This window comes from Candoia aspera, chromosome 18, assembly GCF_035149785.1.
Source record: "Candoia aspera isolate rCanAsp1 chromosome 18, rCanAsp1.hap2, whole genome shotgun sequence".
In the NCBI taxonomy this organism is placed as follows: Eukaryota; Metazoa; Chordata; class Lepidosauria; order Squamata; family Boidae; genus Candoia; species Candoia aspera.
Genome location: NC_086170.1, coordinates 272,086 through 394,567, shown reverse-complemented (window position 1 = coordinate 394,567; position 122,482 = coordinate 272,086). Strand labels below are relative to the sequence as shown.

The 122,482-nt window shown below is 56.1% G+C and overlaps 9 protein-coding genes across 14 annotated transcripts; 3 read left to right on the top strand and 6 right to left on the bottom strand.

Moving 5' to 3' along the window:
- Positions 1-23,992: 23,992 nt before the first annotated feature.
- Positions 23,993-37,146, bottom strand: LOC134506922 (anoctamin-7-like). Its single transcript, XM_063317292.1, has 23 exons — positions 36,841-37,146; positions 35,976-36,078; positions 35,423-35,610; positions 35,025-35,132; positions 34,782-34,918; positions 34,346-34,403; positions 33,998-34,108; positions 33,421-33,586; positions 32,698-32,788; positions 31,998-32,094; positions 31,241-31,384; positions 30,760-30,897; positions 30,548-30,646; positions 29,873-29,975; positions 29,494-29,605; positions 29,016-29,070; positions 28,487-28,584; positions 28,197-28,333; positions 27,596-27,801; positions 27,247-27,389; positions 27,073-27,163; positions 26,135-26,269; positions 23,993-25,118 (listed from the first exon to the last, which is right to left on the bottom strand). Exons 1-23 carry the CDS (start codon positions 36,967-36,969, stop codon positions 25,092-25,094), a joined length of 2,676 nt encoding a protein of 891 aa, XP_063173362.1. The 5' UTR covers positions 36,970-37,146; the 3' UTR covers positions 23,993-25,091.
- Positions 37,147-39,147: 2,001 nt separating this feature from the next.
- On the bottom strand, positions 39,148-41,813 carry CPLANE2 (ciliogenesis and planar polarity effector complex subunit 2). Its single transcript, XM_063317293.1, has 5 exons — positions 41,510-41,813; positions 41,005-41,157; positions 40,550-40,674; positions 40,233-40,369; positions 39,148-39,847 (listed from the first exon to the last, which is right to left on the bottom strand). Exons 1-5 carry the CDS (start codon positions 41,613-41,615, stop codon positions 39,601-39,603), a joined length of 768 nt encoding a protein of 255 aa, XP_063173363.1. The 5' UTR covers positions 41,616-41,813; the 3' UTR covers positions 39,148-39,600.
- Positions 41,814-43,947: 2,134 nt separating this feature from the next.
- FBXO42 (F-box protein 42) lies at positions 43,948-56,888 on the bottom strand. Of its 2 annotated transcripts, none has more exons than XM_063317313.1 (10): positions 56,774-56,888; positions 52,472-52,744; positions 51,127-51,243; positions 50,243-50,377; positions 47,064-47,217; positions 46,824-46,934; positions 46,640-46,736; positions 46,084-46,140; positions 45,553-45,672; positions 43,948-45,212 (listed from the first exon to the last, which is right to left on the bottom strand). In XM_063317313.1, exons 2-10 carry the CDS (start codon positions 52,728-52,730, stop codon positions 44,082-44,084), a joined length of 2,181 nt encoding a protein of 726 aa, XP_063173383.1. In that variant the 5' UTR covers positions 52,731-52,744; positions 56,774-56,888; the 3' UTR covers positions 43,948-44,081. The 2 variants fall into 2 exon arrangements, with proteins under 2 accessions (XP_063173383.1, XP_063173384.1); XM_063317314.1 differs by lacking the exon at positions 56,774-56,888 and adding an exon at positions 53,287-53,440.
- A 798-nt stretch (positions 56,889-57,686) lies between these two features.
- Positions 57,687-63,905, top strand: SZRD1 (SUZ RNA binding domain containing 1). Of its 4 annotated transcripts, none has more exons than XM_063317298.1 (4): positions 57,687-57,837; positions 61,147-61,196; positions 61,473-61,727; positions 62,115-63,905. In XM_063317298.1, the coding sequence occupies exons 1-4, from the start codon at positions 57,787-57,789 to the stop codon at positions 62,215-62,217; spliced, it is 459 nt and encodes a 152-aa protein (XP_063173368.1). In that variant the 5' UTR covers positions 57,687-57,786; the 3' UTR covers positions 62,218-63,905. The 4 variants fall into 4 exon arrangements, with proteins under 4 accessions (XP_063173368.1, XP_063173365.1, XP_063173367.1 ...); XM_063317295.1 differs by having other exon boundaries at positions 57,688-57,837; positions 61,476-61,727; XM_063317297.1 differs by lacking the exon at positions 57,687-57,837 and adding an exon at positions 60,488-60,618 and having other exon boundaries at positions 61,476-61,727.
- Positions 63,906-64,942: 1,037 nt separating this feature from the next.
- On the top strand, positions 64,943-70,042 carry NECAP2 (NECAP endocytosis associated 2). The gene is made up of 8 exons (XM_063317294.1): positions 64,943-65,077; positions 65,346-65,446; positions 65,591-65,695; positions 66,415-66,496; positions 67,089-67,197; positions 67,468-67,603; positions 67,951-68,038; positions 69,321-70,042. The coding sequence occupies exons 1-8, from the start codon at positions 64,983-64,985 to the stop codon at positions 69,364-69,366; spliced, it is 762 nt and encodes a 253-aa protein (XP_063173364.1). The 5' UTR covers positions 64,943-64,982; the 3' UTR covers positions 69,367-70,042.
- Positions 70,043-70,860: 818 nt separating this feature from the next.
- CROCC (ciliary rootlet coiled-coil, rootletin) lies at positions 70,861-89,523 on the top strand. The gene is made up of 35 exons (XM_063317553.1): positions 70,861-71,197; positions 72,478-72,663; positions 72,998-73,081; positions 73,760-73,857; positions 74,031-74,196; positions 74,428-74,534; positions 75,259-75,486; positions 75,624-75,720; positions 75,923-76,015; positions 76,141-76,329; positions 76,905-77,104; positions 77,830-78,012; positions 78,298-78,442; positions 78,742-78,888; positions 79,267-79,497; positions 79,952-80,145; positions 80,543-80,670; positions 80,955-81,121; positions 81,517-81,696; positions 82,191-82,325; positions 82,641-82,784; positions 82,957-83,195; positions 83,714-83,873; positions 84,246-84,413; positions 84,597-84,960; positions 85,045-85,232; positions 85,323-85,443; positions 85,854-86,017; positions 86,334-86,549; positions 86,691-86,915; positions 87,030-87,179; positions 87,443-87,643; positions 87,939-88,070; positions 88,501-88,641; positions 88,732-89,523. The coding sequence occupies exons 1-35, from the start codon at positions 71,063-71,065 to the stop codon at positions 88,816-88,818; spliced, it is 5,793 nt and encodes a 1,930-aa protein (XP_063173623.1). The 5' UTR covers positions 70,861-71,062; the 3' UTR covers positions 88,819-89,523.
- Positions 89,524-89,578: 55 nt separating this feature from the next.
- MFAP2 (microfibril associated protein 2) lies at positions 89,579-93,997 on the bottom strand. The gene is made up of 9 exons (XM_063317610.1): positions 93,644-93,997; positions 91,995-92,070; positions 91,465-91,539; positions 91,273-91,305; positions 91,101-91,181; positions 90,926-90,964; positions 90,621-90,708; positions 90,203-90,276; positions 89,579-90,007 (listed from the first exon to the last, which is right to left on the bottom strand). Exons 2-9 carry the CDS (start codon positions 92,029-92,031, stop codon positions 89,904-89,906), a joined length of 531 nt encoding a protein of 176 aa, XP_063173680.1. The 5' UTR covers positions 92,032-92,070; positions 93,644-93,997; the 3' UTR covers positions 89,579-89,903.
- Positions 93,998-95,000: 1,003 nt separating this feature from the next.
- ATP13A2 (ATPase cation transporting 13A2) lies at positions 95,001-110,964 on the bottom strand. The gene is made up of 30 exons (XM_063317612.1): positions 110,856-110,964; positions 110,062-110,283; positions 109,464-109,537; positions 108,727-108,894; positions 108,503-108,561; positions 108,032-108,134; positions 107,641-107,720; positions 107,448-107,525; positions 106,518-106,587; positions 105,787-105,921; positions 105,554-105,620; positions 104,945-105,076; positions 104,519-104,686; positions 103,554-103,664; positions 102,839-102,885; positions 102,209-102,397; positions 101,917-102,123; positions 101,406-101,519; positions 100,991-101,147; positions 100,638-100,758; positions 99,313-99,437; positions 99,021-99,175; positions 98,525-98,635; positions 98,083-98,162; positions 97,538-97,690; positions 96,712-96,808; positions 96,206-96,429; positions 95,866-96,017; positions 95,557-95,729; positions 95,001-95,261 (listed from the first exon to the last, which is right to left on the bottom strand). Exons 2-30 carry the CDS (start codon positions 110,093-110,095, stop codon positions 95,091-95,093), a joined length of 3,555 nt encoding a protein of 1,184 aa, XP_063173682.1. The 5' UTR covers positions 110,096-110,283; positions 110,856-110,964; the 3' UTR covers positions 95,001-95,090.
- A 1,017-nt stretch (positions 110,965-111,981) lies between these two features.
- On the bottom strand, positions 111,982-115,067 carry SDHB (succinate dehydrogenase complex iron sulfur subunit B). Of its 2 annotated transcripts, XM_063317552.1 has the most exons (8): positions 114,960-115,061; positions 114,654-114,799; positions 114,321-114,406; positions 114,047-114,183; positions 113,368-113,484; positions 112,719-112,820; positions 112,370-112,492; positions 111,982-112,208 (listed from the first exon to the last, which is right to left on the bottom strand). In XM_063317552.1, exons 1-8 carry the CDS (start codon positions 115,011-115,013, stop codon positions 112,131-112,133), a joined length of 843 nt encoding a protein of 280 aa, XP_063173622.1. In that variant the 5' UTR covers positions 115,014-115,061; the 3' UTR covers positions 111,982-112,130. The 2 variants fall into 2 exon arrangements, with proteins under 2 accessions (XP_063173622.1, XP_063173621.1); XM_063317551.1 differs by lacking the exons at positions 111,982-112,208; positions 112,370-112,492; positions 112,719-112,820; positions 113,368-113,484 and having other exon boundaries at positions 113,544-114,183; positions 114,960-115,067.
- Positions 115,068-122,482: the final 7,415 nt, after the last annotated feature.

The window sequence follows — 122,482 nt, the reverse complement described above, 5'->3', positions numbered from 1 at the left end:
CTCACCTTTAATCTTCAATCTTTTTCTGAGTTGTTTTTCTTCTCACTGGAAGTGGGCCAAGAAAGACAATTTCTGCCGGGACAATGGACCTCTCATCAAGAGCAAGATAAAGGGTAAGGAGAAAAGGGGGAAGAGATGGGAAGGAAAGAAGATCTAACGAGACAAAACAATAACAACCAAAAAATTATAACCACATTTCCTCTATATTAAGTCCTTTAATTAGAACTTTGTTTTTTCTTCTTTTTCTCCTCTTCGTAAGTTTGTTTAGAGGAGAGGAAGTTGTGGCTTAAATGGTGCTGGGCAGATTCCAAAAACGGGTCTGCTACTCAGTGGGAATCATCATCACAAACACAAAGGATTTTATCCAGGCTGTGGAACAGTTTAATCCCTGCACGCTTCATAGAGGGAGCAACCACATGTATTGACACTTTTTCCCTCGGCTGGACCTCCTGCTCCTCCTGTATGCTTCTAGGTACTCTTTATATTTTGAGAGAATGTAAGAACGCTGCTTGCCAGCTTTTTAGATGATGGTAGAATATCACTGTAAAAGAAGGAAACAGACTGGACAGAATAAGAATTTTAGAGCAGGTCCCTATTCAGTAGCCCAGGACCACAGGTGTGTTTTGAGGGATGTACTGCATGTAGTTACGGTCTAGACCAGATTTTAATGGCAATTATTATACTTGGTGGTGCTCTTCAACACGTTTCGATATTTTCTGTGGATACTGAATTGTGTTCTCAGATAACTTTCCTTGATACAGAAACATTGTTTCCTGAACAGGCTGGAAATCACCATATTAGTAAACTGCCTCTGACTCCCTACTTTTGTGACATTTTGAGCCCACATTTTATAGGCCCAAAAAGTAACTGTAAGCCAGGAAGTGTCGGGGGGGGGGGTGTTGTTGTTGTTAAGGGTACACATTAGAAGCCTTGGTAATGTGACACCATCATAGTTTCTTGCTGGGGCAAGCTTGAGTTGGGATGGACGACTCAGCATGGAAGAGGACTTCGGCGGGTCCAGACGCTATCGACAGTCAGCACACCTACAAGGGTTGTTGTGAACTTGGCACTCCTCATGGCTGCCCTTTGAGGGGCTCAGGGCCAGGTGCAAATGAGGGCTCTCTTATTTCTGCTCATCCTGGCCAGAAATTGTTGGACGAGGCAGAAATAAAAGGGGAGCAGGAGAGGCACCCTCACAATCCCAGCTGGCTGGTGTGCCTGGAAAGCTCCAGGTGCTTCTTCGTCTGCTGCTGGAGAGTACAGCCAGTGGGAATGTAGGAGGAGAGAGGAGAGAAGGCGTCTCTTCTCGGGCTCCCAGGGTCACTTCTGGAGGTCCAGGAAGAGAGGGGCCTGTGGACCCTTCCGAGCAATTGGCATTTAAGCAGCCGGTTAGTCCTTAAGCCCAAAGCCTGCCTAAAACGGAGGAGGGTGGCTGTGGGCTCTGGCGCAGCTGGAGCACAGCTCATGCCATCCATCGTGCCTTCCAGAGCAGTCCGGTCATTGTGACAGGGACATTCGGAAAGGCAGCGGAGGCTTCCTCTGAAGCTGTCCCTGGCCAGCCCCCTTCCCTAGTTTAGGACGCTCGGATTCCCACTGGAACATTTCAGTTGTGCCAGGACAGCAGCGTCAGCGTATTCCAGCTCCACACTCTGGCTCCCTCCCTTTTAGCTCATCACGTCCTCCTGCCTGCCTGCCTGCCTGCCTGCCTTTGGGAAGCCCTTGGAGCAGAGGGAACAGCGGGCGTCCTCCTATTCGGTGGTCCAGTCTAGCTTTTCCCAATATTTACTGGCTTCCTCGGCAGGCCGGATCTTTTAACTTTAGCAACAGCAAGCCAAACTTTGAAATTCTGCTGTGACAGGGAGGGGGAGGGGAATATTTTACAAGCTCAGTTTTCTTCAAAAGAAGAAGAAAGCGCCCCATCTCCTTGTAAAGCAATTAAGGGGCCCTCCTTGACAAGTGGGAGGCCAGGAAGTGTCCTTAGGAATTGCTGAGGGAGTGAACAGACTGGAATTGGGGTGCCCCCCCCCCAGAGTCACAGCAAGGGCCTTTCCTCGGCCATTAAACATAGTTAAAGAAGCAACTCAAGGCTGGAGAGCTCAAGGTGTGACATGGAGGATGGGCTGGGAATTCTTGTGGAAGGGAGATACTTTGCATTCCTCTTCAGATGCAGATGGCCTCCCCGGGTATCATCTCCTTCCCCTGACAAAGAGGCCTTGCTTAGAATTTATGTCACGCCACACACACACAGACTAAATATAGCCTTTTAATGTTAATTGCAGTGCAAATGTTCCTATCTTTATCCCTACTAAATCAGGATTGAAGCTTATTGCTTATTTCCTGAGATTTGTAGCTTTGAGGTTTCAGGGGAGGGTATGGACCCCCTTTCTCAGAAGAAATTAATTTGGAGGAAGGGATATTACTTCCTGTTATCACTGTAGGGGTTTCCCCTTGAAAATATCTAAGGCCCCCAAGATAGACCCTTCCACCTTTCTAACCAGGCTGGCATTGGGCTTAATAGAGTTTAAAAACCGAAAATGCTCCGTTACAGTACTAGGGGTAACCGTGCTACAGAAATGAGAAGCTGCAGCTTGCCTGCCGGGCTGAGGATGAGGCAGCAGTGCAAAGCAGACGCCATGCGTGGGATGGTGAGGAGAGGGGCTTGCCCTTGCGGGCTTCCCTGGGTGGGGCTCTTCTGGACCGGCCGTTCTTGGCGTGGCTTGTTCCCCTCTCACTGTTGGAGAACGGCGTTGGCTGCTCTGAGCCGTTTCAGGACTTGAGTTGGGCTGAATCGGCAGGCCACCACATCCCAGATGGGCCGGAGCGATAGTGTGGCGAGGTTGCCAAAGGGGACTTGCGCTTGCTGTGACCAGCCTGGAACGTTGTGGGCCCCTCGTTCCCGCCAGCGCTTCCTTCTCCGGCCGAGACGGAACGCCACTTCCTTCCTGCACCAGAGCCTAGGGATGGGCGGTGGAAACTCTGGTTAGCCCAGACGGCTGCTCTGTTTCTCTCGTGCCTCTCTGGATGTTGAAAATGCAAATTGTTGCTGATTGAGGGCAGGGTCAGGCGCCTCAGTTAGCTTATTTTCGTTGGCCACCAAACATAGTTTGTTTTCAACATTTTGTGAATGTTTAAATCAAACAAAAAGTAACATTTCAGGGGGTGTTGTATAATATAGGAAACATTTGTATCGGAGTGGAGGTCTTTGCAGCTTTTAGAGACTTAATTGCAGGACTTGATTTTCTCTGCAGCTTGAGCCATGTCTAAGCAAGGCCCCCTTGCAAACTCACCATAGGTCACCCCAAAACACCCAGAGGGGGAAGAATGCAGACCTAGTGGGGTGGGGTGATTCAGCTGGGTGAAGAGGAGGCCTCTGGATCTGGATGGTCTCTTCCTCGCCAGCCCCCAGAAGGATTCCTGAGGCACGGCTCGAGTGGGCCTGCTGCTCCTTCCCCAGTGAGAAGCAGCTGGAGGCCGTTGTGGATGGGGAGAGGCACTGGCCACGCTCTAGCCATGGTTTGTCCCAGAAGCCATAGCACCAGCTTCTGGGCTTTTAAGGCTCCTTTGTTTTTAACCTCTGAAATTCAACATGCTTCAGCTGATAAACAGGTTCCTGTTATTGGCTTTACCGTGGTGTGATTCTTACAGCAGTCAGATCTGAACCTTCATTTAATTGGGCGGTACCGCATGAAATCAGTTTTTTCCAGCAGGATTTTCCAAACGGGAAGATAAAGTTATTTTTGTGAAGATTGAACAGCTTAGTTTCTGGGCACCCTTCATTCGGCGTGAGATGCTTCCCTCGGCATTTCCCTTGTCTGCCTTTAATACGTTTGATTTTTTGTTTCCTTTCAACGTTCTATTCTGCCTTCCCTTCAGGAAAAAGAATGTTGTTTGCTTTAGATAATGATCGCATTGCTGTGCTAAATTATAGTGGTGTTCAACACCAAGACAGCCCTGCTGGAGAAGAACACACTCTTGGTGGTGGCGGAGAGATGTCATTTTTATCCCGTGCTGCTGAGCTTTGTCCTTCCCCTCCTTCCCTCCCTCCCTGCCTCCCTCCCGCGCGCACGGGCCAAGAATGCAAACCACATTCCTTCCCAAGGCGTGTCTGTCGGGTTCCAAGGGCTGAGTGAGGTGGACGCTGCTGCATTTCCCCTCCGGGTGTTTATAAAAGGCAGCTGGTTGCTAAGCAGTGGAGCCAAAGACTCGTACAAGTTGAATTGTGGGATGGGGCGGCCAGGCGGGCTGATGTGAGTCGGCAGAGAAGGATGAGGCCCTGCAGGTGCCCGTGAAGGGAAGCAGGGTCGGTCGGGCAGGAGGTGCTGGGCACAGGGAAGCAGAGACCCGGCGTTGCTTTGCAATTGCAATTGCAAAAGCATCCGTTCCAACTTAGATCTTGGAGGGGGTTGGTGGTGTGATAATCTGGAGCCACAGAAGTCAAGATTCCTTAACCGTAACTGTTCCAAAAGAGAGAGGTTGGCTTGCCTCCCTTGCTTAAATAAATACAGTAGCTGAAATGGGGTTCTGATTTTTAACCTGAGAAACCAATGATTAAAATATACGCAGGGTTGATGAATAGGAAAGGTAGAAGAATTTGATCTTGCAGTGAAGGGTACAAGTATATGTAGAAGCTGTACAATGACTTGCCTAACCTTTTGAAAGTGTGTGTGTGAGAAAATTTCCTTCCTCTCCATGGTTCAGGAAACGGATGATTAAGTCTGGCAAAATTTAAGGGAGAACTCTGATAATACAACCCTGTGCATCCATATGGAGATGCATGCAGCATTGTTTTTATGTGAGCGTGCCTGTGATTTTAAGTGTATACATGCTTATATTAACTGAAAACCGTTTTCTGGTTTTCAGGCACGCTTAGTTTTCTTTCAAAGTAGACTTGCTGCGACTGTTCATGTTGGCCGTGCTTTCTGTCTTTGGCTTCCAAAGGAAGGCACTTTTTCGAAATAGATCTCAGAGCAATTGCTGGAGATACGTGTCATTTCCTCTGTGTTTATGTCCTGCTGATACTGAACAAAGCTTCTGAAATCTGGACTCTTGGAAAGGCGCATATCAGGAAGAGGCACCTTTTTGTAGGTGACTTTCTTTGTAGGCAGTATTGACAGGGGGCAAAACCATTCTCAGAGCAGCAAGACTAAGCTGCCACCACTGAAAAGGGACGTGGAGGGCTGGAGAATCTTTTGTTAACTCCACCTCCTGTTTTTTGTCAAGCTGACAAAGCACTCAAAATCCTGGGGAATTTAGGCTTGAATGGGAAAGTTGGTTCCCAGCACAACCCAGAGCAGAGGCTGGTGTGGGCAGCCAGGTCGCATTATCAGCTGAACCTGATGAGGTTGGCATTTCCTTTTCATCAGGCCCTGGAGACAGGCCTTCGCCACACATGCAGGAAGTTCAGGGGTCATGGGCCTAAGAAACGCCAGCCATCTGATCAGCGGGTGGATTAAACTAGCAGAGGAAGGAAGGAAGGAAGGAAGGAAGGAAGGAAGGAAGGAAGGAAGGAAGGAAGGAGCCTCCCCCTGCTGTTGGTGTCTGCTCTGTACACACACACACACACAGAAAGGTCCCACTCCACTTGGAAAATGGTTGTGCAAGTGAGAAGGAATGGGACTCCAGGTCTCATGCCAGCCAAAACCAAGCACGTTGGATTCTGAGTTTTGCTGGGGGTTGATTTGCAAGAAGACTCAACAACCTATGGGCTTCTCAAGGTGCAATGCAATATAAGATGCCATCTCAGTGGGATCCTCATTAAAATGCAACACAATCTTTGTAGTTACCCCCGAAAAGAAGCATTAATTTTGTGGTATTCTGAAAGAGGCACAAAGGAAGAGGAAAGCCAAAAGGTCGCTGGAGGCGCAAGGGAAGAAGGGGAGTAATTGCCTTTGTCTATGTGCAGGGCTTTTCAGAGAGCCAGTCTGGTCTAGTGGTCAAGGCAATGGGCTGGAAACCAGGAGGCTGTGAGTTGGAGTCCTGCCTTGGGCATGAAGCCGACTGGGTGACCTCAGGCCAGTCCCTCTGTCTCAGCCCAACCCACCTCACAAGGTTGCTGTTGTGGGGAAAATAGGAGGAGGAAGGAGTATTAGGTATGTTCCCTGCCTTGAGTTATTTGTAAAAAAAATACAGGTGGGATAAAAATAAAATAAATTAAAAATTAAAAAACAACAGTTTGGCAGGTGCAAAGGCTGTGCTCCATTATGTCTATGGTGCACCACTTGTACCCAGCTGGAAGTAGAGGGGCTTCAACAAACTGTTCGGTTAGATCCAACCTGGCTCCCAATTCTTAAGGTGAAAGATCCACTGTATCCTGCCCTGGCTGAGGTGGGCAGTGCCTGCTTCTCCCAGATGAGCCCCTCTAGAACTTAAAAATGAGAGAAAGCCCAGGGCTTTCCTCCGTCAAGCAGGTGCCCGGAACTACACCCCACATTGCTGAGCCCTGGATAGAATAGGATTATAGTGGCTGCTGGCAATAGACCTCTTTCCGGGCTGGAGTAACAAGCAGGTGTAATTAACTGTGGAGGGGTGTTATGTCTTGTCCCTGGCTGAGACACAGCCGACGCCTTGCAGTATTTTTAGGGTTTTGGGGGGGGGGTTGCATTCAGTTGTTTTAGCAACACGCAGACTCCTTTTTCCTGTTGCAGATAAGTACTTCAGAACATACATTAACATTAAACATTTAAAATGTCCTTGAACAGGTATTATTAACCAGTTAATAGAAATTTTATTTTTCAATTAGCTGCCTTTTAATTAAGTGATCAACACATTGATCACATTTAAAATCTACATTTTACCATCAGGTTAGTGTGAGATACAGAGTGGAGTGATAAATTAAGAACAGAGTAAGCCGAACATGCAACATGCTGTTGTTTATTCTTTTAGTCGCTTCCGACTCTTCATGACTTCATGGACCAGCCCACGCCAGAGCTTCCTGTCGGTCGTCAACACCCCCAACTCCCCCAGGGACGAGTCCGTCACCTCTAGAATATCATCCATCCACCTTGCCCTTGGTCGGCCCCTCTTCCTTTTGCCCTCCACTCTCCCTAGCATCAGCATCTTCTCCAGGGTGTCCTGTCTTCTCATTATGTGGCCAAAGTATTTCAGTTTTGCCTTTAATATCATTCCCACAAGTGAGCAGTCTGGCTTTATTTCCTGAGTATGGACTGGTTGGATCTTCTTGCAGTCCAAGGCACTCTCAGAATTTTCCTCCAACACCACAGTTCAAAAGCATCTATCTTCCTTCGCTCAGCCTTCCTTATGGTCCAGCTCTCGCAGCCATATGTTACTACGGGGAACACCATTGCTTTAACTATGCGGACCTTTGTTGTCAGTGTGATGTCTCTGCTCTTAACTATTTTATAGAGATTTGTCATTGCTCTTCTCCCAAGGATGAAGCGTCTTCTGATTTCCTGACTGCAGTCAGCATCTGCAGTAATCTTCGCACCTAGAAATACAAAGTCTTTCACTGCTTCTACATTTTCTCCCTCTATTTGCCAGTTATCAATCAAGCTGGTTGCCATAGTCTTGGTTTTTTTGAGGTTTAGCTGCAAGCCAGCTTTTGCACTTTCTTCTTTCACCTTCATCATAAGGCTCCTCAGTTCCTCTCCGCTTTCAGCCATCAAAGCGGTATCATCTGCATATCTGAGATTGTTAATGTTTCTTCCAGCAATTTTAACTCCAGCCTTGGATTCCTCAAGTCCAGCATGTCGCATGATGTGTTCTGCGTACAAGTTGAATAGGTAGGGTGAGAGGATACAGCCCTGCCGTACTCCTTCCCCAATCTTAAACCAGTCTGTTGTTCCGTGGTCTGTTCTTACTGTTGCTACTTGGTCGTTATACAGATTCTTCAGGAGGCAGACAAGATGACTTGGTATCCCCATACCGCTAAGAACTTGCCACAATTTGTTATGGTCCACACAGTCAAAGGCTTTAGAATAGTCAATAAAACAGAAATAGATGTTTTTCTGGAACTCCCTGGCTTTTTCCATTATCCAGCGGATATTGGCAATTTGGTCCCGAGTTCCTCTGCCTTTTCTAAACCCAGCTTGTACATCTGGCAATTCTCGCTCCATGAACTGCTGAAGTCTACCTTGCAGGATCTTGAGCATTGCCTTCCTGGCATGTGAGATGAGTGCCACTGTTCGATAGTTTGAACGTTCTTTAGTGTTTCCCTTTTTTGGTATGGGGACAGAAGTTGATGCAACATGCTACTTTCCTTCATTTTGCAGACAATAACAGTAATGTGCCAGGACCAAACTGGGTTTTAGAAAATTGCGTGCGTGCCCGGTGCCTGTGGACCCGCCAATTCGGAAGCCTCCCTGTTCAGCCGAAGCCCCAATGGCTGAGCCTGATGAAAGGTCTGCGTTCTCTGGAGCTCAGCTGCTCTGAGAGCTGCCATCCTGGCCAGTTAATTGTCCAATTAACCCTTGTGGACTATTTCATTTTTAAAATTTATATCTTGACTTTCTGCTTAATTTGAGTAAATAGGTAGGTAACAAAAATGAAAATGAGACATAGAGCAAAACATTTAAAAATATAAACTAAAGCTAAAATGAATTGATAATTAGAAGTGGGGGGAAAGAGACACATGCTTTGGACGAGCAGCCAGGAAGCAGCAGCAGCAGCACCTCGGGAGTAACCCAGTCATGACCTCCACGTGGGCAGAGAGAAGGTTTGTCTGGATCAGGCCGGGGGAGCCCACGTACTGAGAGCCCTGGTCTCTTTCTGCAGAAGCCACCCGGTGCATCCACGAACCCTGACGCAGGGTACAGATGCTTACAGCTGGCTTTTGTGGTGGATGTTCTGCCCTGAGCATTCTGGCATGCGCTGCCTCTGAATGCAGAGGCTCGGTTGTTATGGTGGCTTAACCTGACCATTCTTCCTTGCGCTGCCTGTCCTCCTCTGGCTTAGATCAAGGGAGCTCTTCCTGGCTCAGCCTTGGTTTCCACCGGGAGCAGCCGCTGGCCTCTCTCCATCTCCTCCTCCTTGTACTTATGCCCATAAAGAAAAATGTTGCTCGTTTCAACCACAGCCCAGTGGATTGTGCCTCTCTGGACCAGTTTCTGTTCCGGTTCATTTGCTGCCTCCTCATCCTGCCAGGAAACCTCCTTTTGTGAGTTGGGGGCTTATCTGCCTTGGTCCAGGGGCTGGCTGAAGTTAGTGGTAAGGAAATACGCTAAGAGGTGCGTACATGAGAGGTTAAGCTGAGAAACCTGCTAATACTAATCAGGCATCCAGCCATTTACTTACTGAATTTACATCCCAACTTTCCACGAAAGAATGCCATTCAAGAAAGCATTATTCTAATATCAACACGTACTGTCTTGTCCACTTGCTGTCACTTCGTATCTACAATGCAGAGGAAAGCCCAGCCAGCCGGCATACCTGAGGCTGGAATCGCTCCTCTCGCCCACATTGCCACCTGGGCCTACTGGCACGGGATTAGAGGAGGGGATGAGATGGGCTGCGGCCATTGTGTTTGTGGTGGTTTCTACTGTCTGGAATTCACAAGTAAAGGAAGGTCCTTTGGAGCTACAAGTACCATAAACGAGAGGGAATATCTTATGCTCTGTAGGACAACTTGGACCTGCAATCAAGTCTGCAAAAGCAGAGGTACCCTTTCCACTCAAATCCCAGAGCCACAGAGACCTGGCGCGGCTATAATCCCTGGCACGAGAGGCATTTGGCCTCTCTGGAAGTCCCTGGGCAGTGGTAAGAGCTCAAGGGGTTCTTTGTGTTGACGCATTGTGTTTGTAGACGTCCCAGAAGCCTCTGAATGGTCCCCGGGAGACAGAAGGGTGAGCGAGGTGCGCCTGCGTCTGATCCAGCACAGCTCCAGCATCAGCATCAGCACGATCGTATAGTGGTGTGTTTGTGAGCGTGCGCATGGACAGAGTGCCTCTTCTCTCACCCCTCCCCTCCCAGTAGCCGGGGGAGTAGGGAGCAGGTTCTTTTGATGAAGGCAAACCTGGCGCCTCTCCATGCAGGAGACGACAAAACGGGAATGAATTTTTACTCATGTCTGTGCTTTGTAATCCAAGGATTGGGAAAAATCATATTTTGTCAAATCAGTATGAAAAAACAACATTGGTCGCTCTGGTGGATAACTTACGTTGGGCCTGATCCTGTTAGACCTCTTAGTGACATTCAGTACCATCCACCGTGGTCGTCCTTTGGACCAGTCGTGAGGGTCGGGCTGGGGCAGTGTTCCACAGCGATGCCATTCCAGTACGATTTTACTGGCAGTGGGGGGAGAAAAGAGGTCAGTCTGGTGGATGCTGGGCTGTGGGGTGTCCGGGATTGGATTATGCTGAGCATGCTGATGATACACAGCCACATACCTCTGCCCCAGGCTGGCTGAGCTGCTGTAGAAATCTTGAAGCTCTGGGTAGAATAAATAGGCTGAAGGAAGGTAGAAATTGTTGGTTGTTTAGAAAGGGTATCTTCAGCTCTTGTAGTAACTCTGCATAAGGTGGTGCTGTGTGGATTGTCAGGATGTTTTGAGGTGCAATTCATACTGCTGGTTTTATGCTATAAATCTATGTGGCTTGGCTCCCAAGGACTTTCAGGAGTACCTTCTCAACAGGAATTAAACCTGTCTAGTGTATGCTTTCCAACACCATTGTTGGACTTTATGGATTTTATTTTCTGTTTTTATTGTTCTTGTTGACATTGCAATCACTGAGACTCCTTGCTGATTACAGTAGTATACAAAACAAATACAATAAATTCTGAGGCTGCCCCCCCATGCTTAATGCAAATCAATCCATAGGAAGTAAATTGTGGAAATTAGTCAAATCAGGCTTTGTGACTCCAAAGATCCTCTAGCCAAGAAGATGGGGGTGGGGTGGGGAATTGGAGCTGGTTTTTTGCATATCAAAGAAAAAGAGAAAAGGTAAGTCAAATATGTTTTTCCATACAGAATTTGACAACATTGAAACTGGTTTACGAGAAAGGTGGCAAATCTTAAAATGTAGATTTTGGCTATACAACTCCCTTTCCTACTTTGGCACAAGGAATGTTTCAGGAGTTGCAGATTTTACCTGTCAAAATAATACCTTGGATTATTGGGATTCTCAAGGGAAAAAAATGGCTAGATGGGCGGGATGGGAGAAGAGAGTGACCCTCCTGGCTCAACTGGGGATCAGGGATGTCCTTGAACAGGGATCATGCTGAGCCTGAAGGAACTCCAATTGGGTTACATTCTGCCGGGCCTGTTCTGAGCCCCCGCTGGAAGAGGTGTGTTCCAGAGAGGGAGACTGACCAGACGGGTCAGCTCTTTCCACAAGGGGGTGGGAGAAGTTGGCTCCAAGCTAGAAATACCGCTGTGAATACATGTCTCCTCGTGGGAAACATGCCACAGATAAGGAGGCTCACCTTCCTGTCCTCCCTGCAAAAAAAGTCAATTTTGAGTGCCCTAGATTTGATAGCACATGGTCTGAGAGGAAGCTGGGTGCAGCTGGGAGGGAAATTTACATCTTTACCCTTAACCTAGGTTAAAAGTAAGAAGAGAGATTTCCAAAGGTTGCTTCTTACGTTTCCTCCCGCCCTTTTAAGCCCTGATGATCAGGAAACACTAACAGTTAAAGAAGAGGGGAATCGGATGCCTAGTAGAGCCCAGTACGCTTCAGCCTGGGTCTCTCCCTCGGAAGTATCCTGCATCCTTAAGCACGGTCAGCTTTCCCCACTCCCTCTTCTGTGGTCCCGTCTGCGTTTTGTGTCCCTGGTTGAATGACCGAATGGGAGACCACAAGCATGTGCATGTGGCTGCCCGTACCACGGGCCTTACCGGAGAGGCCACACTGAATGTAGGTTGGCTGGCTTACAGGCAACATCTGGAGAAACATTTTCCCTTTTAAAGGCTTCCTTTGTCCCTCTGCTCACCTGACTGCTGGTGGAGGCATGCTTGCGGTCTTAGAAAGAAAAATTGCTCCAGGCGTTTTAGGCTTCTTGCTTCTTACAGGGCTGATTTGAGGGGCTTGGCCCACTGCCAGTCATGCCTTCGAGACTGGAGTTGGAATTCCCTGGCTCCCCCCTAAGCTCAAAGCAACCATCTCCCTCTGTTGTTGACCGGCCGCATTCCTTCCGTTTGTCAAGCAGGACAACCATCCCTGCTGCATAAGGATACGGATGAAGATAGATGGGGAGCTTAAGCAAGCTGGTGATCCTGCAGAGTTCCTTCCCGGTGGGGACGGGGAATGGCTGAGCCACAAAGATACGCCTGGCGAGTAGCCACAGGAGCACCCGTCCCAGCTGCTCAAACAACCCTCACGACATCAAGGGCAGCACTCCGGCCGTTTGCATCGCCTTCAGGGGTGCAGAAAACCCTGACAGAACTCCGAGGAGCTGTCACTACCAGTCGGTGCCAAGAAAACCGAGGCAGAGTGGCCGATAGCCGAATTGCATATGAGGCAGCTGTGGTGTTCTTTCACACAAGACTTCAGATTTAATTGGGGCAGCCCCTCCAACTGGCACAGAGGCTGTTTTTCTGAGGCCCTGGGGCATCATTGGGCATCACTGGGCTTGCTGGACTCAAAGGGGCCAGCGTCAAAGATTTCCAAAGATTCCCATCTTGGGTCCTTGCTAGTTCAAGAAGGTTTCCTCCCCATATAAAGTTAACATTGTTTTCCTCTTCTGCATTTGTTTCCCCTCTGATTTCTCTTTTCTAATCCATGTCCAACCATTGGCATATGTTTGTGTGTATTATTAATGCAAAGTATTTTTTCATATTTTGTTTATTAATTATATTTACATCCTGCTTCCCTCTAAGGAGCTCACTTTACCCTCACAACAGTTACTCTCTAATGCAGAGTTATATTCACGCGTCTGTTATGAACCATGAACACTTATGCCAGAATAAAGTAGTTAGTCTTTTCTAGCAAAAATGGACTCTCTAGATGGCAACTGAATGCAAGCACGCAACCGTGCCTGATTTGGATTGTTCCTCTACAAGGAAGGGTGTCCCCTAAGCTCAGCAGACTGCTTAGAACCAGCTAATGCTGGTTAGAGCGCGCTGTGTGTTAATAATTGGGCTGCTCACGGCAAAGGACTTGAGATGCCCTTGTGTTGCGGGGCGGGGCGGCAGAGAGCTAGAACGCCACCCTGGTTTCCAGGGGCTGGGCTTGGCTGGGGAAGCAGGATGGGACGGATCCCTTGGCGTGGAGGAATCATAATCCTGAGACTGAGGCTCTTGCATGGGGGCAGGATTCTACGGGTACGGTTCCCCCGCGGACGTTCAGCATTGCCCTTGTAAGTGGCAGGAGGCATCTTGGGATTCCCTGAAGCAAGTCCAGACAACATTGGTCACTTATTCACTACTTCTCCATGAGGCGCCAAACTGAACCAGAGCCCACAAAATGCAGTAGTTGAATTGCTGTCTCTCCCACGCACGGTTAACATTAGCTCTTTGACACAGGGGTTGTTACGCTCAAGCTCACTGAGATAAATCTTTGAATGTTTTTTTGGAGTACTAGTCATGCTGAACTGCGCCAGCTTTGAAGTTCATTCTCTGTCCTGCAGCTGCAGGGGATCCATGAGGTCCGGATAACCCAGTGGCCCTCTGGGGCCAGGAGGCCTTTCAGTGCCCCCTTGCCCTGCTGAAGAGGGCAGCCTCTGTACCCCTGCTGTCCTCAGTGGAATGGGCATTCCAGTGTCAAGTGCTCGTGGGGGATTTGTGGAGGAGACGCAGTGAATCCTGCCCCCTTGTGCTGCATTGAATTTAGAGGGCAAAAGATGGAGATGAATATATTTAGGGGAGATCTGTAAGTAGAGATGTGAAGAAATGCAGGAGTATATGGAGGTGTTGGGGGAATCGAAACCTTGTATGCTGAATGCTTGTGACATGCTTTAAAAAGATCTAAATTTATGGATCCTTCTCTGCAGAATATGAAGAGCTGAACCCTAAGTCTGTTAGGATATCTCACAATAGAATCTAAAGCCTTGCTGAGGAAAGACAAGTTGTTCCCAAGTCACAGCAATGTTTTCTGTGGGTTACATTGCCAGCAGAAAACTCATCCTCTCTACAGTTTAGAATCTGCATATTTGTTTGGAAGTTCTGGAGATTCTTGCAAGTTGCCTGAAAGCCTGCTGAAAACTCAGTGTCCCTCTAATAGCACGTTGCTGCCCCCTAGTGATCAGGAAAAGCACAGGAAATTCTGTGCTGAAAAACAGAATTATGGTTCAAGTCAATTCTGCAATTAGAAATTGGCCTTTTGCAGCCAGACAAATTAGAGTCTATAGCTATCTTTTAAATTGCCTTGGACAGCCACTATGTGTAAGAAAGTCATGAAGCTTTGGAGTTACAGCGATACATTCTGTGAAGTCTGCAGGGTTCATCTTCTAAGCATCACTTCCTTCTCCTGCACACACTGGCCTTTTGGATTTGTCAGTATCTACTGAATGGGAAATACTATGTTATAGTTTTTAGAAAAAAAGAAAGGTGCTTCTTGAAAATTGGCAGAAGGTCTTAAGTGTATTGCCCAGGGGATTTTAGAATGGTTAGAATACAACACCCCTCTCCAAAATGGAGATGTGGCTCCAATTTGTTGCTCCTTTGTTAGTGGGATATTTTTAAAAATCTCATCTGCCATGTCTATGAGACCAAGCTTCAAAAGTCATGCTACTAACTCAAAAATAAATAAACCACTTTAGCAAAATGTTCAATGTTTAATGTTTACATAAGTGGCAGTGGGGAATACGGAGGCCAAAACGCGTTGGTCAGGGTGGAATGGTTCTGTGCTGTCCACCCTCAGAAGAATTGCATCTCCACAGAACTGGAGTCTCTTGTTACCGTCCAGCCTTACAGCTCTGAAGTCCGTTCTCAGTTTGTTCTCTGCAGGGGTAGTAGAAATGTTTAAAGGGATGCCCCCCAGGGATGCAGCGCTTAAGCAGAGAAGGGAATGGAAGGTGCAAGTAAGGAGAGAGTTCCGGCACACCACCTCAGCCTCACGCACCAAAGCTTTCACTGTAGCCAAAGAAGAAGAATTAGATATTCCAAGGGGCAGAAAACAACATACAGGGACACTTTTTTGGGCTGCCCTTGGCAAGGCCTACAGTGTCTGTCCTGTTGGATATCTCTTCTGGCTGTGAGACCTTGGTGAGATTACGGCAGACACGGGAAGATGCCACGGTCTCTTCTGATTAGCTACTGTCTAACGCAGGACTTCTCTTTCGGCTCAGTTTAAAGGGGGAAGCATAACCCTCTTCAAATGTTACCGGAACGCACTTTCTGGGCTTCTGTGAAGAAGAGGGCGAAGAAGTGGCATGCTTTTGCCTGGCACGATCCTCTTACGCAGTGGCATTGCTGTCACTGAATAAAGTGTGGAACTGGAAAACAGCCTGAATCGGGGCAGGATTCTACAGGGATACTTATTTGCAGAACAGGATAAAAGAGAGGCCCAGCCGTTCACCCCTCATTTAAAGGTTGTGGAAATACCTGGTCTGCGCCATCCCCTTTGGGAGAAGAGGCCAAGACTGGCACCTTACCTAAGCCTCTTGGAGTCGTGGTTACCCCATTTCCAGGCCTTGAGGCCTTCTCTCTGCGGTTCTAACGCAAGGCATCTCGTCTGGTCATCGGCAACAATAGGGCCTCTTGGAGAGAGATTCTGATAGGGTCTCCTGGGAATTCCTAAGGTTTCTAGGAAGTCAGTTGCTTCCTAGCCGTGAAGCCCAGTCTTGTCTCTGGGCCCTAGGGAAAAAAATAGAAAACAAACAAACAAAACAAAAAACAAAAGCGCAGCCCAAGGTGAGTTCCGCAGTGATGAGGACATGAGCTCCTTTGCTGCCTGCTTTGCTCCACTAGCGAGGGGAGTGGGAGGAGGGAGAACAGGACGGCTGCCTCTGCAGCGAGGGAAGAGGGCACGGCGCTGCTTCCAGCTGCGGAAGGGACTGTCCGGACCTCTGGAGAGCACCGGGAGCCCTCAGCAGGGCTTTCTCGGCAACGACGTGGGAGCGGATTGCCATCAGCGTCCCTTGTTTTGCTTCTCTGGGCGGTCTACGCCCCAGGGATCCCGTTGTGGTTTCACATCCAGCCCAAACGAGGTCTGACCCGCTTAGCTTTTTTAGGATCGTCCACGGCTGCTTAGGTGATTCCGCCACTTGTGACCCTGTTTTGTAAGTTGCGCTAGAGCAATTCCATCCAGATCAATGGGCGGGAGTCACGTCCTGCCCAGTGGCTCTTGTAGTCGGGAGACCTTTGGTTATCACACGCTTCTGAAGTTACAGCTACCCCTCATATACGTGAGAGGAAAACGGCTGTCTAGCTGCAGGTCGCGCTCTCACTTGAGCACCAGCTCTCTGCTTTCACCTCTGTGACTCCGGGAAATGGAGAGGCAGAAACCACTCTGGGAGCCCCAAGGATTTTGCTCTGAATTGCTCAGCTTTAAGATGGCAAGTCCAGGCGTAGTCCTTGACTAAAAAGCACCCATCTCTGGAAGGGAGAGAAAGAGGGAGGTATCTCAATGTTCGTGGCAATATTAGATTTCCTCCACCTAACAGAGAGTTTTTCTCGGAATTCTGATTGCTAAAGTGCCTGGGTGCGTTTCGGTCGGAGCACCTTTTTGGGGGTCGGGGAGGGTCACTTGCTCCTTGTGGTGAGAGAGCAGCAGTAGGCCGTTGAAGAGGTGCAGGTGGATGGCCTTCCCGCTCCCTGGACCGGGACCTGCAAGGACTCTCCTCCGTGAACAGCCAGTGGCCCTGGCTGAACAGAGGGAGGGACTGGAGACAGAAGGGGCGTGTGCTTAGCTTCGTTAAGGAAAATGCCAGAGCACAAGGGGACGGTTCTCGGGACTTCCTGTTTCTAGCTCTAGGGAGGCTGTGTGGCAGCAAATCCGACCCTGGCTCCCTTGAGCGAGTGGGGCCTGGTGGGACTAAAAGAAGTAGAGGAAGGTGCTGCCGGGGGCTAAACGGGGGGCTTTCGGCTTACGCATCAGCTTTCCCTCCAAATAAGTGTACGTTTCCCCCTTCAAAGAACAAAGCAAAAGGGCACATCAGTAAGGGCGTGTGTTCTTCCAAGGGCAAGGGCCTCGGGACTTCCATCATTATTTTCCTTTGAAGTAAAATTTGGAACCATTTTAGATTGCAGACTTTTTGCCAGCTATGTGACTCTGGCACTGAAGGAGCAACGGATGAAAATTCAACACACTTTGTTCTCTCCGAGTTACAAAGATTGGCAACCCCATTGCCTTATTGGCAGAGAAGCAGGCACTGATAAGTAGGCAAGCAGAAAGGTGAAAACAGAATATAACAGAAACGCAACTGTGCTGGATCAAGCCAGGATGGATTGTTTTCTAGTCCAGCATCCTGCTAATCAGACACTTTGAAGAATGGTTATTACTAAACGTAAAAGAGAAATTTCTCTCCTGCTTGACTGCCTGTGAAAATGCAGGTAGTACTGTAGCTTCTGATCGTCTCGTTCTGTATATGAGTTTGTCCAGTCCCCACCGTCCCACCCCCCACAGTACTTTTATCCAGGCAGTTTCATGGTTGACCAAGATTCTTTCAGATGAGGAACGAACAAAGACAATTTCTATCAAGCCTTGAAGAAGATGGGGTGCTGTAACCCTTATCACATCAGATTACACATCAGATGGCCGTGTGCATAAATTGGACGGAGGGTGGACGTCCGGCTGGCTCTGTTGGATAGGGTCACGCCTCTGCCCGATCCGACGTCCAGTGTGCATCTGTGCCACAGAAAGCAGCACGTGGTCCAGAATGCTTCACCTGGTGGGCGGCCTGCCGCCCCCCGCTGTAAGGCCACCATGGCTGCCCACCTGTATCCCGCCCACTCCTCACATCAGCTGCTGCACAAGCTGCTCCCGATGCACCTGGTGGGCGAGGAAGGGACGCAGACCCGGTGGAGAGCGGGGCGGCGTTTCAGCACCACTTCCCCCAGGCCTGGCAGGAAGGCCTCCTGGTCCTGGAGCCCAGCGAGGCCCTGGCCGCCGATTCCACTCGGAGGCTCCTGATGCCTCTTGGGCCCGTGGCTGGTTAATGAAGAGCGGAGGAGTGGGGAGGACAGAGGCCCCCCGCCTGTCACTGACATCCTTGAAAGGTTGGAAAAGAGCCGCTGTAGCTCAGCCGCCAAGAGAGCCCCGCGCAACGCGGGAGAGAGCTGGAAGGAGGAGACGGCCACCCGGAGGCTGTGCAGGCGGGCTGCCCCGGAAGGATCTCTGCGAACAGGGCCTGCCGTGGAGACGAAGGCAGGCAGGCCGCTGGGGTGGATTCGGACCCTGTGGCAATGGATCTTGCCGGGACCGAGCATCCACAGTGCGGGGTCTCTCTCTGAGCCCCTCCAAATTGAGGCTGTGGGAAGGGGAACAAAGTGACAGGGCCTCGATTTCCTAGGTCAAAGCACAGCATTTCAGAAACACTCTCCCTTTTGCACTGAACTGTATTAAAATGGGAACTGCCGGATGGCACAGGTGAAGGTTACTTGCAATATTTTAAACTCCTGGACTACATACAATGAGGAAAGTTTCTTCGGGGTTTTTCTCTAGGAAGCTAAAGAGGAACTTTCTAGGTCATAGCCCATAGCCAAACTTATTTCCGTGTGCCATTTAAGCCTTCCTGGAGGATAATGCAGTGCTGAAAAGCCTCTTTTCTTGTGGCGTAGTTCACTAGTTAAAAACCGGTTTGCGTCCTCGGAATTGCTAATTCCAGGGTTCTATCCAAAAGGAAGCCACAGCAATTACCTTCTTCATAGGACTGCCGTAAAGTACAAGCAGCTGCGGCCAAATGTTTTAAATAATTAATTAAAAATGTTTCTTCTTGCTTTCTTATCAAAAAGCATGCAATGATGGCTCACACCCAATACGCTGGCTGCCACACCTGACCCACTCTCCTAGATTTCGCCGCTGCCTCTCTCTCAACTAAACTGCAGTGACTCAGAAAAACACGGGGGCCTCTTGCGCTTCCCTGCGCATCTCTCTGCTCTTTCGGGCACCTCCCGCAGGTGGCGCTGCTGCCGCATGAGGCCCTCCGGCAGCCCTCCGCTCTTCACTTTCGCAATCTCCTGCCAGAGGGAGAAGCCGCAAGAGTCGCTGGGGGCGTTTGAGGCAGGCCGCAGGAGGGAGGAGAGCAGCGCCACCAGGGAGGGGCCGGCATCCTCTGGGGGTGGGTGGGCTGCGCCCAGGAAGTGGAACAGAGGGAGGGTCTCAGTCCAGGACCCCAAGCGCATCGGGATCCATGCTGCTGCTCTCGGGGGTGCGCATTTTGTCAGCTGTGTGTGCGGATTGCAGGCACCAAAGAGGGAACGTTCCTCTTTCAACAAGAGGAGGGAACGGCTGTCTGAGCATCCTATGAAGTCTTCGAGGATGAAGCAGCCCAGATGCATGTTGCTTGTGGCTGGGACCCTTCCTTCCACCCCAGGGAAGACCCCTGACATGACAAGCATTAATCTATGTACGGGTCTGGACGTATTTGATTTTCTCTGCTGATGGCCAGCTTCCTTCATCCCTTTTCCAAATGTCCTCTAGAACGTTCTAGCAGCAACAAACACAGGTTTGGGAGATGTTGGCTACACCAGTCCTGGTTGCCCTCTGTCCTCTCTAGTAGAGCTCAGACACCCAAGTCACGCTTGAGTTCTCCTTGGCGGGATGCAAGCCCTGCCCCAGTGGCTGGGTTTTTTTACAACAGAGATCTCAAGTGATCTACGGATGAATGATTGCTGACATAGGAACAGCGGTATCCTCAGAAAGGCTTTTCCATGGAAAGCTTGACCTGAGCACTGCTAAAGGGGTACGTAGCAGATCCGCTAAAACAGCAGCTCCGGGGCCAGCATTTTCCCAGAGCAACGGGGAAAACGAGTGTTAGGGAGCAGTGCTTGAGGATGGCTACTTTCCAGCCCGAGCAAAGCACCGAAGAGCGGGGGCTTTGCGTCCCTCCCTGCCCCTGCCCTGGTCCTGGGCAAGGGGGCAGAGGAAGACACCTGGGGCCCAGGGGGGGCAGCTCTGCCCCGGCCTTGGGTAGGCCCTCGCAGGGAGCGAAGGAGGCTGGCTCCTTGGGCGCCACTGCCTGTGATTTTGCAGCACGCTCCCGGGGGCCTGATAGTCTGGGCAGCCGGCCGGTTGCCAAGGACGGTGGCTCCCTTGGTGCTCCTCGGTGTCCACACAGGCAGGTGATGTCGGTCCAGAAGTAGACATTGAGGAAAGGGGGGACTGGAGCCGCCCGGAGGTGCCTCGGCTCCTGCCGGGGAAATAAGCCGGGTTGTGTCTCAGAAGGACTCTTCCAGCGAGGAGGCCTTCGTTGCCAAAACATGAACGCCCCCCGAGCCAGGCTTCCTTCTTCTGCCTCTGTATTTGCAGCTCCTGGTAGGGACTCTGGGGCCTCCTGCACGGTGGCTCAGCAGGTTGGGGTGAAGAGGCCTTTTCTCCTCTGTGACAGCAGCGGCAGCAGCAGCTGCAGCACTAGTCATCCTGCAATCTCCCAGAGTCCCTCCTTTGGGGGGGAGATGGACAGTAATAAAAAATTGATTGATAGATAGATGATAGATAGATAGATAGATAGATAGATAGATAGATAGATAAATCTTTTGGTGGTACCCCTGTCTACAGAATTCGGGCGTCACACAGGGGTCAGGCGTCATTAAACAGGCTGTTTCGGAGTTCAAGCAGTGGTTTTTCCTGGGCCAGCCTTCCCCCGTCTAGAGTGGGCTGGAAACCTCACACCGGCATCTCTTTGGAAGGATGTTTGCTTTTATTCAAAATGTATTGAACGTGATGGTTGCCCTCATAAGCATTTATTTCAGCTGATTGGAAAAACAGGGTTTAGAAACTCCCCCTCTGGGGGACTGGCAAGGCAGAGAAATGGTAGCTGACCGTGGCATTTGTGAAGGCTGCCATGCCAGTCATCTGAAGATCGCAGCGAGAGAGACCATGGAACTAGCTGCAGAATGTCTTTCCCACCCAACGCTCCACCTCTCTCTTCCCAACTTGTTGCCGCTGTATCTTCAGATGCTTCAAAGAGCTGCCTTCCTAAAGGGCTCTGTGGCTGAGCTCTCTCTCGGATGGAAGAGCTTTCCTGGCAGAACAGATTCTTGGCAGCTCTCGTGGACATCACTCGTGGCTCCAGGCTGGCCACCTTCCCCATTTCATTCGTCTGGCTCTTGGCGGCGGCAGGGGTGAAAGGCTTCTGGGCCCGGAGATCGGGCTGCATTCTCTGTTCCCAGCAGCTCCACGTGGCTCAGAACCGAACGTGGCCTGCTCTAACCTTTTCCCCGGCTCAGTTTTGTTCCGCCCTCGCCCTGGTTCCAGAGAAAGCATGCCAATTGCTGAAGCCAAAGGCCCAACCGCTGGCCTTTCGCTGAGGCCCTCGGCCCCTGGCAGCCTTGCCCAGAGACGTTGCCTCTCCGGAGTGCTCGGGGTCTCTTCAGCTTCGGGGGATTCATAAAGAGCTCCATGGCAGCGAATGGAGGAGAAAAGAGGCAGGGCCTCCCCATAGATAATGCCTTTGGCCTCCGACCCAGGTGTTTAGCTCTGGGACGGACAGTACTCCACACGCAGACCTTCAGAGAGAAGCGCCCACTGAAGCTGGTCTCTGCTTAAAACTAGCCTGAGGATTCCTCTAAACTGCCTGCTTCCCTTCCCCTTCCCCTCCATCTGCTGACAGCTGTCGCTCTCAACGCTTCCCTTTTACCTCCCAGTGCTGCATATCTAGTGTTTCTTTCATCTCTGGGCCGAGGGTGGATCGTTATCAGCAGGGATATTAAAGCATCAGTAATTCTGGTTAAGGAGTGAAAACAAAACAGAGCCAGGGGCAGCCAGAATTGTGTTCTGATTTCCTTTTGTTATCTCCGGGAAGCCGGTGGTGACTGGCGGAATCGGGTCCCTAGCTATTTGAAGTTCGTCTCTTGCACCTTCGATTGTTTCCTGATCCTCTTGCCATCCACTGTTCACCATGATGTGCTCATTTTCTGTCTGTGGGGAACTTTCCCCCCAGTGCAGACAACAGATTCACGCAGGCCTCATCTGCAATATGAGGCAGTACGGTTCAGACACGGGTTGACTAACTGGCCCAGGGTTTGTGGGCTGGAAGAACTCCAGGAGTTTCTGCAGGCTCCCCACATGGGCAGGGGACCCTGGACCCTCAGGTAGAAACCAGATGAGGCCGCAACCGGCTTCTCTGGAAGAACGCAGGGTGCGGATCCCAGTCAAAGTTACTCTTCCTTACTTGTGGGACTCGGCGAGCCGTATGCGTCTCTCTGGACTCTCTCCGTGAGAAGGGCCGTCTCCTGTCTAGCTGGAAGGGCAGAGCGGTGGAATCAGTCCAGAATCCATCACCAAGAGATGAAGCGTCCATCCCACCTGCAGGGAAGACAGACTCGGCAGTGCAGGACGGGAATATGTGAGGGTTTGTCATCCAAGTCTTTGGCAGGTGGCTTCTCAGGCATTTTCATGCTCTCCAGACAAATGCTTTTATAGGCCACACACAGGCTTTGCTTGTCTCACCATGCCAAAAAACCCAGTCATTTTACCTGGCAGCAATGGCAGGAAGAGGGGTGGTCCCCATGCAGAGGGGCTCGGTCTCCTTCCCCTTCTAAAGTTCCCCTGCGTGGGGGGCTGTCTTTTCCCCCTAAACCCTCTCTAGACTGGCACGGGAATGTTTGATAGTTTTGGAGTGGCATGGGAGTATTTAGACATTTTGGGTGCCCCATGAGCTTGTCTGTCTAGCTGCAATTCCTCCCCTGGACCCAGAGAAGGGCCCTGAGGCTTCTGCTGGCTTAGGGGCCTCCGCTCTTTGCAACGTCCAGAGCAATTTGCCTGCTGAAGTTCCCACCTTTTCCTTCACTTTCAGCGTTACTAGCCACTCTGGGATCCAGTCAGGGAAGCTGTTAATTTTCCTGGCAGCTGGATTTTCTCCAGAGTTGGCGGCTGTTAAACAAGGAGCAGAACTGGAACAAAAGGCTGGCAACTGTGGCCTTGCCTACCACAAATCATGGTGGTCTCCTCCAAGGATTTTTTAAAGGACAGGTTCCATTAAAAAAAAAAAAAGCAGCACATCTCATTTAGCTATTAGAGGTAGGGGACGGGATCTGGGGAATTTTGATTCACTTCCATCCTGGGGGAGAAGCCCAGTGCTGCTCATTGGCTTAAATAGGAGAGCAAAATATTGCGATGCTTTTAAGATTGGAAAATTTATAATTAAGGAAGGACATGATAGAGAGTTACTTAGAGAATTACACGTAGCATTTCCCCCCCTCGCCTGTGATACTAAAATTTAAACTGATGGGCCTGAGCTTCGGTGGAAGTACAAGCTAAGCCTTTGCTGCGTGGTCCCTATTTAATCCATGGGCTTTGAGCTCCCCCTTCCCTCCCGTTGGAGCATTCCTGATCCCAATCAGCACAGCAAGAGCTGCCCAATCAATCCCATGTTATCTTCCCCCCCATCCCCGCCTCTTTCTGCAACAGCTGAGTCACACCCTTGGGGTTGGCTGCCCGAGGGGAGGGGCAGTCGCTCTTTCTTGGACCCACGGCCAGAGCCTGAGCATCTCTGTATTGCTTTAAGTGAAAGGGTGGCCAAAGAGCTACGTTCAAGTGACTCAGCACATGCCCAGGGACACTGTTGTTTGTCCTTCCGTTAAGACACAAAAGGCCTTTTCTGTGTCCTGGAAGTCACTCGTCTATGTCTTTTTTTGTTCATTGAAAGAGAGCGAGCCAGCTGTGTGTTTTTTCTTTCCTTCAGACCGAATCTTGTCTTTTGATTTGCCTTCTATCGTATTCTCTCCCAGATAGAAAGTACCAACTCCGGAAAACAAATATTCTAACGCTTTCGTTATATACTGTAGTTGCACCAGCAAATGCTTGAGGAGCGTGCAGCAAGCTGCTTAGAAGACTGCTCATGTTAAGGCTTCCCCTTCTCCCAGGAGGTCTCCCAACACTGGGCTCTGTCTACTGGTTGGCCTACAGCTTCCATAATTCCCTGCAGAGCACTACTGGTGGCAACTTCCTTTCCCAGAGGAAAGGACCGAGCTCCCCCCGCCACTCACGGAAACAATACGTCCAGGTCATTCCAGGTTTTATTAAATCCCCTGATGATACAAGCTGTACAGTTGCAACTCGGAAGAACAGACATTTCAGAAAGGCATAGAATGGGAATTGCAGTGACCTGTGATACTGCTGAGCGGGTTGGATTTCATTCCCCAAACCATCGGCAGCAGCTGTGAAACAAGGGAAAGGAAGGAAGCACCACATCTCCCACAACCCACAGCCTTCTTCCCATGGCTGTTGATTGCCTAAGGCTCCTAGCGTCTTTTGGAGATGGCATGCACGTGGGTGGGATTTTCAGATTTGAATCCTGCCATGCGGTAATAGTATGGAACGCAAACTTGTAAAGGCTGCCCACGACACTACTTATTTGTAACCCTTAAGTGGGTGGCATCCGCCAATGCAGGCAATGGAGGGTTAATCGAACAGTTGCTGCAGGCAATCACAGAGAATCCGGCCAACCTCCTGAAGGCAGGATTTCCCCATGGCACCCACAATTCTTTACCCACTGTCTGCCACAAAGATTTCTGCTGGCTTGACTGAAGTTCCAGTTTGGGATACTTGCTCTTTGAATGTGTGCCCGCCCTCCAAGCTATCTTAGATACCAACGGGAAGGTGTTAGATGTAGACTCTGGTTAAAACCTGCGTGGCCTGGAAGGAGCCGCTGCCAACGGAAGCAGAGCCTCCTGGGAATCTCAGGGGAAACGGGGCCGGGTTTGCCAGCAGAGCCGCTCTCCCAGGGCAAGGAACCCGAAGGCCTTTGCCTCGGTCGCAGGGCCTTGGCGGGGAAGCTGTGCCCCCGCTGAGAAAACAAAAAGTCCAGTGGGGAAAAAGGCTTGGAAAGATAGGTGGTGCTTCTGTAGATGGCGAGAGAGAGAAGGCGGACAAGGCAAGAAGTGAGCGTCCCAAGATAGCACAGGAGCTGAGTCACTTGTGACCTCCCAACTCGGCACTGGAGGTCCATCTTCTGGGTCTTCGGAAGAGTGTCTAGACGGGGGCTTCCTCCGGTCTCCGCTGGCCTTGTTTATGCTGTCAGGAGGGGCTGCTTCGTGTGATCAAAGATTGAGGGGGATGCACTGGTGCCCATGCTTTTGACTCACAGGTAGTGCTAAATCATACTGCTGGATAAAAGGCTGCTTGCTGTAGAAAAGCAGAAGAAATGGAAATAAAACAGAATAGCACATTTAGAACAAAAGGCCTGGAGCGAGGGACTGAAAGGGCAGCTATAGTGAAGCCAGTAATTTCAGTTGAGTGTGAAGTGGAGATGCGATTTAGTTAGTCCCAGAGGTGGTGAAAGTGTGTTGCTGCCAGATCAGATCTGAAAGGAGAAAGACGGCCCTCACGATGCTCGCGAGGCTCCCAGATTGAGGTCTTCTGGCCCCGCCTGCAACTTCTTTCATTTTCTGTTCTCTAGACATCCCGAGGACTGTTAACCGTTAGCCATCCTTAGCTGATGGAGCAGAGGGTCGGAGGAGGGAAAGACATGCCTCCTCCTTCCATGTTAGACACGTGGTGTGGAAAGAGCCCTGCTTATGCACATCCATCTCTGGAGCTGATGTGAGGCACCCTTGTGACTGAGAAGAGTGACACCCGCTCACCCCAGGACTACCAGATGAGCATGCTGCTGTATAGAAGCAGCACAGGCGGCACAAGCACAACACTACACGCCGCACCACACCACAAGACAGATGGGGATCCCACCACGGTTCTGTTAGCTCAGCTTGCAGCTAGTTGTGAAGTGGGAGGCACTTGTGTGCAGTGAAGGCACTTGTGTGGTTAGAATGTTTGAGGATTACCCCAGCATTAGAAATAGGGGGCTAGGTCTCCCAGAGTTTCTCTGCCAGAAATCCGGTCTTGCCGTGGGGTAATGCACAGCCAGTGTTTCTCATGCCTTGCTGATTTTCACGAAGCCAGGTGGGTGGAGTGGCAGAGAGGATTTGCGGTAAACCAACGTGCCAGTCTGGTGCTGAGCTGTGTAGCCAAAGCACCTGGTGCTTTCTGCCTGGTGGAAGATTCAGTCGCTGTCCCCTTCTGCGTCCTTCTCTTGCCGCTGGATATTTGGCACTAGCAGCAACACGCACACACACGCACACACATGCACACACACATGCTTCTGGCATGGACCGACCTGGTGTGGGAGAAGAGCCGTGACTCACCGTCAGCAGCACATCCTGGTTGTCAGCCAGGGCCTGCTTGGCCAGGTAACGTTCCCGCTTGATCTTTACTTCCAGGGACCCAGGGACGTCTGGGACCAGCCAGCCAATGAGGCGCAAGCAGAAGAAGAGCATGTGCTGGAACGAACGAGAAGGAAGACGACAGCATTACACGCTTCAAAGTCTTCTGAGGTGCCTTCAGCCTGAGGTAAGTCAACATCATTCCTTCTGTTCTGGAAACGAGATTCTGACTGGAAGAAAACTGCTGTCTTAAAGCCAAGCATCGGGGGCTTTTGCGTTCGTAAGTCAGCTTCACCGTACAGACATCTTAGGAGTGTCTGTATTTTCATGTTCTTTCGTGAAAAACGCAATAAAAAATGACAGAAAGAAAGCACATTTACCTAAGTTGGCAGGTCTGAAATTTTGTGACCTTGGAAAATGCAGCTGAAGTTAAGCACATTTCATGTATGTTTGGGTAAAAATTAGTTCTGGGAGATTATTCAACTGAATAAATCCTGGTAAATAAACTGGTAATTTTCAATTACAAGTCCCTTTGAAAAAAACTAATGCGGGCAATGAATTTTTGCCAGACCCTGATTTGTATGCTGAGAAGATTCAGATGTTATATTTGGAATAATAATGAAAATCCCCAGTCAACTAAGTAAATAAATGGTAAATAAATCTAGACAAACCAGATAATTATATTCAATTCATGATTTTTTAAATGGGCAGAAAGTTTGTGCCAAAGGATAGTTGACTGACGCTATTCTTGGAAAATCAGACACTCCTAACTGGAATAAATTATGACCATTACTGCAGGGTTAACTCTGGGGAACGTATGACTTCACGGATGCCTTGCTTGCTCCCCACGGGCAACAGCTGCTTAGCCCCACATAGCGATTCCCTATTCCAACCCTTCCCTAACAATGTGCCGGTCTCACCTCAAAGGCGATGACGAAGCCCAGACGGACGGCCAGGAGTTTCCAATAAAAGAGGGTGTGGCTCCCCTGAGCATCTCGGAAGGCTTTGTACCTGTCAGCGGGCCAAGGCAGATCAGCACGGTCAGGGAGGGTGAGACTTGGCCGCGGCTGTGGGCTGCGGAGGCCTCTGCTCACCTGCAGGTGGTATGGTTGCTGTGCACGTAACTCGGTGGGGCGTGAGCCAGGGTGAAGTTCACGTAGCCACGGAGGAGGCTGTCATGTTCATACTGGTACAGGAGGCGTGGCAGGAAGTCGGATGTGAAGGCAATGAGAAAGGCCTGCGGGCAAACAGCCGCAGTTGGAACCATCAGGGCTGACTGTCGTTGGGGTGGGGCGGTTCTGTTCTCTTCATTGTAGCCCAAGGGAGTGTGCCCGCTACTTCGGGGGGGTCCCCACCCTTCCCCCAGTAAGGGGGTCTCGGGAGCTGCAGACCTGTGACCATCGTGGACCGCTCACAGATCTCCGCTGCTCCTTTTAGACTCACATTGACAATCACGGATATCTGTGCCAAGACCCCAAGGATGAAGAACCAGACGCTGATGTCCTGGGCACGCTCGGCCACTGGTCGGCGGTACTCACAGACAAACTTCTGGGCGTCCAGGCGGATCTCCACCCAATTATTGAGCAGGGCGAAGAGGGGGGCCAGCGGAAAAGCAGCCACAAAAACGGTGATGAAACCAAACTGGAGCACTGAGAAGGAACATTCCACCTTCAGTGTCACATTTTACAGAATCCCAGATAACCCTCCCAATGAGCAGAGGAGCACGGTGTGTGTCTGTGGGGCTAAGCGGATGGTCTAACTTTCACAGAGACAGGAGAGCTGGGGAAATTCAGTTACCCTAAACATCTTAAGTGTGAAGAAGGAAGGGGAACATGCTGTCCTTCAGAAGTTGGAAAGATGAACAAGATCTGCTGCCCACCATTTAATTAGTGCACCGCCTGGTCTTTGGAAAGCAACTTGTGAAAGGATCTCAAGGTCTTAGTGGACCAAGTGGCTGCTGGACAGCAGGGGTGCTGTGCATCCAGGCCCCAAGTTACTCTTGCTCCTATCTGCCTGTTCCGGGATTGTCTCTTGTCCTGCTTACCCATCTCCAGGTACTCCTCAAAGAGGCCTTCGCATTCAATCAGTTCATAGTCTTCCTCCCACCGTTTGGACTCTTGGCAGATCTGGGCACCTCGTACCTGGGCCAGCTTCCTTTTCTGGTGCCAGGCCTTCAGCTTCCTGGAGGAACAGAAACGGGAGGCTTGGGTCCAACTCTCCCTTGGGGTAGAGGAACGTGCCGCTCACTTGGAGCGAAGAGCTGGAGAATTAGAGGCACTCCTTTGACCAAATCACCCCCGGGCTCTCTGCTGTTTCCCGCAGCAGGCAACTCACGGGACGAAAAACTCCTGGACGTTGCTGACAATCTGCTTCCCAACCATGATGATGAACAGCTGCTGGGCCAATTCGATTAGACACCCACCGGGACCGCACTGCAGGGCGTGAGAGAGGGAGAGAGAGGGCGGGGCATCTGTAAGTCACCTCTGTACTTCTGGTGCATCGAGAACAGCCACTGCTGGAGCCTCAAGGTGGCCTAGAGGACTCCGAGCGTTTTGTGCCATTATAAAGAATAATTTCCGGTAAATTCACAGCAATCTTAAAAAGAAAATTGCCACTCACTGTCCTACATTTGTTCCATGTGGCCTTGGTTAAATGGGTATGGCAACGTTTTCTTTGTAATATTTCATTAACTGACCGAACCCATTTGCTCAGCAGCAGCAAAACAAAAGGTGTATGTGTGATGTAAAATAAAGGCTCTCCCCAGTGCTTTGAGAAGTGGTTGGACAGTGCCCAGGAAAAGGGAAGCAGAAATGTCAACGTGCACGCGGTCGAGGCACGGAAAGGGAACTGCTCCGGTACTTACGTCTTCGTTCCTCATGCCCAGGAGCTTTCCGTATTGGCCAGGGTAGCCCACGAACCTGCTGGGACAAAGGAAGGCGTCGAAAAGCGTGGAAGAGCACGTTAGGCTGGGCACGTCCAGCTTTGAGGATAGGGAAACCCCAACTCTTGCCCATAACTGTGCGTATGGGCCATTAACCCAGCTCTGGTCAGCCACAGATCTTAAAAGGCTTTCCACAGTGAGAGATTCAGGTTAGGCTAATGAGGTGGGAGGGAAGACTTCAGAAGGCAGATGGCTAGGAATAGAGGCTGGAAAGACAGGGCACGTGTTGCACAGAGAGTAAGCCCTGGTCCACTGAGAGGCTCCTCGATTCTGGCTTGACACCTCAATAGATCTGTAATCCAGAGCGTTTGTGAGAAGGGCCAGATGGTGCAGGGATGCACCCCTAGGAGCCTCCTTCCATTCCTGCCTCTGAGTGGAAACCTTGCCCTGCATCCCCTACCTGCCTTTGAAGAAGGCCACATAGAAGGGAGATGAATAGAAGTTCACAAACTGGAAAATGAAAACTTTGAAGGTGAAGGCATCCTCGTGCTGCGTTTGAGTCCGGTGCATTTCTGAAAGGGGAAGCAGCGAGTTGAATGAGGACAGTTGGGCCAGTAGAGGAAAGAATGAACTCTGATGAAGATGGAGTGGGCCAGAGTTCTAATATGCTACTTTTCCAGCAAAAAGAAAGTACAGTAACCCAGTAGCAAGATTCATATTTTGTAAAACGTTTTTTCACAATTGTCCCAAATGAAGTCAAACAGGTGCACGTCCTGGGCTGACTGACTACCTGTGATAGAGTCATCAAAGACTGGGAACGATTCAAGTCTTCTACTCACCCCATCTGGTAAGTTTCTCGGCCAAGGAGGTATATACTTGGCTCATGAGAAGGATGAGAACCAAGTTCACCATGGAACTGCTGATATTTGCAATGTTACCTGCCTGGAGGGGACAGGAGGAAATAGGCCAGGTTTTACCAGTCTCTTCCCGCAACAACTCTCCTCCCCAGAGGGGAGTCCATCGTGCTCCAGTCCTTTGAACTTCCCTAACGGTCAAGGTACCACAGCTAGAAACGCGAGAGAGTACGTAGGTACAAAGATGCACGTACAGGACGGCATCTTCGTACCTTGAAGGCCCAAGGGCCTAAGGGCTCTCCAAGTAATACTGACACAGAAAGTAATGTCAGATTACCATAACTTAAGTGCGCTTATGGCCGCCAACCAGCAGCTCGGAGGGCAGGTGAAAGCCTGTCTTGGTAGTACTGCTGTTACTACCTTATGGGCTTTTACTGAGTAATAGCGAACAGGACCATGCATAATTTAAAACCACACTCTGCCTTCACTTACTCTTTTTCTCTGCACAAATATGAAGGCTAGAAAAACCGCCCTTATTTCTGTTTTCTGTGAAATCCTAAATTTAGAGGAAGGATGTGGAATGTCTCTGGGGAGGACCAAAGGAAGCTTCTGTAGGTCTCTTGCTGAGGGCAGGATCCGAGCACAACCAGCCTCTCTCACCTGGGTCATCAAGACTCTGTTCCCGGTGTGGTACATCGCGGTGCTGACAATCCCACGGTACATGATCACTGACACCAGGAAGATCATCACAACGCAGAGCTATGGGAGGGGGAGGAGAGGAGGAGGAAGCAGGACACGAGGAGGGGAGTGTCAGCTTTGAGGCAGGCCGGAACCTCCCTCTCCTCTCCCCACCCTCACTTAGAGCCCCTCACCATGACGACAATGGCCATGGATCCAGTCAGAATTCGTGACAGCCGGTCGCGCTCAGGGAAATGGGGCTCCTTCACCCCTGTGATGGGGTTCTCTTCCAGGCAAGGGGCCATGGCAGCAAACTCTGGGCGAGGACGTTCCTAGGAGCATGCAAAAGGGAGAGGGGGAGGAAAGAAAAAAATCAGGGTTGGAATGAACTCCTAAATAGGGAATAACCTTGCTGGACTCAATGGGAGGTAAGCTTTGGGAAGCTGCTCTGGGAATGCCTACTGGCCATCAGAAGACAGAATGTGAAACTTAATTGGGGGTTTTCTAATACTAAGTATTGGCCTCCGTGTGTTCCGTTTGACGGAACCAACTGGTTTCCACTGGCGTCTGCAGAACCTGGAAACCTCAGGGGAAAGGAGCTGCGCGCACGGCCAGCTTGCCTGACCCTTGGTGGTGGGTGGAGCAGCAGGGAACGGATGGAAACGGAGCCCTTGCCTCCTCCTCCTGGAAGCCCATGCAGTCCCAGTGGTGGGCCAGAGTGGCGTTCTTCCGTTTCCAGTACTCCAAGAAGGTGACCGCCCAGAAGGACATGAAGATGCTGAAGAACACCGTCCCAGGATGGTCAAAGAGGTACCCTACCTGCGGACACAGAGAAATGCCCTTTGGGGAAATCCTCCCAGACGAGAGGAGGGCTTGCGAGCGCAGGACTGGCCACCCCCCCTTTCCCATTCTGGAGGGAGGAGCAAATGTGGCCCTGGAGGGTCAATCGTGCTTTTAACTACCACCCCAGGGTTCACCCAAAAGCATCTGAGTCGAAAGTCACACGGTTGGAACGAATGAATTCTGAGCCCAGGAATGTGGATACTGGAACAGGTTCACCCTCTTGTTCCAGTGAACTTGGGTTCCCCAAAACAGAGCTGTTGACCTTTGGAATACTGAGTAAATTAATGAGGAATGAAAACTTCAGAAAATAAATACGCTGCTGATACAGTTGAACAATTGTTCCCATTTTACGCATGGAGGAACTGAGGTGTCCAGAAGCTGGATGGCCGGCACCGTCTGCATCTGCCCCGGAGGCGGGACTTTAAGTGACTTCTGTACATCTGTCTCTGGAGCCGGGGGATATGAGAGCTGCCCTCTGCCCCTCCTTAAGGATAAACGTCTAATGTGTGAGATGACGTGGCAACCCCTGTTCACCCTCCAGGACTCCTCAATTGAGCACCACCCAGGAAGCTGCGGGAAGCCGCCTCGCCTTTGCCATGGGACAGATCTCAGAGATGTTCCAGTTGCCGCAAGTGTCACAAAGGGGGCACATGAGGAATTGCCCCCCGCTGTTGCAGATCTCTTGCCTGGAAAGGGTGGAAAAGGTGCAGGTCACCGGCCTTTGGAGGAAACAGCCCTTGCGTGCGAGGATTCTACCTCCAAAACCCCTGCTTAATAGGAGTGCCAGATTTTTACCACCCAGATTAAGTGGGCCTGCCTAGTTCAGGATACTGCTCTCCAGGAGATCTCTCCAGGATGACCACTGGCAGCACGTATTTATGCCCTGGTATTCAGAGGTAGACTGCCCTTAAGCCTGGAGGCTACCTTTGGCAATCTTGTCCTGGTAGATAGAGCTATGTCAATTCAAGAACGCAGGAAGGGCTTTTTCACTGGACCAGGATCCTTTAAGCACAGCATTCTGCCCCCACCCAGTGGCCAGCAGATGCCAGTGGGGCACTGAAGGACTTTGCCATGTGTGAGGGCAGGCTGGAGGCATGGACCCTATTTCCCTGCTAGGAAGAGCTTCATCCACACCCATTTTCAGTGTTGTGGACAGAAAGGTGCTATAGGCATTCAGCAAATAAATTCTCAGTAGCCATGTGGCAGGAGAAAGCTTTTACTCCTGGATTTCCAGAAGCTGCCACGTCCTGTCCTCCCTCCCCCAGTCCCCAACACTCTTCCACACTCACGCCGGCATGTTCGTCTCGAGGGTGAAGAGGCCTGCCAGGAACACGAAACTCCCAACAGCTGCGGCTGGGATCAGCCAGGCTGTGTAGAAGCCTGCAAAGAAGAGAATCGGGGTCAGAAGGAACCACCCTAACCTTTTTCCCGGGGTCTCCCAGGCCATCCCATTAGCGTGATTTCCAAACCGGAGCAGTTCCAGAAACTTTGCGGATGGCCCTAGCTCAGAGAACGCTCAACAGTTTCAGAGATGGAAATCACTGAGCACGCAAGGCTTCATTCAGGCCAGGACTCAAACACTTGAGCCTCTGAGCTTATGCAAAGGTCACCGCTTGCCACTTCCAAAATAATTGGTTTCACGTATATTGTTAATTTGGTTTTCCATTAACCCATTTTAGGTTACTCACAGGAGATTAAGCCGTAACCTAACTACGAGCCACCTAACTAGATCGCACAATACTTTGAGCCACAAAAGTACTAAAGCAAGGTTAAAACCAATTAATTAAGGTTAAACCTTATAATGTGTTGATCAAATGTGGGTTGTGCAAATGCATCTGCTTACTCTTTTACTGACCTTGCTAAGGGTCTTGTGTAACACAGCCAACATGCTCTGTGGTTTCAAATGGAAGCTTTGTTCCCCAGGTTCTAGGTAATTGCTCAAAACCTAAGCAAAGTTTTAAGTTCTGGAATGGGACGGGGAATATGTGGAGAGAGGGAAGCGAGCCTCTCACCCAGCCAGGAGAAGTAGATGGCCACCTTCTCTCCAAAGTATTCCCGGATGTGGTCGAGGGGCTGATACTTGTACCAGCAGCTCCACTGGGCCCAAAAACGGTACAGGATCTGCCGGGGGTTCAGCTCTTCACTCAGCACCTCGTACTCAGGTAGCTCATAGGGGCCCTAGAGAAAGGGGTGGAGGGGATACCCAAGCTCATCATCCACAAGGCAAGGAGACATGTTAGGGCAGAGCAGAACAATCCCCAAAGAATCTTGCAGCCTCTTAAAACGCTAGATCTGGAATATAAAACCCAATATACAATGATATAACATACGATACAAAACAATTTGTTCCTAAAACAGAAAACACAGAATTTAGGGGATATTTCAGGTAAATTAGTTAAAGGACTGCTTTGTAGACAGTGAAACAGAAAAGACAGTCATGAGAGAGCCCTTCATTGCCAAGAAACCATGACTGATGACCATGCTGGGATTTAAAAGGCAGAATTCCTAGGCAGAGGTGGACCCAGCCCTCCTGCGCGCAACCTCTCTGCATTCCTGCTCTCCGTTGGGAACCCTCCTTGACCTTCTTACCTCGTGCAGTGGGAAAGCTGCAGAATATACTCCTTCATTCAACAGCCGGTCAATGCCTATTTCAGCATGCTTCCGTTTCCCATAAATAGTCCGTGCCAGGATTTCATACACCTGCAGGTGGTATTTATGTAGATCATGCACCAGGACACAGAGAACCAGAACAAGAACTGCTGATAGAAAAAAAGAAATGTGGGATGGCCGTGGCAGATTTCGGTTATCCCCAAGAAAGCGAGCCAGCTGTCAAAACAGCAGAGAAACAGGGCTGGGAGGATGGCTCCCTCCCTCTGGGTTGGCCCGTCTGCCCTGAACCTGGGAACTGGGCCGGCAGTTTCCCCTCAGAGAGCTTACAATGCGATGCCTTTGTGTATTGGTGAAGTACGAGTCATGCAAATCACTGCCCAGGAACCTGGAAAAGAGAGCAACAGATTTAAACCTGAAAACCGACATAAAGTGTTCTTCAAAGCTGGCAGGGGCCTGGGAGAGATGGATCAGCTTTGTGGTGTGCAGATGTCCCCTTTGACTGAACCTGCAGGATCTGCCCAGTGGTCCCAGCCTCCTCCCATCCGATGGAGGGAAATTCTAAGGACATAACTATGCAAGTTACCAGGAGATCGTAGATAGGAAAGTGCGTGGGCACAAGGAGGCTCTTCATGTTTACTGCTGCTGTTAAGCTGGGGCCAGAGCCCTCGCTCCCAACCCGGGGACCAGGGAGGACGGCCAGGATGCGCTGTCAGAAGACGGGCCCTGTCGGCCCGGCCACCCACCGCTATCTGCCATCGCTCACCTGTCGAGCTTGGACTTGCGGAAGGCACAGGTGTAGTAGTCCACGGGCTTATTAGGCACGCTCTGATCCATTAGATTGGGGATGTGCAGCTTCCGAAGCAGATCATCTGAACTGTTTCTGTCTGGGTTGGGGTGAGCCTGGGGAGGAAAGGGCCGCTCAGGGGATCTGTGTGGCGGGAGAGAGAGGGCGCCGGACTGTTGTACCGCACACCGAAACTTGCACGAAAGAAAGCCGGGGGCTTACCTGGAGAGGCGCACGCATGCACAGCTCCTCGGCATAATACACCAGCACCTCCCACGGGGCACTCAGCTTCAGGTAGTGGATGCTCTTGTGTTCACTCGGGGTCTCCTCCTGTAAAAGCAACCCTCTGGGGTGGGAGCGTCGGGAAGAGAAGGACGGAGGGACGCCCCCAGGCAAGGACTCTGGGAGCCCAAATTACAGCCCAGCAACTGTCCAAAGGATGGTGAGCGTAGATCTCAGCACGCTGCAGCACCCGCGGGCCAACTCCCCTTAAGGGCAAAGGAGCATCAGGACTGGCACTGTATCTGTGCCAATGCAAGCGGAGGCTCAAACGCCCAGGCCCCCGATTACTGCCACAACCCACGGCGGCCTGTTCAAGCCAAGGCGGCTGTCCGTCTCACCTTCTCCATCAAGAGACCCGCATTCCGCAGATTTTTTAGGAATTTCCGCTTCCACCTCTCGCGCCGCCCGTTGCTCTGCTCCCAGCCACCCCTGGTGCTGCCTGCTGCCACATCCCCTCGATGGTGCGGCCGTTTGCTTCGCCTCTTCTTGGCGGGCCGGACCTTCTCCTCCCAGACCAGCACAAAGTCTGCAAGCCAGCCAGACAGGCGGCTAGTCGGGCACCCATTTTGGAACTTTGGTCCACAGGACTTAATAACGCGTTGCCTTGTTACAGAACAAGAGTTGCGATTCCCTTGTTTTGACTGTTCTGAATTCTCACAAATTCCCACTGCCTGAATTGCATTGGATTCTAGCTTCTGGCTTAGTTTATCTCTTAGGAAAAGAGCTCTTGGGGAGGACCCCCATTTCCCTTGCTTGTGAAACCACCGCGTTAGCTCGGCTGGAATGTCACGCACCCTGCACCGAGCCAGATGGCCTCCAAGATCCCTTCCAGACCTGTCATTTTATGACACCAGGAAGGCCAAGAAACGGGGCAGAAAAAGACATGCTCACCAATCTTTGTCTTCCCATCTCTGAAGTAGTTTCCTCTGGGGCTGTTTGAAGAACCATAACCGTCTCTGCCATAAACGCAGATTGTATCATCCTCTTCTGCATCCTGCCCATGAGAATTTTAAGTGAGACCGCGCTGAAAGAGACAGGAAGGACCCTGGGAAGCCCCTGGGGCAGCGGTTGCTGTGCTTCTGACCGCCGGGCAGGAGGCACCAGAGAGCACCCGTCACACGTGTATTTAAGGAATGTCTTTTAAGAGGTTTTAACGCATTCTACTTGGACCGCAAGTCTGGCGTGTCCTGTCTCCCTTTTCTGCCTTCTTAGGAACCCAGCCTTGCAGCAGGGGCGCACTCCTGTTCTGGGGCGATAGGTCGTGGTTTGGCATCACGGAACGTACCGCCATGGCAAGGCTGTGGATACCTTGTGCTCTTTTCTCCACATCTGATCATGGAGACCCACCCTAGATAATTTCAGGGTCCCGAGTTCATCGCAGCACCAAAGGAAAGAACTGGCTTCCTTCTTGGTGGAACCTACAACTCTTCCCGTCTAATGTCGTTTCTTTTTTATTGGCACGGTGACAGATAACCTGTGGCCACCTTACAAATCTTTAAGGCTGCCCCTGGGGATTTGAATCTATCTCCTGCTCTCTTGTGGAAAGTTTCCAATTGGTCGCAGTCTGAGGCTTGCGTGCTAGAGGTTCGTGCTAAGCACGTGCAGAGTGTTTTTGCCTTGCTACTCCATCACAACCAGATCCCACAGTCCTCCATGAGCAAAACAAGCCTTGCAAGCAGAAGGTTTTTCAAGCAAAACATAGTCGAATCCCAGAATTTCTTGCTTCAGAAATTATTTGCCCTACCCATGTACTTACGAAGCTACCGGCGGAGGCCCCATTTTGAACGACACCTGCATCGTTGAACTGGCCCACGGAGCCCTTTCCGACGCTGAGCAGCAGACTGGCATCCGGAGGACCCAAACCAGGGGCTTTCTTGCGGATCATGGTATTTGGCAGCAGAAGGTAAATTCAGGATCCTGCTTCCTTTGAACCAGCTCCTGGGGGTGCTAGGAGGGGGCCTGCCGGAAAAGGAGCCGTTCAGGGAAGGGGCCGGAGTCAGAGAGGCCCCCTCCCTGCCCTCCGCTTGTCCCTGGTCCTGCAACCTGCCACCCACCCATCCATCACCTTCTGGAGGCAAAGAAGCGTTGCTGGCGCCACAAACAGCCAAACAGCCGTGCTGCCTGGTGAAAGGGGGCAGCGGTGAGGCTCTGGCGCCACCAGTCAGCTGTTCTGTCTTCCCGTCAGGGCAGGCTGCCTGCGTAGCTATGGAAATGGGCTGGAGCAGCAGCCTTTCTTCCTTCCCCGGGCCAGCTCTATGCTGGGCTGAGGAGGAGGGGCCGAGTGGCAGCAAGCCGGAAGGGGAGGGACGGGGGTCCCCACGGCATCAGCCAGCCACCTTCCGTAGGGAGGGGGGGAGGACCGGTCCTTCCCTTCGTAGGGGGCAGATGGGTGCACAGAAATTCACAGGGAAGGCTCCTCACCTTTGGATGTAAGGAAGGCCGTTTAGCGTGGAGATGAAGACGAGGGGAGGCTTAAAAACCAAACTTCTGATCCTTACCATTTCTGCCAAACTGTGGCTTCCCTGTTGTCTTTTACAAATAGGGGAGAAAAGTTTAGGTTGAAGGAAGTACTTGATGCTTGGAAAGGTGCCCAGAAGTGCCCATTAGCGACTCTATCACCCGGCTGTAGCATCCCAGGATACTCGGGATTGAACTGTTCTGCGGATCGCTGTCAATAACCGATGCTGTGAAGCCTCGCACAGCTTGCACAAGGCATTAAAATGTAGTTCAGGAGTAATAAATGCTGCGAGAGAGGATTATGATAGCTGCCATAAAGGCTGGGAGTGGACAAGTAAGGGATCCTAATTTTAAAGGAACCTGTGTTTTAAAGCAACTGTACGCATTCTGTTTACCGATCTTGAACCATTTATTGAGCTCCCGTCTGGCAGACAGTAGGAAAACATGGGTCCTCTGTTTCCTACGTGCCTAGGCAAAGTCCCCGTGAGACGGATTTGAAGATGGGCTGATGCTGCCATTATGGCAGAATCCATATTAATCTATGATCCATAAGCATTACTCTCAAATTTGCACCAAGCGTACCTCTTCAGGGCAACGGCCCATTAAATATTAACACCGGCTCTGTGAAAAACGCGCAGGACGCAAGTCTGCCGTTCATTCACTGCTAAGGCAGGCAGCCAGGAAGCCTCCCATGTCCACTGCAGGTTCGTGAGCCTCCCCTCGAACCTGCTTAGATCACAACAGAGAAAATCTAACATGTTGGCGGGGACAGCCAGGCTCTTGATGGTGCTGCCCTGTTCTCCCTGGGAGGAAAGGAGCTCCCTCCAGGTCTTGGGGCTCCAACTGCTCTCTCCCTACTGCACAGACACGCATCTGGCAAGGGAACACCGTACTCCCTGCAAGTAACGCCGGCCTTCGCAAGGCACCGAAAGTGCTGCGCCAGGAATGGCACTTGTATTGCGGAGGGGAGGGAGAGTGGTTGGCTGTGCCCAAACACTGTGTGTCCCACGTTGTCATCCCTGTGGCCCCAGAGCAGAGCTGCCATATCCTGCTGGCACTTACAGAGTGATCATAAACGTCAGATTGGGCCTTAGCGTTTAGACTGCTGAGCAACCCCACCCGGACTTGTTAGACTAGGTTACGCTATGAATCTAACCGAACCCTGGCAATTGCTTAAAACGCCGTTGGGGAGAACAAGTACGCCAAGCCGATGGGCAGACAGTCCTCTGTGGCAGCGCATTGCGGATATTCTGCAAGAAGCGGCATTTGCTCGCTCCAGCGAGCCGGCCGAGCCGTTTGCAGCAGTGCCACCCAAACACCCTCTGAGCTGACTGCTGCACACGTGGAGTGGGAAAGTCCACCCTGGAGGCAAGTGGCATCAGCAGGCCCTATCTTTTAATATCAGCCCTGCACTGGAAAGAAGTCAGCACCAAATAGCATGGCAAAGTGAGGGGACGGTGGCTCTTGGGAGGCCAGCGAGGACTCCAGAGTTAAAATGAGGTTGTCAGAATCAAACGCAAACATAATGGCTGCACCAGCTCTATTGCAGAGGCAAGAGTATGTATGGATTCTATACACCCACATTTGTACACGTGCGTCTGGCATCTAAATTCAAAACATTTATTAAATTTCTGGCATGAAGACTGAAAAAAGGAAAAGCAAAAAATATGAATTATATGCTGACTCCTCCCCGTGACGACCTTACACAGAGGCAGAATCTTTTCTTGGCACATCCGTGGCTAGAGGGCAGAGAAGTATTTCTCTTCTTCAACCAGATCAGAGCCTTGATTCTGCTTTACCTGGCAAGAACGAAAACCAGAGGCAAGAGAATCTGGCACGAACTTGCCAAACCCTTGGGCGTCTCACAAGTCGGAGATCCGTGGAGCCCTGGACTCCCAAAGTTGCCTTCTGTCCTGTCTGCCTCCTTGGTGTACTTTTACCACCGACGGCAATCCAGGATTTGGCCTGGTTGGTTTCCCTGCCAACAGATGCAGAGGTTTTGGTTCAAAGGCTTTAAGTGACTCTGCTGAGGACAAGTCGTGGCAACAGGATTACGATTTCACAGAGCCAAATCTTCTGGGAGGGCAGAACCCACCACTGGAGGGATCAGGCCGGCCACCACCTGGTCCTGCCTCCAGAGATGCTCAGCCAGCCGGTTGAGGAGATGGGCCACTTCATCTAGCTCCGCGTAGCCATCTGGGGTCCGCCTGCTGACGCTCTTTGCCCGCAAAATCGGCAAGCCCCAGGTGTGGCAGAAAGCCACCAGATCCGACTCAGTCACATCAGTGTGGGCAAACTGGTCAAACCTGGAAACAGTTGGTTAAGGAAGCCGTATCACTGAGCACCGAGACACCGGTAGTGCAGTGAACCATGCGAGCCAAACTCGGCCTCGGTGCTTTTCTTCCGCTCTGGACGGGGCTACGGGAGAACGGATGGCAAAATGGATGCCGTCCCTCTTAAGCCTTGTAATAGTCCAGAGCTTCTTTGAAAAACAACATTAACGATGATACGTATTTCAGTCTAGTGGTTTTTAAGTTCTTTCTTTTACACGTTAAATCTCAAGATTTCTTTTACTGAGGAAATGCAGCAGAAAAACGGTACCAAAAGAGTGGTGTTTCTTAAAAAGAGAAAAGAACCTTAGAGGCAATGTGCTTCCCGTCCCTTCCAATGAGAAGACCCCCTCAAGGATACTTGGTGCCAACTACAATTCGGAGGACGTTCCTGGCTCCATCAGCCACGCGGGAGATTTGATTAGGGAGGTCGTCAAAGGACCCACGATCCGCGAAGGAGAATAAGAAGAGGAACGCATCCGCTTTCTCTCTGCAGGCCTGCCGGGAAAGGAGGAACAGCGAAGATGGGTCCCGATTAAAAGGCCTCCCGACTCCGGAACCGTACCCGTTATTTCAAAGGTCCAAGTTGCACAATTACTGCCCGCGACTGTGGAAGCTCAAAACACAGCTTGGCCCCATCAGTCAGCCTCCCTCCTGGCCCTCCACAGACCGACTCACGGGCAAAAGGTGATCGAACTTTTTCAGTGCTGCTTCTCCGCCATCCCAGAAAGAGAGCTTGAAGAAGAGCGCCCTGCCGCTGTCTCTCAGCTTGGCCGGCCAGTACAGGGTCGTGGTCTGGATCCCTGGAAAACAGCCGCCTTGGCTGGAGCCGGAATCACGGATGCCTCCAGCTCTGCCACGGGAGCGTGTCCCTTCGCGGCACTCCCTCAGGGAAAGGGCCCGGGAAGGTCTTTACCGGCCCCCAGAAGCCTCCGTGAAGCCGTCTGAAGCGTGAGCCATTCTGATACTTCCCCGGGTTCTCGCTTGTCCCAGGGCAGGCTACCCCTGGCCTTGACGGACTCGGGAGCTGAGGGCGATGCGGGGGCAGGGTCGCCCCGTGCCCGGAAGGCCGCATCCCTTTTGCCACCCGCTGCCATCTTGGTCAGAGAACAGGGCAGCTGCTGGGGCCTCACCCGTCGTCTCATGGTGTGCCAGAGGCACCTCCTGGCCCGCCAGCTTGGCCACCAGAGCAGTTTTGCCCACGCCGCTCTTGCCTGAGACGAAGATCTTGTAGCCGGCCACGTCGGCAGCCTCTTGTGGGGGCAGCACCGGCCTCTCAATCAGTCCTGTGGAGGGAGGACCCTTCAGAGTGCACGGGAGGGGAGGAGGCATGGCTTGGGCGGTCTGTCCGGCCGGTTTCCAGTTGGGGTCGTCGAGGGTGCAGCCCCTCTAATGCACATGCGCCTGCCTGCCCGCCGTGCTCTGGCCCTTTCCTTGGCTGGGCCAAAGGGGCTCCGGGAGGCCCCATTCTCAAGCCCTGGAGTGGCCGGTGCCTGCCCAGGGCAGTCCGAAGGGGCCCCGAGAGGGAAGCCATCCCGGCCTTTCCCTTCAGGGGGCGCGGAGCCGAGTCAACCGCCCAGCTGCGAGCAGGCTGCCTTCTCGGCCCGCCGGGCCCCCCGCGCCCTGCTGCCAGCTCACCAAAAGCCCTGCGCCTGTTCCGACGCAGGAGCGGGCCCAAGTAGCCCCTGCCCTCCTCCGTGCGATGCCACTCCAGGTCCAGCACAGCTCCTGGGGGGACGATCATCTCGCCCTGCGCCCGGGAAGGGGCAAGAAGCGGGAAGGGCCCCGGGCAGGGAGGAGCTTCGGCCGTCGCCGAGGCCCCGGGATGGGCAGGACGACCCCGAAGGCCCGAGGCGGGCCCGGCCGTGCAAAGCCCACCGCCCCGTCCCGCGGCGCTTCTTGGCGGCGGCCGGGAGCGGCGGGGAGGTCGCCGGGGCCCCCACCCCCGGGGTGGCGGCAGGATCGGCGGTGCCCCCTCCCCTCCCCTCCCCTTCCCGCGCGCGTGCGCGACGCCGCTCGGGCTCCGCAGCCCTCCCGCCCTCGCGCGTCTGACGTCGGGCGCAGGTGACGCCCCGGCCAGCTGCCGGCCGGGCTTCGACGGTGGAGCGCCGCTCCCGGGGGCGTGGGGCGGGCGTCCGTCGGTCCTGCGGGGACGGGGGCGGCGCGGTTCGTTCCCATAACGCGGTCGCAGCCTCAGCGAGCGCGGATGACTTGGAGGCGCCTGGAGGCTGGGGGGCGGGAGGGCGACCGCCTGATCTGGCCTCCTTCCCTCGCCGCGGCGGCCTGGCCTCCTGGGGGCTATCGCGGGGGGAGCGACGGGGGGCTCTCCCGCCGGGGAGGCCCCCGCACTAAGGAAGGGAAGTGAGCGCTGGGCGGGCGCCGCCGCCGTCGTACAGCCCCCCGTAGCAAATGCTGGCTGGCGGGGCGGGGACGCTTCCCCGGGAGACCCGCGCTCCAAGCAGGGCGGCCGCGAGGGAGACGGCTGGGGTGCCGCGGCTGTGCATCGCGCCCGCCGCTTAAGCGGTGCGTGACAGAAACGCAGCCCCCGAACGCTGCGAGCGCCTCCTGTTCCGCGCAGAATCCACCCCGCCCGCCGCCCCTCTCGAGCGCCGGGGCCAGGAGGCTCCCCGGGAAAGCAGGAGCCGTGTCGGTGCACGCCTTGCTCCGCGGGAGCCCTCCTACTCCCTCAGCGGGCGCAAGGCGCAAAGGCCCGGGCCCCTCCCGCACCACTGGGTGTCGCGGCTCGGCTGGGGAAAAGTCTCTCTTGAGTCCTGCCAAGCTGGTCCGAGGGGGCCTCAAAACACCCCCGGAATCAGGAATCTCGGTGGCCAGCCTGGAGCTTTTTCCTTCTGGTGGAACAGAAAACGCCAAGCGCGGCCGCCTCTTAGGGGGCTGCCGAGCATTACGGCAGGGCAGGGCTGACAGTCCGCGGGGCTGCGAGGGTTCCCACGGCGGCCGGCTGCCAGGAAACCGCCCGCTCCCCGTTCCCGAGCTCCCTGCCCAGATGCTCTCAACCGCCAGGAGGCTTTCCCTTGGGCAGCTGGAAGCAACCGAGGCCCGTGCAGGTCTTCAAGCGTGCCCTTACCCTGTATTGCCAAGCAGGGGGGGGGAGGGAGAGATCGGCCTCGAAGGTGGTGACGCGATCGGCCCAGGAAGTCTTCCTTGGTCCCTCCCTCGCCTCAACTGCGGGAGCCCCTCCCCGAAGCTGCCGGCCTTTCAAGAGGGGCTTGTCGAAGATTGCCAATCGGGGCGGGGGGGGGGGGATGTCTGTGGAACCACCTAGCCCGGCCCAACCCTCATCTGGAACGCAGCTGGTGCCCCCTCCCTGCTTTTGCTTCTTTCTCAGACTCTGCCAGGTGGCCGAGCAGTTCCCCCTTTCAGTGATGGAGGCCTTGCTGAGACTCACTGGGGCAATCTAGCACTCGCCTCAGAGGCCAAAAGCCTTGGGGCAAATTCTGACCCCAAGAGGCCACTGCCACAGCACAGGAGTGGGAACAGTGGCCTCAGTCCCGCCTTGCTGCTCTTCTGAGGCACTGTCAGAGGTTGGGGTTCAGGCCATGCAGGCCGTCCTCCCCGCAAGCTGAGATGGAGGCCCTGGAGCCCTGGCTGCGTCACTGAGAGAACAAGTGGCCACTGAGGGGCTGCAGAGCTCCTGGCCGGGGGGGGGGGGGGGTGTCCTTCCGCTTCATCTCACCTTCCAATCCCCAGTTCCAACCTCAGAGAATGAGGAGGGCTGCCGGGGCAGAGGGTGCCTCTCCCTAAACCCAGGGTAGACTTCTGGACTCGCTTTCAGACCTCCCACCAGCTGCGGTTTCCTGTTTATGCCCCAAGGTTCAAACTGGCCACTTCTCTTTGAGACGTGGCCCTCTGGCACGCTGGCCAGGCTCAGCGGTATCAGACCCGGCAGAGGGCACTCAGCTCGCAGGCAACCTAAGCTGCGGCTGGATCCCGCCCGGCCAGGTCTCCTGAAACCAGTATTTGAGCCTCGAGCGCTCCGGACCTGCCTTTTCTCCACCAGAAAAGGGCCTCAGTCCTCGAGCTCCTGCTGGGAGTGGGAGGAAACCGTCTGCGCCGTTTGCTTAGATCTCTTTATTGGTGGGTGGAATGCCACATTCACAACCTGCTTAACAGTGTGCGCAGGGCAGGGCGGACCGGTTCAGCGGGAGCCACGGGGCCAGGGCAGGGGGAGAGGAGGTTGCCCACGGCCACGTTATCTCTTTGCGCGCACAAAGTACAAGGCGTTGGTTTTGGGATAGTATTTGACGTTCTGCTTCTTGTCCATCAAGCCACCGAAGATGATCACTTCCCCCCGCCCCTGCACCACGGTGTGCAGGCTGGTCTCGGGCGGCCCCACCACAGCGTTGCTGTGGAACACTTTCCAGTGGACCCGCCCGCACCCCTTGGCATCTCTGATGTCCAGCACGTACATCTGCATGGGCTTGCAGTTCATGCTCTGGTACAGGGGCTTGCCCACATTCAGTGACTGAGGTGGATGGTGGCCCAGGCGACGAGCAATGGGTGGTAAGGCATGCCCATCTCCTTGAGCAGAGCCGGGTCGAGGGCCAGTGGGCACAGCTGCTTCGGTGGGGTTGGCACTGCTCTGGCTGCCTGGGGATCCCGGCGAGGGCACCGTGGGAGGGCTTTGGACTGCCAAAGTGGGCAGGGCCTTCGAGGAGAGCGCCTGAACTGCCTCCAGGCTCCGCCGCAGTGCACTAGGAGAAACTGCCCCCCCCAAGGAGCTGGACACATGAGGTGGGGTGTGAGCGCCATTGGTCTGCTCGGGGGGGTTCCTGGGGCCTGCTAGGCTGACCGTCCTGCTCTCCGCACTATCCGGCTGGCAAACGAGAGGAGAGGGCTTGGGCTCCCAGGTCAAATCTGCAGCTGCCAGTTGCAGGTCCCTTTGATCAGGGAGAGAGCCCCGTCGCGGTGCCAAGGGAACGCCGACCTTCAGATCGTAGCCTTCTGTGGCAGAAGCTGTGCTTGGTGAAAGCAGCTGGAGTGGGCTGTCTGGAGAGGCCCCACCCACGGCTGTGGTGCCGGGAGACGAGGCCTCACTGCTGTTCAGCACCGGCGAGCTATCGTCCCTGGCCGGCGAAAGGCTTCCTTCACGGGACCCAGAAGGTGTCTGCCTCTGCCCCCGGGGCCTCAGGGTGCCCCAGCGGCCGTTCACGCAGGGGGCTTCATCTGCGGTCCGAACAGGAGACTGAGAGCGGTACTCTCGCGTCTCAGGAAGCAGGGCTGGTGGTGTGGCACTGATGGGAGAAGGGCGCGAGTTCAAGCTGGGGCTGAGCGGTGCCCTCCCGCTGGGGGCTTGGCTGAAGACGACCACGCACTGCCCCACCTGGAAGAGGAGAAGCAGCTAGCACAGGAGCACTGTGGAATCCGCAGTGCAAAGCAGGATCCCCAGGTGCTCCCGCATGTGGCTGGCCTCAGCCTAGCCTGTGAAGGAGTGGGTTGAGAAGGGGAGCCTCTGAACAGGGCAGCCAACTCGTGTCGCAGCCCGCAAGAAAGCGCCGCATCCCTGCTCAGGAGAGCAGCAGCCGATCAAGGGACCCGCTGTTAGCTTACTGCGTGCAACATGCTCTTAAAACAGAAGCCGTCCCCTTCCTGGCTGACGAGGAGGCATGGAGGAGGAAGGAGAATTTCATCCAGGATTCCCTTTGCCTTTCCCTCCCGTTCACCTTGCATGCCGGGTGGCACCACAACTCGGGGGCTCCTTGGTCTTCATTCTCCACCTTCAGGGGCTGCCACGCCCAGGGATGGCTGGAGCTCATATGCAGTAGCCAAGCGTCCTTGAAAAGCTGCAGGAGCAGGCAAACACGTAAACATCCGGATAACGGGGCCCTCTGCCCAGCCTTACTCTACGGTTGTTCTCTCTGGAGAAGACTTCACAATCCTCGGGGCTCACGGAATTTCTTGCCAGTTTGTCTGCTGTGCTCCCTCTTTTCTTCTTCATAAGACGTGCAGCACAGCACAGCACAGAGGAGTTTCTTTATTGAGCCCCCAAGAAGGAAGCTTTTGTGGGGGCCAATCGGACCTGGCAGCCAGAGGATGCTAGCAAGCCATGGATTGCCCGTGGGTAGACCAGAGCCTGTTCAGATGGAAGCAGCGCCAGGTGGGCAGGCCAGCCGGCCTGCCTTGGAAGGGCAGAAAAGAGGCACCCTGGGGGAAAGGGATCAATGGCTAGAGCAACCCTAGCTTGGTCTACTCACCGCATTTGGGCCACCACAGCCCCCAAGGACCAGGATGGTTTCGTCATCTATGACAATCTGAAGAACAGGGAAAGAAACGCCCAAAGACGTCATCCAGCACGCCCAGAGAAGGCCTGGCATGCACCGGCAGCAATGAACACAGTCTGCTTAGAGGCGGGTGCGCGGGGTCTTCATCCCCACCCCCTTTCCAGGCCCAGCTTGATCTCCAAGACCTATCAAGGAAGACTCAGCTGCTCCCTGTTCCAGGGTGATGCTACCTCAAACGTGAATGGGAAATGCTCCACCAACCCCTCCTTTAACTGGGACCTCCTTGGCTCTGGGCATAACTTTGCACTGAACGGTCCCAGTGCCCATCCTCGGCATGCGCTAGGGACGGGAAAGACTCCGTCTAGGGCAGTGCCTCATCTCCCTTTGGGCTGGAGCTGCCAGAAACGCCGGGGCTTTATCTGGGCGCTGGAAGGCTTGCTTGCTTGTGGGGAAATGGTGTGTGTGTGTGTGTCACTGTGCTGCCTGCACCACTTCTGGGAAGGGCTTCTGCTAAAGCAGGGAGCGCTACCTGGGACTGGCCTCCGCGTGGGTGAGGCCCAGGGCCAGAGACGTTTGGCTTCGACCAGGTCCAGTGTTCCAGATCCAGCACCCAGACGTCACTGCTCCTGCAAGTAAGACAAGGCGGAGGACCTTGGGCGGCTTTTCAGGGAGAGCGGAAATTCTTTACTGGTGGGAGGAGGAAAGCGACTTACATCTGCCGGGACCCGAGAGAGCCTCCAAAGACGATCATCCTGTCCTGGATCACGCAGGAGGAGTGGCCGGCCATGGGAGGGGGGCCGTGGGTCGTCACCACGCAGTTCCACCTGCAGGAGGAGGGGGAGGATTACGCATGGAGCCAGCCCAAAAGGCACACGGTATGCGCAACGTGCCTCTTTTCTCAGCCAAAACAAGATGCTGGAAGCAGAGGCTGAGGAACAGCTGAACGCTCTTACCAGTTTTTGGAAGGAGAGTAGGTGTGTATTTCATCAAAGAACCTCTCTGGCTGGTGGAGGGGGTAAGGGCTTGGCCGTGTCCAGCCACCAAACAGCACCAGCAAGTCCTTATACACGACGAGGGTCGCCCCGGCCTTTGGTGACGGGTAGGAACCTGTGACGGGAGAATGGTTTCAGGCAACCCCTGGAAAGGGACTCGGGGGGCTCGCGTGGCGCTCGGATGTCACAGCCAAATGAGGCCTGACAATTGGGCAGAGGGGCTTCCTCCCTCCTGTAATTTCCCCCCTAGCTGACTTGTAACAAACAGTTGGTCAATCTATTTGAATTAGGCAACCTTTTGCCACAATCCAGTTTGTCTTTGAAGGAAAACAGGACACCCTCATTGGAGGTAGGTGTACAATTCTGTCCTGGAGGCAAACAGACCCAACTGCCCCCACCCTTCACAGGGGTGGCTGTACTCAGTAAAGGCAGGGGATCCTCAGCTGCTGTCCTGCTAAAACCGCCCTCGCTCCAAATCTAGAGGTATTCCCTCCCAGCGGCAGAAAACTAGAAGGGCGGCATCCCTCTGTGTTCGCCCAAGAGCTCTAAGCAAGAGAAGGGGGCCCTAATGGGGCCACTTGTGATGACCTGGGGGGGCGACAGAGGCAAAGCCCATCTCAAGAGACCCTCTACAGGGGGGCGGTACGGGAACCCTCCCTCCAGACAGTTATTGACCCATGGGGGCCAGGGATTCCAAGGGGAACGGGCCGACAACGCAGAGGCCGAATATTCTGGGTGGCTCAGCTAGGTAAGGAAGCAGCAGGCCAGCGGGCTGCTTTTGGCCACTATCAAAGTTGAACAGAGCTATCCTCTTTCCAGATTTCGGGGCTACAGCTGAAGGATGTGCCTGGCAAGGGATGCAGGAGACCCACTGCTGGGCAGAGCAGAGAAGGCAGAGTCAGTGGAACTGGGGCTCCCTCTGCCTTAAACCCTGTGTCCAGAACTTCCCGAGATGTTTGAGAGGGAAGCTGCCAAAGCCAGCCAGCCTGTGGCCAAGAATACGCTTGCTCCAGACGGCCGAGGGAGCTGTTTCCCCTCTGTGGAAAGGGGTGGGGATGGTCCACCCCCCCAAAGGCACAGGCGCCCTGCAGTGCAGTGCGGTAAAAGTAAGTTCACAGGGGGAGCCTTAACTTGCTCCTTGGGAACTTGGCCCTCTTGCCACGTTCCACACGACCCCAAGGTCAGGCTGACACGAGGAGGAGAAGGGTCCATCCCCAAAATTGGGGATGGGACTCTCTGCAGCCTGGGCTCACAAAATGAATGGCCCAGGCCTTCAATTCCCAGGAGGAAGCAACGAATTCCACAGGAGGCGAATAAGGCAAGGTCAGGCCTGGACAAAAATAACCACCCCTGCCTGCTGGAAACATTGTCAATGCCCAGAAAGCAGCGCAGGAATGCCAGGGAGCCGGAGGGCGACCACAGCAAGAGTTGCCTGCCCTGACTGAGGGAAAAGAGGCGGCGCGAGGGCCTTCCCAGCTGCGCTGCGGCCTGCTTTTCTGTGGGCAGAGACTGCGGCTGCCCCTTTCCCCCAGAGGTCCCTCCGTGGGTTCCAGTTTCTATAGGGCTGACGTGTGTCACGGAATAGGCCAAAGTTCCAGGGCCCCCTGAGAAACCTCTTTCCTTGGTTGGCAGGGCGTCGAGCTGTCGGTTGAGCAGAAAAGGGGATTCAGCTCCCACTGCAGATGGGGAAGAAAAGGGCCTGGAAGCCACAGTTGGTGCTCTTATTAAGTGGTAAGTTGTGTGGCCTTTTAAAAGGCAGCACTGCAGCTCTTCAAAAGGAGAGTGTGAGAAAGGCCACCTTTAGCTCTAAGGGTGACTGACAAGAATTTGGGAATTGAGGTGGCCCTGCCAGTTCCTGGCAATTGCAGGGCTGCAGACGAAGACATTCTCTCTCTCGGCCCCCAAAGAATTTCTCGCAGTGCAGAAGAGACTGGCAGAACCTCCCTGCCCTGAAACAGACCTGCCACCACTGGAGACCAGTCCCGGTCTCCAAAAGGTTCACAGGGCAACTCTGGTTGACCAGGCTGCTGGATCAGGCTCCCTGCCTCGAGGGGCCGGTCGTGCCTCCTCCCAAGGCGGAGCGGGCAGGGCTCCAGGAAAGCTCCCGCTGGCCCTGCTCTTAACATTGTAGGCTGCGGGGAGAGGAAATCCATCAGGACGCCCCTGCACCGTCTCCCCAAAGAGATGGACGTTATCCCGAGTGTCAAACGTCACAATCCCTTTTTCCCCTCTACTCCAAAGGGCAGAGCCGGCAGGAAGGCATTGGGAGAAAAGCGGGGTTGGGGTCCGTGGGCCAGGCCGTCCTTGGGCCAGGCTTTCCAGCACTTCTGGGGCTTGCAGCCTTGGCCTACATTCAAAGGGCCTCCTCAGTGTTTAGCAAAACTGTATGTTTTGTTAACATGCAAAGCAAATCGCTTGGTATTTAAATGGGAAAAAAGCTCTTTGTTTTCAACAATGGATTGCCCTCATGGTGGGAACCCGAGGATTGTGAGAATGTACGGATTTCCCACACTCTTTCTGGCTGGTGGTGCAACCAGCAGAGACACGTCTGATCAGCTTTGTCAAATACCTGTCCCGGGAACGCCCAGAACTCCGAGAGTCCTTGCCTGGGGAAGGTGGCGTGAACAGGCAGGCAGCTGCTGCTCCTGACCTCACCGAGGAGGCGGCCTGAGAGCATCACGAGGTGCCCTGAGTTGCACTCTGGGGGGAAGCAGGAGTTGCTGCTGCCTACTGACGAGAGCCCTCTGGGCCACCCGCCTGAGCGGGGCGTTTCCTTCCCCCATCCAGGGGGCTGGGGGGTTCTTCACAGGGAGGCCCTCTTGTCCCTTTGCCCCCCACAACACTGTCCCAGCTCGCTTCAAAGGAGAACTGGGGATCGGGCCACCGGAACTGGCAGCAAAAAGGGGGAGTGGAGGAGAGAAGGCCAGGCTTTCAAAGGGGTTCCCCAAGTAAGGCTCCTTGAGGTCTGGGAGGCCCGTATCCACCCGGCCACAGTGCCCGCACCCCCGCTGCTCAGAGGTCGGCAGCAGCCTAGGGCCAGCCCCAAAGGGAGGAAGCCCCAGCAGCTGTTTCCGCAAGGAGCCCTTCTGGGGAGGCCGATACAGTGACCAGGTGAGCCAGTGGGAGCGCCAGCCCCTCACCTGAGGCCAGGGGCCGGATCCATTCCTTGCTGTTGAGGTCGAGCCGCCAGAGGTCATTGAAGGCAGCGTTGCAGCTGCTCTGGGTGCAGCCCCCAAAGACGTACATCGACTGATTGGCGTCATAGTAACAGGCACCTGCAAATCAGAGGACCAAAGACAGCCAACTTCAAAGCCATTCCCACCAAACCCACCCTGGGAAAACCACAATTCCTCCCCTGCCCCCCAGTTGAGGACCTCATGAAAAGCCCACAAAGCCTGGGGTACCACAGCGCTTCCTTTCATTCTCCCGGTTTCCCAGGGCCGAACATATCAGCGGCCTTCTGCCCTGAACCCCAGCCATCCATCGTGCGGGTCTGCCAGAGCAGCGGGACTGTTCAGACTTCTGTGGACCTGAGGGAGCTTGGTCCAGGGGAGTCCCAGGTCCTTTGAGTTGAGGTTTAAGGGGTGTCCCAGCTGACATGCCACTATGACCTCCTCCTTTGAAAAGCATGCTATTCATGGACATGCCTATCCAGTCTCAGCATTTCACTTACCGTATCTCATCTGAAAGACTCTTTAATAAATCAGAAAAGTATGAACGCTTAAAGAGGAAAAACCATCTCTCTCCCTCTACCACCAGAACTGATGCTTGCTCCTTTCTCCTAGGAGCAGAGTTTGGCTTAACAGGGGGCTCGAAAGGAGCAACCGCTGCTCCTGGGACCTCCTGGTTTCCAGCTAACATCGGGGGCTCGCCTCTCCTCAGCTCCCGCAGCCTCGGCGCAGCCTGTGCCGCAGCCAGCCTCTTCGCGAGAAGGAAGAGTGTGGGGGTCCCCACGGGGTCCTGGGAGCCCCCCCACCCTGTGGTCCTCCGAGCTTGACACCTTCTGCCGGCGCCAGGTACCTACTGTGCGAAAAACGCTGCGTGATGGGGGTGCCAGGGTAGGGGTAGGTGCGGCTCTCCCACTGGATGTTCCCTTCTTGGACTGACTTGATGAAGCCATGGTAACACTGGTGGGCCACCCCTGGAAGAGGAGGAAGCGCAGCGAGACGCCGATTGGGACGGGAAGGCGGCGGGTGGAGGGGCTGCTGGGCCTGGATTGATGCAGGACAGTGAACGCGCAGAGGCAGCGTCTCCCGGTGGGGAGCTTTTAGGGCACTTTCGGAAGACTTCTGGGTCCCTCTAGCCTGCAGCTCTGTTCTTTTTTGAGAGGCAAAATGCACACTCCCCGCCCTCGTGCCCAAAGACTTGCAGAAGCCAGTCTTCCCTAGAGCTGCGGAGCCCCACTTGCGTTCGTTACCGAAGGCGGTGTGGCCATCAGAGAGGCTTGGAGGGCGGAGGGCTCCCCGTCCAATCTGTTCAGCTCAGTCGGCCAGCAAACCCTGCCCCCAAGCGAGGGGTAAGCAGTGGTGGGAGAAGAGTTTTATATTGTCTTTTAGGAATGCTGGAAACTGTTTGGGATGCATGGGATGGAAAAGCAGGCCAAGCCAGTTTCCTAGAAGGGCTGAATTTTCCATTCCTTGGAAAACGCTCTCAGTCTTGTGGGCTTACGTAGACACATCTCTGGATCCAAAACCTCTGGCTGCAACATTCAAGCACGTGCACAAGAGCCCACGTGTTGTTCTTACATGCTACGGATCTGGGGCTTAAAAAATCACTGTTTATTATATACCCCCTCCCCCAGGGATCGCAGTGACCCCAAGCCCTCTGGGATGGGCCGAGAGGAAGTGACCGGCTCAGTCCCCAGCAGGCCCAGCAGCTGGTGGGAGTTTAACCTGGGCTGCTCCGGCCCAAGTCCAATTCCTCAACCACCACGTTATTCTTTTAGCATTTTGTTAAAAATGTGAAAAGCAATTGACCCATTGTACGTCAGCACTAACAAGAATAAGGCAGCTTCTACTCTGGGAGAAAACTGAAACCAAACTGGAAGTCAAGGGAAAGCGAGCGGCCAGGCCGAAGCCCAAAACGTGCCCGTGGAGGTGGCGGAGGCACTGCCCGCCTGCCTCTTGCTTTGCTCTGGAGAGCACTGGGGGAAACAAGGAAAAAGGAGAGGGGGTCCTCCAGTCCCCTGACAATGCCCCCGCTTCACCCGTTTCTGGCATTCTCGGGGTCCAGGCGTGCTTCCCAGAGTCTTGGATGGCACAACACTAACCCTGCCTGCGGTCCAGTTCCCATCGCCGCCTTCTTGCCGAACAGCCAGGCCTCCCTCGAACCTGTTTGGGCTGGAGAAACACAAGGAGACCCCTCCATACCTTTGATGAGGCGATACCACTGCTTGCAGACGAGGGCGGCCGTCTTGTGCTCCTGATACGGCGAGAGGAAGGACAGGATGTACTCGAGCACCTCTTCCGGCAGCTCCTGCATGGACCTGCGAGGCCGAGCCCCTCCCTCCTCCTCCTCCTGGGGAGGGGCAGCGCACGTTTGCTCATCCTGATCCATGGTCCCTTCAGCCACAGCGTCCTCAGCATCCACAGCCATGAAGCTGTCATCGTCGCTCTCTGAGTTAGCCATGGCATCCCACTCCCCTGCTCCAAAAAGTGGGGGGGGGGGAAGGCTAGAGGTTACCGGCCAGTCTTCTGGCAGAGGGACCCTTTTCTTAGCAGCCCATCTCACAGCTCACAGTGAGCTCAGCAGCAGCCAGACCCCTTGGGAGCCCTAGAAGATGGACTCAGGAGGCAGTGCTCTGCTCAGTCTCCTGCTGGCAGGGCTGAGTTTGTTTTCCTGTGAGGCCGCGTGAGAAAAAGAGCACCTCCCTCCCTCCCTCCCTCCACAGACGTCCCTGCACTTTGCTCAGAGCACCCGCTGCACCCACCCCGTGCTGCAGGAGCGTCTGGGCATCTGTGGGTGGGGGCTGCTCTGTTGACACATGCCATCCTTAGGCTGTAATTCCGAGAGCACAACAGGCTCTCATCTGCCTTTGGCTGAGACTCGGAATACAAGCAGCCTCTCTGTCAGACTGGTCAAGTTCAAGATCTTCAAGTTCTTCCAGCCCATACAGGTGCCCCAGGTGGCCTCCCAAACCAGTTCTTCCCTTGGGATGACCTCGTAGTAACAGTTCCTTGCTCACCCCAGTTAAGGTCAGCAACGCAGCCAGCTCGGAGCTCTCCCACAAGCTCAGGGGAGGCTCCAAGGAGGACACGGGCCTCACCTGGATGGGCAGGGAAAGGGGAGACCAGAAGAGCCGAGTTGTCCTGCAACTGTAGGTGGGAGCCAGCACTCTCTACTCCCCACTGCTCTGGGAATAGTTGGAGAGAAATGAGGTCTTGTCGAGTGAACCTCCCGTTGAAATCCGGGGTTTAAAAACCAAGAATCGTCCAGATCTCAAGCCTGTGAGAAACTTCTCAACTGGCAGGTGAAGCCCTGCTTACCATCTCCTCGCAAATGGGTGCGCACACTCAAAGGTCGACATCTGAACCCCCCCGAGCTTCACTTTTGCCACAAGAAACAAGCCCCTCCAAAGATTTAGTGTGGCATGCCAGCTTGGGGCGGGGTTAGGGGAGCCATGCAGAGCTCTCCAAATATCCTCTAGAACTGGAAGGCAAATGTGGAAGAAGCTGCCATCTCTCTGAGTCTCCTAATCCCCCCCCCTTCCTTTGGGAAAAATGAGCAATCCCTCGCTTGCACCAGCGCTGACTCCTTGGCAGACAAGCTGCTTGGAGCTGTTTACTAATCACACCCTCTGAGACCGTTCAGACCTCTGGGTGACACGTCCTTCAGGGAAGGACCAAAAGGGCAACAGTACCACTCATACCCCAGAAGGATCAAGGAAGATGCCCGCCCTGTTCTCCTGAGAATCTCCCAGAGGTTTAGTTGTGCAAATCACAGCCAGTGAATCGTTAGTTTGCACATGGCAGCCTGCTCATTTCCCTAGCCCTAAGAAATCTGGAGTGCTGCTCCCACTTCATCAGAAACATCCATCAGTGAGCTCCCTTTCCTGATGCTGGAAGGGTCCGCTTGCTTATGGACCTCTTGTGCAGCTTCTGGGACAGCTTGGATGGCAGAGCGGAAGGGGAACGGAAAGATGACACAAGGAACGGAGCAGAAGACTGCAGTGCCTGGGCAAGGAATCCATCAGGTTTCCCCTGAGCTACTTAGGAAAACCTATCCCACAAAAGGAGTCTGGGCAGGAGGGCTATCTCGTGCAGAAGCCCCGCTGTTTCCTTGGCTTTGAGGCAGAGCCTTTTGAGCTTCTGAGGGCTGAATCCTACTTCGGCTTCTTACTGAACAGGCTCTGCAGAGAGGTTGCCGTGACCCCCGGCACTTAACCAGGGACCCTTCTCACGCGCTCTGTGCTGCAGAGAGTGCCACTTCCACAGTGTGCATTCCTCATCTGCAGGAAGCAGGGGTGCAACTGTGAATCATTTAAGCTTAATAGGAGGGGAGGGTGTCAGTCTGGCACAAAACCGTGCTGGCGGCTGTCTGAAGACAAGCGTTAAAAAAGCAGAGCCAGTTGTTCAGCAATCTCCAAAGCAGCCAGAAGAGCCCGCCCTGTCTTAGCTCTGCACGTGCAGGACCCCTTTCCTCTCAAGCCCCAGGGTCAGGAAACATCTGGCAGCAGACCCAAAGGCACCTCATTTTGCCAGAGGGAGAGGAGAAAATAAGCTCCCTTAATGGCCAGGTTGTTCCAGTATTTCTGACAGTTTCATTGGTCACACAGCTGATGCTCTGAAAACTTTCCGTTCCACGGCTGAACCAGCGGCAAGCTTATCATACCCAGCTTGCCCCTTTCTACAGCTCTTGCGCAGAAGGAACCACGAGAAGGCAGCTCGGGGACTCCCCTTCTGCATTGCTCCCAAACTGTGGAAGGCTCAAACCTGCCAGAATTCCTGAGGGCAACATGTCAGGGAATGCTGCAGCTCCCTTTTCAAATAAGATGAATTCAAAATTTGCTCACACAACATGCTGCTGGACATTCCCAGCCTTCTGGAAAATGGCCTGCCAAAGAGCAAACTCTGGGGTGACCCAACGAATTCCACTACCTTCACCTGTGCCACCAGTCTGTGTGCGCAGACAAGGCTTGCTCCTGGCAAAGCATTTGCTACATGAACCACAGGGCAGCAAACTGCCTGGGCCAAGTCTGGCGGCATCCAGGCTGCCTCGGGAGGCCTGCCAGGCTGGAGCCAAGCCTTTGGTGGTGGCCGCATGGCACAGCTGGTCAAAATTTGGTAGGCAGCAATGTGCTTTTGAAGAGGGGAGGGGGAGGGAACAAATTGGGCCCAAAAGACGGCGAGCGGGCAAGAGGGACCGAACGGCTTGTCCTGCTCCCACTGAAAGGGCCTCTGCGCAAGCGGCGACATCTCCCCACTGCAGCGCCTCCTCCAGATGGGAGCCCTGTTTCGGACCCAAGGATGCGCACACAGGGCAGCTGGCCGTGGCACACCCTCACTTTCTCTGTGCCTTGCCCCATCCTCCTCAGAGCTCCCTGTGGGTTGCTGCCCTGCCAGACAGGCAGTGCCAGTCCAGGCTGGAGCCAGAAAGGTGCAATGAGCCCAGCCAGCACTGATCTAGTGCCTTCCAGAGATCAGCATCCCATGCTAGACAGAGCTCCAAGCTCAGCAAGCCTGGCCCAAGGAAACCAAGCCCCAGGGAGGCCTGCGGGGGTGGTGGTGTGGGGGAATCTGTGCCCAGAATGCAGCCCTAGCAAGACTGCTGGGAGCAGAAGAGGGAAGGCAGCGGCAGTGGTGGCAGGTTGCCATCCACCGGGTCAAGTTGGCAGCACTGAGCAAGGCAGTGCAGAGAGTGGCTCTGCTTGCCATGGAGGTGGGCTGCTGGCATGCCTTAGTCATCCCACCCACCCAGGGAGGCCTCTGCTCCTGCGCCGGCAGAACATCCTCTCTCGCAGGGGAGTTGCCCACCCAGGGTTAGGGAAACGCCCCTCTGCTAAAGCCTGAACCGGAACCCCGTTTTTTCCAGCTGGGCAGAGGGTTGCCATCCAGACCCTACATTTTCCCTTTTCAGGGCAATCTCTTCTCCCCGCCGTCCGCAGAGGGATTCTCGGTGGGGAAAGCGCGGCTCACTCAGGTCAAGGGCAGGGCTGCGCAGGGGAAGCCGCGGCCATCTCCCCGGAAGGGTCAGAACGGCGGGGCGCCGGGGGTGGCTGAGCCTTCCCACTGGTGGGCGGTCTACCTGGGGACAGGCCTGCCACCGCCCGCGGGACTTCGGGGGGCGAGCGCTCAGGCACGCTGGGAGACGGGCCGGGTGGTCCGGCCTGGGTCCGGAGCAGCCGCCGTGGCCCTCCCGCGGCTCTGCAACGGCAACGGCAAGCGAAGGAGAAGGGCCGCCCCCAGCCCGGGGGTCCCCGCCCGACCTCGCTTTGAGGGAGGCGCCCCGACCGGCGGAGCCTGCCCTGCCCCGGGCGGGGAAGCCACGCAGCCCGGGAGCCGCGAGGCCGCCTCGGAGCCTCCGGGCCGTCGGCCAGGGCACGTGGGCCGCGCCGATTCGGGGGCGGGGGGCGACGCTCCTGAGGCCCCGCGGCGCGGAAGGGCCCCGAGGGAGGGCACGCGCTGCCCGGGGCGCAGCGGCGGCTCCCCCTTGGATCGGGGCCGCTGCCTCACCTGGCTCGCCCTCCCCGGTTCACAGCGCTTCTTGCCGCCTGGGCGGGCACCCGCAGCCCCCGCGACCGACTTCGCGAAGAGCCTGACCCTTCCCGGCCGCCGTGGCCGCCGCCATTTTGTTGCCGCCGTCCCGACCGGGCGGGGAGGGGGCGGGGCGAGTTGGGGCGGCTTCCCAGTGCGCGTGTGCACGCCGGCCGCCGGGCGGAGCCAGAGCCAAAAGAACCTTCGCTTCGAGAAAGGGGCGGGGCGGGGCGGAACGCGGGCGCGCGTGGCCGCCCTGCCGCCATCCCTGGAAGGGCGAGCCGGGCACGGCGGGCGCCATGATAGGAGTGGCGGAAGAATCTCCTGCGGGGGCGCGAGGGAGGCGACAACAGACTGCGCCCGCGGCTGGGGCCTTGCGCCGCAGTAGTATGGCGGGGAGGCTGCGCCGCGGGCGGCCGCGCTGCCTGTTTTCCGTTTGTCGAGTGGGAGCCCGGGGGTTGCGAGTCAGAGACGCCTGACTCGGCCTGCGGATTACTGGATTGGCCCTCAAGGCCGCGTAGTTTAGTTTTGGGGGAGTTGATGAAAGTCCCGCTTTTTTCCCCCCGAATTAGTATTTGGCAATACTCCACGCGTAGGCGGAAACCTCGCGATACCGAACGTAGCTAGGGCGCGCGAGCTCCCCCCGGGTAAGAAAGGGGGTTGCATGAGCAGGGTTGTAGACGCGCTGTTACGATTGCTGAGGGCGCAAATGCGCATGTGCAGCCCTTCCTAGGGCGTCTCCTCGATGAGCTAGTCTGAGGTGGGCGGGCGGGCGGAGGAGCCGTCCCTGCGTGGACAGGAAGCGTCCGGCAGGGGGCGCTTGGTTGACAGCCGCCAGCCTATACCGGAGCAGCACGGGAAGACAGCTGGCGCAAGCGCGTTGGCGCGAGCTGACGCCAAAGGCGGGGCCGGCCGGCCGCGGTCGCCGACAGGGTCGGGCCAGGTGCCGTGCGCATGCGCTTCGGGCGGGCTGGCGGCGGAGGGGCATTACAATGGAAGATGAGGAGGTCGCCGAGAGTTGGGAGGAGGCGGCCGACAGCGGGGTGAGTCCTGGAGCCGCGCGGAGCCCTAGGGAGGCCCCCGTGAGCAGGCGGCCAGTCCCCGGGCGGGATCAGGGGGCCGGGGCGAGGCATCCCCGGTTCGCGGCGGCTCCTAGGCCTCTTAAAGGGGCCGTGCCCCCTTTCCTCGAACACGTGGTCTCCGGGCGGCCGACTCCCCGGAGAGGGCTCCCTGTGGGCGGGGGCACCCGGGGCCAAATAGGCGCGGACCGGCCCCGCTGCCGCCCGCCTCCTTCCCCGGGTGCGCCCGTAGCCCGCGAGGCGGGGCGCGGGGGGCGGCGGCGGCGGAGCGACGAGTCCCCAGGCGCTTTCCCCCCGGGCCGTGGGGGCGACTTGGGCTGCGGCCGGAGGCCTCCGTCTGGGTGCCCCCCGGTGGCTCTGGGCCCCGCGCGGGCATCGTACTCCTCCCCCGAAGAAGCCCCTCCGCGGAGGCTGCCAGCCTGAGCAGCCCGCTGGGTCTCCTGAGCGCGGGGCGCGGCGGCGGCAGGCCGTGGTATCTCAGGCCTTATGGAGGGGTTCCCCCCCCCGAGGGTGGACGCCCCTCCGGGACTGCGCGCAAGGCGCTGCCCGCGAGGAACGGGAATGCAGTCGCCCGTCCCCACCGGTTTCTGGAGCAGCGGGGGTGACCCGCTTGCCAGCTGCGCAGGTTGGAAGAGCTGCCGCTGCCTCGTCTCTCGCTCCCCGAGAAAAGCCGCTGCGCCCAAGCCCTCGGCTTTGCGGCGCTCCGGGAGCGGGGAGAGGCCCTCTGTCCGCGGGCGGGGGGGGAGAGGAGAGGGGAGCACGGCTGCCCCAGCATGCCCCTGGTGCCCGGAGAGGCTGGCGTGGGCGCTTGGCTCTCGGGGGGCGGAGGATTAGGGGTCCTCGGGCTCCTCGGCTACTCCCAGCAGCCCCGCATCCTTCCGATTGGCTGGATGCCTCCCTGTCGCAGAGAGCCGTGTTTGTCTGGAGTCGGATAGCTGCCTGCAGGTGCCCATCCGAGGGCAGGGCACGGGTCACGGTGCCCAACTTTTTAAGACGTTTGGAGCCAACGAAGAAATTGTCAACTATGACTTCCTGAAAAGGCTGTCCCTTTGCGTCTGCGTTTATCTATTTATCCTCTGTTTCGGCGGTTCTTATGTGGCGGTGGTTTCCTTGATCTCAAATACTTGAGGTCAGGACTTCCTTGCTCTCAGAAAGCAAGCAACATGCCTCTTTCAGGTGATATGCCTGAGCCAAAGAGAAGGTTCCTCTGCTGTCTTCCTGCATGACGTGGACCGTTGTTTTAATTCTTCCAGGGTGGTAGAGCACTGGCTTGAAGCGCGTACAGCATCTGCTCATCCGCAGCCATCCCACTGAACTTCAGGCAGGCAGGCAGGCAGGCGGGGTGGGTGGGTGGGAGGGGGGAAGCTTAGAAGTCAAGGAGTGCGCCTGAAGCCGGGAGGGAGGTGGGTCGTGGCATCCTCCTGGGTATGTTCCAAGAACCCCCATCTTTTATGGACACAGAGCTGCAGTTGCTGCTGCTGCTTGGAACGGCTGCCTCCTTGCCCAGGATGACCCTCTGAGTGAACCCAGGCCCATGAAGGGCAGAGATGACTCTGGGATAGAGCCCAGGATGAATTGGGGGGTGCTTTCATTCAGCTTCTGGAGCCTCAGATGCAGGCTTGAGGGCTGACTGCTGTCCTTGTGTCCGTTTCCCCTCGGCTGACAGAGGTGCATGCTGGACTTGCTCCCATGAACCCTCTGCAGTTGCCCTGCCTGTTCCTTCCACACGGATGCGCTCTAGCTGAATTTTGTTATTGCCTTCAGTATTTTTGGTGGTTATACTTGTCTGTCTGTCTGTACGTCTATTTGTTGCACTTGCGTGGCCACCCTCTCACACAGTGACCCTTGGTATGCACCGGCCAGCTGCATAGGCTGGCTGGAGGAGCGGACAATTTAATGGAGGAGGTGGGGCAGCTGTAGGAGAATCCATTCTCTGCCCGACGCTCAGCTCGTGGGGCCATCTTTGCCGCTCAACATAGGTGGTGCTGGGAGAAGGGACCCACCTGGTCAGAGCCAGCAGGCAACGTTCCGCGTAAGATGAACACGACTGAAGCTTGGGTGGGTGGAAATCCACCTATGCGAGCATGGAGGGTATGTGCGTTTGAGCTCGCTAGAGAAGAAAACTCCTTTGGCTAAGTGAGCTTGTCTTCGTGTTCAAAGATTAACTCAGCCTCCAGACTTTGGACTACAAAGCAAATTCAGCTATACCATAGCCGGGAAGCCATTAAGCGAATGCCGCTCTTGTTGCAAAACCAGCAGCCACAGAGCAGACAGAAAGCCTGACGGCCAAAGAGGGCTGGCAGCTGGGGCCTGGCCTCCCCCTCCACCAAAAAGTGACTTTGGGGCAACCGTTCCCTACGAGAGCCAAGGAGATGGCTCCAGAAAGCTTCCTTGCGTAACCTGGGAGCAGAGCCCTACTATGGAGAACTGCAGCTCTTCAGACATGCCATCTCGCTGAGGGGGAGTCCAGCCGAGAGAGCTCCCGTGCACTCATCTGCACGGAGCATTGGACACTGCCTGGGTCCGGTCAGGCTGTTGGACCACCTCTAGCTGCCTTGCCTGCTTTGAATGACAGAAATGCCCTCCCAGGTCTCGGGCAGGGAACGGATTCTCATGTTCCTGGCCACCTCTGTGGCTGATCTTAACCGGTGACAGACAGGGCCCTTGGGTGGAAGAGCTGCCCTCCCCCAACTGCTGGGGGAAAAGGCGTGTTTGTCCAGTGGGGCTGACCAGGCAGGCGCTATGGTAAGTGTGCGGGCGGGAGTGACCCAAGCAGCCCGATTTGCAGGGCGAAAGGCACAGCCGTGACTCTAGCTGAGAACCAGCAGAGAAGCCAGTCTGGTCCTCAGCTGCTGCGTTTGGCCAACCTGCAAACCGGGCTCTAATTTTATCTCACTGGTTGCACTGCTCAGAAGGAGAAGCGTCAGCAGACACAGCTGCCAGTGGATCTGATGTCTGGCAGGAGCCCATTTTGATTCTGGCCCGTGGATAAGGTTTATCCTGGGCTCCCTTCCCAGGGAGGGCCCGCCCGCCCTCAGCTCCCTTCATCTGGAAAAGCAAAGGGCCCCGCTTTGATCTCTTACTGTAACAAGAGATGGGTTTGTAACTGATGGTGAGACGTTGTGTTCTCTTCTAGGCTTGCCGGGGAGGGAAGGGGAGGGGAGGGTCAGGCTTGTCACTTGGTACCACCAGGTGCCTGACCTGTCCGGCATGGTCCAGAGAGGGCTGTGCAAAGCAAGGAATGGGATTTGACTGAGTGATGTTGCTTTGCAGGAGATAGATAGGCGACTGGAAAAGAAACTGAAAATCACCCAGAAGGAAAGGTAAGACTGTTCAGTCGTTCCGCCATGCTCTTGCTGGTGCTGGCTGGAAAAACGGGGGCATTTGCATCATCTTTTTTATGGACTTGCCGCTAGCTGAACCCAGAACCCTGCCTGTTCCGATTAGGAGGAGGAGAGCTGGATGGGCAAATGAGAGAGCAGGCTTGGCGACTCCTGCCCTGCCTCTCGGCGCACAGGCAGAGGGACTTAGTGTGGAGGGTTGGGTGAGCTCTTTTGCCCAACGGCACAAAGCAACGCTTTCCCTCTCCCTTCTTATAGCAGGAAGTCCAAGTCCCCGCCCAAAGTGCCGATCGTGATTCAGGACGACAGCCTTCCTTCGGGCCCACCGCCACAGATTCGGATCTTAAAGCGGCCCACGAGCAACGGGGTGCTGAGTAACCCCAACTCTGCCAGCCGACCTGCCTTCCCAGTGAAGTCGCTGGCGCAGAGGGAGGCCGAATACGCGGAGGCCAGGAAGCGGATTCTGGGCAGCGCCAGCCCCGAAGAGGAGCAAGAGAAGCCGATCCTTGACCGGTAAGGCCGCCCCCCCGGCCTCTGGCTGGTACCTCTCTCTTCTGCCTGGGGCCCAGGTCCGGTATGCACCCAGAAGGCACCGACGTGGGATGCTGGTGGGTGGGACCTACCGACTCAGTGGGATGTCCCATCGGGGGCTCAGTTTAAGGGGCACGGGGGCAAGGGAAGCTTGCTCAGAAAGCTGCTTGGGGGGGCCTCAGGTCTGTGTTTGGTTTGAGGGGTGCAGCCCTGGGACTGGCTCCCCGAAGGAGGACCTCCTCTTGCGCCTCTGTGGGTATTTCTCGCCTCGAGGCTGGACGGCATGTCCTCCTAGGGTCAGGGCCAGGCTCTTGTTCGGGCCACCAGGGGGAGCTGTTTGCTGGACCGAGCGTTTTTTACCCCTTCCAGGCCCACCAGGATCTCCCAGCCTGAAGACTCCAGGCAGCCCAGCAATGTGATCAGGCAGCCGCTGGGCCCGGACGGTTCGCAGGGCTTCAAGCAACGCAGATAGGCTTGGCTGGCTGACTGGGTAGTATGACAGCAGGGGGCTCCCCCTCCTCGGCAGACCGATGGACCTGTGCCACAGGGGCGTGACTCTGGCCGGGTGTGCCCCCGGCTCACTGTGGCCCTCAGCCCTGGCCCTGGGACTCCTGCACCTCCCTGTGGGACTGACATGCCAAGGAGGGCGTGCCAAGGGAGGAGGAAGCGGGGCAGGCTTCTCCCACGGGGTGCTGGGTTGCCCCAACCTCCCACCTGCTGAAGTGAGCGCCTGCAAAGGAATGACTTCTCCCATTGGCCCCCCAGGACTAGCAGCAGGAGGGGGGCTCTGCTTCCCAAGATGTGCATGTTGGTGCGTGTTACGTTTGAAGCAAGGTGCAGACAGGGCGGGTGGGCGGAAGGTTTGATGGTTTGCTTTGGGGAATGGGATGGCTTTGAAGCATCACGCGTGGGAAGAAGAAAGGGGGTGTGTTAGCTGTTTAACTTGTTGATCTGAGAAATGGTAGTTGGTAGTGTTCAAAAAGAAGGGGAATGGGGAGGAAGCGACGGTGGGCAAACCCTGTCTCCTCCTGCTTGCTGCTGCTTCTGAGCAAATGGAGGGAGGGCCCTTAGGCCTGTCTCCCCCCAGGCCAGCTTGGCCTCTTGGAGGCCTGTGAGCCGGCAGGCGCCCCGGTGCCTCTGTGTGACGGGCTGTGGCTCATCTTCCGCCTCGGGGCAGGATGGATTGCCAGGCCCCTCGTCTTGGCCAGCACTCCTTCGCCTACTCGCGCTGCTTCTGGACCATGAGGAAGGTCTGCCTTTTGCCACTAGGACCCTGAAGTAGGCACAGACTAGTTCCTTAGCTCCCCTCGCGCTGGGCCCTTGGGAGGACGGGAGGCGCGGGGGAGGAACCCAGTGGCCAAGTGGTGCTTGTGCTGGCCACGGACACCAGGCAAGCTGTGAGCCCAGCTGCGAGCCCAGGAGTTTGGCCCGTGTGCTGTGAGCTCTGTTCCTGGTTAGCATGCTGTTTGGAAGGGAAAGGAGTGGGATACAAGCAAGGTTCAGAAGTGAGAAAGGGCAGGAGATCAGATTTCCTTCCCTCGCAAAATGGGATGGATTATGAAAGGCTTGAGGTCTTATGACAGGCCTGAGGGCATAGAGCCATTTTTAAAATGGCATGGAAGAACGGATTTGTGGTGACAGATGGTTGCTTGTGGGCCCTGCGTGATATTCTAGCGTTTTCCCAGGTGGTTGGACAAAAAATACTTGAGAAGCTGGTGGGTGTTAGGAGACCTGCCTGTGGTAGGTGCCCCCCACGTGTCGAACCAGCTGGGGCTTTGCTCTTTAGCAGCCGTATTGAGGGCAGGTCTTAGGTCTCCCTCCAGCACCGCTTTCAGGTGCCTGGGCTAGCTTGCTTCACTGTGCTTCCCGAGTCTGCCTTTTGGTTTCACTGTCTGGTTTTGGAGGACAGAACCGGTGTAGAAAGGGACACCTCTGTGGCTTGCCTGGGTCAAGGGAATCCCACCCTTAAAATCCTCTCCTCTTATGCTGGAACAGAAGGGAAACCTTGGGCTGCAAGGGGGTGGGGGGAGGAGTGTGGGGCGCTGGAACGGTGTCTCTTTGTACATCAACATAGGACATGTACAAAAATACTGCAAAACAAGTAACTGGTCAAAAAAGGAATAATAGAAATAAAACTACCTGTGTACAAAAAGTGAAAAACGTGGCTGACCCTTGAGTGTGTATCCTCTCTCTCCACCCGCCTCCCCGCTTGCTTGCTTCTAGCTAAAGCGTTTCTTTCTATCCTCCCCCGTTTCTGTCCGAAATGGCAACGAGGGGGGGGGGCGGGGTGTGTGTGTTGCATCTCCCCTTTCCGTCCTGCCTCCTGGAGCCCCTGCACAAGTTAAAATTGTTGGGCCTTCAGAAAACTGGCCTCCTTTTAGGTAAAATTTTGCCTTAGGGTCTCTCTTGTACACGCCTGCAGATGTTTCAGGAAAGGGCAAGCGAGGTGCATTTGCAGGAGTGGCTTTTCGCAAAGCAGGGAAAACCACCAGACAGAAGTCGAGCAATAACTTGCAAACGCGCTCGGCCTTTTCCAAGAATTGTTACGGCCGACTCGGGACCTCGCGGCCTGGCTGCCTTTCCTCCTCCGCTTCGAGTCCGAAGAGAGGATCCCAGGCAGCACGGGGGGAAGGCAGCGGTCCGCGGCCGCCGTCGCGATCGGGAGGAGGAGCCGGCGCCCGCCCGGAGTCCGGCAGGGAGGGAGCCCGCCCGGCGTCAGCGCTCGAGCTGCGGGGCCGCGGGGGGCCGCGCGCCAGGCAGAGGCTGCCCGCGCCGGCCGGTGTGGATGCGCGACTCAGTGTATTTTAAATAAACGCGGCAACTTTTAAACGTGCGGCCTCCTCGTTATTCCTGCTGCGAGCGGGGCTTGAGCGGCGGTGATCGGCGCCCGAAGGAGGGCTCCCGCCGGACGCCCCTCGGGGCTGCCGGGGCAAACGCGCCTGCGGGGGTGACCCGGGAGCGGCTCCCCCGCCGCCGCGCCAGGCGGGCCGCCTCTCTGTGAAGACACAAAGGCGGCGGTAGCGCCCCGCCGCGCGCGGAGGCGAGCTCGGCGTCAGCGGCTCTGCAAGCAACGGGGGCAGCGGCGCTCTAGCCCGCCTCGGGCGTGTTCCGCCCACTTCCGGAGTAGAACTCCGGCTCGGAAGTGACGACAGGAGCTGCCTCAGGGCGAGAAGGGGTGTCTGCGCATGCTCGGGAGGGCCCGTGGTGTCGGTGTCTCCCGCGGCTGAGGCGGTCGAGATGGCGGAAGGCGAGGACTGCGAGTCGGTCTTGTGCATCAAGCCGGAGGTGCACGTCTACCGCGTGCCCCCGCGGGCCTCCAACCGTGGCTACCGGTGAGGCCCCCCCGGCGGGTGCGGAGTGTCCTCCCTCTCGGGGACGCTGCGGGACGGCCAGGCCCGCCTCCCCCGGCTGAGCTGGCGGCCCGCTGCTGCCCCGAGCAAGGGAGTGGCGAAGGGTCTCTGGGCACGCGCAGAGGGCCCTCCTGCAAAGGGCCCCGCGACGGAGGCGCGCGGGCAGGGCGGGGGCTCGGTTGGGCGCCGCCCCAGAGGAAGGGGCGGTGCTGACGGGCCGGGCTCGCTTGCCCTTTCCTCCCGCCGCTAGTGCCGCGGAGTGGCCGCTGGACCAGCCGGCCTGGACCGGCCGGATGCGCATCACCGCTCGCGGGAGCGTGGCTTACATCAAGCTGGAGGACAAGAACTCAGGTGAGGAGCGGCGCGGCCCCCAACGCGGGCCCGGGTGGGCGCGGAGGCAGCTCTCGAGCAGCAGCCTTGCCCGGGGCGGCAAGAGGCAGAGCCTTCCTGCGGAGCAGCGGGCTGGCTCCTCACGGCATCTTCCCCCCTCCCCAGGAGAACTTTTTGCCCAGGCCGTGGTGGACCAGTTTCCTAGCGCTGCTGTGGAGGGTGTGACGGACTCAAGCCGATATTTTGTCATCCGGATTGAAGACGGGAATGGTATGGACGCGGCGGCGGTGTGGATCTTATCCTCTTGGGCGGGGAATTCTGTCTTTCTTGGTCGAAGCTGATTGTCGGTTTCAATGTGCCTGCAAAGCCGCTTCCTGTCGTGCTCATCCCTCGTCCTGGAGCCGATGGCGGAGACTTACCCGGTATTGGGAAAATGGAAGAAGTAGTTCGAAGCAAACTGGCTCACTCACGAAAGCTCCTAAGTCTTCTCTTTTTCTTTCCTGACGTGGCGTGCAAGGCTGCAGCGGCCCTTCTGTGGGAGATCCGCTCCCTCCTCCTCTGTGTATCAGGCCGCTCCCCCAACTGGGCTCTTCTGCCAAACGTTCTTGGTTCTCCCAGCTTGGCTCCCCTCTGTCAAATCCGCTCCTTGTTTGAAAGCCTGATTGTTCTGTGCTGCACGCGATAACCCTCTCCTAACTAGTTTTGGGGGCACCTGAGTTGCTGCAGCCCCTCCCACATAGCGATTCGCTGTGAGAATGGAGGTTGGAGTCTCGGCACCCACCCCGAGTGGGCCTGCTGCTTCTCGCCAGGTCACTGGCCTGTTCGGAGAACGCCGCCTCAGGTGCCACGCTGCAGCTTGGGCCCCTCTGGAGCTGCGTGTTGATGCTGTGGTACAACTCGCCTTCCTGCGGTCTTTGTTTCTGGCTTCCAATGGGCTTCCCAATGGCCAGTGACCTTCACTGCCTTCCTGAGCCTGGTTTTCCTTGCAGGGCGCCGCGCGTTCATCGGAATTGGCTTTGTTGACCGAGGTGATGCTTTTGACTTCAATGTGGCACTGCAAGACCATTTCAAGTGAGCACCCTCTCCTTGGTGCCAGGATTCTGCTGGAGCCTCTCTTTTCTAGGGAAGGGAAATGGGCAGAGGGGTCCGCCATGAGCAATCACACCTGATCCTTCCTGAGTTGCATCCACCAATCAAAACCTTACCTGGCATCCGGGAGCGATATTGACAACCTTTGCAGAACAGCTCTATTTTAACAGCCTTCCTAAATGTTGTCAGGGAGGGGACCCTCTGAATGTGCAGGGAAGGCCATTCTAGAGGGGTGGGGAAGCAATCAAAACCCCTTTAGGTCCCCTTGCCAGCAGCATTCAGCTGTTCCAGAAGTATCTCAGAGCCAAATATCTGGGCCAGCAGAGGGACAAGATCCAAAGCAGCAGTGCGGGTGGAGATTCCATCAACGGCTGCTTCTCTCAACTTGCTTCTTGCTCTAGAGGCAAAGACAGGATTTGGAAGGCCACCTTTACTATATGGATTTTTTCCTGGAACAGAACATGCGTGCCTTAAGTAACTCACCTCTCCTAGGCGGAAGGCTTCCTTGCTGCTTCTGTCTGTATCTTTTCTTGCTCCCCACCAGAAAAACCCCTTTCCCTCCCTCTCTCTGCAGGTGGGTCAAGCAGCAGAACGAGTTAGCCAGAGAAGCCCAAAATTCACCGCAGGGGCCCAGGCTTGACTTGGGCTTCAAGGAAGGGCAGACCATCAAGCTCAACATTGCGGTGAGGAACACCTTGGGGGTTGTCCTAGGTTGGAGAAGCAAGACAGGCACACTCGGATTGCACTTGTAAGGCTCAGCAGTGCAGTGGCCTGCTGTCAGCTTGGTGGGCAATTTCTTCCAGCTTGTGAGTTGGGGAAAGAAACCAGACTGAAGCCTGATGGGAAAGGAAGTGAGGGTGAATCCCTCCTCCTCGGGCTTGCCTCTGTCGTCATGTGGGAGGCTTCCAAGTGGTTTTCCATGCGGGAGCGAAAGCTTTTTCTTCTCCCTCCAGAATATGAAGAAAAAGGACAGTTCTTCGGGAAGTAGGCCACGACCTTCCGATTCCACAGGACTCCCCCTTCTCCCCCGCCCTCCAGGGGGCAAGACGGCCCTCCTCCCCACCCTTGGAGAGCAGCTTCCCTCAGCAGGTCCGTGTGACCCCTTTGGCTCCTGTGGGTTGGCTTTTGCACTGAGCTGGAAAAGGGAGCTCCTGGTTTGACGCCGTATGAGCCCTTTGGCAGTGGATGGCATCAGCCAGGGGTCTTTAGGCCCACCCTGAGGACCCCAGGGTCTCATTTCTGCCTGTTACCAGCAGTCCCTCAGCAGAGGCATCCCTCGTGGCAAGGTCCTTTAAAGGGAACTGGCATGTACTAAGTAATAGCACTCCTGTGAGCTAGCTGTGACAAAAGCCCTTTCTGTGGGGGTCTGGAAATGGGAAAGAAGTCCTAACAAAAAATCTAACCTCTTCTCCTCCCCGTGCTCTGTTTGCCAGCAGATGCTGCCAGGTCTCAGCCCTCACAGCCCCTAAGTTTTACAACAGACGCATCTGCAGACATTTGGGGAGACTTCACCAAGGCTTCTGGGTGAGGAGATGCCCCTTCTGTCATGTTTTGGGAGGATAAGCCCTGCCCCACCACCATCTTCCCGAGCACATTCTCTCTCTTCCGACTCTACAGGGCAGGGGCAGCGGCACTGTTGTGTCCGTACAGCGAAGAATTGCCTTGAAGTCTGGACCTTGAAAATCTTAGTGTTTGTGTCTTCTTTTTTTCCTTTGGTAATATAGCCTGGTGCTTATCCAAGAAATACCCAGGCCCACTTTGTAGACTAGACCATGAAATCAACTCCACAGAAAGGATAAAACTACTTTTATTGAGGCTGGATATAAATTCTGATTGTGCTGTACCACCTCCCTTTGTACTTCAGTGAATCAGGGAGGCATGTGCCTGAGCTGCTTCCACATGTGATCTGGACATTCTGGACTTAGAAAAGATTTCAGCCCTCTTTGCGTCGGCAGCTTCTCCATATCAATGTCCCTTACTCTATGGAAATGCTCTAAACCAGCATTTCCCGAGCAGAGAGACTTAGAGACGTGTGGCCTTCAACTCCCAGAATTCCTCAGGCCGCATGGCTGTTGCTAAGAATTCTGGCACTTGAAGCCCACATTTTAAAGTTGTCCAGGCTGGGAAACCCTGCTCTAAACCATAGCACTAAACGTCAGCAACTTGAGCAAGGGTTATGCTGGACTTTTTGAGCCAGCACAATGCACAATTCACCAATTCTAGTAAGATACTTTAAACAGCATCATTCCAGTGGGTGAGCCTTTTTGTCAAGAGGAAGGTGGAGAATGAAGTGCAATTTAAAGGAAGGTTTGCTGATGTTACTTTTAGCATATTAAGGGCATCTCATTTTGGCTAATTAATAGAGCAGACTTTGGAGTTTTATCCCCTTTAATTGCAAGAGGTGAGTCAAGGTCACTTCCCTGTGGATAGTTTTCACTGCAGCCATGATTTGTCAATGAATTCTTAAGCGATCAACTGCTCAGTTAGAGTGCGAGCCTTCACAAACTCTTCCGAAGGGCTGCCACAGTGTGCAAAGGTGGGTTCCGGTGAGTGTCATTTGAGGCGAAAGCCTCTCTGCTTTCCTCTCAAAAATTCTTTGGATCCTAACTAGATTTGCGGCTGACTCCAGCCCAGATGCCGGTTCGCCAGTTAAGGTTCCTTGATGCAGGTGCTGCCTGCCAGGCGCCGAACTGTGAGGCCCCTGCCCAAAAGGAACCCCGCTTTGCCTTCTTGCTCCGGCAGACAGGTAGCCACACACCAGGAGAGCCTGCGCTCAAGGGCTGTATCTGTGTTTGTCTCCTTGTAGGTCTGTCTCTCAGCCACCGCAGAACTCGGGTTGGGTCCAGTTCTGAAGCGGAGGGGGCGGCCCGAAGGCCAAGGAGGGGCCCTTCTCTTTGCTAGTCCAGAGGTCGGGAGGACGGGTCTTGCCCCACTGGCCCTCCAAGGGATCCTCTTCCTGGATTGGCTTGGACTTGGCCTCAGGCATGGTGGGAAGGCGAAGGAGGGAGCCCTGCGAGTCCTCCCACCCAGCACTGGAACTTTCACGGGGGAGGGGACGAGACACGGTTTCTGCTCCAACTCCAGCTGCTTGCTTCCAAAGCGAAGACCTCTTGCCTGCCCTTCTGCCTTTCCCTTTTTCCAGCTGTGCCTTTTTCCCTGCCAAGAGGAGTAACGAACTGTTCTTCGGCCAGGGGCGTCCCCAACAGGCCATGTCCCTCCGCTGACTCCGCCCCAGGGCCTGCAGAAAGAGCCACCGCGGGGGAGGATCACAGCTGCCAGCCCTCTGGCGGTCTGGCCCTGCGCTGGGTTCCGCTGGTGCAAGTTTTCCTCCCAGAGCGCCCCAGGACTGGGCCTTGTCCTCGGAAGGGGCTCTGGCAGCGTGTTCAGTACCTCCACAGCAACACTGAAATACTCTTCGCTCAGCCTTGTCCTGTGTGCGTGCAGGGGGGAAAGGTTTGAACTGCTTTGGGAGGAGGAAGGGACACAAGTGCAAATGCAATCCCCTGGGTGATTAGCTCTCTTTCGGTGTCCCAGGCATCCCTTGAGGGAAACGTGGGAAACCAGGCAATGTTACATAAAAGTGCAAATTCTGGCCTTTGTGAAGTTAGTGAAATGTTGCGATGCAAATGTGAAGGGGGGAAGCTTGGGTCGGAGACCAGCGCGGCCGCCTTGCCTCCCGCCGGCTTTTCAGGAGCTCCGGCGCGTATTTCCTTTTCCGGGGCCGCCGCTTCGTCGGCGATGCGGTTGCGATTTGGGCGGCGACGGCGCTTCGGCGGTCCGTGTCGGCAATGAACGTTTCCCGCCAGCCCTTTTCGCCGCTCCTTGATTGACGGCGAGGCGGGCAGATTGGACTCCGGCGGCCTCCGTAGCCAGAAGGGGAGGTGGGTCCAAAAACGTGCGCGCGCCGCCTGGCCTCGGCGCCATAGCAACTGGCGGCGGCTCCTCCTCCTCCAGAGTTGTGGCGGGAGGATCCCCGGGAGGCCCCCCTCACGCCCCTTCCTCGCAGGCGCCCTCCCGCTCTGAGGCCGGCCCGTGCGCGCTCCGGAGGTGCCCCCCCAGCCGGCGCTGGAGGCCGCGACTGAGGTGAGGTGGGGCGTCGCCAGAGACGCCTCGGTGGGCCTTCCCGCCGGCCCGAGCCCTGGGGGCGGCGCTGGTGCGCCTTGCCGAGTTGCGTGAGGCGGCCGAAAGGCGCCTCGGACTGCCCGGCGTCGAGGCAAGCCTCCGCGGCCCCTCGCTCTCCCCCCCTTCCGCGCAGTCCCTTCCGGGCGGGTGGGGCGGCGGCGGCGGTTTTCTCGCAGAAGGGGCCGCCGCGGGTGGGAGGGGAGCGCTACCCCTGCGCTGGCGGCCTTCGGGTGCGGTCGGCTGTTGCCCGTTTCTCGGCTCCGGCGTTGAATCGAGCCGGAGCGCGGGTCTCCCCGGACGCCTCGCCTCGCCTTGGCAGGCCGCAAGGGCTGCTGGGAGTTGTGGTCGCGACCTCGCCGTGGCCAGGCTCGGGGCGCCGGCGGCGGAGGTCTCCAGGGGTCACGGCTGCCCGCGTCTGCCGGCAGGATGTCGTCGCTGCTCTCTCTCCAGGAGGAGAACCGCCTCTTGCAGCAGGAGCTGTCCCGCGTGGAGGACCTGCTAGCCCAGAGCCGGGCGGAGCGCGATGAGCTGGCCATCAAGTACCACGCGCTCAGCGAGCGGGTAGGGGCGGCGCGGGGGGGCGGGGCAGCCAGCCGTGAGCGTTAGGGTTAGGGTTTAACTTTCACCCAAAAGTCGCTGCCCGAGGGGCTTCCGGTAGCTGCCGGTTCGTAAATTGAGCGCAGGGAGCTGCAGGCCAGGTAAAGGGGGCTTTTCTCGGCCGCACTCCTTTCTCTTTACACACGCACACCCCGTTCTTTTTCTCTTTAGGGATTCAAACGCCTTTTTCTTTGCTTGGGGATCTGGGCTGCCTGGGAAACTTGTGAAGGAGCTTTAGGCTTAAGCTTTTTCTGGGGTTGAGCAAGCAAAGCGATTGAAAACAGAACAGCTATCACAGAAGAGAGGAAAACGGTTTATTTGTTTGTTTTTGGTCTACTTAGTTGGTCAGAACTGGTTAGGCTGTTTCAGGGATTTTAATGAAGTTGCGGGCTTGGTTTTCTCTTTTTGATCAGAAAGCTGTGTTTAGATGGGGTGGATTCGCTGGTGGATTTTAAGGGAGTACGCTGAAGGAATTGAAAACACTGATTTTGAAAAAAGTGTAGTTTTACAAAACCAACAGGTGGTGCTCATTTATTATTTTCTTAAACGGGTAGCAACGACCATCTGAGAGTTAAGGGGGTTCAGGAATGTTACGGCAGCACGCAGTGACCCTCTGCCTGATCTCCCTGCTCGGGGTGTGTGTGACTGCCACAGAGAGCCAGAGGCACCTGGGGGCAAACCCTTCACGAGAGCTGTGCCTAGGGGTTTGGGTGGGCTGGGGGACACGGCTGGGGCTTCTGGCTCTGGAAGGCCGTCCTGTCTGCCCTCCGCATAATCTGCCGGTTGTCCTGGCAGCCGTGCCTTTGACGCGCTTCCCTGCTGGCCTATTTTTGGTCCCTTTGCTAGAAGCTTGGAGAGGAGCGCGCAGGGAGGGTCAGTTCATAGCAGCAGCATTTAGACCTGACACTTTGCTTGTTTTCTGGGTTGAGCTGTGGTTTGGACAAAAGGGGTGGGTTCGCCACCCACACACAGCTAAGCGGGTGGTGAGAGCGGAGCCACAGTGGGAGGGATGGGGCGGTTCCACTGAAGGGAAGCGAGCTCTTTGGGAAAAGCAGCCGAGCGCCCCCTTGCTCCCTGTGAGAAAGGGTGGAGAATGAGTTCCAGTCCTCCCTGGGCTGGTTCCTCTCTCAGCCCAACTCGCCTCACAGGGTGGCAGTTGCTGTGGGGAAAACTGATGTGTGCCGGGTTCAGCTGAACAGAGTAGAGGCAGTATAGGAATCCACGGAATCGATGTTCTCTCTCAGCTGGAGGATGCGCTGCGCCTGGAGACCGGAGAGCGAGAGCCCCTGGAGAACAAGAGCTTGGCCAAGCAGAACATTGAGCTGCGTCGGCGGCTAGAAGAGGACCAGGCGTGCTACAAGCGCAAACTCCAGGCCTACCAGGAGGGGCAGCAGCGGCAGGCGCAGCTGGTGCAGAAGCTGCAGGCCAAGGTGGGTTGGGCGGGGAAAGTCTCCCGTGAGCCTGGAGCTGCTCCAGGGCGGTGCTTTGGCTCTTTTGACTGCAAGGCGGGTCCCTCCCTCCTCCCAGTCCTGGCCTGGGCCTGGCTCGTGATGCCAGCATGTTGGGCTAGCCGTTCAACTGGTCTGTGAGGCTTTTCCCCCGGCTTGTGCTGCTGGGAATTTTTAGCTGGTTTCAGTCCGGGTCAATGGTGCTTGGAATCTGCCTGCTGTTTGCTTGGCCGAAGAGATGGCTTTTTTGGGCCAGTGGCCTGTCGGCCGGGCCGCAGTTGTGTCTGCTTCGCGCAGCGTTCTTCTTTCTCTCCAGGTTCTGCAGTATAAGAAGAAGTGTGGGGAGCAAGAGCAGCAGCTGCTGGAGAAATCCACGGAGCTGGAGCAGCAGCAGCAGCTTGTGGTGAGGGCTTTCTCCCCTCTAGCAGGCCGAGGTGAGCCTGCTAGGCCTCCTGGCCTCTCCAGTTTGGCTGGAGCTGCTACTGATCTTTGCACAGAGGCCCCGGTGGATTTCGGGGCTGTGTGAACTGTGGGGGCAGCCCCCCTCCCTCTCTCCCTTTCTCTCCCAGGATGCTTTTCTCACAGTCTCTGCAGTCGCTACCAGCACTGGCCTGTTTTCTTTGCCTTGCAGCTGATGAACCCCTTAGCCAACTAAGCTCTCAAGGCAGACGCAGTCTCATGCCTCGAGAGAGAACTTGACAGTCCTGAGAGCTCACCGCTCTCAGGTGTGCAGTGCCCCCACTGCTGTTCCTCGGCAGAAGGAAAGCGCCTCTGTCCTGTTTGGATCTGTGGCGTCCAGAAGCCGTTTCCCCCAGGGAGTGGTATCAGGGTGAGGGGACTTCAGGATTTTTCCAGAGCTAATAAGCAGCCCGGTCAGGGGTAGGAGAAGAGCCAGAGGCTCAGAACAAGCACAGGCTGCTGATGCCAGTACTCTGGGCAAGGAGGAGGCCGGGATCAAGCAGACGTTTGGAAAAGCTGGCTTCCTCCTGCTCAGAGCAGCCTCAGCTGAGCCCTGACAGATGTGTCAAGACTCTGTTCTTCCTTTTGTGCTCTGTTGCTGCCCCCCCCCCACCCCCAGGGCCACTTAGACATGGCTGAGCCGCTTCTGTGTCACGACGAAGATCACAGCAACGACCTGGAAAACGCTCTGATCCGTCTAGAGGAAGAGCAGCAGAGGTAAGCGGAGGAAGAGAAGCTGAAGCTGCCGGTCTCCTCCCAGTTGCTTCACCAGCGTGCCCCCCCCAGCGTGTCGGCTTTGCCTTGGGCTGCCTTTAGCACACCCAGGAGTGGGTAGAACCTTTCCTTGGCCTGCTGGGCAAGGGCATAATGGCCCTGCCTCTCCTCTCCAGGAGCGCCAGTTTGGCCCAGGTCAATGCCATGCTGAGGGAACAGCTGAACCAAGCCAACGTGGCCAACCAGGCCCTTAGCGAGGACATCCGAAAGCTGACGGTGGACTGGACCAAAGCCCGAGAGGAGCTGCAGCAGCGGGAGGCAGAATGGGGGCGAGAGGAAGAGGTTTGGGCCTGGAGACCCTAACTGGGGGCCTCACTTCCCGTGGGGAGGATTCATTTCAGACTGCACAGCCAGCCCAAAACCTGGCCGAGTAGGGGTCTTGGGGCAAGCAAATGTACCGAGAGCTGCCTGCGTGGCCAGCGGCCTGCAGCTCCTCCTCTGTGGCTGAAGGCAGCAATCGAAGGTCACCGCAGAGGTCAGCAGGAGCCGTTCTTTTCCCTTCTCTCTCCTCAGTCGTTCAATGCTTACTTCAGCAGCGAACACGGCCGGCTGCTCACCCTCTGGCGACAGGTGGTCGGCCTCAGGAGGCACTTCAGCGAAGCGAAGACCACGACAGAAAGGTTAGTGCTGGGACTAAGGTGTCGGACACACATGTATTGTGAGTACCAATGGTGAGCAGGAGGGGGCTCCTATCCAGGAGGAAAAGCGCATGTGTAGTTTACAGGCTTTGAACTGTCCTTTAGAGAAGCTCAGAGCAGATCAATTTTGGGTTTATCTGTCTGTGTTTCTCACACTCTTTCGGTTTGGCAGCATTCTTATTTCTTGAGCGTTCAGTGAACGCCAGAGACTTACTCGTCTCGCTGTGGTGTTTTGCTCTAAGTTAGGACAGCATGTGAGTTTTAGGCTGGGATTGGTGAGGCAAGAGCCTTCTGGATCCTGTCTAATGTTTTGAATGGCAACCCACTTACGCGGCCTAAAGCGTTTTCCCAGTCAAGCACGTGTGCAGATTGTGTCCGGTGCCCCGGGAAGACTGGTTCGTGTAGGTGAAGTTCTGCGTTCTTTGTTGTACTTCCTAGACTGCTTCAGCCCAGTGAGGATTGTACTGTACATCTGGGCCTGCGTCTGCAAGGGAGTTATTTTTTTTCATTTTTCCAATGCCAGCGAGGTCGTCAGGCTGCTCAGCTTCGTTCCCTGCTCCAAAGGCCCCACTTCACTTGTGCATGCCTGGAATTGCAAAGCGCTTGAAGCAATGAAGGGTCGTAGAAGGGTGGCCTCTGGGGAAGGCTCTGACCCGGGGCTCTTCTTACATGTTTGCAACGCCGAGGGTTCTGCTTCCTTCCTCAGGGACCTCTCGGAGCTGAGCGGCGAGCTGTCCCGGTCGAGCCGCACGGTGCACGCCGCCTGCCTGAGCCTGAGCAGCCGCCTTCGCCTGTCGGAAAGTGGTGCCAGTGCAGCCGCGGAGAAGCAGGCCCTCTTGTCGGCTCAGCTGGAGGAGCAGCTGAAGGACAAGGTCCGGGACGTGATCCAGCTGCAGGTCCGGTGTGACGCAGAGAAGGCAGACCTGAGCGGCAGGTGGGCTCGGGGGAGAGCGCCCTGGCTGGGGAATGGCTCCAGCAGTAGCTCTGCGCTTCGGGGCCGGAGAGCTGGGCCCGGAGTTGCGGCTGCCAAAGACACCGTGAGACCGACTGGCCACTTTCCTCCGGCTTCAGGCTCAGTGAAGCTCTTTCAGGTCTGGAACGCCTGAAAGGACAGAACCTGGAGAAGGGCAGGACAATTGAAGTGTTGACCCACAAGCTGGAGACCTTGGTGAGAAGCGGGAGCGGGGCTGACACTGCGAGAAGCAGTCCCGGCTGTGGGACTCAGAGAGCTACTTGGGCTGCTGGGGGAGGAGGAGGAGGCGGGATCCCTGGAGCTGAACTGGAGGCTTCCGGCCGTAGCTTCCGCCCGGTCCTGCCCTCTGGCCCCACCTCCCCCACCTGCTGGACTGACCCTGCCTTTGTGGCTGCAGGAAGCCTCCCGTGCGCATGAACAGGCCGCGGAGGTGGAAGCGCTGCGGACGGAAGCTGAGAAGCTGCAGCGGGGGCTGCGGGATCTCGCCCAGGTACCGCTGGGCAACCCGAGGCCTCTAGGAGGCAGATTGTGCGCGTGTCTGGTCTTTGCAGCTGGCGGGCAAGCGGGAGGCTTTCGTGTGTTCCGACAGGTAGTTTGGTCTGGCCCATCTCGCAGGCAGTGATCTTGGACACAGATGGCGCTGGTCCCCTCCCGGGCCCTGACGAAACTGCTGACATTTCAGGCAGCGAATGCACCGGCGTGTGGGGCTTGTCCTCTCCCCGACACAGCCTCTCCCCTGGCTTGGCAGCCCCCGCCCTGGCTGCGGTGCAGTCTGCCCTACAGAAGCGCCAGCTGCAGCTGCAGGTGAGGGAGAGGTGGTGGTCTCCTGGCATGCAGGAGGGTTGGAGCAGAGGGGAAATGCCGGGTGGGTAACGGCAGGGAGGGCATCCTGCTCCCTTCTCGGTGGGATGCTTGAGGGGGGAGGCTGACGGTGGTACTGCGCGTCCTCTGCTGACTGCCTTGGAAGGCCACCTCCGCCTGCTGCAGAGGCACTCTGGGTGGCAGAAGACCAGGTCGGGGGTGGGAAAATGGCCCTTTGCCATCGCATGCACGTTTCCCTTTTTGCATCATAAATCCCGGGTCTTCTGCTTCCCCCAGACCGGGCCTTCTGGCCACCTTAGCCTTTATTTTTTTGGCTAACCCCTTAGCCAAGGGGATGTGAAGGCTTTGAAAAAGAACGCCCAAAGAGGAAAAGGAATCTTGCTCTGGACTATTCCGCAGACCCTTGGGACAGCGTGTTTAGCGGAGATTGATTTTGCTGTATTTGTGTTGCTTGCTCAAGTCTACTTTCCTTGGCACTGAGTGTGCAAGTTGGGGGGTGGGGAGAGCGTTTCCCCTTAGCCTGTCCCAGGGTGTGACCTGGTTCGTTTTGCACCCAGGAACTCCGGGGAAAATACGAGGCCGCTCAGGACCTGGTGTTTTCCCTGAAGAGACAGCTGGCCGAGAGCAACAGTGAGCGACGGTCTCTGGAGCAGATAGTCCTGCAGCTGCGAAACGAGGTGGAGAGTCTGGCTCAGGTCAAGGAGGATGCAGGCCAGGACGCCAGCCGTTTCCAGTCAACGATAGAGCTGCTGGGCCGGTAAGAAGAGGAGTCTGGACTTGCAGGGCCACAGAGCGGGCTTTCTAAGCTGGGAGCATTTGCTGGGAGCAGAAGAGCTCTCCTGGGGGTGGGAGGAGGCCCGCTCTGCCTCTCTGGGTGAGCTGTGGGACGCCTTGGCTGGGCTGGCGCTTGTGTTTCGGGGGGGTAGTCTGCTCGGCATTTGTGCTTTGCTGGGTATGCGGAGGAATAAGGACTGGAGACTCACGGAGGAAAAGTGGGGTAGCTAATCCCGCTTTTTTTTCTTCCCTGAACTTCCACTTTTTTGCGGTGACACTGCACTGCAAGTTCAGTTTGGGAAGATTATTTCAGGATCCTTTTTTGGAAGTGCTGCCCAAATGCTACAGTTTGCTCTCAGGTGGTTCTGGATAAAGCTGTTTGCTTTATTCCAAGAAGGAGTGTTTTTGCAATGTTGGTAGCTAGTAAGTGGATACAAGTTGCGTTGCACCCGCCAACCTCTTCGTGAAAAGCATACTTTTGGTTGCAGAGGCTTTTGTGGCCCAAGTCCCCCCCGTGCTCTCTGTGAGGCATCAGGGTGGCTCTCTCTGGCCCAGACTGGCCACCATTGGCCCCTGCCTGCTCTTCCTCTGCGTTTGAGGGACTGCCAGGGTGAGCCCGGGGAAGGCTGGAGCTGCCTGGGCAACAGAGCAGGTCCCATGACCTCTTCCCTGCTGGGCCCGCATGGCCGTGGCTCTCTCTCCTCCCAGCGAGAAGCTGTCCTTGGAGAAGGGCCTCCGGGCTGCACAGCAGGAGCTGGAAGAGGCACGTCTGGAGAAGGAGAAACTGCAGCTCACCAGCAGTGACCTCCGGCACCGGCACGACGCCCTGGAGGAGGAGAAAGAGGACCTCCTGAAGGATCAGGCGCGAGCCTGGGAGGAAGTTGAGCGGAGGTGGGTGGGCACAGGGCTGGGGGCCCCTGTTCGAAGGCAGGGGGGGAGTCCTCGTCCAGGTCTCAGCATCTGTGGTTAAGCAGGGAGACCACAGAGGAAGCCCGGAGCGTTGTGCCAACAAGTCCCCGGTTTGGGGAAGAGGTCCACCGAAGGCCACGGGCTCTGGCCTGCCCTCTGTTGGGCTCATCCTGGCTGTGGCTGTTTCGGGGCAGAGCATGTCCAGCCATGCCCTCCCGTGGTCTCCAAAAAGCCCTCATGGCCCCCCTTCCTTTGCCCTGCTGACAGCCGTGAGCAGCTGGAGCAGCTGGAGGCCACCAAGTCCAGTCTGAAGAACAAGCTGGTGCTGACGAAGGAAACTCTCAGCAAAGTAACTCTGGAGAAGGAGGTGCTGGAAGACGAGAAGGCCAGAGGAGCTGAAGCGCTCGCCAAGGCAAGGCGCCCCACGGAGATCACGCAGAGCATTTCTCCCGCGAGGCCCTCCTGGCCTCAAGGCCGGGGCAGGGTCAGCAACCAGAGGATTCTGAGGGAGAGACAGCTGGGCAGGGTGCTTTTCCCACTGCCCCGAGGGCCCATCTTGGCCAGGCCCGGAGGGCCGTTTGCAAGCAGCTCCTGCTCCCAAAGCTGGCGGAGGCCGCCCGTGCTCCCGTTGGAAAGGCCCCCAGCTCTAGACCCTAACCCAGGCTCTCCTGGGCTGTCCTCCACCACCGTGGCCCTCTTGCTTCTGTCCAGAACGAGGTGAGCCGGGCTGAGCTGGAAGTGGCTCTGAACCGGCTGAAGGCTGAGGAGGCTTCAATGCGTGACTCCCTTGCCAAAATGAGTGCCCTCAGCGAGGGGTTGGCACAAGACAAGATGGAGCTGAACCAGGTTCTTGTCCAGGTAAGGGTCGGAGTGGCGACGGTAGTGTGGGCGATTGCCCTGCGCCCAGAATGCTTGCGCAGGGACGCCCGGTGCTCCTTTGCCTGTCTTGCACCCCCGCCCTGGTTTCTCTGGAAAGCCCGAGGGCACTCGTGGCACAGAATGCAGAGGCTGGGGACCGCTGCTTTTGCCAGCCTTCCAGAAATGCCGAGGCGCCCGTAGACGCTTCCCAGTGCAAGGGTCGCCCCGGCTTGCGGGGGCTGCTCCTTGCTTGGCACCCTTGATGGGGGACGGGGGGGTGGCTGCGCCCGGCCAGGGCCTTGCTCTGGAGCACGCTGGAGGAGGGGGAAGCCGCACCCGCTGTCCCTCACCACGTTCCTGGGCATCTGCTTTGGACAGCTGGAGGAGGAGAAGGCCTCTCTCCTGAGCAAGAAGCAGGAGGCGGAGCTGGAGAAGGCTGGCGCCCGGGAGGACCTGGTCCGCTTGTCGCAGGAGAAGCTGGAACTGGATGCAGAGCGCCGAGGGCTGGGCCGCTCCCTGCGGGCGGCAGAGCAGAGCCGGGAGGCCCTGGAGCAGGAGCGGCTGGCCCTGCAGGAGGAGAAGGGGCGGCTCTGGGAGCAGCTGGGTCAGGTGAAGGACGGCTTTGGGGGCCCGGGCCAGGCTCCTCTTGCTCAGCGGGATCCTGCTCTGCCCAGCGCGGCTTCATCGCAGGCTAGGCCGCTCTGCGGGCAGGGCGCGGGGTCCGCCAGCGAGCCTTGCAGGCTTCGGCTGCTTGTGATTGACACCTGGCGGGGCCTGCTGAATCCAGCAAGCGTTCCGTGCGGGGTCTGAGCTGCTGTGGGGGAGTCTGGCTGGACCCGAGTTGCGTGACGGCTCTGCCCCAAGCGGTGTTTGTAACAGCCACGCTCCCTTTGGCCCTGGGTGCTCGCTTGGTTCCCCAATCCTAGTCCTCCATGGTCTGCCCCGTGGCGCAGGCCGTCATTGTCTTGCTGATGGGACGCCTCGTCCGCTCACTCTGAAGGGCTGGGACTGACTCGGCAGGGCCTCGGCAACTGCCTGGCTGCCTTTCTCGCCCCTTTCTCAGCTCTCCCGCCAAAGGACCGCAGCCAGCGAGGAGCTGGGCCAGGCGCGCCAGGAGCTGGGCCGCCAGAACGAGTCTGTGCTCCGGGTGGCCCAGGAGAAGGAGGCGCTGATGCGGGAGAACGCTAGCCTGCTGGTGCAGGTTGCGGCCTTGGAGCGGGAGAACCGCAGCCTGGCGGAGGAGCTGGCTGGCCTCAGGTGGGTGGCGGCTGGAGGAACGGGGCGGCTCTCGAGGCGGTAATCGAGGTGCCGATGTTTGCAAGCGCTTTGTGGCGCGGCAGCTCCCGCCTTCAGAGCAGGAGAGGCCCAGCACAGGTCCTTTTCTCCCCTCTCCTTTCTCGAGGGGCGGTTGCCAGAATCGGGTCCCTCAGTTGCACATCTGCCAGAAGCTTTTTCTGTCCTGTGGAAGGGACCTGCGGCCTAGCGGGTTCTGTTGTCATCGGTGCCCGGTCCCGTGGGACTCCCGGGCAAATGAGTGGCGTGGGGAGAAGCTGAGCACTCAAACCACAGCTGGGAGGCCTGACCGAAAAGTGGACGAGAGGCTCAGCGTAACACCCCAGCCAGCCTGATTTCGGGCAATTCTTCTGCTGGCCAGGTCTGGAAAGGACTCTTTGGAGACCACGCTCTTCGAGACCCAGCAGCATCTGGCTCACCTAGACTCCCGGAGGGAGCAGCTGGAAGCCGGCAGCCAGAGCACGCTTCTGGCCAAGGAAGCTTTGCAAGGTATGGGAGATGGGGCAGGGGCTCGTGCTTCTCCCCAGTGCTGTCGGGGAGAGGGAGGAGGGGCCTTTCGGTAGGGTGTGGACCCACTCAGGGAACCACCTGCTCTTCGTCCAGCCATGGGGAGGGGCTGTGCCCAGGGAAGGCATGCTCCCTAGGTGCCTGGGTACCTGCACGTGGCCCAGGATCTCCCCTTTGCCTTTGCACAAAGTCGTGGCCCTGGACCCTCGGGCAGATAGGCGCCTGTTCTCTGAAGCCCCCTCCACCTGTCCATCCTGCCCCTCCAGTGGAGCTTGCAAACCTCCGTAAGCAGATGGAGATGGAGGTGGGCCGTCTGGAGAGGGACAAGGAGCTCGTGGCCCAGAACTGCGCCCTGGCGGAGCAGGAGGCCCAGGCCGCCCAGAGGAGCGTGCAGACAGCCTGGGAGGAGGCCGAGCGTCTACAGCAGGAGAAGGTAGGATGGCGCCCGAGGTCTTGTCCGTGGGGCGGCGCTGCTTGCAGAGGGTGCCAGCAAAGCCCCTCAGGAGAAGGCACCTTCCGGAGCGCCCCCCTGCTGCTCCTCCCCAGCAGCTGCCTTTCGGGGGGGGGGGAAACCTGACCCAGAACTCACAGCAGCAGCAACGGGCCCCATGACATATTTGCGTGCTTGTTTGAAAACGCTCTCCTGAACCTGCGGCCTCCTGGTTTCCTCTGGCCTGTCTGCACGGGGCGAGATCACTGAAGCCGCAGTGAGAAGCTGGGGCTCCGTGGCCAGGCTTTGGACGTGCTGGACGTCCAGATGTCCCTAGGCGGTCAGGGGGAACCTCCTGGCCAGCCTCCCCGCCCCCCAGATCTCTGTTGTCTGGACAGGAGGTGCTGCGGCAGGAGCTGGAAGCTGAGCGGAAGCAGCTGCCGCACCGCCTGACGCAAGAACGGGAGGAGCTGCTGGCCCAGTACGAGGCCGAGAAGGAGGAGCTGAGCGCCGAGGTCCTGGCTCTGCACCGTGAGCGGGAGGAAGGCCTGCTGCTAGCCGAGAGCGAGAAGCAGCAGGTGAGAAGAGGATTTGCGTGGGGAGCACAGGCTATGGGGGAAATGGAGGGGAGGCAGGGCCAGGGGGCCGTCCCCCCTGCAAATTGGTTGCCATGTGGTCGCAGACGGGAGTGCTTTCTGGGGCAGCAAAATCATCTGCTACTGGAGGGGGTGGGGGAGCAATGAGAGCAATGCCATCCTGTGCTTTGGAACGACCAGCAGCGGATTATCTCGCTGCCACTGTGGCGAGAGTCCATCAGAACAATAGAGATGGGTTCTCTTGGTGGGGCCTAGAAGCACGCTTTGCCTGACCCGCAAAAAGTCCCATGAGGGGCATGAATCCGGCCCGTTGTGAGCGTCACAGGAAGCCTCGGGCTGGTCCTCTGGCAGAAGCTCCTCCTCCACCCAAGGGGCTGGATCGGGGGGTCATCTTCCGTCACGGCAGCCCTTTGGCCAGCCAGCAGCCCGGGGAGCCAGAGGAGCTCGTTGGGTGACCGTTCCCACCTCTTGCCCAGGCGCTCTCTGTAAAAGACTCGGAGAAGGCGGTCCTCCTGGAGAAGCTCCTGACTGCCCAGCAGAGCTTGGCCAGTGCCACCGTGGAGCTGGAAAGGCAGAAGCGCGAGAGCCGCAACCACCAGGAGCAGGAGCGGGTAGGAGGACCTGTGGGCTCAGTGGGGAGGGGACCTGGGGCAGAGCAGAGCTCTTCTCTGCAGACGGGATGAGCTGCTCAGGCCAGTTGCAGGCGTCTCCCCCGGCTTTCTCCCCCAGGACCACTCTGGGCAACTGGTGGGCATCATCAGGAGCGGAATGCCTGGCATGTGAACCAACCGGATTAAGGGGGCGTGGAGTTTAGCCACAGCAGGGGGTTGCCTGGCCTCTCTCCTTCTCCCAAGCGCTAGTTCTCTGTGGTTGGGGCATTTCCAGGCAGGTGTGGAAGGGTTGGCGGCTTGTCTGTGTTTCACCAGAGCACCGTCGGCACTTTGAATTCGGAGCTGCGAAATCTGCGTTCTCAGTTGGAAGATGCCGTTGCAGGGCACAAACGAGAGGCGACAGCACTGCAGGAGCAGGCCGGGGACCTGGCAAAGCAGCGCGAGTCTGCCCTCTGTGAGGTGAGGGGCCTTGGTGGCCGGAGGGCGAGCTGAATCAGCGGGGAGGGTGCCTGGGCGCCGCAGAGGGAGGGCTGCGTTCCGGGAGGCTCGGCTGCAGCCCTTCGGCGGGACGGAGCCCCACAGATCTTGTGTCCTGCGGCTGCCGAAACGGAAAGGGAATCCAACCATCCAGGTGGAGGAGCTAAAGACACGGCTACGGCTGCTGGAGGACGCCCGGGAGCTGGTTCGACGGGAGCTGCTGGAGGCCCAGCGCAAGGCGCGTGAGGCCCAGGGGGCCCGTGATCTCCAGCACAAGGAGGTGGCAGAGCTGCGCCGCGGCCTGGCCGACGAGGGCAAGGAGAAGGAGGCCTTGCAGAGGTCCAGCACGGAGCTGCGTCTTGCCCTGAAGCGGGCTGAGAGTGAGCGCATCAGGTAGGCCCTGAGCCGCTCCCGCTAACCCCTTCGTAAGGAGGAGCCCTGCAGCTGATGGGGCTTCCAGCCAGAAGGAAGCCGAGCGGAGGGAGGGCTGTTGAGGGGGTCAAAGTCCTGCAGGCCCGTCCCAGAGAGAACTGCTGCTTTTGCTGTGGAGGTGCAGAACAGGTCGGGGGCCGTCCCCAGCGAGTGGTTCCTGCCTGTGTCGTCAGCAGAGGGGAAGCTGACGAGCCTAGGCTGTGTGCTCCCTCGACCGCTGTTCTGCTCCGTTTTCCCGTCACTCCGGCTGCACCGTTCATCTCACAGCCCAGCGATGGAGCAGCTTCACGGCGTTTTGGCCTGGCCAGGGAACGTGCCTCCAGGGACCATAGACTTCTTCCCATGCTTCCAAAACCTCCAGCAGTTTTACGGCACTCTGGCCTGGTCTGGAGTCACTGCTGAGCTTTGCCCCTTTGGAATGGGATGGGCTCACGGACCCCCACTGGAGAAAGACGGCTCCCCTTTCTGCCTGTCTCCAGTTTGAAGCGCGCAACTGAGGAGAAGGACCAGAGGATTTTGATCTTGGAGGAGGCCCAAGCGGCTGCCAGCAAGGAGGCCGTGGATGTGCGTGGCAGCCTCCAGGCGGTGGAGCAGTCGCGGCTGGAGGCCCGTAGGGAGCTGCAGGAGCTGCGGAGACAGGTATGGGACGCAAATGGGGGGGGTGGCCTGGCCAGGCAGACCAGGCAAGAATCAGCGGTGGCTGGCAGAAGTCCCGGTTCTCCCCAGAACAGAGCAGTTCCGGGAGGGAAGGAGGGATTTCCCAGCTCTGGCAGGGCTGCGCCTCCTCCTTCCTTGTCGTTCTGGGTGGGCGCTTCCTTCTCCCACTCCTGTAGCTATTTTCTTCTTTCCTGCTCTGCCTCCCCATCTGCTGGGGGGCCGTGGTAGCCTTGAACCAGGCAGCGAGCTGGGTGAGCCGCTCTGCTCCTGGCGAAATGCCTTCGGAGCCCTTGCTCTCCCTCCTGCCCTGCCCGCCTTCCCAGGCCTTTTCCTCTGGCTCTGCCTTGCTCTCAGGTCAAGATGCTCGACAGTGAAAACAGCAAGAAGAGCAAGGAGGTGGCCGAGCTCCAGGCCTGGGTTGCTCTCGATGAGCAGCGGGAGGAGGAGAGCCGGCGGGAATCCTTCGGCCTCAAGCAACGGATCGTGGAGAGTGAGGCCGGACGGGAGTCAGCCCGGAAGGAGGTGGGGCAGGCTCTGAGCCGGGGCCGCTCTTCCGCACACCTAGTGCAGCCGGGAAGTAGCGGCCGTGGCTCTGGTAGCGTGGTAGCGCAGCTCTCGCGCATTTAAAGCGTCCCTGTCCAGATCCGGTCGGGAAGGCCGGGCTTTGGGCCCCGCCGCCTCCTCCAGACCCCTCTCTCCTTCCAGCTCCACAACCTGCACCGGAAGGTCCTGGACCTGGAGCACGAGTCCCGGCTCAGGGAAAAGGGGCTGCTGGGGAGCCTGGAGGAAGCCCGGGCCAAGGAGAAGAAGCTGCTGGACGACGCCCACAACCTGGAGATCAAGCTGGAGGAGGCGCGGGTGGAGGGGGCAGAGCTGGGCCTGCGGCTGAGTGCGGTGGAGGGGCGCGCCCAGGGCCTGGAGGCGGAGCTGGCCCGCGTAGAGGGGCTGAGGCGAGAGGCGGAGCACAAGCTGGGCAGCCTCCACTCGGCCCTCCGGCGCACCCTGGGTGTTGGCCGCAGGGGCCGGGCTCATGGCGGCGCCCCGAAGAGGCTCTTCTCCCCTGCCCAAGGTGGGTCTCTCGGAAGCCTGAGGAAGGGCCCTCTGGGCTCCGGTGCTGGGCAAGCATCAGGTGCGTTCTTCTGTCTCTCCGCAGGCACCTCAGCCGCTGAGGGGCCTGCCAGGAGCTCCGCCTCATTGGATGGAGGCCCCCTCCCGCTCTCGCCGGAGCGCCCCCCGTCCCCCAGCCAGGGCGAGCAGCTTGTGGCGGACATCGACCCGGAGTTGGTCCGGAGCGTGCTGCGAGATTTCCTGGAGGAGCTGAGGGAGGCGCAGCAGGAGCGGGTAGGGGGAGAGACCGGGGAAGGCGCGCTTGGCCCGCCGTGGCGGCCGATGCCCCTCCCCTGAATCTGGCCTCCGTCTTTCGGGATCCAGGACGAAGCTCGCTCCCAGCTGGGCGCCCTGAACAGTCAGCTGGCCGAGATGGAGTCTCAGCGCGACCTGGCCAGCGGCCGGGTGCAGCAGCTGCAGAAGCAGGTGGCTGAGCGTGAGGAAGGTAGCCCTCTTCCCGCTTCCCGCTTCCCCTTAAATAAGCGGCTGCGTTCCTAAAGGCAGAGCCCTAACCCTAAAGGAAGGCTTCCTTTCATGCTTCGCTTCTCATGGGGATGGTTTTTCTCGCTGTATGTAACCCTAATCCAGAAAGAAAGGGGGAACAAGCAAAGCACCTCCTCCCAAGTAAATATGCGTCAGTTTCTGTAAAACTGGTTGCTAAAAAGTACCATGCCTTTAGCCCTGCCTACCAGATCTGGCAGCTGTGGCAACCTGGTGCCCATCTGTTCAGCGAAGGTGGCATCTTGGCATCTGAGGGGGCACCTTTCAGTTTGTGCCCTTGAGAAATGGGCTCAGCCCACCACTTGCGTGAGCTGCCTGTCCTGTTCCTGAACACGCACGGCGCTCCTTCTGCAGAGAGGCGCAGCGTGGACGGAAAGCTGACGGGGGCTCAGGCGGCCCTGATGCTCCGGGAGGAGACCCTGCGCTGGAGCGAGCGGGAGCGCAAGGCCCAGGCAGACAAGCTGGCCACCCTGGAGCACGACCTGCAGGCGGCTGAGAGCGAGCGGAAGGCCGTGCAGGTGGGTGTGCAGGGGAGCTATGGAGGCAGCCTTGGAGGGGCACGTTTCTGCAGGGATCCTTCTGTCCTGCTCTCCCCCTCGGGAAAGACGGGGGGGAGAAGTGCTGCTCCCATCTGCTGTCTCTCTGTTGAGTCCCAGGAGAGCTTCCCTGTCCCAGCTCCCCCTCCGGGAGGCAAGAACCGGCCGCCATGAGGCAGGCCGGGGTGGCAGCGGGGCTCGGCTCTCTCCCGACTGGCCATCTTTGGGCCAGCTTGGCCCATCCCTGCTGAGCCGGAGGCAGTTGGGATCGCCCTTTCCACCCTTTTGCTCGTTCCAGGAGAAAGTTGGTAAGGTGAAAGCCAACGAGGCCAAGCTGGAGGCGGACAGACGACGCCTGAGGGACGCCCTGGGGGCTTCGGAGAGCCGCAGCACCAAGCTGGAGCTCCTACGGCGGTCACTGGAGGGGGAGCTGCAGCGGGCCAAGGTGGTGCTGAGTGACCGGGAGGCCGAGCTGCAGCTGCTTCAGGAGCGCACCAGCCTTCTGCAGAGGCAGGTGGGCTCTCCGTGCAACTGCAGGGCCCCAGGACCGCCAGGCCCTGTCGTCCACTCCTGCACCCTTGAGGGCAAAGCCTGGAGTGGAGGCTTTTATTCCCGTCTGCCTGCCTTACCCGTGCCTGCTCCCGCTACGTCCCAGGTGGCCGAGAGCGAGGTGAAAGCCAGTGCGTTGCAGCACTCCATGGACCAACTCAACCTCTTGCTGGCCAGGACGGCTGATTCCGAGAGCTCGCTGAGGGAGAAGGCGCAGGGGCTGACGGCCGCCCTGTCGGAGAGCCAGAGTGGCGCCACCTCAGCCCAGGAGAAGGTGCTGCAGCTGCAAAAGGCCCTGGTGGCCAGTTCGTGTGAGCAGAGGATCCTGCAGGTGGGTGCGTCCTGCGGGGAGGGCTAGGGCCCCGCCGACGGAGCCTTCTTCCACCAGAGCTGCCCGTTGGGCTCCAGAGAGAGGGGACCCACATCCACCTTCCTCCCGCTTCAGGAGCGGCTGGATGCGGCCCGACAGGCCCTTGTGGATGTGAAGAAGCAGAATGGCGCGCTTTCGGAGTGCCTACAGGTCCTGAAGGGGCAGCGGGCCGAGCTGCAGCTGCAGAAGGAGGCACTCGAGGGGCTGGGGAGGCAGCAAGAAGAAGTGAGTGGCTTGAGCCTGCAGAGACGCCACCGGTTCGCTCACCACGCACTGAAATTGGGGGAAGGTTGTCCCTGGTTGCTTATGGCAGAAGGGGCTGGCCTGTGAGGCGAGAGCTGTAAGGCTTGGGCGGGGCACAGAGCGCTCTCCGGCACTCCTGAAGTGATGGTTCTGCTCCTGAGGGCAGCTGGCCAGGGCGAGGCTAGAGGCTGCTGCCAGAAACCCCAGAAGCCCGCTCTCACGTGCCCTCTTCCCCCTGTGCACAGCTGCTGCGCCAGCGCCAGGAGGGGGAGGCGGCTTCCCTGCGGGACCTCCAGAAGGTGCAAGAGGACCGGTGCCTGCTCCAGGAGCGCCTGGGCAGTCTGCAGGGGGCACTGGCCCAGCTGGAGAGCGAGAAGCGGGAAGCTGAGCGCCTCTCCCTGCGCCTGGAGAAGGAGAAGGGTGCCCTGCGGAGGACCCTTGAGAAGGTGGGCTGTGCGGCTTTGCGGGGAGCGAGGGAGGAGAGGCCTCGAGAAGGCTTGGGGGGACCAAGGTCACGCTCTTAAATGGCCGCTCGTGTTTTCTGGAATAGAGTGGGTGAATTGGACACGCGGGCCTCTGCTCCCCCGCTGGAGCTTGTTAACGGAGTTACTCTTGCCGGGTGGTGGTTGGCCCTGAGCCCGTGCAGAGTTTTTCTGCCAATTCTCTTTTGCTGCATGTGGGACAGGAGGGAGTGGCGGGGCCCCTTCTGCAGCAGCCAAAAAAAATTGGTGGGTTTGACAGGTGGAGCGTGAGAAGCTCAAGACCCAAGAGGACTCAGTGCGACTGTCTGTGGAAAAGGGGCGCCTGGATCGGTCCCTCGCTGGTGCGGAGCAGGAGCTGATGGAAGCCCAACAGCAGATCTGTCGGCTTGAGGTAACCCCTTGGAAGGCACGGCAGCAGCCCAGTGAAGTAACCTCTGCCACTGCCTGCCGAACGGATCCTAGCCTGTGCCTGCCTCCTCTCTGGCTTGGGGAGGTTGTGTGTCTGCCAGCCCCCGCCAGCTTTCTGGGCAAGGCTGACAAATGGAAGGAAAGGGGCCTGCTTGCCTGTTGATAGCAGAGAGGGGCCCCCCACTCCTGGCCCCTTGGAGGAGTCTTGAGCGGCAGTCCCACGGGCTTGCAAGAGATCAGACCTGGCCCGCGACCGCCAGCCCAGCAGAAGGAGCAGGAGCTTGACAGTGAAAGCGGGCGCTGGATTGTTGCGCCACTCCTTGCCCCAAAGGGCCCGTGGGAAGGGGCTGGTCCTGCGTTTCCTTGAGGGAGCCAGACAGGCTCTGATGCTGGCATCCTCTCACCTGGCTCAGGCACAGGTGGCAGAGCTGGAACGGGCCCAGGGGAAGAAGCCTCTTTGCAAAGGGTCTGCCCCCCAGTGGCAGGAGGGTCAGCGGGAGACGGAGTGCCTGAGTGGTTCTCACTGCCATCGAGCCAGCGGGTTGGAAGAACAGGTGAATTCCCCTGCCGTCTGGCCAGGTTGCGGTTCCCCTCCTTGCCCCCCATTGCCTGGGTAGCGCAGTGAAGGGGCCTTTCCCCCACAGATCTCGACTCTGAAGGAGCAGCTGCAGCAGGGCGTCCAGAAGGGGCAGCCCCACTTCCCTGCTTCCTCTCTCTTTTCCGGGCGCTAGCTGTTGCGGCCGCCACGCAAATGCACGGAGAAAGCGAGCCCCTGGGTCCCTGAAGGGGCAACGGCCCACTGAACCCCAGTACCGCAGGGCTGGACTTGAGCACAGTAAGGTAGTCCAGACCGTTGCCTTACTCTATCCAAGAAGGTGACCATTGTTTGAGCAGCTTCCTTACGTCTTGGATCCAAGCTGGATCAGAAGGAAAATTCATCCCCCATAAATGCCACCGAAGCATGGGGGGTGGGGGGAATAGGTAGCCCTCTGAGCCAGCCTGGTGCCCGAGGGGCCCCTTGTCTGCCGGAAGGCATCATTTCTTCTCTTGCGGGGAAAGGGGGCACCTGAGCTGGGGCTGGGCCACTCTCTGGCTCGAGAGGGTAAGGTGGGCCCCACCATTGCCCAGAACAGCGTCTTGTATGCCAGGATGGGCCAAAGGGTATTTGGGGTTCTCGCCCATCGTGACCAAGGCCTTTTAACCTAACTGTAGATGCTAATCAGGTATGTATTTTTGTCTGTTTTGGCTCTTTATGTAGCAGCCAGTCAAGGACAGTAGGCATTTTTGTATCCGTGGAATTGTTACGGACTTTGTTCCTGGTTCTCGTTGCACAGCAGGGGAATAGTTTGTAATAAAAGACTTGGTTGGCACCCCCTTGGTCCCCCCGTCCCTCCTTTCTATTTGGAAGGGCCATGAAAATGCATGGAGGTGGCGGGGGGGGGGGTTCCTGTAGTGCCCTCTTCTGTTGGAAACATTCTCTCACGGAACAAGTTGTAACGTGTTTGGTCTATTTATTTTTAAACCATTTTGTAGAAAAGTCGGGAAAGAGAATGGTTCCTACAAGAACCAGGTTGTAATTGCAAGAGAGTGAACGCGCCCGGCAGCTGCGTCCTGGAGGGACAGGTCTGGAGACCGCTGGGCTGGGCTGCCTGTAAGAAGGTCGGTCATGCATAGAACAAGCACCCTGCTGTGCAGCACGGCTGTGGGCGGGGCAGAGAAGGGCTGCTGCCAGGGCGCCGGTGCTGCTCCTCTGGGCACGAACAGGGGGCGTCCGTGGACTGAAGCACCTCCCTCACTGCCGTGACCCCCTCTCTGCTCAGCAGCCGCCACAACTCCTGGCACAAGAGGCGGCCATGGTCTGGCAAAGGCCGCTGGTCGCCATGACACCGCACTTGGAGAATCTGTCGCGACACAGGTCAGCTGGGGGCAGAAGGCAAGCCACCATCAGGAGCAGAGTCCCACATCCCCCCCCCCACAGGTTTTAGGCAGAGCTGTTCCAACTCCTGTGAGGAAGGGGGGGGCCCTAAACAGCCTTTCCAGCTAGTGGCCGGCAGCTCTCCTATAATCCTCATCCCCCCCACCCCCATTTGGAGTGCAAAGGCCCTTTGTGCATACCTCTTAGGAGTTCTTCATGAGCACAGATGGTGCGAACGCAGATTTCCTTATTGATCACGTAAACCCTACGGAGACTGAAGAGAGAAAGGGCAAGAGGACGTGTTCCTTTGTGTACATTCCCGCGCCTCTCGAATGGCTGTTGGAAGCCTGGAAGCTGAATTCAAATGGGTTCCCCGCCCACCCCACACCGAGACTCCCGGAGTAGCAGGCAGTCTCCCTTCCCTCACCCCTGCAAGGCCTTCAGTAGGACTTTCCCACGGGCTGATTGCAGCACGCAAAGCTGCAAGAAGATCTTGGCTTCACAAGCTGGATAAGGAGCCTAGCCTGGCGTGGGGGAGGCGCGAAGAGGGATACTCCCTTGTGGGTTTCGGTCCAGGCACGAGGGAAGCCGCTGCCTGGAATGATCGCGGCCCCTCACCTGTAGAAGCAGATCTCGTTCAAACACTGCTTGCAAGGCTTGTAGATGGAGTACAGCCTGGTGCAGGGGTACTGCTCCTCCTGGCAATCTGGAGACCAAGAACAAGATGGAGACGGGGGGCTGCTACATTCAGTCCAGAGCGTTTGGCGTGCTTTGGATGGGCCCCCAGCCCAGCAGGCCAGAGCGCCCGATGCAGCTCTCAGGGGCAGAGGGGCATTGGAGGCATTTCAGCCTCACTGAGAAATTGAATTGTCCATTGCAGACATCACAAGGAGTGACCAATTTCAGAGCTGGTGACCTCTTACCAAGGGGCCCTGGTTCGGTGGGTTCTGTCTCGGAAGCGTCTAGGGAAAAGCCGAGATAGGAGGAAGGTGTGAGTAATGGTTAGCCTGGGGGGGCTGGGGCTGGGGGGCCGGGCAAAGCCAAGAAGTCGTCACTTGGCAGGGAGGGGTTCTCCGAGACCCCAGCAGGTGTGCTCACCCGGGGTTGGGGCGGGGATGACCTCCTGCGGATTCTGCTGCTGGGACTGGAACTGCTCCTCTGGGGTTTGGGGGGAGAGATCTGCAGGGGAAGAGGAGGGGTGTCCTGCTTTAGCTGACCCGTTCCCGAAGCCAGAGGGGCCTGTGGGGTTTGGCTTTCGGGGCAGGCTCACCGTTCCCGGCGTAATCGTAGTAATCTTGGCTTTCTGAAAACGAGGAAGAGGCAAAAGTGCGTAATGTGACTGAACGTGAGTGGATTAGAACAGCACAGGAGATTGTCCGCCCTCCGGTCAGGATCAGCCTTTGCAAGCCGGACAGGGGCCTGGACGGCAGTGAGGACCCCCCCATCCCTTGCTGGTACTCACCAATTTCATAAGGGGCATATGGGGGGTCAGGGTAGGCAGAGTCGTCGAGGTCATACTGTCCCTGAGCCAGAAGTGCTGCAGAGAGGAGAACTGAGGCTGTTTTTTTCCAGGGTGACTCCACAGCCAGCCACCCAGGTTAGGATACCAGGATGATCCCTCCCTCCCACCACCCATCGGTATAGGCCAAAGCTGCCACATCCGCCCTGGAGAGGGGGGCCTTCCCAGCACTGCGACTTGAGCTGGGTGCAGGCGGGCTTTCCTCTTTCACAGCTACTGGCCAAACTACCTGGGCACGTGAGGCTTCTTGTGTAAGTGACACGGGCAAAAGCTGGGCATCCCCATCTGCGGGCGGATCACCCTGTGAGGGTGAAGGAGCCTGCTGGCCACCTACTCCCCAGGGCTTGTTCAAGCCATGGTGTGTGTGTGGTGGTGGGAGGCCTGGATCCCTCCATGCAAGCAGGTTTCGCAGGGTGCTCTGGACACGTGGCCCCAGGAGGAGGGAGATGAACGTGGAGCAGTTTGCTCCTCACCTGGCATGCAGAGGAGGAGGAGGCCCAGAGTCCTCATGCTTGTTGGGGCCTCTGGAGGCAGCTGAGTCAGAGTGAGCTGAAAGACACAGGATGCTCATTAGCTCTGGGCTTGCTTGGACTGGAGGGCAGAACTGCCACACACCCAATTTGCTGTTGACACAAGCAGTGCTGGCGTGACCCCCAAGGTATCAGTCCCAGCAGGGAGGGATTTGTGTGGCCTCTCCAGCAAGGCTGGTTCAGAGGACCCTTGAAGTTGGGCCTGCAGCCAACCGTATGGGTAGCCACTAAGGACCTCGTCACCAGCACAGGCCAGATTCTCTCAGCAAGGGATGCTGGGGAGCTCTCCCTATTGCTGCATCTTCACGGGTGTTTGTGAGCCGCCGAAGCCCGTCCACCTTTCCCAGTCTGTCCGAGGAAGGGTGGGCCCGGCAGGCTCGAGGACACCAACGGTACTGCTTCTGCCTGATCTCCGGGGACCCAGAGCATCTCTTTCAGATCTCTTTTTTCTAACTGCTTGGGTTTCTCCACGCCCAGCCCTACAGGAGTGGCGAGTGGAAGAAGCGGAGGGTATCCCTTTTCCGCATCCAGACCAACAGCCTGCTTTGGTCAGAACCGCTCCAGGCCAAGTGACACGCCTGCTTCTCACTGCAAAGATTAAAATAGACCCTGGAGCAGATCCTGCTTGGTACTTGAGGAAAGTTCCCCACCCCAGCAGGAATCTTTTGCTGTGCGCACCAGCCCGTTCTCTCCTGTGCAGAGGAGAAAGAGATGCTAAAGGCAAGGCCTGCCTGTGAAGCTTTCAGAGCTGAGGAAGCAACCAAGAGCAGCCCAGTTTGGCTCAGCTTCCCTTTCCAGGACAGGTAGGCTTGGAGACCTCCTGCTGGGGGTAGCTCTCTGCTTACGGGCAGAGACAGGGCCAGGCTGCGCCAGAGGCCCAGAAGGTCAGTCCTGGAGCTGAGCCCCCCTTTGCTTCCCTTGTGCTTGGCCACAAAGATGCCAGGCCAGGCTGATGAGGGGGAAGGGGCTCGGTACCCCCGCCCCCCATGCAGGAGGTTCATGCTTTAGAGAAACCAGATGCTGCAATGCTGCAGCAAGGCACATCTGGGAGCAATCAGCCAGCTCCTGCAAAGCCAAGAATGGCCGGCGGCCCTCCGCAACTCCCCCTCCCCATCCTGCCCCCTCCCCTTTGCACAAGGAGAACAAAAGGGAACCTCTTTCCTGGCCACAAGGATTGAATGGTAAAATTCGTGGGCATGAAGTAACCCCCACCCACGGACACTCACGTCTGTCAGGGCTCTCAAAAAGTCCCATTCTGGAGAAAGCCCAGACCAAAGTCCAGACGTCAGGAAACGGGGTGGGGGGGAGGGGGCTTTGGTGGCTGCAAGGCCAACTTACTCGCCAAACTGGAATTCAGATGGGCTGCCCCCCACCTTTGTTCCTGCCTTTGGGAACTTTTGCCTGGCACTGGAAGTGGGGCGGGAGACGGATCCATTTGCTTTCAGATTTTTGTTGCTGGGCTCTCCTTGAAAGCAAGTGTTTCCCTGAATTGAGAAGAGGGGCAACCCCAAAGACAGGAGCCCTGTTGCACCCCCCATCGGCTCTGCCCATCCCCACGCAGCAGCGGCACGTCGTGCTCCTTGCCCACTCACCCGCTTGGAGGTCCGTCTCCCTCCCCAGCCAACTTCGCTCTCCTCGCCCAGCCTGGGTCTCCTCCGTCTGCGTTCCAAGCAGGCAGAAGGAGCCGGGCCTCCACCGCTGCAGCCTCCCTCCTGGGTCCTAATGCCAACTCCTCTCAAGGCAGCAGGACCCAAACTTTCCAGACCGTTTCCCAGACTGGCTGAAGCTGCAGCACAGACTCCACATTTACACCTGCTTGAAGGGGAGACTGGCCCACCTTTATAGTTCACCTGGCCCCCTTGTCTCAAATGCCCACTGTGGAAATTTGCCCAGAGACCACCACGCTGCTGTCTGCTGGGACTCCCTGGTGCAATTTGGCCTCTGGCTTTCGGAGGAGGAGGAGCTGGCCAGCTCCTTCAGCAGTGGCTCTCCGCCAGAAGTTGATCTCAAGGCCTAGAGGCAGTCTACCATCATCAGAGATGGGGAGAGTGTGTGCCTTCCGATCCCACTGATGCTCTCCTCTTGGAAGCGAGAGCTAGTGGCGTGGGCTTACTGCGGCTTGCCCCGCGGTGGAAGATCCAGACAAGCTGCCACTTCTTCACCTGGGCAGCTTCTCCACTGGCATTAGGAACGACACGGGTGCATGCGGACGGTTCTGGGAGCTACTGGCTGATCTCGACTATGGGGAAGCTGGCCTGGAGCAAATCTGCCCCTGAAAGCCCTTCCGGTCCATTTCTGGGCACTCATCTGTTCCCCTCTCAAGGCCGAGAGCAGCTCCAGCCCCTGCATATGCCCCCCAGCGCCTCAAGCCCACAGCAGCTCTCCCAGGCTTTCCCCAGCCTCGGGGAGAAGGCCGCCTCTGCCAGGACCCAGTTCCGGCAGCAGAATGCCTCCCCCACCACGCAACTCGAAGAAGCTTGTTTCTCCTCTGCCTCTTAGGCCAGGTCTCGCCATGCCACCTTTTGGGCGGGTGCCTGTCAGTTTCTTGGCACATTTTTCTGTGTGTGCCACGGGCTTTCTTTGTGCAAAGTTACTGGTTTAATACGTTACTGATGCTGTTACCGTTATCATCATCATTCTGTTGCATGCCCTTCTGAATATCCAGTCAAACTAAAAATCGCTGCTAGCTTTTTCGGTGTTACGGAAAAAGTGTAACGCGAGGTGCAAACCTCCAGCTCCTGAAGGTCTCTAGTGGGGTTTCCAAACAGGAGGCTGGTAAAAGGGGGTCCTGCTGTTCTCTGCAGCAGAGCAGCTCTGCTGTTGATGGCATGGTTTGGGGGGGGGGAGAGGTCTCTGAGGTTCCCATGTCTAGAGGAGGAGAAACGTCATGGGGAGGGAGACCCAGAGCTGCCCTTGTCGCTTGGTGGGGGTGGCACAATGGGTAGGGTTGGCTGTGGGAGAAATGAACCTGAACCCAAAGAGAAAATGCAGCAGAGACCCAACAGGCTTTTATTCCATGCAGAAAGCCACAGGCTGGTATCACCTTGTGGTAAGGGAGATGCTGGTGGGGGCAAAGAGAGGTGCGTTTAGAGGTGGCCACAAGCACTTCTCCTGGCCCAGCTCCCCCTGCAGCAGCTTGTACAGCTTTCTGGATGCCTTCTTGCGACACAGTTTCCGGAAGCCGTTCAGCAGGCCGTGGTCCAGACCCACCTGGAGAAGAAGCGGGGCAAGACAGGGTGACCTATGGGACCACCCACTTGGCTGACAAAAGCGGCAGTCAGAGGCTTCAGGGAGCCCCACCGCTGCCACTTGCCCGCCTCACCTGGCACTTAGCTGCATGTCAAATCTGTTCCGAAACACCACCTCTTTGGCCCAGCCCCCCAAAGGAGACTTGGGGTCTCCCTTTGCTTGGGCTTTACAGAAGATGGCAACGAGCTTCCTCCATTTCCATTGCCAGGTATAATTTCCCAAGTCCTGCTTTCCAGACTTTATTGGCTCCTGTTACCTCCAGTAGGAAAGCCAGGAAGAAGTGGAGGGCAGCCATTCCAAGCAAGATCGCTTTGAAGCTCAGGTCGCCAGCGCTCTTCAGACGCAGGAGCGTTTGCATGAAGGTCAGCGGATAGGTGGTCAGCCAGATCATGAGGCCGCAGAGCAAGATTAAGGCAACCAAAAACAGCACTGGGGAGATGGAGATGGAGACGGGACGCGCAACGTACGTGGAGATGCAGAAGATGCACCAGGAACAACAGGCCCGCCTTATTGCTTGCCTGCTTCAGAGGAGAGCGTCTCTGGGCTACTGCCCAGAGGGACTTACCGTTGGTGTAAAGCGGCTTTCGGAAAGGGGGCCCTTTGGACACGACCACCGCCAAGATGAGGTACTGGAAGCCTGAGACGCAGAAGACCACGGTGTTCTCATAATTGGGGAGGTTTGCGGGGGCTGTGACCGTGCTGTTCAGAGGGGTGAACCTGAGAGGCAGGCAGGCAGGAGGCTGAGGGAGGCTGGGTTGATGGCAGCTCCTTCTGCCCCCGCCTCATGGCGGGGGCCAGAAGACAGGCTCACCCATAGCAGCAGCATGAGCTGGCTGAGGAACCGGGTGACCGAGCAAAGGTGGCCAGAGAGATTCCACTGCTGGCCCTCCCCTCCCCTCCCTCACCACTGCTGGGAGACGGTGATGAAATAGGCGATGACCAGGACGGCGATGATGAGGGCCGTCTGGAGGAAAAGGCTGCCCAGGACGAGAAGGCTGATCAGGGCTCCCTGCGGGCGCTTGAGGCCCAAATCCTTGGCAGGCTCGGTCTTGCCCATTAGGGCCACCATCGTGGTTGTAATGATAAGGTCGATGAACAGGAACTGCCCGTCGCTCAGGTTGGTGTTGATCTAGACAAGGGGGAGGTGGAGGGGTGGAAGAAGCGGGGGGACGCGGTGGCCTCCTTGCTGAAAAGGGCCGAGCCTCTGTGGGTTGGGGGCTCGGAGGCCCCGCGGAAGGCCAGCTCTTCGGCTGGTATCCCGTTTGTGGTCGATTGCCCCAAGAAACAGCTCCAGTCTCGGGGCATCCTGACCCTCAGATTGTTGGCAGGGGCTCCGGTCTGGTTGCAACAATCATGGTGAACCCTGGGAGGCCACAAGGCGAAAGGGCAGGAAGGAAAACGGCTGCCTTACCGTGTACAGCAGGAGCACGGAAACAAATTGCGTGAGGCTGTAGAACGCCATGTATCTGAAGATGCCGAAAGAGGTGACCAAAGAGCACCTCCCTTCCCTAAGAGGGAGAGGTGTCCAGTCATCCTTCTGGGGGAGCTGGGGTTGGGCTCGCACAGAGAGTCAACTCAGGAGAAAAATTCCTGCGCTCAGAAACTTCACCCCCGAGCAAGAAAACACTTCCTTTGTAAATGGATTTGAGAGATGCTTACGCCTCGAACGAGGCAGCAGCTTATGCCTCTTGGACTTCATGCAAAGACTTCCACTGAAGTTCCCAAGGAGTAACCAAACCAATCAGAGAGGCGGGACTTGGCCAATACACTGCCCAGACCCTGCCCCTTCCACGGACAGACAGCTGTAGGAAGACCCACGGGGCCTCATTTCTCGCAGATCAAAACTCCGTGGAAACCCCGCCCAAAGCCCAAGTTTGCTTTGGCCCCACCACTCTTGGAATGGACACTGTCAGCTTTGACTGAGGGAAAGGGTCCCCCTGCTTCCTAGTTCTGGGAGGCAGCCCAGAGGGAAAAATTAAGTCCGGCTTCTTGGTGGCAAGTCCTCCCATACTTCAGACACCCGTTGCTTGACCAAGGGTTCAAAGGCTGGAAAGTGGTTGATGCAGCTTCCTGCAAAGCTGCAAGATTTGAATTACCCTCTCCCAAAGAAGTCAGCAAGATTCCCAACCCATTTCAGGGAAAGGAGGATCCGGACAGGAGTCGCTGTGCCTCCAGAGAACAGGGGCCGTTGATCCGGTCACATGCGGCTCCTGAAGAGGCAGGCCCATCTCGCCTACCTGATGGCAATGGGGACGCACTCGATGTTGGCCACTTGGGAAGTGAACGGCGATGCCGCAGAGGCCTCTGCTTCAGAGAGAGAGATCCCCACATCCGCTGCCTTCAGGGCCCCGCAGTCATTGGCGCCATCCCCGCACATGGCCACACAGTAGCTGCAGGCAACACAGGCCGGTTGTTCCCTAAAGCGAAAGACCGATTCCCGTCCACCCTCGCTCTCTTCTCCGACAAGGAAACACCCAGACTCAAGCATGGTTAGTACATTTCAGCCAACAACCTCCAGCCAACCCAGCGGGCCGCAACTCCCGCTGCTTTATCACTTGCTCTGCTGCTTTTCTTTTCTCCCTGAATGCAGCGGGAGTGCCAGCCACTCTCAGTCTCGCCGGCCAAGTCCTCATTTGGCCATGAAGCCTCCCGGGCTTCAGGTTCACCGGAAAGGGTCTGTTTAGGCGCAGGTTCTCTGCATGCTTCCACTCCCCCTCCCTTCCTTTCTCTCTCTCCCACAAGAGGGATGCGGGGAAATCTTGCCACCGGCCCCCATACTTACTTCAGATTTTGCAAATGCTCAACCAGCCGTGTTTTCTGGTCAGGCAACATCTGTGCAAAAATAGTGGTTTGGACTAATATCTGCAGAAGACGACAAGAGGGGGTGAGCTGGGCCACTGCCCTTCTGGGAATGGGAAGCAACCAGGATGATCAGAGGAGCTGCTGCCACAGAGAAAGACGCTTCTGGGGAGAGCTGAGAGGGAGAGATGCCGTGCCCTTGCTGGCAGAGGGCCCTGGCTAAATCCAGCACCCCTGGCCAGCATGCCCAGTGGTGGCTCACTCGCCCCTCCCATCAGCCCAGTGCCAGAAGGCAGGCCGTTCGCAACAGCCCTGGGGGAAGAGCTGCCTCTTGACCGGGAACAGCCAGGTCCCACCAGAAGGGCTGGCTGGCCGGCCTGAGGAGGAAAGGGGCAAGCGGACTGGTTCCTGCCCCCCAGCGTTACCTTGGGCAGGAGATCTGGAAAGCACTCGCAAAGGACTGCGAAGGATTTCCCGTTCAAGGCAAACGAGCACGCCTGCTGCTCCTGGAAGCTGCTACCCTGCTGGTGCGCATCCTGCAACAGTCCAGCCCCCTTTTCATCTGCGCTCACCAGCATGTTGGCACCAGCCTTTCAGTGGGCTTCCTCCCCACACCTCCCTCCCTCCCTCATGCCCCCGTGTGGACATCCATCCTGTCCAAGATCCAGATCCCTTCCCCTTCTTTCTAGAAGGAGACGTTGGGCGTGGCTTGCTTCCCCCAGGGCCGGCAGCTGGGGATGGGCACGACCAAAGCAGCTGCCTGCAGAGTGGCTGGCGGGCTGTCCCGACCTGATGACCAGACTGGCAAGGGAGAGACTGGCCCTTCCCCCAAAGAGCCACACAGACAACTGCAGCCTGAGGAGCAAGCAGACAGACGGGCCAGCAAGGGCCAAGGAGGGTTTAGCTGGGAAGAACTCTGACCTCGACGTGCTCTGCAGGGGCATCCGAAGGAATGAAGGTGAGGGCGGCTAGCTTGCCACAGCTGGGAGACGCGGCATTCACGAACACCACACGCTCCTGCGCCTCCAGCATTTGACAGCTCCTTGCCACATTCACTGCTGTGAGCATGTTGTCCCCTAACACCCAAAGGGAAAAGAGACCTGAGCCTCCCGGCCAGAAGCCATTTGTGGCGTTCCCACAGTGCAGGGCCTTCCTTGCAGGCAGAAGAGGGTGATCCCTCCCTGCCTGCTGGCCCCTTCCCCCTTTTTGTTACCTGTGACCATGATGGTTCGGATCCCTGCACTGCGTAGCACATGGATAACTGGTGCCGTCTCGGGCTTGAGGACATTCTTCAGGACCAGGAGCCCAAGGAAGATCATGTCTTTCTCCATGTGATCTCTGCTTGCCCAAGGAGAAAGTGTCCATCAGCGGGCCCCTCTGCAGGACCCAGGGAATTCTACAGTCATTCATGGATAGGGGGGGGGGGGCTGGCACAGCTGCCCTGCCCCGTGCTGAAATGCAGCTTACAGCCTCTGTCCAGGCCCTGCTTGAGTGCGCCCACATAAGGGGCGCTTGGTTGCCCTGGTCAGTTGGCTGCCTTCCTGCAATTAAATCCCACACGCAGCACTCCTGGAGGAGGGAGGACGGCTCCTTGCCTGGTCATCCCTTTTCCAGCCCAAAGACACCCTGGCTCCCTCGGCCTCTCCTTGCAAGGGTTAGTTTCCAGCACCTGGCTTGGGTTCGTGGCCTTTCCTTGCAGAGTGTCGTGCTGGGCCCCAAGGAAGTGTCTGGAGCATGAGCAGGTCTCAGCTTTTCCTGGGTGCAGAGGCTTCTACCTCACCTCCTGGACACACTTCCAGGCGCCTTTTTGGAACTGCATCAACCCTAACCCTAGCCTGACCTGAATTGTTCTTACACCGGTGGGGAGGAGGGCAGAACTGGATGCAGCGTTTGAACTGGATTCTAAGCAATGCAGAATATATAATGGTAATTACTTTTGAAATTGTGTTGCCGTGGATGAAGTTTACATTGCACTTGGCTGCACAGCAACCTCCTCACAAGCTGGTTCATGTCATGCTTGTAATGAACTATGGTTCCACAATCTCTTTTGCACATTCCAGGTGTCGCTCAACCTGTGTGTGCACTTTATCTCTCCTGCCTCCAGTGAACAATTCTGCCTTTCTCTCTGTTCAGTGGTGAATTTCAGGCCATTTCTCTAAGATAAATGTCATTAGATTTTGCTGCTATCTCATCAGGTGCGTCATCTATATGGTAAGTGTTCTCTCCATTGATTTTTCTTCATTTAATGAGAACGTTAATGGTCACAGGGCTCCAGCATGCCACCGATACGTTTGGCCAGAGACGACTGATGAGCACGTGCTCAGGGTGGCTTCTATGCTGTCCCACACTTAATTATCTTGGTCACCAAAATGTCACGGGTACTTCGATGACTGTTTTGCTGAGGTTAAGACTGTGGTCTTCCCATAGCCGCCTGAGAAAGTCACCCAAAGAGTGCAGCGGAGAGTTTGCCAGGGAGAACTCCAGAACCCAGGCTGGTATGACAGAAGGAGATGGAGACCCACCCTCCCGCCCACTCACCTGGTCACATTCTGGGCTTCTTCAAAGGTCCCCACAGCCACAGAGGGCTTATAGGCGAGCCCCAGAACACGGAATCCACTGCTCGTGAGCTGATGCAACTCTCGGGAAAAGTCCTGCGGGACTGCAAGGCCGAGAGAGGAGGGCGGCCATTTAGGGAGAGGGAAACCCTCTCTCGCAGAATGTGAAGGGGGGGCCACCCTCCTGTCCACTTGGTGGGGACGTGCCGGGCCCCACTCCCAGCCCCCCTCTGGGGGAAGGCAACGCCTAACTCCTTGGCCAAACACACTCCTCTGGGATGAACCAGACCAAGGGCAGGCGGTCAGACAGAGCAAGCCTAGGAGGAGCACAGACACCTGATTCGCTCTTGCAGAGGCTGGCCACCGTCTCCGGAGCTCCCTTCATGAAAGCTTCCACGGGACTCTGGCCTGGAGCCTTCCCCAGGACACTCATCCTCCGCAGAGCTGAAGAAAACGGGAAGCGGCGGAGGATGGCCATGGGAACGGCGTGCTTCTGTGGAGGAGACGCAACAGCTGAGCCCCCGAAAGCAGCCTGGAGAATGGGATGGTCTCTGGGGGGGGCCAGCTCCTGCTCAGCATCTCGCCTCGCCAGGCGGGTGAGAGAGAGCAGGCCGGGCCTTCGTCCTCTGGATGCTCTGCAAACCTCCTTTGCCCAGACTGCCTTCTGCACTGCACTCGGCCCCTTACAAGAAAGGTCGCAGCCACAGCGTCCTGTCCCTTTCCCCTGTTGCGAGAGAGGCTGGGGGCTCACCGTGCTGGGAGGCGGCTCTCTCGGGAGTGGAGGAGCCACGACAAGCAGGGCCTTGGTCCCAAAATCCTGGGCCAGGCAGGCCTCCACCTCGGGCCCTTCGGTTTCCACCAGAGACTGGAAAAAGCAAAGAGGAGGCTGAGAGGGGCAGCTGCCCTGCCCTCTGTGGCTTTCCTGCATGGCTGAGAAGGCAGGAGGGGCTGCCTGGTCCTGTGAGAAGCAGGCCTGACCCTTGAGAGACTCCAGTCTGACTCTTGGCAACAGGAATGGGGAGCAGGGCTGAGGGCGGCAAAGATGACAGGATGCTTTTCCCCTCCGGAGAAGACAACGACCAAAAGGGCCAGTGGCTGGAACCGGAGTCACGTACAACGTGGGCAAGTGCCGATTCCTCCCCCTTCGGCAAACGGAACGAACCCCTCACCCTTTCTTCTGTTTTTGAGCACATTGGAGCATATGGTCAAACTGACAGGCACCCTGGAAATGGGTGTCCCCGTTCCCCACGTTTCTTCCTCACCCATCCAGTAGACTCCAGCATCCGGAGATCCACCGGGTCACCCACAGGCAGATCTCCAAGCAGAGAGAGTGTGTGGCACGTGGCCAGGCAGCGGAGCAGTGGCCCGTCAGCCAGGTAGCGCAGCTCGTGGACAATGGGCAGGAAGGTGCCACTGGCCTGGGGAACCACTCCCCAGACGTCCATGCCATCAGCAGTGAGGGTCCCTGTCTGGGAGGAAGCCCCGACCGAGTCAGAGTGCAGCCGGGATCCCTGGCCGGGCAGCCCGGGCCCAGCACCCTTCCTGGGGCCTCACCTTGTCAAAGCAGACCAGGCGCACCTTCCCACAGAGGTCGATGCGCTGGGGACTGACGCAGAAGATGCCCTGGCGTTTCAGTCGGCTCTGGGCGTACATGGTGCCCATTGTCATTGCGGCTGGCAAGGCCGGCGGGACAACCACGGTCACAATGTCCAGAGCACGGAGGGCTATCAACCACCCAGAAACCTGCCAATGGCGACTGCGTGAGAAACTGTGATTGGCATAGTGGCCTCCCAGCTATCCAGAAGTGATGACAGATTGGAACAATTGCATTAAGATCCTTTGTGATGTTCAGCGCCAAAGCTGCCAGATGGGGAAGGGCAGCCACATCCCATCCCATTTAAAAAGTGCTGCTCGAGTTGGCCTGGAACCCAGACCTGCTGACATCCTTGCCATCTTAGGGCTGATTGCAGGTGCCCCCGATAGCGGAGATCTGATGAGTGGTTGGCCAAAGAGGGCCTCTTCCCTTGTGGCTGCCACACGAAGGCATTTGGTCACCCAAGATGTGAGGGCTGCACATTCCAGTGCACAGACCGTCCATCATCTGGAGCAGTTCTGAGCTGGAGGCCTGGGTGTAGGTGGTAGTGGTGGGGTGGGGTCTCCAAGGCCCTAAGGCACTGGACTTACCTGGTTCCTCCTCAAGATGATGATGCTGTAGACAGTTCCAATAGCGGCTGGAGGAAAGAGAAATAAAAGTCTTGGGACCCCAGCAAACAAGGCCAAACAAGCATCGAAGGAGCCGACAGAAACCCACGAGGGCAGAGCTGAAGCTGGTGGCACCATCCGTGCCTTGCAGAAGAACATCGGCAAAATAAGCCGTCCCAAAGAACTTCTAGCTGGAGGAGGAGGAGGAAAGCACAAGACCCAAAAGGCGGGAGGTGGCTGGAGGCGGGAGGGCCCAGCAGGTCCTCGGCTGCGGTAGAAGCAGGAGAGCTTTCTGTGCCACGTGGGATGTGCTGAGGACGGAGGATGGTGACGGCAGCAGCTGGTTTTATTCAAGCTTCTGGTAATGCGGTAAGGCTATCCCTGCAGAAACTAATGGATTTATATCCCAGATACCTAACTGTATGTACTTAGAGTAAGTCAGAGGGCCAACAAAGCTCCAGACGAGCTGCTGGGTGATGAACGCAATGAAGCTGTCTGCATTTCCTAAGCACTGTCTGTGATCATGCCCTGTGCGCGATAGTGGTAAGCACCCTGACCTGGTCCTGACTCCTGAGATGGAAGTATTTTGAAGCCACGGAGGATGGCATCTTTTTGCATCTCTAAAACTGGAGCTCCCTCAAACTATAAGAAGCAGTTGGTGCCTTTTCGTATCTTTTGAAACCGCGTGTCAACTTACCCAAGATTGCAAGGAAGGTGACAAACTTCCATGCATCATTATGCAATCTGAGCTTCAGTGGCTTGGGGTGAAGGAGGGAGCTGATGAGGTCCCCTTTGGCTGTGCAAAAGCCTGGAGGAGGGAGAAGAGAGGAAGCGGGCTGGCGTGAGACCAGGCGTGGGCAGCAGGCGGGAGCAGGCAAAGGAAAGTGGAACGCAGTGTGGGGGAGAACGCATTTGTGATGTGCGCACCTCATGCACAAAGAGCTCAGGGCAAAGGTGCCCTGGGAAGCTAGGATGGATCCGACTCTTGTTGATCCGTTTGCAATTAGCCCTGACGTTTTGATGCAAGGGGTTGGCAGGAAAAAAATACCTGAGATGCAGCTGAATTACTTGTCACAGACTACCAATGGCTGCAGCTCCCACCAGTTTAATTAGGAAGCAAATTAGAAAGAACATGGTTGTTTCTTACTCCTCTCCCCATGCCTGGCTTGGGGTCACTCGTTTTTCAGACCCAGCAAGCCCTCCTGTGAAATGAGAAGGCAAGCCAGTTGTTTGGACCGTATCTTTGTGTTCATGGAGCTCTGAGTTCAAAACTCTGCACTGTGCTCCCTCGCCTGCACAGCTCTTCCAATGAAAAGCTAACGGAACCGAGTGGGTTGAACCACACACAGCTCTGGGGGTGAATCGTAGGACTTTGGCTGAAACACAAATGTATCCGACAAGCTGGAAGTCTGCCCACTCTTGCGCTACACGATGGCGGTGGCCACCCCAGGTAACGGCCGTTCAACTTTTGCAGCGCAACTCTGCGAGAAGAGGACAGACTCACCCACAGGAAGCACCGTTGCCATGCTGTCCACATGTCTGGCTGTCCACGGAGACCCCCGAATTACTCCTGCTGTTTTGACTTGCCTCGCGGGACCACCAGATGGCCTCCCTGGCCGCTCTCTGGTGCAGGCTTGGGGAAGCATCCTGAACCACACTCACCGGTACGGGTCACAACCGCAAGGAGGTCAGCGTCTCCGTAGGATCGGGCCTGGATGACCTGCGTCCCGCAGAACAGGGTGTGTCGCTTGTGATCTTCGGAGGAGTAGGTGGTGCTGGCCACTTCCGGGCCTTTGGGCAAGGGCGTCTTCAGGACAGGCGTGCTCTCCCCTAGGAAAAAGCAGGTGGGTTGCTGAGGAGCTCCAAGGAAAATGGCATGTTAAATGTAACATCGAGGCCTTGAAAGCATGCTGAGCCAGCCGGTGCCAGAGTGCCACCGAAGACCCCCAGGCAGGAATGCCCCAAACGGCAGCTGCCTGGGGAGTGGGGCTGACCAGGGGCTGGCGGGCCAGCTGCCCCCAAGCTGTCTGGGGCTTTAAAGGAACGTGAAGCCTCGGCCCACCCCCCTCCCCACCGCCCCCGGCTCACCAGTCAGAAGGCTTTCGTTCACCACGCACTCGCCATTCAGCACCGCGGCATCGCAGGGAACCAACATCCCCTCTGGAGAGACCACCAGGACGTCTCCTGGCACGAGGTCCGTGGAACTCACCACCGCTCTCTCTGTTGCCCAAGGAAGGAAGGAGGTCAGTCCATGCCAGCTCCCGGAAGCTGCATCTCCCTTGTCAGGAGTGGTGGGAGGGGCTCGTTCTGGGCAGCTGATTGGACTATCCTGTTTGGGCACCATAGTCGGGAGGGACCGGGTTGCGGGTTAATGCTGTTTCAAGCCGGTGCCTGATTTCCCGGCTGTTGCTGCATGCAGCTCCCAAGACCAAGGGGCTGCTTGGACACACCTCATCCTTGGCCCCCCAGAAGGGGCAAACAGATACCAAGACGGCATGCGACAGGAAGGAAAAAAAGGCAGACAAGTGTGCAACGGAGAAGCACAATCTAGCAGAATGACGGGAATCTTCCCTCAATGGATGGCCCGGTTGAGGAGGAGAGCCCGTTCACGACTCAAACCTTCAGGTGGGAGCTGCACTTGACCTCAGTTGGGCTGCCTGAGAGATCAACGCGCATTGCTCGCGGCTCCTCACTCACCTCCAGAAGCTCGGCAGATCTGCACGCTGATCACCACCTTGGCCATGTCCCGGAGAGTCCTGTTTTGCTGAAGGGACCAAGGTATCTGTGAGAGCACCCGCAGGAGCAGAGCAGCAGGAGGGGTTCAGGGCCTCTGTCACCCCCCCAGCCCCGTTCCTGCTGCTGTGGCAGACCTGAGCAGCAGGGCGGACTCACGGGTTAAATGGGAACGTGGGGTTGTGGCCAGCACCCACCTTTCTCGTCACGTAGAGAGAGAGACCGATCGAGATGATGGAAATGAAGAAGATGCAGGCAGCGTAGGAATAATATTCTTCACAGATCCATAAGGTGATGCTTAACGCTTGGAAAAGGTAGAAGAGGTTCAAGATCTGCAAGATGGGGGGAGGACAGGAAGTGGGCAAGTTTAAGACTTCATCAGTACTTCGGCCTTTGTTGTTTGGGTCTCTGCAGAGACCCCCCCACCCTTAGTGATTGAGCCCCCACTGGCATACAGGGTGGGACAAACGGGAAAGCCTCTCCCTGTGGAGAACATCCTGAGATTTAGGAAAAGGGCCTGCTGATGCTCTTCATGCTCTCCGCTTTGAGAACTACAGAACACCTTCAAAAGGGACTGGAATATTCGTAATTCATGAAATAGTAACCCAAACTCTTTTGGACAATTTACCATTCCACCAAAACTTCAGAAGGACCCCTTTTTAATTTCTTTTTTTAATTTTTAATTTTCATCTTTGTAATCTCTTTGTTTGATTGTTGTGAGCTGCCCAGAGTTGTTGAGAGTCAGGTGGCACACAAGTTTAATGAATTATTTTTGTGGTTGTTCTCCCTGTTGTAGAGCCAGACACACAGGGAGAGAAGGGGAACCCTCTCTCGGCACCCTTCTGAGCAAGGAAAACATCGAAGTGGGCCAGCCCCTACTGACCGGTGTTGCCTGAAGACGGCAACAGCAGGCTGAACTGCGGCTTACCTCATCCACCAGCAGCCGGATGTACGACTTCATTGGCACGTCAATCAGGTTTGGTCCGTAAATCCTCTTTCTGTCAAGGGGGAGGGTACCAGGAACACACACACTAGTTTTAGGAAAGCTGCGGTCATCTGATGACCAAAAGCCCACTTCAGCCAGTCATTGTCTTCAAAAATCAAAGATTTAGTTTAAAAATGCGGAACCCCCTTCCCATCAGCTTCCTGCTAGTTTCTCATATTAAAAAGAGTTTAAACATAAGATTGTGGGGACTCTGACGAAAGGGAATTTGACAGCTACTATCCAGCTCTTAAGAAGCTCAGTGTAAACAGCCCACGAGTGTCCAGTTCCTGAAACGGGACAAGACCACAGCAACCCCCTCCGGGCCAGCTGAACCTGCTACTGTGCTGGGAGAGGGAGGCCGCCGAAGTGGGGAGACCGCTCTGGGAGTGGCCGCTGGACCCTGGGCAGCTTGGCTGAGGAGGCTGGATACTTGTCAGATCCCCTGATCAAAGGTTTCACAGAAACCCTTATCAGGGCATCTCCCATCATGTCATTCCCGAAGGTTGCAGGATGGGACCGGCGCGTGAAGTTGGAGTGTAAGGGGTTGTTTTGGCTGTGGAGCACATCAAGGACGTGAGGTTGACAGGAATACCATCTGGATGGGAGGGGGAGTGACATGCTTCGTGGGAAAGGGGACTAGCTAAGGGAATGTAGTTTAAAGTAGGTTTTGGCGGGAAGTCTTTATTCGCAGCTTGTCTTCTGTACCGTTTATTAGGCTTCATTAAAACAGTTCAAAGAAATCGTGGGCCAGTCTTGCAAGATCTTGTCTTTCAAACCACCCCCAAATTGGGTTACTGCAGTGCTAAACAAGGGAAATACTTTTCCCCTGGAACAGCCACCCCCCTCTCCAAACGGAGGGCTGCGTTTCCTTGCCTGGCCAATTGCTCCTGGGTGCTCAGGCCACAGCGGGAGAGATGGATGTCGGAGCACGTCCAAGCTTCGTCCAGCGTGCTGCAAAATACAGAGAGAGAAAGGCATGGGCTGCGTTTGCTCTGGGAGGCTGGGAGCTGGCTGGCCCATAGCCCTGAAGGCCCAGAGGCTGCTTCGCTTGCGAGCCACTCCTCACCTGGCCCTGCAATAGGCCTGCCGCTCTTCCACCCAGAGGTAGCGCACGCCCTCAAAGAAGTAATAGCGAAGAACGTTTCTCTGGAGGGAGAGGGACGAGTTATGAAAGGCTCCTGCGGCAGCTGAAGCGGCAGCAAAAGAGCAGGGGGCGGGGAAGGGGCCCGGACTGTCCAAGGGGCTGGCCCCGGTTGGAGCGCCTGCCGGGGAAGCAGCCGCTTCGTCTGTCTGGGCTGCTCTGTGCCGCAGCATGGACGGCCTCTGCGTCAATGCGGAACCGGGGCCATCGCCTGAGCTTTGGGGGGATGTGCCCGTTTGCAGGGCAGCCTAGTCGGGAGGCCGTGTTGATGAGCTGCTACAAAGGGATCGGGGTCATCCAGCCTGGGGGTGCTGACCTCTTCCTTCCGGTGCAGCTGCATTGTGTCCCGGATTCCTGTTTGGCTGTCTGAAACGCCCACAGCAATACTGCTCCTCCCATCGTCTCTTCCGGGCTCGAGGCTTCCCAAGAAAAGGAGAAAGGAGAAATCCCAGCAGTCAGGGAGGTGATGGCCTGTCTCTTTTACAATGAGGCTCTGAGCCTGTGCCCGCAACCATGTGAGGCCAGGAGCAGGCGCAGGGGCAGACCGAGGAATGCGACGCAACACCCCAGCTCTTTCAACCCAAGGCAGGGTTAAGGCTGGGGTGGCTGCCCGCAGAAGCGTCATTCCCAGGTCCCCACTACTCCTCTCACCTCCACACGAAGTTGCCTTGCAGGTCTCCGTATTTGCAGAGCCCCCCCTACATCCTGATGCCAGGTGCAGCCCCGCCACTCGCTGTAATGGCTCCCCCAGCCCCCTTCATTCAGGGCCACGGGAAGTCTTGCTCACCTGCTTTCCTCTGTCTGCTCCATTCGGACCCTGGCCGTGAAATGCTGTCCCAGCTGATCCTAGAAGGAAACGGCAGCAGCTGCTTAGGGGAGAAGAGTCCATCTGGCATGTGGAAGAGCCAGGATCTTCTCAAATGCCGTGGGAGCCCACGTTTCTGCCAGAATTGCCCAGACGCCCGCTCCGGTGCCCAAGCCAGCTCAGGTCCACCTGGCCCCATCGCTTACTTGGATGACCACCCAGTCTGCCTGGCGGAGGGGGCAGCGAGTGCACTTGGCACGGACTTCCAGGTGTGGCTTCCAGTGAAAGAGGATGAGGGGGGCCCCCAGCGTGAGCACAGAGAGCAAGTGGCAGAGGACAATCTTCCATGTCGTTCTCCGGTAACCCGTCACTTCCTAGGGAACGAAGAAGCAAGATAGGCAGGAAAAACAGGGAGACGTCTAAAGGCAAGGGATTCCTTTTCCCGCCACCAAGGGACGCCAAGCGACCACGGCATCTCTGGAGGAAAGACTGACTCCGGCGGCTGGGTGTGTGTCTTGGGTCCCGTTGGGCTGACCGTTGAGGAACCGAGGACACTGGCAGTGCCTTTTGCCACCTCATTGCAGGAGAATGGGGGCACACTTTCTGGTGAAGCCCGACGTCTCCACATAACGCAGCAGCTGGAAATGCTGCCTCTCCGCCAGGGAGAGCTTTATCCCTCCTGAATCGCAGAAACCCTTTGATACGGAAGACGTACAAAAAGCACATTCATCGCGATAGGCGTCCTACTGACCCCCAGGTGTCCCGCTTGTTCATCACCCCAGCCCCTCCCTTTGCAAGAGCAGAGGAGCGTCCCCGAGAAGCACCGGAAGAAGGCCGCCCCCCAGTTCCCTGCACCCGGCTGCTGCAGCGACTCTCTCCTCGGGCCCTCACGCTCCCGCCTCCCCGGGCCTCCAGGCGCCCTGTCCGGAGACGCTCTTCTTACTGTAGAGGGCGCGGAGGGGCTCTGCTCCAGGGAGTGGTAGTTCAGGTGCTGGTCCCCCGGCAGGCTGCTGCGACCTGACCAAGGAGAGGAAGCCAAAATCTCAGCACCGCCTCAGGCAGAGCTCAGGATGCCTTGCTCTTTGCTTGACAGTGACTTTAGACTGAAGACACACTTTTTTGAGTCCTGCCTAAGGCAACGCTTCCTCCTTATTGTCGCTATGAGGTAGCAAAGCAGGCCTGATTTTCAGTGGAGGAGGCCAACAACCAAAGAACAATTAGGGTGCAGAGGAGCGAGGAAGAAAGGCTTGCTGTGTGACCCTGGGGATCTGTGTGTTGAATCCCGTCAGCCTCTTTCAAAGAGCGGTGGCTCCAGTCGGGGGAAAGAGGAAGTTAAAGATAAAAAACACAAGACACCCCACACGCTCCCCAAACCAAACGCAAACATACTTCAACGCCTAAGATAAAGGGAGCGTTTACTCCAAACCCCCCCCCCCAATGCTTGTGGGATGCAGGGGACGCGGGGAGGAGCTGGACCGCTGGGAGTTGGGCTCCGCTCCCCCCCCCCCGCCTCCTTGCTCTCTTCAACCCCTTCCCCTTACCTGATAAGATCCTGGCACGCTCGGCAGCCTCCATTGGACAGTCCAGCCTTTCCAAACATCCTCAAGGGAACTGGGTTCTTACGCCCATTGGTGGCTAGCAACACGGAGTCGGGAAGCCCGGACAAGCGATTCTGCTGTGGGAGATGCGTCTCTCGGTGTTAGGCGTGGCAAATGGCCCCGGCGGCGCCTGCCTTCTCCTTCGTGGGGTTTCACAGCTGGGGGCTGAAGCAAACCCTTTGGTCAGGTTTGCTCGGCATCCCTCTCAGGCCCCGGCCCCGGCCCCGGCCCCCTCGCGTGCCCAGGACTTCCCGAAGGATCGGTGCGCCAGAGGCCATCCGGGGCCTGTGCGGGTGAAGAGCGGTGAGCAGAAGCCGCCCGGAGCGCAGGAGGCCGGCGGGGTGGCGATCGGCGAGCGGAAGGAGGGGAGAGGCGACCAGGGCCATGCCACGCCATGCCACACAAGAGGATCGAGGACGCCTCGTGTGGTCGGGAACTGTCGCGGCCCCCCGCGGAAAATCGGGAAAGCCGATTTCCAGCTGCGCCGTGCAGGGGGAGGAGCGCACGAAGTCATCTCGGAGGACGACCAGCAGCGAGGGCTCGTTGGAGGGCCACGGCCGGCGCTGGGGGCCTTGTCACAGCCACACCCTTGGACTCCCGCCCAGCCCCCTCGGCTGGAAGGGGGAAGGCGAGGGAGCCCTTCCCGGATCTGCTGCCTGCACCCGCTTCTCCGGGGGCAGCGGCGGCCTCCCCAGCCCGACCCCCGCTGCGGTCGGGCAAAGCCCCCGCCGCCTCACCGATGGGCTCCTCCTTGCTGCTCGCCTCCGCCGACGCCCGGCCGCTTGTCCCGCGATCAGGAGCGAGGGAGAAGGCGGCGCGCCGAGAAGATCCGGAGGGGAAGGCGGCAGCCGGTCTCCCGTGACCGAAACCGCCCGCAGGAGGTCCCGGGCGCCGCCCGCACGCCAAGAAGGCAGGGCAGGCGGGCCCCGCGAGAGGGTGCCCCGGACTAGGGCAGCCGCCGAAGCCTGCCTGCCTGCCCGGTGGCCGCGGCTGCAGGACGCGGACAACTCCGCTGGCCCGAGAGGCTGCCCGGCGAGCGGGAGGGGCGCGGGGCGACTTCGGAACCCTCCGCAGCGGCTGATCGCGGGGGGGCGGTGCCCGGCGCTCGCGGAGGCTGCCGGGAGGAGTAGTCCTAGCCGAGTCGGAGGAGGGCCCCTCGCAGAAGGGCAGCGCTCCTTCCCGCCGCCCGGAAAGCCGAGCGGAGCCTCTCCTCTAAAACGGTTGCTCGGCAGAGCGCCGCGGACGCCGCTGTCCCCTGCCCGAGAGTCTCCCCTGCGCTCGCTGTCTGCACTTGTTCGTGTGTCGGCATGTTCCGTACCCACCTTTACACTAAACTCCTCCCCCCAAAACCGTGTTGCAAATCGTATACCCAATCCAGACAGTCGCAGGGCAAGCCTGAACCGTATGTGGGTCCCCTCCATCATTTCATGCTCCCAACATGATGATGTTGGCAACCGGCCCTTATTAAACATTCTCTGAGCCTCTGATGAACACTTTGTGGAATTAATCTCATATATGCAAAGCAATTAATATTCCCTAAGACCCTTTCCAACTTGTTAACCTGTGGTATTCCAACTCTTGTTCCCACGTTCTTGCAAATGACTGAAAGAGCTTCCCTTGCTTGAACACCATCCAGCACTGTTTGTTCAAGAAAGTTTGGCTGAACAGATAACGGGCTGATTTATGAGCTGAGCAAAGGGAGGTGCCACTTGATGAGCTTTTCTTGAGGGCTCCTGCCAAGGGAGCTGCTGGGCTGTCCTCTGCCTCCGCAGGCACCCACGGTTCAGAAGCCCGTTTGTGCCAGAGAGGCCTCAGCAGCACCTGCCTGCAGCAACCAAGGGGAAAGGAGAGGGACAAGGCAGGGAACGGAAGAATCTTTATTAGTCCATGCAGGTTTCATTGTACATCAAGGGAGAAAATCCACACAAACAAGGTGGAGTCTGAGACCCCACTGAAAAATCAGATATAAGTTAAAGAGCTTCCAGCAGGAAGGCAGGTGCATGGTGGAGCAGTTAGGCGTGGGCTGCCTTCTCTTTATACGTGGCCATCATTTTCTTGATTTCAGCAATTGCCTTCCCAGGATTCAGGCCCTACAGAAGAAAAGTGAAGCGGTGGGGGGGGGGGGGAACCGTGGGCTCTGGGCACAGCTGTGTAGCTGGCTCACCTCTCCCAGCCTGCTCCCATCCCAGCTGAATAACTTGTCCAGAAGGACAAGGAGAATCGGAAACTCTGGGCCAGAGAGAGCACCCACCTTGGGGCAGGTCTTGGTGCAGTTCATGATGGTGTGGCAGCGGTAGAGGGAGAAAGGGTCTTGCAGCTGTGCCAAGCGCTCCGCTGTGTACTCATCTCGGGAGTCGATCATCCAGCGATAGGCCTGGGAGAATAGCTGTTCTTGGGAAGGAGTCTTCCTTCTCCACAAACACCCCACTACCTTGCTTTTCTTCCACCCCGCACCTTAGAACAGAGGCCCAAATCCCCCCTCCCCAATCCAGCACCTGCTCAGACAGTGGCCAGCCAGGTGCCCGCCGTCAGAGATGAACAGCCGTCAGACCGCCATTTGGGTGAACAGCTGCGGCTCTGCCCTGAGGGGGGCCATTCACCTGCATGAGCACGGCTGGGCCAAGGTACTTGTCACCGTTCCACCAGTAACTGGGGCAGCTGGTGCTGCAGCAAGCACAGAGGATACATTCGTAGAGCCCGTCCTGGGAGAGCAGAAGAGATGCCTTGTGAGGCAGAGGTGGCTGAGAGCTGCTAGAGCTGGGGTGGGAAGGCACCGCTCCTGGACTCACAAGGGTGGCCAACCCACTCCTGGGCAGCCCAAAGAGGGCACAAGGGCACTGCTGCAGCCCAGCGGCCTCCCTTCTGTCTTCCCTCCTCTATCTGCTGGAGGGAAGACAGATTCCATTGCCCTGCTTATAGCAATCATGCAGCCCCTTTGTGGGTTGGATGCAAGGAGGGTGGGGGGTGGCCACACTGTCCCTGTGGAACTGTTTTAGGGTTGCACTGGGGCATAAGCCCTGTCCCAAGAGGCACTCTGAAAGCCATGTAAGCCAGTGGCAGCCACACATTTGGGGAGCCAGTTCCAGCATTCGGGTATTCCCAAAGAGGAGGGGAAAAGGAGAAAGTGCATTCCTATTGGTCAAAAGTTATTAGCGGGGCAGCAAGGAGCCATAAAGGCTGGCTAGGAGAGGCAGCAGTGAACCAAGCAGAGCTGTCGGCTAAGAGAGGTGAGACGAAAACAGCAGTGACCAGCTTCTCCCGATCTTCAATGGACTGGAAATACTGCTCTTTGCCCTGGTTTGACTCGTCCTTCTTTTTCAAGTAAGGCTGGATGGCTTTGTATTGGGCATAGAAGTTGCTCATGTCCTGGAAAAAGGAGAACACAGGCTGGGTTTATGGTTGCACCATGCCATGATTTAAGGGAAGCAGTTTGTGAAATAAGCCATGATTGGTAGTTCATATGAAACGTAGCTTACAAATGCAACAGCTCACGCATACCATGCTAAGCCCAAACCACACACAGTGCATTCAGGCCAAGCACGATGTGTGGAAGCAGTTGTAATCTGTGTGGATGAACAGCAGCAAGGTGGAGGCATGAAACACAAAATCCACCTTTCTGCCAGTACCCTTCTCCCAGCTCCCAAGGGCCATGCCTCATTTCAGGTCTAGAATCCATTGGGGGTGGGGGGGAGACCAGCCACAGCACCACCAGGAGCCCTGTGCAGAAGCCAAATGCCCGGAATACCTGGCTGATTGGCGCAGGGAAATCATGTAGAGATCCAGGCTGACATCCCCAGAAGGAAAGGCAGCTGGAGGGTTGACTGAGCATGACCAAGGCATGATACACACTCATCAGCCGAGGCATCCAGTTCAGATAAATCTGACTACGTCCTCTGAACTTAGGCGGCCACCCATTCTCTGAACTTACAGGCACAAGGTCTTTCACCACATACATGTGAGGGAGAGGATAGATCTTGGTGACCTTGTTGAGATCGGTGTCAATCCTCTTGGTGCAAGCCAGAGTGTTCCCTCCATTTATGTTCATAGCACATGAGCCGCAAATGCCTGTGGGCGGAGAGCACGGGGATCAAGCTTTCCGAGAGCAGAAAGCAAGATTTCAGGAAGACTGTAAAACCTACAACTCCGGATTCCCCCGGAGCTTCTGCCCTTCAGAGCCAGATGACAAACCAGGCAAATCTGACCTTCTCTGCAGGACCTGCGGAAAGTCAGGGTAGAATCCATTTCGTTCTTGATCTTGATCAGGGCGTCGAGAACCATTGGGCCACACCTGGAACGAGAACGCGCCAGCTGCTTACAAGCTGTACTTACAAGCCCCCGTTTTTCAAACAGGCTCAGTTTTGCTCACTTTGCGGACAGGAGATTTGCTAACCTACAACGCTGAAGGTCCTACCTCCGGCTGGATATGTTCAGCCGGGTTTCCTTTGAATTACAGAGCCAAGCAGGCTAGCCTGCCCGCCTCGTGCAAGAGGGGCAGCGCCCGGCGCCCAGCGCTCCCTTCGGGGAGGGGCGCTCACCTGTTGAGGTCGATCTCGTAGGTCTGCATGCGAGGCTTCTCTCCGGGGTTGTCGGGGCTCCACCGGTAGATGGCAAACCTCTTGAGGCGCGAAGACGTCTCCGTGGCCGGCGCTGCTGCCGCCCCGGCGTGGGCTCTGCGGCGGATCTGCAAGCCGGGCAACGAGGCGAGGGGAAGCCAGCGCCCACACGCGGAGGGGGCCTCGCCCGCCTTCCTCGCTCGGGCGGAGGTGGAGGGGGAGCGAGGCGGCGACCCTCACTGAGCCCTCACTTGGACAGCGCCCCCCCGTCCTCCGCGCCCGGCTCACCTGTAGCAGCGCCGCGCCGCTCCTTCCCCTCGCCGCCGCCCCAATCAGCGCCATCCCGCGCCCCCTGGGTGAGGAGCCCGCGTCCTTCCGGCGAATGGGACGAGGTAGAGGAAGTGGAGGGCACTTACTTCCTGTTACCTCGCATAAGTTGTCCTCCAGGTCCGTTCTGAATTCCCCACCGTGGCCGACCATTACTTCCTGTCCTGCCGCGAAAGCCGTCCCCCACTTCCGTTCTGAACTCCCCTCCCCAGATGGCCGAGCCTTATTTTCTGACTTTCTGCTCCTCGGTGGAGCCCTGCTGCTTGTAACGCGCCCCTTTCCAGTGGCCCTCGTGGCCGCAGCGCCAGTGGCAGTCGGCACGTGCTCGAGAACAAGGGCGGAGAGATTGACTCTGGAAACAACGCGATGCGTGGCTGCCGCTGCTGAACGGGGCGCCTGAGAACCGCTAGTGGTGACACATTGCTTCGGGAGACTGGGTCTCTTCGGTCTCCATTCCTTCCTGGATGCCCAAGCGAGAGAATAGAGGTAGCGTTCTTTGGCCTTCGCTGTAGACTTCGGGGTTATTTTCAGAGCCGCCTCTGCAATCCTGCGACTCCCTTCGGATCGGGGGAGGGCAGGGCGGAAGCGGAGGGAACGGTTCTGGCCCGCGTCGGGGCTACCAGCGTGTGCCTTCGAAGTATACAACTCTCGCGTGATAGTACAGCGCGTGCCGTATCACGCTGCTGTATATTATGTCTTAGTTGTTGTTTATTTGTTTAGTCGGTTCCGACTCTTCGTGACTTCATGGACCAGCCCACGCCAGAGCTTCCTGTCGGTCGTCAACGCCCCCAGCTCCCCCAGGTACAAGTCCGTCACCTCTAGAATATCATCCATCCACCTTGCCCTTGGTCGGCCCCTCTTCCTTTTGCCCTCCACTCTCCCTGGCATCAGCACCTTCTCCAGGGTGTCCTGTCTTCTCATTGTGTGGCCAAAGTATTTCAGTTTTGCCTTTAATATCATTCCCTCAAGTGAGCAGTCTGGCTTTATTTCCTGGAGGATGGACCGGTTGGATCTTCTTGCAGTCCAAGGCACTCTCAGAATTTTCCTCCAACACCACAGTTCCAAAGCATCTATCCTCCTTCTCTCAGCCTTCCTTATGGTCCAGCTCTCGCAGCCATATGTTACTACGGGGAACACCATTGCTTTAAGTATGCGGGCCTTTGTCGTCAGGGTGATGTCTCTGCTCTTCACTATTTTATCGAGATTTGTCATTGCTCTTCTCCCAAGGATTAAGCGTCTTCTGATTTCCTGACTGCAGTCAGCATCCGCAGTAATCTTCGCACCTAGAAATACAAAGTCTTTCACTGCTTCTACATTTTCTCCCTCTATTTGCCAGTTATCAATCAAGCTGGTTGCCATAATCTTGGTTTTTTTGAGGTTTAGCTGCAAGCCAGCTTTTGCACTTTCTTCTTTCACCTTCATCATAAGGCTCCTCAGTTCCTCTTCGCTTTCAGCCATCAAAGCGGTATCATCTGCATATCTGAGATTGTTAATGTTTCTTCCAGCGATTTTAACTCCAGCCTTGGATTCCTCAAGCCCAGCTTGTCACATGATGTGTTCTGAGTACAAGTTGAATAGGTAGGGTGAGAGTATACAGCCCTGCCGTACTCCTTTCCCAATCTTAAACCAGTCCGTTGTTCCGTGGTCTGTTCTTACTGTTGCTACTTGGTCGTTATACAGATTCTTCAGGAGGCATACAAGATGACTTAGTATCCCCATACCACTAAGAACTTGCCACAATTTGTTATAGTCAACACAGTCAAAGGCTTTAGAATAGTCAATAAGACAGAAATAGATGTTTTTCTGAAACTCCCTGGCTTTTTCCATTATCCAGCGGATATTGGCAATTTGGTCTCTAGTTCCTCTGCCTTTTCTAAACCCAGCTTGTACATCTGGCAATTCTCGCTCCATGAACTGCTGAAGTCTACCTTGCAGGATCTTGAGCATTCCCTTACTGGCATGTGAAATGAGTGCCATTGTTCAATAGTTTGAACATTCTTTAGTGTTCCCCTTTTTTGGAATGGGGATATAAGTTGATTTTTTTCAATCTGATGGCCATTCTTGTGTTTTCCAAATTTGCTGGCATATAGCATGCATTACCTTGACAGCATCATCTCGCAAGATTTTGAACAGTTCAGCTGGGATGCCGTTGTCTCCTGCTGCCTTGTTACTAGCAATGCTTCTTAAGGCCCACTCAACCTCACTCTTCAGGATGTCTGGCTCTAGCTCACTGACCACACCGTCAAAGCTATCCCCGATATTGTTATCCTTCCTATACAGGCCTTCCGTATATTCTTGCCACCTTTTCTTGATCTCTTCTTCTTCTGTTAGGTCCTTGCCATCTTTGTTTTTGATCATACCCATTTTTGCCTGGAATTTACCTCCGATGTTTCTAATTTTCTGGAAGAGGTCTCTTGCCCTTCCTATTCTATTGTCTTCTTCCACTTCCGCGCATTGCTTGTTTAAAAATAATTCCTTATCTCTTCTGGCTAACCTCTGGAATTTTGTTGCATTTAATTGGGCATATCTCCCCCTATCACTGTTGCCTTTTCCTTTCCATCTTTCTTGGGCTACTTCTAGTGTCTCAGCAGACAGCCATTTTGCCTTCTTGGTTTTCTCTTTCTTTGGGATGTATTTTGTTGCCGCCTCCTGAACAATGTTGCGAACTTCCGTCCATAGTTCTTCCGGGACCCTATCTACTAAGTCCAGTCCCTTAAATCAATTCTTCACCTCCACTGCATATTCCTTAGGAATATTAGAGAGCTCATATCTAGCTGATCCGTGGGTCTTCCCTAATCTCTTGAGTCTGATCCTAAATTGTGCAAGAAGAAGTTCGTGATCTGAACTACAATCAGCTCCAGGTCTTGTTTTTACCGACTGTACAGATGTCCGCCACCTTTGGCCGCAAAGGATGTAGTCAATCTGATTTCGGTGTTGTCCATCTGGTGAAGTCCATGTATAAAGCCGTCTCTGAGGTTGTTGGAAGAGAGTGTTTGTTATGCAGAGTGAATTGTCTTGGCAAAATTCTATCAGCCTATGTCCTGCTTCGTTTTGTTCTCCCAGGCCATACTTATCTGTAATTCCAGGTGTCATTTGACCCGTGATGAAAATAACATCTCTTTTAGGCGTGTTGTCCAGCAGGTGCTGCAGATCTTCATAGAACTGCTCTACTTCAGCTTCTTCAGCATCTGTGGTTGGGGCGTATATTTGGATCACTGTGATGTTAGATGGCTTGCCCTGAATTCGAACTGAGATCATTCTGTCATTTTTTGGATTGTATGTGAGCACTGCTTTAGCCACTTGACTATTAATTATGAAGGCTACTCCATTTCTTCTGTGGTCCTCTTGTCCACAGTAGTAGATCTGGTGGTCATTTGATGTGAAGTGGCCCATTCCAGTCCATTTCAGTTCACTGACGCCCAGGATGTCTATCTTTAATCTTGACATCTCACCAATAACCACATCCAATTTGCCCTGGCTCATAGATCTTACATTCCAGGTTCCAATGGTGCGTTGGTCCTTAGAACATCGGATTCGCCATTCACCACCAGCACCGTCGGCCGCTAGCCGTCCTTTTGCTTTGAGCTAGCTGCGTCGTCACATCTGGGGCTAGTTGAACTCATCCTCTGTGCCTCCCCAGTAGCATTTTGACCATCTTCCGACCTGGGGGTCTCATCTTCCGATGGTATACCAACATATTTCTGGTTGTACTGATCCATGTAGTTTTCATGGCAAGAATACTGGGGTGGGTTGCTATTACCTTCCCCAGGGATCGCATTTAGTCTGACCTCTCTGTCATGACCTTCCCGTCTTGGGTGGCCCTCCATGGTTTAGCTCATGGCATCATTGAGGTGCTCAAGCTCCAGCCCCACGACAAGGTAACGATCCTTTGCTGAAGGCTCAAAGAGTTACTACATGCTATATAAGTAATGTATAATGAAATACAATGGAAATACTGCTCCCTAGTGTCTCGATGAGTAACCGCATGCTATATAGGGAATGTAAGGGTTATAGAATGAAATATATAGGAAATACTTCACGCTAGTGGCTCATCGAGCTACTTCAGGCTGTATAGGGAATATAAGAAAAATATAATTAAATATATAGGTTATACTGCCCTGTAGTTGCTCAATGAGCTACGGTATGCTCCATAGGGAATGTAAGGTTAATATAATGAAGTATCTAGGAAATACTGCCCCCTAGTGGCTCAATGAGCTACTACAGGCTGTATAGGGAATATAAAGGTTTGTTGTTTATTCGTTTAGTCGCTTCCGACTCTTCGTGACTTCATGGACCAGCCCACGCCAGAGCTTCCTGTCGGTCGTCAACACCCCCAGCTCCCCCAGGGACGAGTCCGTCACCTCTAGAATATCATCCATCCATCTTGCCCTTGGTCGGCCCCTCTTCCTTTTGCCTTCCACTCTCCCTAGCATCAGCATCTTCTCCAGGGTGTCCTGTCTTCTCATTATGTGGCCAAAGTATTTCAGTTTTGCCTTTAATATCATTCCCTCAAGTGAGCAGTCTGGCTTTATTTCCTGGAGGATGGACTGGTTGGATCTTCTTGCAGTCCAAGGCACTCTCAGAATTTTCCTCCAACACCACAGTTCAAAAGCATCGATCTTCCTTTGCTCAGCCTTCCTTATGGTCCAGCTCTCGCAGCCATATGTTACTACAGGGAACACCATTGCTTTAACTATGCGGGCCTTTGTTGTCAGTGTGATGTCTCTGCTCTTAACTATTTTATCGAGATTTGTCATTGCTCTTCTTCCAAGGATTAAGCGTCTTCTGATTTCCTGACTGCAGTCAGCATCTGCAGTAATCTTTGCACCTAGGAATACAAAGTCTTTCACTGCTTCTACATTTTCTCCCTCTATTTGCCAGTTATCAATCAAGCTGGTTGCCATAATCTTGGTTTTTTTGAGGTTTAGCTGCAAACCAGCTTTTGCACTTTCTTCTTTCACCTTCATCATAAGGCTCCTCAGCTCCTCTTCACTTTCAGCCATCAAGGTGGTATCATCTGCATATCTGAGATTGTTAATGTTTCTTCCAGAGATTTTAACTCCAGCCTTGGATTCCTCAAGGCCAGCTTGTCGCATGATGTGTTCTGCATACAAGTTGAATAGGTAGGGTGAGAGTATACAGCCCTGCCGTACTCCTTTCCCAATCTTAAACCAGTCTGTTGTTCCGTGGTCTGTTCTTACTGTTGCTACTTGGTCATTATACAGATTCTTCAGGAGGCATACAAGATGACTTGGTATCCCCATACCACTAAGAACTTGCCACAATTTGTTATGGTCCACACAGTCAAAGGCTTTAGAATAGTCAATAAAACAGAAATAGATGTTTTTCTGAAACTCCCTGGCTTTTTCCATTATCCAGCGGATATTGGCAATTTGGTCTCTAGTTCCTCTGCCTTTTCTAAACCCAGCTTGTACATCTGGCAATTCTCGCTCCATGAACTGCTGAAGTCTACCTTGCAGGATCTTGAGCATTACCTTACTGGCATGTGAAATGAGTGCCACTGTTCGATAGTTTGAACATTCTTTAGTGTTTCCCTTTTTTGGTATGGGGATATAAGTTGATTTTTTCCAGTCTGATGGCCATTCTTGTGTTTTCCAAATTTGCTGGCATATAGCATGCATTACCTTGACAGCATCATCTTGTAAGATTTTGAACAGTTCAGCTGGGATGCCATCGTCTCCTGTTGCCTTGTTATTAGCAATGCTTCTTAAGGCCCACTCAACCTCACTCTTCAGGATGTCTGGCTCTAGCTCACCGACCACACCGTCAAAGCTATCCCCGATATTGTTATCCTTCCTATACAGGTCTTCTGTATATTCTTGCCACCTTTTCTTGATCTCTTCTTCTTCTGTTAGGTCCTTGCCATCTTTGTTTTTGATCATACCCATTTTTGCCTGGAATTTACCTCCAATGTTTCCAATTTTCTGGAAGAGGTCTCTTGTCCTTCCTATTCTATTGTCTTCTTCCACTTCCGCGCATTGCTTGTTTAAAAATAATTCCTTATCTCTTCTGGCTAACCTCTGGAATTTTGCATTTAATTGGGCATATCTCCCCCTATCACTGTTGCCTTTTGCTTTCCTTCTTTCTTGGGCTACTTCTAGTGTCTCAGCAGACAGCCATTTTGCCTTCTTGGTTTTCTCTTTCTTTGGGATGTATTTTGTTGCCGCCTCCTGAACAATGCTGCCAACTTCTGTCCAGAGTTCTTCCGGGACCCTATCTACTAAGTCCAGTCCCTTAAATCTATTCTTCACCTCCACTGCATATTCCTTAGGAATATTAGTGAGCTCATATCTAGCTGATCTGTGGGTCTTCCCTAATCTCTTTAGTCTGATCCTAAATTGTGCAAGAAGAAGTTCGTGATCTGAACTACAGTCAGCTCCAGGCCTTGTTTTTACCGACTGTACAGATGTCCGCCACCTTTGGCTGCAAAGGATGTAATCAATCTGATTTCGGTGTTGTCCATCTGGTGAAGTCCATGTATAAAGCCGTCTCTTAGGTTGTTGGAAGAGAGTGTTTGTTATGCAGAGTGAGTTGTCTTGGCAAAATTCTATCAGCCTGTGTCCTGCTTCGTTTTGTTCTCCCAGGCCATACTTACCTGTAATTCGAGTTGTCATTTGACTGCCCACCTTAGCATTCCAGTCTCCTGTGATGAAAATAACATCTCTTTTAGGCGTGTTGTCCAGTAGGTGCTGCAGATCCTCATAGAACTGCTCTACTTCAGCTTCTTCAGCATTTGTGGTTGGGGCGTATATTTGGATCACTGTGATGTTAGATGGCTTGCCCTGAATTCGAATTGAGATCATTCTGTCGTTTTTTGGGTTGTATCCAAGCACTGCTTTAGCCACTTTACTATTAATTATGAAGGCTACTCCATTTCTTCTGTGGTCCTCTTGTCCGCAGTAGTAGATCTGGTGGTCATTTGATGTGAAGTGGCCCATTCCAGTCCATTTCAGTTCACTGATGCCCAGAATGTCTATCTTTAATCTTGACATCTCACCAATAACCACATCCAATTTGCCCTGGCTCATAGATCTTACATTCCAGGTTCCGATGGTGTGTTGATCCTTAGAACATCGGATTCGCCGTTCACCACCAGCACCGTCGGCCGCTAGCCGTCCTTCCGGCTTTGAGCTAGCTGCGTCATCACGTCTGGGGCTAGTTGAGCTCATCCTCTGTTCCTCCCCAGTAGCATTTTGACCATCTTCCGACCTGGGGGTCTCATCTTCCGATGGTATACCGACATATCTCTGGTTGTACTGATCCATTTAGTTTTCACGGCAAGAATACTGAGGTGGGTTGCCATTACCTTCCCCAGGGATCGCATTTAGTCTGACCTCTCTGTCATGACCTTCCCGTCTTGGGTGGCCCTTCACGGTTTAGCTCATGGCATCATTGAGGTGCTCAAGCTCCAGCACCACGACAAGGTAACGATCCTTTGCTGAAGAATATAAAGGTAATAAAAT

Coding starts and splice junctions, on each gene's coding strand:
- LOC134506922 (XM_063317292.1), bottom strand. CDS start 36,969: ATGATCCGCAAGAAAGCCCCTGGTTTGGGTCCTCCGGATGCCAGTCTG. Junction 35,611..35,975: donor AGATGGGAAGACAAAGATTG/GTGAGCATGTCT, acceptor GCTGGCTTGCAG/ACTTTGTGCTGGTCTGGGAG. Junction 27,164..27,246: donor AGCAACCATACCACCTGCAG/GTGAGCAGAGGC, acceptor GCCCGCTGACAG/GTACAAAGCCTTCCGAGATG.
- CPLANE2 (XM_063317293.1), bottom strand. CDS start 41,615: ATGATCGTCCCCCCAGGAGCTGTGCTGGACCTGGAGTGGCATCGCACG. Junction 40,370..40,549: donor AGTTCGATCACCTTTTGCCC/GTGAGTCGGTCT, acceptor CTTTCCCGGCAG/GCCTGCAGAGAGAAAGCGGA. Junction 39,848..40,232: donor CGAATTGTAGTTGGCACCAA/GTATCCTTGAGG, acceptor AACTGTTTCCAG/GTTTGACCAGTTTGCCCACA.
- FBXO42 (XM_063317313.1), bottom strand. CDS start 52,730: ATGGCTAACTCAGAGAGCGACGATGACAGCTTCATGGCTGTGGATGCT. Junction 46,935..47,063: donor TACTCTCCTTCCAAAAACTG/GTAAGAGCGTTC, acceptor CTCCTCCTGCAG/GTGGAACTGCGTGGTGACGA. Junction 45,213..45,552: donor GGTGCCACCCGGCATGCAAG/GTGAACGGGAGG, acceptor CTCCTCTTCCAG/GTGGGGCAGTGCGTGGTCGT.
- SZRD1 (XM_063317298.1), top strand. CDS start 57,787: ATGGAAGATGAGGAGGTCGCCGAGAGTTGGGAGGAGGCGGCCGACAGC. Junction 57,838..61,146: donor AGGAGGCGGCCGACAGCGGG/GTGAGTCCTGGA, acceptor GTTGCTTTGCAG/GAGATAGATAGGCGACTGGA. Junction 61,197..61,472: donor AAAATCACCCAGAAGGAAAG/GTAAGACTGTTC, acceptor CCCTTCTTATAG/CAGGAAGTCCAAGTCCCCGC.
- NECAP2 (XM_063317294.1), top strand. CDS start 64,983: ATGGCGGAAGGCGAGGACTGCGAGTCGGTCTTGTGCATCAAGCCGGAG. Junction 65,078..65,345: donor GCCTCCAACCGTGGCTACCG/GTGAGGCCCCCC, acceptor TCCCGCCGCTAG/TGCCGCGGAGTGGCCGCTGG. Junction 68,039..69,320: donor GACTTCACCAAGGCTTCTGG/GTGAGGAGATGC, acceptor GTCTCCTTGTAG/GTCTGTCTCTCAGCCACCGC.
- CROCC (XM_063317553.1), top strand. CDS start 71,063: ATGTCGTCGCTGCTCTCTCTCCAGGAGGAGAACCGCCTCTTGCAGCAG. Junction 73,082..73,759: donor TGGAGCAGCAGCAGCAGCTT/GTGGTGAGGGCT, acceptor CCCCACCCCCAG/GGCCACTTAGACATGGCTGA. Junction 86,018..86,333: donor GCGAGCGGAAGGCCGTGCAG/GTGGGTGTGCAG, acceptor TGCTCGTTCCAG/GAGAAAGTTGGTAAGGTGAA.
- MFAP2 (XM_063317610.1), bottom strand. CDS start 92,031: ATGAGGACTCTGGGCCTCCTCCTCCTCTGCATGCCAG. Junction 90,277..90,620: donor AACGAGATCTGCTTCTACAG/GTGAGGGGCCGC, acceptor TTCTCTCTTCAG/TCTCCGTAGGGTTTACGTGA. Junction 90,008..90,202: donor TCATGAAGAACTCCTAAGAG/GTATGCACAAAG, acceptor TTCTGCCCCCAG/CTGACCTGTGTCGCGACAGA.
- ATP13A2 (XM_063317612.1), bottom strand. CDS start 110,095: ATGGAGGCTGCCGAGCGTGCCAGGATCTTATCAG. Junction 102,886..103,553: donor CACCTTCCTTGCAATCTTGG/GTAAGTTGACAC, acceptor TCTTTCCTCCAG/CCGCTATTGGAACTGTCTAC. Junction 97,691..98,082: donor GAGCATTTGCAAAATCTGAA/GTAAGTATGGGG, acceptor TGTTGCCTGCAG/CTACTGTGTGGCCATGTGCG.
- SDHB (XM_063317551.1), bottom strand. CDS start 115,013: ATGGCGCTGATTGGGGCGGCGGCGAGGGGAAGGAGCGGCGCGGCGCTG. Junction 114,800..114,959: donor GCGGCGCGGCGCTGCTACAG/GTGAGCCGGGCG, acceptor CCCGGCTTGCAG/ATCCGCCGCAGAGCCCACGC. Junction 114,407..114,653: donor TACGAGATCGACCTCAACAG/GTGAGCGCCCCT, acceptor TTCTCGTTCCAG/GTGTGGCCCAATGGTTCTCG.